Raw genomic sequence first — 144,179 nt, 5'->3', positions numbered from 1 at the left:
GGGAACATTGTTTTGTTTTGTCTGGTTTGGCTGTTGTTTAAGCAAATTTCAGTAGTTGACCACTAAGCTAATGGAACAGGGATATCCAATGACCACACATGAAGTGAGATTATCTAGTCTGAGGAGAATAGAATAACAACAACAACAAAACAGAGTCTAGGAAAAAGAACAAAGGCTAGGCTATAGCAAACCAAACAGTATGGTTTTGGAATAAGGTTAGATATATAGACCAGTGGAACAAAATTTGAAGCCCAGAAATATAAACTTATGATTCCACTGACATTTAACTGAGGTGGCAGTGACATTCAATACAGAAAGAGCAATCTCTTAAACATATTGAAATACACATACAAAGCTGAATCCTTCCTTATACAACACAAAAAATTAACTCAAAGAGCTAAATGTAAGAACTAAAATTATAAAAGTCTTAGAAGAAAACATAAGGCAAAATATGCATGACCATGGATATGGCAATAGTTTCTTACATATAATGCCCAAAGCAGAGTCAACAAAAGGAAAACAGATAAACTGGAAAAGTATTTGAGGAAAAGTACAAACTTTTGTGCAACTAACACACTATGAAGAGAACGAAAGCACAGTGTAGGAGAAAATATGTGCAAGTTACATATTTGATAAAATTTTAATGTCCAGCATACATAAGGAACTTGTATATTTCAACAAAAAGCAAACAACCCAATTTTAAAATGATACAAATATTTAAACAGACATTTTCAAGAGATTTAAACAGACAGTTTTTCCAAGAAGACATATAAAAGACCAACAAGCACATGATACCTGTTCAACATTAGTGAAATTAGCCACTAGGGAAATGCAAATCTACACCTCAATGAGGAGGGAGAACAAGATGACACAGTAAGAGGACATGGAAACTACCTCTCACAAGGAACACATCAAAAATACATCTACATGTGGAATAAATTGTCACAAAAAACTAACTGAAAACTAGCAGGACTCCTGTACAGCCAAGGCTGTAAGAAAGATACACATAACTGGTTAAGACAGGAAGAAAATAAATCAGGTCAGGACATGTGCCGCTGGGAAAGGACTCAGAGAAAAGGGATGACATAAAGGTGAACAAGTGCCCTGAGGAGTAAGCAGTGAGAGCCACAGATTCAGTGTACCATATTGGGATCCTATGCTGGGCAAACAAGCCTCCTTGGCTGGCTGGAGAGCCACTGGGACTAACAGGAGGACAGCAGAAAGCCTGAACTCCACTCATAAGGAGCATGCATGTGCATGCGGCCTGCCTTCCAGGCAGGGTGGATAGTGGTCTGCTCTAGCGACTTCCAGGTGTCCCGTGGCCACTTTGGTGTGCTTCTCAGGCTGAAGTTAAGTGAACACTAGAGCTCTACTCATACTACATCACAGCATGGCACTAAATCTGTGGCAGTCAAGACAATGGGCTGCATCTGAGCAGAGCCACAAGTGCCTATAAAGGCAGAGCATCAGACCTCTGTAGGCTCATGAGCTCCACTTGCCTCACACTCCTCTCCTTTGGAAAAGGTGCCAGTGTGGGGAGAAGGAAAAACACAACTTAAGGGCAACAAAACCAGCCCAAGGTTGACCCTCGTGGTTTCTGTTCCAGCAACTTGGGATCAGAGCCCACCCGTAAAATGACTTTGAGGGGCACAAAGCAGAGAAGAAGTTCTACCTTACAACCTGAGCAGGCTCGAGATCCTCTATCTCCAGCTACACACCTACAAGGTGATACTTGCCAGCACACTATGTGGAAAGATTCTGAAGCAGGAAAGACAGGGTCAGGCCCAGGGACAGCTTCCTCATATAGACTGAATTAGGCAGAAGACAATGCTACCTCCTTGTTTTGCACTTAATGGGGTTATGACTCATCTGAGCAAGAAACTCAGACCATGGAAACTATGGAGCATGCTCAATAAAAACGCACATGTGGCTGATGACCCTATACGACCTTCCATGTGTGACACTCAAGCAGTAAGGGAAAACAACTCTTAGAGTGCATGTTCGGGTGGGTTTAAGAGATAAATGCGCAAGAGTGGGGACTGATGCAAGCTGGTGCAATCCAGGCCACACCTCAACCCTACAACCATTGAATGTTCCGCCACAATCAAAAAGACCCCACCCATTCAAAGGCCTAAAAATAACATAAAAGGGGATCCAAAAACACTGTGGGGTGCCCCCCACTCCCAAGGACACTCAGATTCTTTTCTGTTTCCTTTTGCTGCTGCCCTGAATAAACTACATCTCTGTTCTCTGCTCCTCAGCCCCAGTGTGTGTGTGTGTGTGTGTGTGTTTCCCTCTGTGTTCCTCACCAACTTATTTTTCCACGAGTTGAATGAGGGCCTGGGTTTTTGATAAAGCTTTCTGGTATCAATCTGACTGGCATCTAGATAAAATCAGCCCTCCAACCAAAGGCCTTGAGCACAAGCAGTCAACATTGGGACACTCCAACATAAGAACACCCCTTCAAGACCAAAACAGGTAACTGTTTCCCTTAAATTCATAGAGACAGAGAAAGTTAAGGAAAATGAAAAGGCAGAGGAACAACTCACAATTGAAAGAGAAGGAGAAAATCCCTGAAAAAAACAATGAAACAAATAAACAATTTACCAGATAAAGAATTCAAAACACTGGTAATAAAAATGATAACTGAATATAGGAAAAAATAATTGATCTAAACACCTATCATTTTAACAAGAAGCTAGACAATATAAACAACCAAAATCACAAGTACATAATTCAAAACTTAAGGAAAAACGTGCTCTAGAAGCAAGGAAGAGCAGACTAAATGAGCCAGAAAAACACCTAAGTGATCTGGCAGATGAACTAATGGAATTCACCCAATCAGGAGAGCAGACAGAAAGACAAAAGGAAAAAAAAAGGAAAAAAGAAAGAAAGAAAGGAAAGAAAGCAACATACAAGACCTGTACTATAACGTTAAACATTCCAACATTCTCACTATAGAAGTTTCAGAGGAGAAGACAGAGAGAAAGGTATCAAATATTTCCTAAAATTATGCCTGAAACTTTCCCAAACCTAATGAAGGAAACAGATATCCAAACAGGAAACAAAGAGGTTCCAAACAAGATGAACCCAAAGAAACTCACATCAAAATATAGCATACTTAAAATGGTAAAAACTAAAGAGAGAATTCTAAGGGAACCAAGAGAAAAACAGAGTGACATACAAGGGATTCCCATAAGGTTGTCAGCTGATTTCTCAACAGAAAGTTTGCAGGTCAGAAGGAAGTGGCAAGATATATTCAAAATGCTCAAAGGGAAACCTGTAGCCTAGCATACTCTACCCAGCAAGGTGATCATTTACAGAAGAAGGAAATATATTTTATATAACATAGATTATAGAATTTTAGATAATACAAACAACTTCTCAGACAAGAGAAAAACAAAAAGATTTCAGCAATATTAAACCTGACCTTAAAGGTAGAAGGGTCATCACTCCATGCAAGAAGGTAAGAATCTACAGAGAAGGGAAAATATCACTAAAAAGGCAAGTATATAGTAAGATTTCAGGATCACTTAAATAAGCCAGGACATAGATTAAAGAAAAAATTGTAAAAAAGAAAAAAAAAAGGATAACTACAATAAATAGTAAACTGTTAAGCTTGAGGATGTAAAATATGACATAAAACTACAAAAGGTGGGGGAGGGGGATAAAAATGGTAGATTTCTTAGAACGTGTTTGGACTTAAATGACTATTAGTTTAAATCAAGTAGATATAATTGAGGATCAACATATATGGACCCCATGGTAACCACAAATCAAAAATATACCACTGATACACAAAATAACAAAAAGCAATAAAGGCATACTACTAAAGAAAATCATCACATCAAGAGTAGAAACAAAAAATAAAATAAAAAATAAAAAATGACCATAGAAGAACCCAAAACCACCATAAACTAATGATAAAATGATAACACATACATCCCTAATTATTAATTACTTTAAAAGTCAATGGAGGAAATACTCTGATTGAAAGACTTAGGGTGGCTGATTAGATAAAAAAGTAAGAACTTTCAATATGTTACCTACAAGACACTCACTTTAAGGCAAAAGACTTATAGATTGAAAGTGAGGGCATGGAGAAAAGTATTTCATGCAAACACGAATAACAAGAAAGTAGGCGTAGCAATCCTCATATCAGACAAAATAGACTTTAAAACAAATGCTATAACAAGAGACAAAGAAAGGCATTATATAATGATAAAGGGATCAATAAAGAGGATATTATACTGGTTAACACATACGCACCCAACAGAGGTGCACCTAAATATATAAAGCAAACACTAATTGATGTAAAGGAAGAGATTGGAAACAACTTCTCCAATTTATTTTATTGCAAAGGGAACAACTATACAACAAAAGTACAAAGTTTAACACTCCACTGACATCAATGGACAGATCACCTAGACAGAAAAATCAGTAAGGCAACAGTGGTCTTAAATAACACAATAGACTAGTTGTATTGTAGTTAATTCAAATCTATAGGACATTATATCTGAGAGTAGCAGAATACACATTTTGTCAAGTGCACAAGGAACATTCAGCAGGATATGCCACATAATAGGAAACCAAACAAGCCTCAACACATTTAAGATAAAAATTATATCAATCATTTTTACCAAACACAGCAGTGTGAAACTAGAATTCAACTACAGAAAGAAAAATGGGAAAATAACAATCATGTGGAGACTGGAAACATGCTACTAAAATTCCCACTGGGTCAGTGAGAAATTAAAGAGGAAATCAGAAAACTCCTTAAAACGTATGGAAATGGAAACACAACTTTCAAAAATCTATGGGACAAAGCAAAAGAAGTTCTAAAATGGAAGTTTATAGTGATAGACAATACAAGTCTCCAAAAAAAAAAAACCTAATCGTCACATAAAGATTGAGAAAACGATCAAAACAAAATTCACAGTCAGCAGAAGGAATGACACAATAAAGAACAGAAAGCAAATTAATAAAATAGAGATTGAAAGACAGCAGACAATATCAATTAAATTAAAGGATTTAAAAAAAAAGAACTAGTAAACATTTAGTCAGATACAACAACAAGAAGAGAGAACTCTAAGAAATTTTTAAAAAATGACAGAGGACAAATGACAACTGATGCAACACAGGAAAAAATAAATAAATAAGGGAATGCTATGAACAATTATACCCCAACAAACTAGGCAAACTATAAATAATGGACAAATTTCTAGAAGCCTGCCAAGACGGAAGCAAGAAGAAACAATCTGAAAAAAACAATCACTAGAAGTGAATATGAATTTGTAATTTAAAAGCTCCCAGCAAACAAAAGTCCAAGGTCCGATGCCTTTACAGGGGAATTCCGCCAGACATACAAAGGAGAACTACTATCCCCTCAAATTATTCCAAAATATTGAAGAGGCAGGAACACTATCAAATTCATTCCATGAAGCCACCACCACCCTGATACCAAAACCAGACAAAGACACCACAAAAAAAAGGAATTACAGGCCATATCTGTGATCAGTATAGATGCAAAAATCTTCAACAACATATTAATAAACTGAGCCCAACAATATATAAAAAGGATCATACACAATAACAATGAGGTTTTATTCCAAGGTCACACAGATGGTTCAACATTCACAAACAAGTAAATGTGATACACCACATTAACAAAAACGAAAAAAGGATAAAAATCACATGATCACCTCAATAGATGCTGAAAAGCATTTGACAAAATTCAACATCCATTCATGATAAAAAAAATCTCATTAATGTGGGAATATATCTCAACATAATAAAGGCATTTACTAAAAACATACAACCAGTATCAGACTCAAGGCGAGAAACTGAAAGCATTCCTGGTAAATTCAAGAGCAAGAAAACAATGCCCACTCTCACGTTTTCTATTTAACTCACTATTGGAAGTCCTAGCCACACCAATCAGAAAAGAAAAAGATATAAAATGTATCCAGATTGGAAGGGAAGTGGTAAAACTGTCACTGTTTGAAGAAGACATGACATTTTATAAAGAGAATTTTAAAATCTTCCCCCCAAAACTATTAGAACAATAAACGAAGTTCAGTTACGTTGTTGCAGAATACAAGATTAAGATACAGAATTTCGTTGCATATCTCTACATTATTAATGAAATATCAGAAAGAGAAACCAATTTTAAAATCCCTTTTAAAATCACAACAAAAAGATTAAAATACCTAGGAAAAAAGTCAACCAATAAAGTGAAATACCTATGCTTTAAAACTATAAAGCACTGACGAAGGAAACTGAATATTATTTTAAAAAATGGAAAGATATTCCATGTACCTGGATTGAAAGAATTAATGTTGTAAACATGGCCATATATCCAAAACAATCTACAGATTTAATGCAATCCTAATCAAAATACATAAGACGTTTTTCATAAAACTAAACCAAATTATCCTAAAATTCATATGGAATCACAAAAGGCTCTCAACTGCCATTGCAATCTTGAGAAAAGAGAACAAAGCTGGAAGTATAACCCTCCTGGACTTCAGACTACAGTACAAAGATACAAAATTCAAAACATCATAGTACTGGCAAAGAAACAGACACATAGATCAATGGAATAGAATAGAAAGCCCAGAAATAAACCCACACACCTATGGCCAATTCATCCACAACAAAGGAGTCAAGAATATACAATGGAGAAAAGACAGTCCCTTCAATAGTGGTGCAGGGACAACTGGACAGCTACATGTAAAACAATGATGTTAGACTATTCCTTCACACTACATACAAAAATAAACTCAAAATAGTTTAATGACCTGCATGTAAGACCTGACACCATAAAACTCGATGAGAACATAGGCAGAATGATCCTTGAGGTAAATCATAGCACTACTTCTTGCTTCAGTCTCCTACAGCAAAAGAAATAAAAACAAATAGGTCCTAATTAATCTTAAAGCTTTTGCCCAACAAAGAAAACCACTGACAAAACTAAAAGACATTATATGCAATGGAAGAAAACATTTGCAAATGATATGCCCAACAAAGGGTTAATACCCCAAAATACAAAATAGCTCATACAGCTCAATATCAAAAAAACACAAAGAACCCAATAAAAAATGTGCAGAAGACCCGAATAGATATCTTTCCAGGGAAGATATACAGATGGCAAACAGACATATGAAAAGTGCTCAACATCACTAATTATTAGAGAAATTCAAATCAAAACTTCAGTGAGGTACCTCTTCACACGTGCTAGAATGTTATCATGAAAAAGTCTACAAATAACAAATTTCAGAGAGGATGTGGAGAAAGGGAACCATTTTACACTGTTGGTGAGAATGAAAATTAGTGCAGCTACAGTGGAAAACAGCATTAAGGGTCCTAAAATACTAAAGTAGAACTATTTTGCTATTCCACTCCTGGGTATAAATCCAAAAAAAATTAAAACACTGATTTAAAAAATACAAACACCCCTATGTTCACAGCAGCACTATATACTATGCACTGATAGCCAAGACATGCAAGCAACCCAAGGGACCATCATCAGATGAGTAGATTAAGATGATATGATGTGTGTATATATATATGTAATATTCACACACATATACACACACATATACACACAATGGGATATCAGCCATAAAAAGAATGAAATTCTGCCATTTGCAACCATATGGATGAGCATAGAAACAATCCTGCTTAGTGAATTAGTCAGACAGAGAAAGACAAATTCTGTATGATATCACTTATACATAGAATCTAAAAAGTATACAACTTAATGTATATGCAAAACAGAAACAGACTCACAGACACAGAAAAAAACTTGAGGTTACCCAAGGGGAGGATGAAGGGAGAGATACAAATTAGGGGAATAGGATTAACATATTAACATCTCCTATGCATAAAAGATATAAGGAGCAAGGATATTATGTACACTATAGGTAATTACAACCATTATCTTATAGTAATCTATAATGGACTATAATCTGCAAAAATACTGGATCATTATGCTGTACACCTAAAAGTAATATAACACTGTAAATCGACTATTCATCAATAAAGAAACTCAATGAGATACCACCTCACAGCAACTAGGTTAGATAGAATTTTATAAATAGAGAATAATAACAATAAATGTTTGACAGAATGAGGAAAAACTGGAATCCTCGTATATTACTTAACAGGAATATAAAATAGTGCAGCCTCTGTGGAGCACAGCTTGTTTCCTCAAAGACTTAAACAGATTACCACATGACCTACAGTTCCACTATCAGGTTCCTAAACAACTGAAAAAAAAGACTCAGGTATTTCTCAACAATGTTCACAGAAGTATTATTCACAATAAGCAATAAATGAAAACTTCAATATTCCATTTTCAGACAAATGGATAAAGACACTGTAGTATAAAATACAGTGGAATATTATTTAGCCATTTAATGCACGCTACAACATATATGAATCGTGAAAACATTATACTTGGTGAAAGAAAATTGACACAAAAGGCAGCATACTTGATACAGGATACAGCATACAGGATACTGTCTATATGAAATATTCAGGAGTGGTAAATACATAAAGACAAAAGACAATGAATGTTGGCGAAAGGCTGAAGAATGACGGAATGGAGAGCAGAGATTTAACAGATACAATTTGGCTGATAAAAATGTTTGGATCTTGATAGAGATCCTGGTTAAAGAACATAATGAATTGTACCTTTTTTAATGGTGGATTTTATTTTATGTGAATAGCATTACCTTAATAAAAAGCAGACAAGGGCTCTTTGAGGAAGACACAGTAACTGCTTCAGCAGAGCCCCAGGCTGCCTGCTCCTGCTCCTGACTCACTGAGTTTCACTTTCTCTGAGGAATAAGTCAATCAGGGAGCTGTGCGCCACAGCCATGTTTTTTAAAGATACTGGAAAGAATCCTAGAGGTAGAGCCAGAGGTAGTGATTCACTGGGTTGGAATCACTCTCACCAGCCACGATGTGAAGGCTTTGGATAAGGTGTGTACTAACTTGATCAGAGGGGCAAAGGAAAAGAATCTCAAAATGAAAGTAGAGGTTCAGTTGTCTACCAAGACTCCTGAGAATAACTACAAGGAGAACTTGTCCTGAAGGTTCTAAGACTTGGGATTTTATCCAGATGAGGATCCACAATCTACACTAACCTGTACAGTCTTCTGAGATTGTTAAGCAGACCACTTCCATCAGTATTGAGCTGAAGTTGAAGTTACCATTACAGATGCCTAATCAACATTTCAAATAAAGTCATAATCCGTCATTAAACAAAAAGACAAGGATTTTAATAGACGTTTCTCAAAAAAAATACAAATGTCCCAAAAGCACATGTACACATACTCAACAACAGTAGTTATTCCAAAAATGCAAATCAAGAACTCCATGCTGTACCAATTCACACCCACTATGATCACTATAATAAAAAAAAACCTAAAAGTAATAAGTGTTTTTGAGTGTGGAGAAACTAGAAACTTATACACTGACTATGGCAATGTAAAATAGTGCAGCCACTGAGAAAAACATTATGGCAGTTCCTGAATAAGATAAACATGAAATTAATGCATGATACCTCAATTCCCTTCTAAGAATACACTCAAAAGGACTGAAAACAGGGACTCAAATAAGTACATATTCAGTAATATTATGAGCAGTTCACAATAATCAAAAGATGGAACAAAGATATGTCTATCAAGGGATAGATGGAAAACAAATTGTGGTATATCCATGTAATGAAATATTATTCAGCCATAAGAAAACATGAAGTACATTAGATAAATCTACACAGATGAATCTTAAAAACTATGCTAACTAAAGAAAAAAATACCATGAACCAACATATAAGTCCATTTACATTAAATATCCAAAATGGTATAAGTCCATTTACATTATATGTCTAAAACGAAATAATCCTTAAAGATGAAAAGCAAAGCAGTGCTGGTTGAGGGTCATGGAGCAGTAAATGGGAACTGTTTAATGGGTAAGGAATTTCCGTATGTGTGATAAAAAATAGAGATTGATAAAGACAGTGATTACACAACACTATATATGTACTAACACCACTAAATTTGTCACTTTCATACAGTTAATTTTATATGAAAATTTTCATCTCAGAAACCATTTTCATGTAAAGTGAAAGGGGAACCCATTGAATGGGAGAAAATATTTGCAAATCATATATGTTAAAAGTCTAATGTTCAGAATATGTAAAGAACCCATACAATTTAACAAGAAAGTAAACAAATGATTTGAATAAACATTTTCAAAGGAAATATACAAAAGGCAAACAAGCTCATGAAAAGATACTTCACACCATTAGTCATTCAGTAAATGCAAATCAAAATCACAATAAGAACCACTTCGTATCTACTAGGATGTCTATAAACAAAAAAAAAAATGGAAAATACCAAGTGTTGGCCAGGATATGGAACAATTGAACCCACACCTGTGCCTTGTATGGAATGTATAGGAAAGTAATATGAATAGCCATTGTGGAAAATAATAAATCAGTTATTCAAAAAGCTAACTATAGATACTACATGAGTCAAAATGTCCACCCTTCATGTAAATCAAAATAATTAAAAGCAGGTGTTCAATCAAACACTTATACATAGATGTTCATAGCAGCATATACACATCAGCTAACCCAAAAGCCCATCAAATTAAATGTTTTAGTAAGACATGGTGTATCAAAAATGGAATATTATTTACCTATAAAAAATGAAGTACTGAAAGTGCTACATGAAAAATCTTGAAAATATGCTAAGTGAAAAAAGCCAGACACAAAAGGTCACATATCATATGATTCCATTTATACGAAATGTCCAGATTAGGTAAATCCATAGATGCAGAAAGCAGATTAACAATAGTCAGGAGTGGAGGTCAAAAAAGGGAATGGAGGATGACTACTTAATGGGTACAGGGATTCATTTGGATGTAATGAAAAAAGTCCTTGAACTAGTAGTGTTAGTGGTTGCACAAAATTATGAATGTACCTGATAGCACTGAAATATAAAACTAAAATGGTAATATTTTATGTGATGCTTTACTACAATAAAGAAGATCAGACAACACATATGCATCAGAGACTTAATATTCAAGAGTATATAAAAATGATTAAATGTACAAGGTTAAAACTGCCACCTCCTATCTAGAAGGGAATGTACACATTTATTTTTAAGAAAATAATTTTCTGACTGCATCTATAAACTTAAGGCATATAAATGTGCAACTATCCTGCTTATTTGAAGGAGGATAACCTAGATGAGGACAAAGAATGATTTTTCAGCGTACTAAGCCCTAACTATTAGTCACAATGTTCCAAATGATTCATAAAAATCATACATCATTTCATCCTAACAAAATTACATTGCAGTATAATATTAAACTTTTATTACTAGCACTTTAGAGATGAGGAAACAGGCTCAGAAAGATGGAATGACTTGCCACACATGTTAACCTGGCCTGTCAAGAGATTTCATCTAAAAGTTGACAAATAGCAGGCTCTAAAAGAAATATATGGTGGAGGAGAAGATGGCGGAAGAGTAAGATGCGGAGATCACCTTCCTTCCCCCAAATACATCTACACGTGGAACTGCTCCTATAGAACACCCACTGAACGGTGGCAGAAGACGTCAGACCTCTCAAAAGGCAAGAAACTCCCCACGTACCTGAGTAGGGCAAAAGAAAAAAGAAATAACAGAGACAAAAAATTAGGGATGAGACCTGCACCAGTGGGAGGGAGCTGTGAAGGAGGAAAGGTTTCCACACACTAGGAAGCCCCTTCACGGGCAGAGACTGCGGGTGGCAGAGGGGGGAAGCTTCAAAGTCATGGAGGAGAGTGCAGCCACAGGGGTGCAGAGGGCAAAGCGAACAGATTCCTGCCCAGAGGATCGGTACCCACCAGCACTCACCAGCCCGAGAGGTTTGTCTGCTTGCCCACCGGGGCGGGTGGGGGCTAGGAGCTGAGGCTCGGTCTTCGGTCGGATTTCAGGGAGAGGACTTGGGTTGGCTGCATGCACAGCCTGAAGGGGCTAGTGTGCCACAGCTAGCTAGGAGGGAGTCCGGGAAAAGGTCTGGAGCTGCCGAACAGGCAAGAGACATTTTCTTGCATCTGTTTCCTGGTGTACGGGACGAGGGGATTCAGAGCACCGCTTAAATGAGCTCCAGAGACAGACGTGAGCCGCGGCTATCAGCGTAGACCCCAGAGACGGGCATGAGATGCTAAGGCTGCTGCTGCCACCACCAAGAAGCCTGTGTGCAAACACAGGTCATTATCCACACCTCCCCTCCCAGGAGCCTGTGAAGCCTGCCACTGCCAGGGTCCCGTGATACAGGGACAAATTCCCTGGGAGAACGCACGGTGCCCCTCAGGCTGCTACAACATCATGCCAGTGTCTGCCGCTGCAGGCTCGCCCCGCATCTGTACCACTCCCTCTCCCTGGCCAGAGTGAGCCAGAGCCCCCGAAGCAGTTGCTCCTTTAACCCCGTCCTGTGTGAGCAAAGAACAGATGCCCTCAGGCGAACTACATGCAGAGGCAGGACCAAAGCCAAAGCTGAACCCTGGGAGCTCTGCAAACAAAGAAGAGAAAGGGAAATTTCTCCCAGCAGCCTCAGAAGCAGCGGATTAAAGCTCCACAAACCACGTGAGGTACCTGCATCTGTGGAATACCTAAATAGACAACGAATCATCCTAAATTGAGGAGGTGGACTTTGGGAGTAAGATATATTATTTTTTTCCCCTTTTCATCTTTTTGTGAGTGTGTATGTCCATGCTTTGGTGTGAGATTTTATCTGTATAGCTTTGCTTTCACCATCTGTCCTAGGGTTCTGTCTGTCTGTTTTTCATTTTTTTCTTTTTTCTTTTTTTACTTTAAAAATTTCTTTTCTAAATAATTATTTTTTATTTTAATAACTTTATAGTATTTTATCTTTATTTTATTTTACCCTCTTTTTTTCTTTCTTTCTATTTTTTCTCCCTTTTATTATGAGCCATGTGGATGACAGGCTCTTGGTGCTCTAGCCAGACATCAGGGTTGTGCCTCTGAGGTGGGAGAGCCAACTTCAGAACACTGGTCCACAAGAGACCTCCCAGATCCATGTAATACCAAACGATGAAAATCTCCCAGAGATCTCCATCTCAACACCAAGACCCAGCTTCATTCAATGAACAGCCAGCTACAGTGCTGGACACCCTATGTCAAACAACTATCAAGACAGGAACACAGGCCCATCCATTAGCAGAGAGGTTGCCTAAAATCATAATAAGGACACAGACATCCCAAAACACACCACCAGATGTGAACCTGCCCATCAGAAAGACAAGATCCAGGCTCATCCACCAGAACACAGCCACTAGTCCCCTCCACCAGGAAGCCTACACAATGCACTGAAACAACCTTAGCCACTGGAGACAGATACCAAAAACAACAGGAACTACGAACCAGCAGTCTGCGAAAAGGAGATCCCAAACACAGTAAGATAAGCAAAATGAGAAGACAGAAAAACACACAGCAGATGAAGGAGCAGGGTAAAAACACACCAGACCTAACAAATGAAGAGGAAATAGGCAGTCTACCTGAAAAAGAATTCAGAATAATGATAGTAAAGGTGATCCAAAATCTTGGAAATAGAATAGACAAAATGCAAGAAACATTTAACAAGGAGGTAGAAGAGCTAAAGAGGAACGAGGCAATGATGAACAACACAATAAATGAAATTAAAAATACTCTAGAAGGGATCAATAGCAGAATAAGTGAGGCAGAAGAACGTTAAGTGAGCTGGAAGATAAAATAGTGAAAATAACTACTGCAGAGCACAATAAAGAAAAAAGAATGAAAAGAACTGAGGACAGTCTCAGGGACCTCTGGGACAACATTAAACGCACCAACATTCGAATTATAGGGGTCCCAAAAGAAGAAGAGAAAAAGAAAAGGACTGAGTAAACATTTGAAGAGATTATAGTTAAAAACTTCCCTAATATGGGAAAGGAAATAGTTAATCAAGTCCTGGAAACACAGAGAGTCCCATACAGGATAAATCCAATGAGAAACACACCAAGACACATATTAATCAAACTATCAAAAATTAAATATAAAGAAAACATATTAAAAGCAGCAAGGTAAAAACAACAAATAACACACAAGGGAATCCCCATAATGTTAACAGCTGATCTTTCAGCAGAAACTCTGCAAGCCAGAAGGGAGTGGCAAGACATATTTAAAGTGATGAAGGAGAAAAACCTAACACCAAGATTACTCTACCCAGGAAGAATCTCATTCAGATTTGCTGGAGAAATTAAAATCTTTAAAGACAAGCAAAAGCTGAGAGAGTTCAGCACCACCAAACCAACTTTACAACAAATGCTAAAGGAACTTCTCTAGGCAAGAAAGACAAGAGAAGAAAAACACCTACAATAACAAACCCAAAGCAATTAAGAAAATGGGAATAGGAACATACATACCAATAATTACCTTAAATGTAAATGGATTAAATGCTCCCACTAAAAGACACAGAGTGGCTGAGTGGATACAAAAACAAGGCCCATATATATGCTGTCTACAAGAGACCCAATTCAGACCTAGGGACACATACAGACTGAAGGTGAGGGGATGGAAAGAGATACTCTATGCAAATGGAAATCAAAAGAAAGCTGGAGTAGGAATTCTCATATCAGACCAAATAGACTTTAAAATAAAGACTATTACAAGAGACAAAGAAGGACACTATATAATGATCAAGGGATCAATCCAAGAAGAAGATATAACAATTGTAAATATTTATGCACCCAACATAGGAGCACTTCAATGCATAAGGCAAATACTAGCAGCCATAAAAGGGGATAGCAACAGTAACACAATCATAGTAGGGGATTTTAACACCCCACTTTCACCAATGAAGAGATCATCCAAAATGAAAATAAATAAGGAAACACAAGCTTTAAATGATACATTAAAGAAGGTGGACTTAATTGATATTCATAGGACATTCCACCCAAAAACAACAGAATACACATTTTTCTCAAGCGCTCATGGAACAGTCTCCAGGATAGATCATATCTTGAGTCACAAATCAAGCCTTGGTGAATTTAAGAAAATTGAAATCGTATCAAGTATCTTTTCCGACCACAATGCTATAAGACGAGGTATCAATTACAGGAAAAGATCTGTAAGAAATACAAACACATGGAGGCTACACAATACACTACTTAATAACAAAGTAATCACTGAAGAAATCAAAGGGGAAATCAAAAAATACCTAGAAACAAATGACAATGGAGACACGATGACCCAAAACCTATGGTATGCAGCAAAAACAGTGCTAAGAGGGAAGTTTATAGCAATACAATCCTACCATCACTTACAGGAAACATCTCAAATAAACAGTCTAACCTTGCACCTAAAGCAATTAGAGAAAGAAGAACAAAATAACCTCAAATTTAGCAGAAGGAAAGAAATCATAAAGATCAGATCAGAAATAAATGAAAAAGAAAGGAAGGAAATGATAACAAAGATCAATAAAACTAAAAGCTGTTTCTTTGAGAAGATAAATATAATTCATAAACCATTAGACAGACTCTTCAAGAAAAAAAAGGGAGAAGACTCAAATCAATAGAATTAGAAATGAAAAAGGAGAAGTAACAACTGACAGTGCAGAAATACAAAGGATCATGAGAGATTACTACAAGCAACTCTATGCCAGTAAAATAGAAAACCTGGAAGAAATGGACAAATTCTTAGAAATGCACAACCTGCCGAGACTGAACCAGGAAGAAATAGAAAATATGAACAGACCAATCACAAGCACTGAAATTGAAACCGTGATTAAAAATCTTCCAACAAACAAAATCGCAAGACCAGATGGCTTCACAGGCGAATTCTATCAAACATTTAGAGAAGAGCTAACACCTATCCTTCTCAAACTCTACCAAAGTATTGCAGAAGGAGGAACACTCCCCAACTCATTCTATGAGGCCACCATCACCCTGATACCAAAATCATACAAAGATGTCACAAAGAAAGAAAATACAGGCCAATATCTTTGATGAACATAGATGCAAAAATCCTCCATAAAATACTAGCAAACAGAATCCAACAGTACATTAAAAGGATCATACACCATGATCATGTGGAGTTTATTCCAGGAATGCAAGGATTCTTCAATATACACAAATCAATCAACATGATACACCATATTAACAAATTGAAGGAGAAAAACCATATGATAATCTCAATAGATGCAGAGAAAGCTTTTGACAAAATTCAACACCGATTTATGATAAAATCCCTGCAGAATGTAGGCATAGAGGGAACTTTCCTCAACATAATAAAAGCCATGTATGACAAACCCACAGCCAACATCGTTCTCAATGATAAAAAACTGAAACAATTTCCACTAAGATCAGGAACAAGAAAAGTTTGCCCACTCTCACCATTTGTATTCAACATAGTTTTGGAAGTTTTAGCCACAGCAATCAGAGAAGATAAAGAAATAAAAGGAATCCAAATCAGTAAAGAAGAAGTAAAGCTGTCACAGTTTGAAGAAAACATGATACATTACATAGAGAATCCTAAAGATGCTACCAGAAAAGTACTAGAGCTAATCAATGAATTTCGTAAAGTAGTAGGACATAAAATTAATGCACAGAAATCTCTTGCATTCCCATACACTAATGATGAAAAATCTGAAAGTGAAATTAAGAAAACACTCCCATTTACCATTGCAACACAAAAATAAAATACCTAGGAATAAACCCACCTAAGGAGACAAAAGACCTGTAGGCAGAAAATTATAAGACACTGATGAAAGAAATTAAAGAGGATACAAATAGATGGAGAGATATACCATGTTCTTGGATTAGAAGAATCAACATTGTGAAAATGACTCTACTACTCAAAACAATCTACAGATTCAATGCAATCCCTCTCAAACTACCACTGGCATTTTTCACTAAACTAGAACAAAAAATTTTACAATTTGTACAGAAACATAAGAGACTCTGAATAGCCAAAGCAATCTTGAGAAAGAAAAATGGAGCTGAAGGAGTCAGGCTCCCTGACTTCAGACTATACTTCAAAGCTACAGTAATCAAGACAGTATGGTACTGGCACAAAAACAGAAACATAGATAAATGTAACAGGATAGAAAGCCCAGAGTTAAACCCCCACACATATGGTCACCTTATCTTTGATCAAGGAGGCAAGCATAAACAGTGGAGAAATGACAGCCTCTTCAATAAGTGGTGCTGGGAAAATTGGACGGGTACATGTAAAAGTATGAAGTTAGAACATTGCTTTACACCATACACAAAAATAAACTCAAAATGTATTAAAGACCTAAATGTAAAGCCAGACACTATCAAACTCTTAGAGGAAAACATAGGCAGAACACTCTATGACATAAATCACAGCAAGATCCTTTTTGACCCAGCTCCTAGAGAAATGGAAATCAAAACAAAAATTAACAAATGGGATCTAATGAAACTTAAAAGCTTTTGCACAGAAAAGGAAACCATAAACAAGACCAAAAGACAACCCTCAGAATGGGAGAAAATATTTACAAATGAAGCAACTGACAAAGGATTAATCTCCAAAATTTACAAGCAGCTCATGCAGCTCAATAACAAAAACACAAACAACACAATCCAAAAATGGGCAGAAGACGTAAATAGATATTTCTCCAAAGAAGATATACAGATTGCCAAGAAACACATGAAAGAATGGTCAACATCATTAATCATTAGAGAAATGCAAATGAAAAGTACAATGAGATATCAGCTCACACTGGTCAGAACGGCCATCATCAAAAAATCTAGAAACAACAAATACTGGAGAGGGTGTGGAGAAAAGGGAACACTCTTGCACTGTTGGTGGGAATGTAAATTGATACAGCCACTATGGAGAACTGTTTGGAGCTTCCTTTAAAAACTAAAAATAGAGCTACCATATGACCCAGCAATCCCACTACTGGGCATGTACCCTGAGAAAACCATAATTCAAAAAGAGTCATGTACCAAAATATTCATTGCAGGTCTATTTACAATAACCAGAACATGTAAGAAACTTAAGTTTCCATCATTGGATGAATGGATAAAGAAGATGTGGCACATATATACAATGGAATATTACTTGACCATAAAAAGAAACGAAATAGAATTATTTGTAATGAGATGGATGGAGTCAGAGTCTGTCATACAGAGTGAAGTAAGTCAGAAAGAGAAAAACAAATACAGTATGCTAACACATATGTATGGAATCTAAGGGGGAAAAAAAAGTCAAGAAGAACCTAGTGGCAAGATGGGAATAAAGACACAGACCTACTAGAGAATGTACTTGAGGATATGGGGACGGTGTAGTATAAGCTGGGAGAGTGTTAGAGAGTGGCATGGACATATATACACTACTAAATTTAAAATAGATAGCTAGTGGGAAGAAACCGCATAGAACAGGGAGATCAGCTCGGTGCTTTGTGACTACTTGGAGGGGTGGGATGGGGATGGTGGGAGGGAGGGAGATGGAAGAGGGAAGAGATGTGGGAACATATGTATATGTATAACTGATTCACTTTGTTATACAGCAGAAACTAACACACCATTGTAAAACAATTATGCTCCAATAAAGATGTTAAAAAAAATTTAAAAAAATGTATGAGGACACGGTGATTGGGAAGGGTAAGCTGAGATGAAGTAAGAGAGTGGCATGGACATATATTCACTACCAAATGTAAAATAGATACCTAGTGGGAAGCAGCCTCATAGCACAGGGAGATCAACTCTGTGCTCTGTGACCACCTAGAGGGGTGGGATAGGGAGGGTGGGAGGGAAATGCAAGAGGGAGGGTATATGGGGATATATGTATACATATAGCTGATTCACTTTGTTATACAGCAGAAAGTAACTCACCATTGTAAAGCAATTATACTACAATAAATATGTTTAAAAAAAAGAAATGAAAAAGGAGAAATAACAACTGACACCCCAGAAATACAAAGTACCATAAGAGACTGCTACCAGCAACTATAAGCCAATAAGATGGATAAACTGGAAAAACTGGATAAATTCATATAAAGCTACAACCGTTCAAGACTGAAACAGGAAAAAATGCAAAATAAAGTCAAATCAAGCTCACATAATTAAATGGAAACTGTGATTAAAAGTCTTCCAACATATATAGACAACTAATGAGAACAGGCTGTATAGCACAGGGAACTCTGCTCAATGCTCTCTGCTGACCTAAATGGAAAAAATATCCATGGAAGAGGGGATACAAGCATCAGTGTGGCTGAACCACTTTGTTGTACAGCAGAAACTAACAGAATATTTTAAAGCAAATATCCCCTAAAGAAAAAAATGTTTGATAAACTATATTATAATAACACAAAAAAATCTTCCAACAGGAACTTACCTGGTTGTGCAGTGGTTAAAAATCTGTCTGCCAATGCAGGGGATATGGGTTCAATCCCTGGTCTGTGAAGATCCCACGTGCTGCAGAGCCACTAAGCCCATATACCACAATTAAAGAGCTTGCACTATAGAGCCCGCAAACCACAACTACTTAGCCCACCTGCCTCCATGACTGGAGCCCACACATCTAGAGCCTGTGCTCCACCACAGTGAGAAGCCCACACACTGCAACAAAGAGTAGACCCTGCTGGCCACAACTAGAGTAGTTCCATGGGCAGCCAGAAAGACCCAATGTGGCAAAAAAATATGAATTGAAATTATTAATTAATTAATTAAAAATATCTTCCAAAAAACAACAGTCTAGGACCAGATGCCTTCACAGGAGAATTCTATCAAACTTTTGCAAAAAATTGCAGAGGAGGGAACAATCCCAAACTCATTCTATGAGGCCACTATCAACCAGATACAAAATCCAGACAAAGATATCACAAAAATAGAATACTGCCTATGAATATCACTGATGAACATAGACACAAAAATCCTCGAAAAAATACTAGCAAAAAGAATCCAATGCATTAAAAGGGTCATACACCGTGATCAAGTGTGATTTATCCCAAGGATGAAAGGATTCTTTAACATACATAAATCAACTGATACAATAGAGCACATGTACAAACTGAAGAATAAAATTTATATGATCATCTCAGTAAATCAGAAAAACATTTTGACTAAATTCAACACCATTTTATGAAAAAATATCTCCAGAAATTGGGTATAGATGAAACCTACCTTAACCTAATAAAGGTGATATATAACAAACCCACAGCAAACATCATTCTCAGTGGCAAAAAACTGAAATATTTTCCTTAAGACCAGGAACAAGACAAGGATGTCCGTCTATGGACATAGATGTCCATAGATTCAACATAGTATTGGAAGTCTTAGCCATAGCAATTAGAGAGAAAAAAAATAAAAATAAAAAATAAAAGGAATCCAAATTGGAAAAGAAGAAGCAAAACTCATTCTTTGTACATGACATGATACTATACATAGATAATCCTAAAGAGATGACCAGAAAATTACTAGTGCTAATCAATGAATTTGGTAAAGTTGCATGACAAAGAATTAATGCACAGAAATCTCTTGCACTCCTATAAGGTAGCAACAAAAATCAGAAAGAGAAATAAAGGAAACACTCCCATTTATCACTGCAACAAAAAAAATTAAATACCAAGGAATAAACCTACATAAGGAGACAAAAGACCTGGGCTCAGAAAACTATAAGATACTAATGAAAAAAATCAAAGATGACACAAACAGATGGAGAGACATACCATTATTTTAGATTGGAAGACTCAATATTGTAAAAATAACTATACTCCCCAAAACAATATACAGATTCAAGGCAATCCCTATCAAATAACTAATGTCATTTTTCACAGAATTATAAAAAAAATTCCATTTGTATGGAAACACAAAAGAGGTCTAAGAGCCAAAACAATCCTGAGAAAGAAAAATGGAGCTGGAGGATTCAGGCTTCCTGACTTCACACTATACAGCGAAGTTACAGTAATCAAGATAGTATTGTACTGTCACAAAAACAGTCACATGCATCAATGGACAGGATAGAAAGCCCAGAGATAAACCCATGCACCTATGATCACCTAATCTATGACAAAGAAGGCAAGAATATGAAATGGAGAAAAGATGGTCTCTTTAATAAGTGATGTTGAGAAAACTGGGCAGCTACGTGTAAAAGAATAAAATTAGATCACTCCCTAACATCATACACAAAAATAAACTCAAAATGGCTTGAATACATAAATGGAAGACCAGACACTATAAAACTCTTAGAGGAAAATAGGCATAACACTCTGACGTAAATCACAGCAAGATCTTTTTTCACCCACCTCCTAGAGTAGGGAAATTGATACAAAAATAAACAAATGGACCTAATGAAACTTAAAGCTTTTACACAGCAAAGGAAATCATAAACAACACAAAAAGACAACCCTCAGAATGGGAGAAAATATTTGCATACAAAGCAACAGACAAAGGATTAATATCCAAAATATACAAACAGTTCAGGCAGCTCAATATCAAAAACAAACAAACAAACTCGATCTAAACATGGATGGAAGATCTAAATAGATTTTTCTGCAAAGAAGACATACAGATGCACAAGAGACACGTAAAAATATGCTCAACATCACTAATTATTAGAGAAATGCAAATCAAAATTACAACGAGATATCACCTCAAATGGATGAGAATGGCCATTATGAAAATAACTACAAACAATAAGTTCTGGAGATGGTGTGGAGAAAAGGGAACCCTCTTACAGTGTTGATGGGAATGTAAATTGATACAGCCACTATGGAGAACAGTATGGAGTTTCCTTAAAAAACTGAAAATAGAGCTATCATATGATCAAGCAATCCCACTCCTGGGCATATACCTCTTTAAAACCATAATTTGAAAAGATACATGCACCCAGTGTTCATTGCAGCACTATTTACAATAGCCAGGACATGGAAGCAACCTAAATGTCCATCAGCAGAGGAATGGATAAAGATGATGGGGTACATACATTCAGTAGAATATTACTCAGCCACGAGAAGGAATGAAATTATGTCATTTGCAGAGACTTGGATGCATCTAGAGACTGTCATACAGAGTGAAGTTAATCAGAAAGAGAAAAACAAATATCTCATAAAAATGCATACACGTGGCATTTAGAAAAAAAATTTGCATAGATGAACCTATTTGTAAAGCAGAAATAGAGACACAGACATAGAGAACAAATGTGTGAACACCAAAGGGAGCAGGTGGTGGGATGGATTGGGAGATTGTGATTGACGTATGTACATGTCTAAGGTGAGAGCCTACTGTATGGTGCAGGGAAATATAAAAAGGAAGAAAGTACAATCTGTTTGCAGGATATTAAGTTAACCTTAAAAATGCATTCTAATATACAACAGGTGCAGACAAATACTGTTTGATTTGTTATATGAGGTACCTAGGATACACAATTCACAGAGTCAGAAAGTATATTGGTAGATGCCCAGGGCTGGGGGTGGGTGGAGGCATGGGAGGGGAAATGGGGATTTAGTGTTTAGTGGGGACAATGTTTCAGTTTAACAGCCATTTATGATAAAAGCCCTGCAGAAAGTAGGCACAGAGGGAACTTTCCTCAACATAATAAGGCCATATATGACAAACCCACAGCCAGCATCGTCCTGAATGGTGAAAAACTGAAACCATTTCCACTAAGATCAAGAACAAGACAAGGTTGCCCACTCTCACCACTATTATTCAACATAGTTTTGGAAGTTTTAACCACAGCAATCAGAGAAGGAAAAGAAATAAAAGGAATGCAAATTGGAAAAGAAGTAAAGCTGTCACTGTTTGCAGATGACATGATACTATACATAGAGAATCCTAAAGATGCTACCAGAAAACTACTAGAGCTAATCAATGAATCTGGTAAAGTAGCAAGATACAAAATTAATGCACAGAAATCTCTGGCATTCCTATACACTAATGATGACAAATCTGAAAGTGAAATTAAGAAAACACTCCTGGGGCTTCCCTGGTAGTGCAGTGGTTGGGAATCCGCCTGCTAGTGCAGGGGACGCGGGTTTGAGCCCTGGTCCACGAGGGTCCCACATGTTGCGGAGCAACTGGGATCGTGCACCACAACTACTGAGCCTGCACTCTAGAGACTGTGAACCACAACTGCTGAAGCCCACACACCTGGACCCCGTGCTCAGCAACAAAGAGAGGCCACCAGAGTGAGAGGCCCGCACACTGCAGCAAGGAGTGGCTCCCGCTCACTGCAGCGAAGAGCCAACACAGCCAAAAATAAATAAATCTATAAAGAAAAAGAAAAGAAAAAGCTCCCATTTACCATTGCAACAAAAAGAATAAAATATCTAGGAATAAACCTATCTTAGGAGACAAAACACCTGTATGCAGAAAATTATAAGACACTGATGAAAGAAATTAAAGATGATAAATTATAAATGGAGATATATACCATGTTCTTGCATTGGAAGAATCAACATTGTGAAAATGACTCTACTACCCAAAGCAATCTACAGATTCAATGCAATCCCTCTCAAACTACCACTGGCATTCTTCACAGAAATAGAACAAAAAATTTCACAGTTTGTATGGAAACAAAAAAGACACTGAATAACCAAAGCAATACTGAGAACGAAAAATGGAGCTGGAGGAATCAGGCTCCCTAACTTCAGGCTATACTACAAAGCTACTGTAATCAAGACAGTATGGTACTGGCACAAAAACAGAAATAGAGATCAATGGAACAGGATAGTTAAACCCATGCACATATGGTCACCTTATCTTTGATAAAGGAGGCGAGCATATACAGTGGAGAAAAGACAGTCTCTTCAATAAGTAGTGCTGGGAAAACTGATCAGATACATATAAAAGTATGAAATTAGAACACTCCCTAACACCATGCACAAAAATAAACTCAAAGTGGATTAAAGACCTAAATGTAAAGCCAGACACTATCAAACTCTTAGAGGAAAACATAGGCAGAACATTCTATGACATAAATCACAGCAAGATCCTGTTTGACCCACCTCCTAGAGAAATGGAAATAAAAACAAAAATAAACAAATGGGACCTAATGAAACTTCAAAGCTTTTGCACAGCAAAGGAAACCATAAACAAGATGAAAGGACAACCCTCAGAATGGGAGAAAATATTTGCAAATGAAGCAACTGACAAAGGATTAATCTCCAAGATTTACAAGCAGCTCATGCAGCTCAATAACAAAAACACAAACAACCCAATCCAAAAATGGGCAGAAGACCTAAATAGATATTTCTTCAAAGAAGATATACAGATTGCCAACAAACACATGAAAGAATGCTCAACATCACTAATCATTAGAGAAATGTAAATCAAAACTACAATGAGGTATCACCTCACATCAGTGAGAATGCCATCATCAGAAAATCTGCAAACAATATATCCTGGAGAGGGTGTGGAGAAAAGGGAACACTCTTGCACTGTTGGTGGGAATTTAAATTGATAAAGCCACTATGGAGAACAGTTTGCAGGTTCCTTAACAACCTAAAAATATAGCTACCATATGTCCCAGCAATCCCACTACTGGGCATGTACCCTGAGAAAACCATAATTCAAACAGAGTCATGTACAACAATGTTCACTGCGGCTCTATTTACAATAGCCAGGACATAGAAGCAAACTAAGTGTCCATCATCAGATGAATGGATAAAGATATGGCACATATATACAATAGAATATTACTCAGCCACAAACAGAAACAAAACGGAGTTAATTTTAGTGAGGTGGATGGAGTTAGAGTCTGTCATACAGAGTGAAGTAAGTCAGAAAGAGAAAAAACAAATACAGTATGATAACACACATATATATGGAATCTAAGGGGAAAAAAAGGCATGAAGAACCTAATAGTAAGACAGGAATAAAGACACAGACCTACTAGAGAATGGACTTGAGGATATGGGGATGGGGAAGGGTAAGCTGGGACAAAGTGAGAGATTGACGTCGACATATATACAGTACCAAATGTAAAATAGATAGCTAGTGGGAAGCAACCACATTGCACAAGGAGATCAACTTGGTGCTTTGTGACCACCTAGAGGGGTGGGATAAGGAGGGTGGGAGGGAGAGAGATGCAAGAGGGAAGAGATATGGGTACATATGTATATGTATAACTGATTCACTTTGTTATAAAGCAGAAATTAACACACCATTGTAAAGCAATTATACTCCAATAAAGATGTTAAAAAAATGTTTTCAGTTTAGAAAGGTGAAAAATTTGAGCCATAAAAGATGGTGAGAGTTGCACAACAACTTGAATGGACTTAATGCCACTGAGCTGTATAGTAAAATATGGTTAAAATATATGTTTTATACTATGTGACTTTTACCACAAAAAAAAAAATTAAAAGAGATCATTTAAATAAGCAACTACATAGATTAAAAGGTCAAAAAAGTGCAAAAGCAACTATAATTACAATAAACAATTCAGGGATAGACATGAAGTTGTAAAATGTGATATCAAAACACAAAATGGGAGAAGGGAATAAAAAATGTAGATCTTGTAGAATGTGTCTGAGCTTAAATGACAAGTAAATATATTATATCTACTTTAGAGAAGTAGATATAGTTATGGATCAACATATATCAATCCCATGATAACCACAAATCAAAATTCTCTAGTAGATATACAAAAAAGAAAAAGAAAGGAACACAAACATACTACTGAAGAAAATCATCAAACCACATGAGTAAAAAAAAAAGAAATGAATAGAGAAGGAAAATAAAACAACCATAAAACAGTAATAAAAGGACAATAAGTACATATATATCAATAATTTAAAAGTGAAAGGATTATTTTTTTAGATCTGTCTCCCAAAGTGAAGGGGAAAAAAGCAAAAATAAACAAATGTGACCTAATTAAACTTAAAAGATTTTGCACAGAAAAGGAAACCAGCAACAAAATGAAAAGACATCCTACAGAAAGTGAGAAATATTAACAAATAATATGACCTGTAACAGATTAACATCTTACATATATAAACAGCTCATCCAACTCAAAACAACCCCCCCCCAAAAAAAACCGTCAATCATAAACCTGGGCAGAAGAACTAAGCAGACATTTTTCCAAAGAGCAAATGCAGATGACTAAAAGACAAAGTAAAGATTTCAACATCTCTAATTCAGGTAAATGCAAATCAAAACCACAATAAGATATTCTCTCACACTTGTCAGAAAGGCTATCAAAAAGAGCAAAAATAACAAATATTGGTGAGAATGGGGGAAAAGGGAACCCTCATATACTGTTAGAGGGAATGGAATTTGGTGCAGACACCATGGAAAACAATATGGAATTTTCTCAAAACATTAAAAATACAGCCACCATATAACGCAGCAACCCCACTCCTGGGTATATACATGAGAAAAACAAAACAAAACACAACACCATTTCAAAAAAATAAATGAACCTCAATATTCATAGCAGCAAATTTTTACAATTGCATATATATATATATATATATATATATATATATATATATATATATATATATATATATATATGTATACATGACTCAGAAATACAAAAGAATGAAATTTTGCCATTTGCAGCAACATGGATGGACTTTGGAGAGCATTATGCTGAATGAACTATACAAGGGAGAGTAAGACAAATACTAAGTAATGTAATTTACATGTGGAATCTAGAAAAAATACAACAAACTAGGGTAAACCACAAAAAGAAGCAAGCTCACAGAGGTAGAGAAAAAACTATTTTCTATCAGTGGGAGGGAGTGAAAATATAAGGGTGTGGTAATGGGAGATAGAAACTACTATGTATAAGACAGGCTACTAGGATATATTGCACAGCACAGGGAATATAGCCAATATTTTGTAATAACTGCAAATGTAATGTTACATTTAAAATTGTTTAAAGAAGAAGAAAAAGTCAATGGACTAAATGTTTCAATCAAAAGACATAAAGTGTCTGATTGGATTAAAAATATTTTTCAATATGTTGCCTACAAGAAACTACAAATGGAAATGATAAAAGAGGCATAGCAATATCAGAAAAAATAGACTGAAACAAAGGCCATCACAAAAGGCAAAAATGATCATTATATAATGATAAAAGGACCAATAAAAGAAAAGGATGTTACACTTGTTTAGATATATACACCCAATACAGGAGCACCAAAATATATAAAGCAAATACTAATGATCATAAACAGAGGAATTCATAATAATACAATAAGAGTAAGATATTTTAACACCCCTCTGACATTAATGGACAGATCATCCAGACAGAATATTAATAAGGCAACAGTGGTCTTAAGTGACACAATAGACCAGTTGGACTAAATAGATATCTATAGGAAATTACATCCAAAATGGAAGAATGGACACGCTTTTCAAGTGCACATGGAACATTCTCCAGGATTATATCCTAGGCCACAAAACAAGCCTCAAAAATTTAATATGTTAGTAATTATATCAAACATTGTTTTCTGACCACAATGATATGAAACTAGAAATCAAATACAGAAGGAAAAAAGGGGAAAAAACCCAAACACCTGGGGACTAAACAACATGCTACTAAGAAATCAATGGGTCAATGAAGAAATCAAAGAAGAAATCAGAAAATACATCAAGACAAATGAAAATTGGAAATAAAACATTCCAAAATCTGTGGGATGCAGCAAAAGCAATTTCAAGAAAGGTTATCGCAATGTAAGTCTACCTCAAGAAGCAAAAAAATTCTCAAAAAGCAACATATGCTGTAAGTAAAATATTTAGGAACAGAAGAACAAGAACAATAAGAAAACAAACAGCAGAGGAAAGGAAATAATAAAAATTAAAGGAAATAAGTAAAATTGAGATAAAAAATACAGTAAAGTGATCAATGAAACCAGAACAGTTTCTTGTTGAAGATAAACAAAATTGATAAAACTTTACCAAGCCTCACTAAGAGGAAAAGAGAGAGGACCTAAATAAACAAAATGAGAATGAAAGAGGGGAAATAACAATAGATATCACTAGTACAAAAGCAGGTGGAATAGACAAGAGAGCCCAGAAATAAAGCCACATAAACCAAGAATACACATTGGAGAAAAAAGAAAGTATATTCAAGAGTGGTGCTGGGAAAACTGGACAGCTACATGTAAAAGGATGAAATTACAACACTTCCTAACACCATACACACACACACACACACACACACATACACACACATACACATACACACACTCTCAAACTAAAGACCATAATGTAAGACCTGAAATTTTAAAACTCCTAGAAGAAAAAGTAAACATAAATTTGACATAAATCATATTATTTCCTAAAAATCTGTCTCCTAAGGGAAAAGAAAAAAGCAAAAATAAACAAATGAGACCTAATTAAATTCAAAAGCCTTTGGTCAGCACAGAAAACCATTGACAAAACAAAAAGACACCCTGCAGAATAAGAAAAATATTTGCAAATGAAATAACAGATAAGTTGTTAAAAACAAACAGCTCCAAAATAGAAAAACATCTCAGCCAACTCAATATCAAAAAAATAAATAAACAACCCAATCAAAAATGGGCAGAACACCTGAATATATATTTTTCCAAAGAATAACATACCAGTGGATAACAAAGATATGAAAAGATGTTCATCATTACTGAGTATTAGAGAAATGCAAATCAAAATGAGGTATCACCTCACACCTGTCAGAATGGCTATCATCAAAAAGTCTACAGATAACCAATATTGGAGAGGCTGTGGAGAAAAGGGAACCATTTTACACTCATAATGTAAAGGTAAATTTGTACATTCACTACGGAAATAGTATGGAGTTTCCTCAAAAAATTAAAAATGGAACTTACACCTGTAAAAACCAAAAACACTAGTTTGAAAAAATACTTGTACCCCAGTGAACTACCATAGCAGCACTGTTTATGGTAGCCAAGATATGGAAGTAACCTGAAAGCTCATCAATGGATAAATGGATGAAGAAGATATGATATATATACATAAACATGTAATGGAAAATTTCTGTCATAAAAAAAATAAAATTTTTCCATTTGCAGCAATGTGGGTGGACCTAGAGAACATTATGATTCGTAAAATAAATCAGGGCATAGACTGTATCATATCACTTATAGGTGTAATAAAAAAAAAACAAAACTGCACATCCAAAACAGAACATATACAGAGATATACAAAACAGACTGATGCTTGTCAAAGGGGGAGAGGAAAGGGGATGGACAAACAGTGATATGTGAGTAAGAGATACAAACTACTACATATAAAAGGAGTAGTCAACCAGGGCATATTTTATAGCACAGGGAATTGTAACCATTACCTTTAATAACTTTTAATGGAAAATAATCTATAAAAATATTGAATCACTATGCTGTACACCCGCAACTAATTGTAAATCAACTATATTTCAGCTTTTTAATTCTAAAAGTGTTTTCAGATAAAGAAAATGGAAAAAGAACTAAAGTAAACCATGAGAACAATGTGTTACCAAACAGAGAATATCAATAAAGACATCGATGTTATAGAAAAAAATCAAATAGAATTAAGAAGGATATAAACAGTTCTATAAAAATATTGAATCACTATGCCATAAACCAGCAACTAATTGTAAATCAACTATATTTCAGGTATTTTTCAGTTCTAAAAGTGTTTTCAGATAAATAAATAAAGTGGAAAAAGAACTAAAGTAAATCATGAGAACAATGTTTTACCAAACAGAATATCAGTAAAGATATCTGTGTTCTAAAAAACATCAAATAGAACCGAAGAAGTAAATATACACTTCTACAATAATAGCTGGAATTCACAACATTCGTTTCAGTAATGGATTGAGTATCTAGACAACAGATCAGTAAGGAAATAGAAGACACGAACCAGCAGTCCCCAAATTTTTCACACCAGGGACCAGTTTTGTGGACAATTTTTTCCATGGAGGGGTGGGGGATGGTTTCGGGATGACTCGAGTGCATTACATTTATTGTGCACTTTACTTCTTTTATTATTACATTGTAATATATAATGAAATAATTATACAACTCACCATAATGCAGAATCAGTGGGAGCCCTGAACTTATTTTCCTGCAAATAGATGGTCCCATCTGGGGGAGATGGGAGACAGTGACACCCAAACTGTGTTGTTTATGTCAAGTCTACTCCATAATCTCGTTTTAGTTGCTGTCACTGCAGAAAACCCTGTTTCACAAAGAAAGCATGTTGGAAATTTAAGCAAGTTTTTAGTGCTTTTGTGGAAATCTCAGTATATTCTGCCTTGACTTTAATCCAAAATGGATGGAGATCTGAAACTGTCTCAAACATAATGCTAAGGCCACAATCATTTGCGATCTCAAGCAGTTGATCCTCTTGTAGCATGGACAAAGTTGATTCACCTGGCTTGTTCACAAATGTGTCACAGATCCATTGTTTCCAGTTCAGGGGTCATTTATGTTTGGAAAGTAATGCTCAAACTCTTCTGAAAGCTGAGATAGGTAGTCATTCGCCAGCTGGGAAAAAGAAGACACTGGCTCAGTCTCTTTCAAAATTTATGCTAATGCTTGAAACATCAAAAATCTCTGTGTTCACTCATCACGTCCATAATTCCAGTTTGGCTTTCAACACAGGCATTTTATCCACAGATTTGAACACAGTTGTCCTTCTCCCCTGAAGTGACAAATTGAGTTCATTGATCAGGTTGAATATGTCACACAAGTAAGCAAGTTTTTTGACCCATTGTGTGTCACAGAAATGTGCTGCTAGTGGTGATTGCTTTTCTAAGAAAAATCTCTGGAGTGGCTCTCATAACTCAAAAAGTCTGGTCAGTGATCTACCTTTAGAAAGCCATCTCACTTCTGAGTGTAAAAGAAGACGTGTGTGCTCTGTGTCCACGTCCTCACAGAGCTGCACATAACATGAGTTATGGGCATGTAATTTAATATGGTTGATAATTTTAATCACATCCTGAAAAATGTTATTAAGTTCAAGTGGTGTTTTTCTGCCAGCCAGCATTTCTCTATGGATGACAGAGTGCATAGACTCACATTCAGAAGTGACCCCTTTGACCTGAGTAGAGAAACCAGAAAACCATCTAGTCATGTCAGCCACTCTCTCCAGGCATATACTGACACAGAAAGACCAAATCAGTTTTCCTGATATGTAATCATTCAAAATCTTGAATAGTTATGCAGCTGCAGTGTTGGTTGGCAACAAAAGTGCACATAATACATCCTCATGCACATCCTCCTGAAAAATATATCACACAAAAACAAACATTGTTACCTTGTTGTCAACATTGATAGACTTGTCAACCTGGATTGTGTACCACAGTGACTCTAATGCTCTCTAACAGTTGTGCCTCAGTATCCTCTGCTATTTCATCAATTCGTGTAGTTATGGTGCTAGCTGAAAGAAGAACACGTGTCACAATTTGAACTGCAGCCTCTCCTAAAAGTTCGTGACAAATGTTCTTAGCAGCAAACAGGATCCACTCTTCACCAACAGTAAAAGGTTTCTTAGCTTTAGCAATGCAGTTAGCCACTAAGAATGTTGCTCTCAGTGCAGACACATTTGATGAAGAGGTGGCTTTCAATAATTGCTTCTGTTCTTTGTGTTCACTTTTTTGTTTGTTTTGAAGAACTCCAGAACTTCCCTCGTGGTGCAGTGGTTGAGAATCTGCCTGCCAATGCAGGGGACATGGGTTCGGGCTCTGGTCTGGGAAGATCCCACATGCTGCAGAGCGACTAGTCCTGTGAGCCACAATTGCTGAACCTGAGCGTCTGGAGCCTGTGCTCAGCAAAAAGAGAGGCCGCAATAGTGAGAGGCCCGTGCACCGCGATGAAGAGTGGCCCCCACTTGCCGCAGCTAGAGAATGCCCTCGCACAGAAATGAAGACCCAACACAGCCATAAATAAATAAATGAAATTAAAAAAAAAAAAAAAAAAAAACTCCACAAGCTTGCCTTTTGATGCTGGGTGATTTGTCTCTGTGTAGCAAAGCAGTTTTGAAGGTTTCATGGCTTCGTTGGATACTGGAAAGTTGCCTATCCCCACTTCATTTAGTTATTTTTCTCAGGTTTTATCTTTTTCCTTCATTTGGTACATAGTCCTCTGCATTTTCATCTTGTCTATATTTCTGTGAATGTGCTTTTTATTACACAGGCTGCAGGATTGTAGTTGGTCTTGCTTCTGCTGTCTGCCCTCTGGTGGATGAGGCTATCTAAGAGGCTTGTGCAAGCTTCCTGATGGGAGGGACTGGTGTTGGGTAGAGCTGGCTGTTGCTCTGGTGGGCAGAGCTCAATAAAACTTTAATCCTTTTGTCTGCTGATGGGAGGGGCTGGGTTCCATCCCTGTTAGGTGTTTGGCCTGAGGCAATCCAACAGTGGAGTCTACCTGACTCTTCAGTGGGACTAATGGCGGACTCTGGGAGGGTTCACACCAAGGAATACTTCCCAGAACTTCTGCTGCCAGTGTCCTTGTCATCACGGTGAGACACAGCCACCCCCATCTCTGCAGGAGATGAGGTAACACTAGAAGGTAGGTATGGTTCAGTCTCCTATGGGGTCACTGCTCCTTCCCTTGGGTCCCGATATGCACACTACTTTGTGTGTGTCCTCCAAGAGTGGAGTCCCTGTTTCCCCGAGTCCTGTCGAAGTCCTGCTATCAAATCCCGCTAACCTTCAATGTCTGAATCTCTAGGATTCCACCTCCTGTTGTCAGACCCCCAGGTTGGGAAGACTGACGTGGGGCTCACAAACTTCACTACAGTGGGTGGACTTCTGTCATATAAATGTTCTCCAGTTTGTGAGTCACCCCCCCATCAGTTATGGGATTTGATTTTATTGTGATTGTGCCCCTCCTACCATCTCATTGTGGCTTCTCCTTTGTCTTTGGATGTGGGTTATCTTTTATGGTGAATTCCAGTGTCTTCCTGTCAATGACTGTTCAGCAGTAGTTGTGATTCAGGTTCTTTCACAAGAGGGAGTGAGCACATGTCCTTCTACTCTGCAATCTTGAACCCTGCTTCTCCGTTTTTGAGGTGGTTTCCCCACTGTTCCAGTCAGTCTGGAGGCCAGACTGCCAAGATCCTCTGACCATCCAGCTCCTGCTCTGCCGCAGGAACTGCTCCAGGGGCAACAGGGCTCGCTTGGGAAGCTGAGGCAGTGGAGGATGGAGTAGGTGGAGAGCTCATAAATATTTTCAATTGTTATACCTTCTTCTTGGATTGATCCCTTGATCATTATGTAGTGTCCTGCTTTGTCTCTTGTAATGGGCTTTATTTTAAAGTTTATTTTTTCTGATATGAGAATTGCTACTACAGCTTTCTTTTGATTTCCTTTTGCATAGAACATCTTTTCCATCCCCTCACTTTCAGTCTGTATGTGTCCCTAGGTTAAAAGTAGGTCTCTTGTAGACAGCATATATACGGATCTTGTTTTTATATCCATTCAGCCAGTCTATGTCTTTTGGTTGGAGCATTTGATCCAATTACATTTAAGGTTATTATCAATATGTATGTTTCTATTACCATTTTCATAATTGTTTTGGGTTTGTTATTGTAGCACTTTTCCTTCTCTTATGTTTCCTGCCTAGAGAAGTTCCTTTAGCACTTGTTGTAAAGCTGGTTTAGTGGTGCTGAATTCTCTTAGCTTTTGCTTGGCTTTCAAATTTAATTTCTCCATCGGATCTGAATGAGATCCTTGCTGGTTAGAACGATCTTGGTTGTATTTTCTTCCCTTTCATCACTTTAAATATATCCTGCCACTCCCTTCTGGCTTGCAATGTTTCTGCTGAAAGATCAGCTGTTGTCCTTATGGGGATTTCCTTGTAGTTTTTTGTTGTTGTTGTTCTCCCCTTGCTGCTTTTAATATGTTTTTCTTTGTTTTTAATTTTTGGTAGTTTGATTTAATATGTTTCTTGGTTTGTTTCTCCTTGGATTTATCCTGTATGGACTCTCTGTGCTCCTGATCTTCATTAACTATTTCCTTTCCCATATTAGGGAAGTTTTCAACTCTAATCTCTTCAAATATTTTCTCAGTCCCTTTGTTTTTCTCTTCTTCTTCTGGGACCCCTATATTTCAAATTTTGGTGTATTTAATGTTGTCCCAGAGATCTCTGAGACTGTCCTCAATTCTTTTCATTCTTTTTTCTTTATTCTGCTCTGCAGTAGTTATTTCCATTATTTTATCTCCCAGGTCACTTATATGTTCATTTGCCTCAGTTATTCTGCTATTGATTCCCTCTAGAGAATTTTAATTTAATTTATGTTGTTGTCTATCATTGTTTCTTTGCTCTTTGTTTCTTCTAGGTCCTTGTTAAACTTTTCTTATATTTTCTTCATTCTATTTCCAACTGTTTGGATCATCTTTACTCTCATTACTCTGAATTCTTTTTCAGGTAGATTGCCTAATTCGTTTTCATTTGTTTGGACTGGTGGGGTTTTTTTTCCTTGCTACCTCATCTGCTTTTTTTTTTCAGTATGTTCTCAGTTTTCTTAGCTTACTGTGTTCGGGGTTTCTTTATGCAGGCTGCAGTTTCATAGTTATCATTGTTTTTAGTGTTTTCCTCCAAGGGATAAGGATGGTTAAGTGGGTATGTAGGCTTCCTGGTGGAGAGGACCGGTGTTGGTGTTCTGATGGATGAGGCTGGTTCTTGCCTGTCTGGTGGGCAGGACTGCATCTGGTGGTGTGTATTGGGGTGTCTGTGACCTTATTATGATTTTAGGAAGCCTCACTGGTAATGGGTCGGTTTTTGTTCCTGTCTTGCTAGTTGTTTGTCATAGGGTGTTCAGCACAGTATATTCCTGGTCATGAGTGGAGCTGGAAGTTAACGCTGAGTTGGAGATCTCTGTGATAGCTCTCGCCATTTAATATTATGTGGAGCTGGGAGGCCTCTGGGGGACCAATGTCCTGAACTCAGCTCTCCAACCTCAGAGGCACAGGCCTGACACCCGGCCAGAACACTAAGGTACTGTCAGTCACACAATTCATAAGAAAGGGAGAAAAAAAAAGAAAAATGAAATAAAATAAAATAATTACAATAAATATATATAAATAATTATTAAAAATAAAAAAATTAAAAAGTAATTTAAAAAAAAGAAAGAGGAGAACAACCCAACCCAGAAATATATCCACGAATGATAAGAAATGCTAAAATCTATATTAAAAAATAATAAATAAATAAATAAATAAATAAATAAATAAATAAATAAATAAATCAGACAAATAGAACCCTATGACCAATGGTAAAAGCAAATCTTTACAGACAAATCACATAAAGAAGCATACACATATATACTCACAAAAATAGAAAAAGGAAAAATATATATATATCTTTTCTCCCAAGTCCACCACCTCAATTTTAGGATAATTCATTGTCTATTCAGGTTTTCCACAGGTGTAGGGTACATCAGTTTGACTGAAGAGATTTAATCCATGGCTCTTGTGGCTGCTGAGATTTCCCTTTCTCTTCTTTTTTCACACAGCTCATGAGGTCCAGCTTTGGACTTGGCTCCGCCTCTGCATGTAGGTCCCCTGAGGGTGTCTGTTATTCTCTCAGACAGGATGGGGTAAAAGTAGAGCTGATTAGGGGGCTCTGGCTCACTGAGGCCGGGCAGTGGGAATGATATGACATGCGGGTTTAGCCTGCAGCAGCAGAGGCTGGCATGATGTTATAAAAGCCTGAGGTGAGCCGTTTGTTCTCTCAGGGAAATTGTCCCTGTATCACAGGACCCTGGCAGTGGTGAGCTGCACAGACCCCTGGGAGGGGAAGAGTGGATAGTGACCTGTGCTTCCATGCTGGCTTCTTGGTGGCTGCAGCAGCAGCAGCCTTAGAGTCTCATACCCATCGCTGGTGCTCTGTGTGATAGTTGCAGCTCGTGTCCTTATGTGGAGCTTGTTTAGTCAGTGCTCTGAATCCTCTCTCCTCATGCACATGAAAAAAATGGTCTCTTGCCTCTTAGGCTCTTCCAGTATTTTGCCTGGACTCCCTTACAGTTAGCTGTGGCACACTAGCCTCCTCAAGCTTTGGTCACAGAGCCAAACCAAGTCCTATCCCTGGGATCTGACATCTGGAGCCCGAGTCTGAGCTCACAGCCCACAAATGTCCTGGCCATTGGGTGAGCAGACAAGCCTCTCAGGCTTGTGAGTGCTGGTTGGCACTGAACTTCTGTGAGAGAATCTCTCCACTTTGCCCTCTGAACCCCTGTTGCTGTGCTCTCTTCCAAGGCTCCGAAGCTTCCCCACTGCCATGCCCGTCTCCACCAGTGAAGGGGTTTCCTAGTGTGTGGAAATTTTCCTCCATCACAGCTCCCTCCGCATGGTGCAGGTCCTGTCCCTATTCTTTGACTTTGTTTTTTATTTTGCCCTACTCAGTTACGTGGGGAGTTTCTAGCTTTTTGGGAAGTCTGAGGTCTTCTGCCAGCATTCAGTAAGTGGTCTGTACGAATTGTTCCACATTTAGATGTATTTGTGATGTAGTTATGGAGAGGAGGGTAGCTCCATGTCTCACTCTTATGTCACCTTGAAGATTTCCCCCTCCAGCTCTGTTTATTTATCTCAGATTGATTTGGCTATTCAGGGTCTTTTGTGTTTCCATACAAATTGTAAAATACTTTGTTCTAGTTCTGTGAAAACTGTCATTGGTAGATTCATAAGGATTACATTGACTTTGTAGATTGCTTTGGCTAGCATAGTCATTTTCACAATATTGATTCTTCCAATCCTAGAACATGGTATATCTCTCCATCTGCTTCTATGATCTTTAATTTCTTTCATCACTCTCTTATAATTTTCTGCATACAGTTTTCTGTCTCCTTAGGTTTGTTTATTCCTAGGTATTTTATTCTTTTTTTGCCTTGGTTAATGGGGGTGTTTTGTTAATTTCACTTTCAGATTTTTCATCATTAGTGTATGGGAATGCAAGAGATTTCTGTGCATTAATTTTATGTCCTGCTACTTTACCAAATTCATTGATTAGCTCTAGTAGTTTTCTGGTAGCATCTTTAGGATTCTCTATGTATAGTATCATGTTATCTGCAAACAGTGACTATTTTACTTCTTCTTTTCTGATTTGGATTATTTTATTTCTTTTCCTTCTCTGATTGCTGAGGCTAAAACTTTGAAAACTCTGCTGAATAATAGTGGTGAGAGTGGGCACGTTTTCTTGTTCCTGATCTTAGTGGAAATGGTTTCAGGTTTTCACCATTGAGAATGATGTTGGCTGTGGCTTTGTCATATACGGCCTTTACTATGTTGAGGTATGTTCCCTCTATGCCTAATTTCTGGAGAGGATTTTTCATAAATTTGTGTTGAATTATGTTGAAAGCTTTTTCTGCATCTATTGAGATGATCACATGCTTTTTATCTTTCAATTTGTTAATATGGTGTGTCACAATTGATTTGCGTGTATTGAAGAAGCCTTGCATTTCTGGGATAAACACTACTTGATCATGGTGTGTGATGCTTTTAATGTTCTTTTGTATTCTTTTTGCTAGTATTTCATTGAGGATTTTTGCACCTATGTCCATCAGTGATATTGGTCTGTAGTTCTCTTTCTTTGTGAAATCATTGTCTGGTTTTGCTATCAGAGTGTTGATAGTCTTGTAGAATGAGTTTGGGAATGTCCCTCCCTCTACTATATTTTGGAAGAGTTTGAGAAGTATAGGTGTTAGCTCTTCTCTAAATGTTTGATAGAATTCGCCTGTGAAGCCATCTGGTCCTTGGCTTCTGTTTGTTGGACGATCTTTAATCACAGCCACAATTTCAGTGCTTGTGGTCAGGGTGTTTATATATTCTATTTCTTCCTGGTTCAGTCTCAGGAGGTTGTGTTTTCTATGAATTTGTCCATTTCTTTGAGGATGTCCATTTTATTGACATATAGTTTCTTGTGGTAATTGCTCATGATCTTTTGTATTTCTGCAGTGCCAGTTGTAACTTCTCCTTTTTCATTTGTAATTCTATTGATTTGAGCCTTCTCCTTTTTTTCTTGATGAATCTGGCTAATGGTTTATCAATTTTGTTTATCTTTTCAGAGAAGCAGCTTTATGTTTCATTGATCTTTGCTATTGTTTCCTTCATTTCTTTTTCATTTATTTATGATCTGACTTTATGATTTCTTTCATTCTGCTAACATTGGGATATTTTTGTTTTTCTTTCTCTAAATGCTTTAAGTGTAATGTTAGGTTGTTTATTTGAGATGTTTCTTGTTTCTTGAGTTAGGATTGTATTGCTATATTCTTCCCTCTTAGAACTACTTTTGCTGCATCCTCTAGGCCTTGGGTCATCATTTTCATTGTCATTTGTTTCTAGGTATATTTTGATTTCCTTTTTGATTTCTTCAGAGATCTCTTGGTTATTAAGTAGTGCATTGTTTAGTGTACATGGATTTTTATTTGTTTTCAGATTTTTTCCTGTAATTGAAAACTAGTCTCATAGCGTTGTGGTTGGAAAGGATACTTGATACCATTTCAATTTTCTTAAATTTACCAAGCCTTGTTTTGTGACCCAAGATATGATCTATCGTGGAGAATGTTACATGAGCACATGAGAAGAAATTGTATTCTGTTGTTTTTGGATGGAATGTCCTATAAACACAATTAAGTATATTTTGTTTAATGTGTCATTTAAACTTATGTTTCCTTATTTATTTTCAATTGGATGATCTGTCCATTGGTGAAAATGTGGTGTTAAAGTCCCTTATTATGAATTTATTACTGCTAATTTCCCATTTTATGGCTGTTAGCATTTGTCTTATGTATTGAGGTGCTCCTATGTTAGGTGCATAAATATTTACAATTGTTATATTTTAATTTGGATTTATCCCTTGGTCATTATGTAGTGTCATTCTTTGTCTCTTGTAATAATGTTTATTTTAAAGTCTATTTTTCCTGGTATGAGAATTGCTACTCCAGCTTTCTTTTGATTTCCATTTGGATGGATATGTTTTCCATCCCCTCACTTTCATTCTGTATGTTTCCTTGGGTCTGAAGTGGGTCTCTTGTAGACAGCATAATACAGATCTTGTTTTTATATCCACTCAGCCTGTCTATGTCTTTAAGTTGAAGTGTTTGAGCTATTTACATATAAGATAGTTATCAACATGTATGTTCTTATTACCATTTTCTTAATGATTTCAGATTTATTATTGTAGGTCTTTTCTTTCTCTTGTGTTTCCTGCCTAAAGAATTTCCTTTAACATTTGTTGTAAAGATGGTTTGGTGGTACTGTATTCTCTTTCCTTTTGCTTGTCTGTAAATGTTTTATTTTCTCTGTCAAATCTGAATGAGAGCCTAACTGGGTAGAGTAATCTTGGTTGTAGTTTCTTCCCTTTCACCACTTAAATTATGTCCTACTAATCCCTTGTGTCTTGCAGAATTTCTGCTGAAAGATAAGCTGTTGTCCTTATGGAGATTCCCTTGTATGTTATTTGTCATTTTTCCCTTGCTACTTTTAATATTTTTTCTTTGTGTTTAATTTTAATAGTTTGATTAATATGTGTCTTGGCATGTTTCTCCTTTGATTTATCCTGTATGAGACTCTCTGCACTCCTGGATTTTATTAACTATTTCCTTTCCTATATTAGGGAAGTTTTTAATTCTAATATCTTCAAATATTTTATAGGTCACTTTCTTGCCCACTTCTTCTTCAACAACTCATATATTTCAAATGTTGGTGTACTTAGTGTTGACCCAGAAGTCTCTGAAACTGCCCACAATTCTTTTCCTTCTTTATTCTTTATTCTGCTCTGCAGTAGTTATTTCCACTAATTTATCTTCCATGACACTTATCCGTTTTGCTGCCTCAGTTATTCTGCTATTGATTCCTTCTAGAGAATTTAATTTTTTTCTGGTTGTTGTTGTTGTTCAACACTGTTTGTTTGCTCTTGATTTCCTCTAGGTCCTTGTTAAACGTTTCTTTTATTTTCTCTAGTCTATATCTAAGTGTTTGGATCATCTTTACTATTTTTACTCTGAATTGTTTATGACATAGACTGCCTATTTCCTCTTCATTTCTTTGGTCTGGTTGGTTGTTTCCTTGCTCCTTCATCTGCTGTTTGTTTCTCTGCCTTCTCATTATGCTTAATGATTATGCTTGTGGTATCATTATTGCAGGCTGCAGGTTGGAGGCTCCGTTGTTCTGGTGACTGCCCCCAGTAGCTAAGTTTGGTTCAGTGGGTTGTGTAGGCTTCCTGGTGGAGGGAATTTGTGCCTGTGTTCTGATGGATGAGGCTGGGCCTTGTCTTACTGGTGGGCAGGACTGCTTCTGGTGGTTTGTTTTGGTGTTTCTGTGACCTTATTATTCTTTGAGACAGCCTCTCTGCTAATATGTGGAGTTGTGTTCCTGTCTTGCTTGTTTCTTTGGCATAGGGTGTCCAGCACTGTAGCTTGCTGGTCTTTAGTAGAACTGGGTTTTATCTTTGAGATGGAGATATCTGGGAGACCTTTTGCCTTTTAATATTACATGGAGGTGGGAGGTCTATTGTGAACCATTGTACTGAACTTGGCTCTCCAAATTTAGAGGCACAGACCTGACACCAAGCAGGAGCACCAAGACCCTGTCAGTCACACGCCCAGAAGAGAAGTGAGAAAAAAAAGGAAAGAAAAAAATTATTATAAAGTTATTGGAATACAAAGTAATTATTAAAAATAAAAGAAGTTAAATAGTAATTAAAAAGAAAAAAAAAAGAAGAGAGCAACAAAACCATAAAACAGGGAGCTTCAAGATGGCAGAAGAGTAAGAAGTGGAGATCCCCTTCCTCCCCACAAATACATCAGTAATACATCTACATGTGGAACAGCTCCTACAGAACACCTACTGAATGCTGGCAGAAGACCTCAGACCTCCCAAAAGGCAGGAAACTCCCCATGTACATGGGTAGGGCAAAAGAAAAAGGAAAAAACAGAGACAAAAGAATAGAGACTGGACCTGCACCAGTGGGAGGGAGCTGTGAAGGAGGAAACGTTTCCACACATTAGGAAGCCACTTCGCAGGTGGAGACTGCAGGGGCCAGAGAGAATAAGCTTCGGAGCCATGGGTGAGTGCAGCAACAGTGGTGAGGAGGGCAAAGTGGAGAGATTCCCGCACAGAGGATCGGTGCCGACCAGCAATCACCAGCCCTAGAGGCTTGTCTGCTCACCCACTGGGATGGTCGGGGGCTGGGAGCTGAGGCTTGGGTTTCAGAGTTCAGATCCCAGGGAGAGGACTGGGGTTGGCTTCATCAATATAGCCTGAAGGGGACTAGTGTGCCACAGCCAACCAGGAGGGAGTCCGAGAAAAAATATGGAGCTGCTGAGAGGCAAGAGACTTTTTATTGCCTCTTTGTTTACTGGTGCTCGAGGAGAGGAGATTAAGAGCACCTCTTAAAGGAGCTCCAGAGACAGCACGAGCCGCGGCTTTCAGTGCAGACCCCAGAGAGGAGCTTGAGATGCTAAGTCTGCTGCTGCCACCACCAAGAAGCCTGTGTGCAAGCACAGGTCACTATCCACAACTCCCCTCCCAGGAGCCTGTGCAGCCCGCCACTGCCAGGGTCCTGTGATCCAGGGACAACTTCCTGGGAGAACACACAGCATGGCTCAGGTTGGTGCAATGTCACATTGTTCTCTGCCGTTACAGGCTTGCCCCGCATCCATATGCCTCCCTCCGACCGACCTGAGTGAGCCACAGCCCCCGAATCAGCAGTTCCTTTAACCTTGTCCTGTCTGGGAGAAGAAGAGATGTTGTCAGGCGACCTACAAACAGAGGCAGGTCCAAGTCCAAAGCTGAACCCCAAGAGCTGTGCGAACAAAGAATAGAAAGGGAAATTTCTCCCAGCAGCCTCAGAAGCAGCGGATTGAATCTCCACAATCAACTGGATGTACCCTGCATCTGTGGAATACCTGAATAGAGAATGAATCATCCCAAATTGAGGAGGTGGACTTTGGGAACAACGATATATATATATATATATATATATATATATATATATATATATATATATATATATATATATATTCCCCTTTTTCTCTTTTTGTTCATATGTGTATGCTTCTGTGTGTGATTTTGTCTGTATAGCTTTGTTTTACCATTTGTCCTAGGGTCTGTCTGTCCTGTTTTATCTTTTTTTTTTTTTTAGTATAGTTTTTAGCACTTATTATCATTGGTGGATTTGTTTTTTTGGTTTGGTTGCGCTCCTCTTTCTTTCTTTTTATTAAAACATATTTATTACTTTAAAAATTATTTTTTAATAATTCTTTTTAATTTTTTGATAACTATCTTATTTTCTTTTACTTTATCTCCTTTCTTTCTTTCTTTCTTTCTTTCTTTCTTTCTTTCTTTCTTTCTTTCTTTCTTTCTTTCTTTTTCTCCCTTTTATTCTGAGCTGTGTGGATGACAGGCTCTTAGTGCTCCAGTCAGGCGTCAGGGTTGTGCCTCTAAAGTGGGAGAGCCAAATTCAGAACACTGGTCCACAAGAGACCTCCCAGCTCCATGTAATATCAAATGATGAAAATGTCCCAGAGATTTCCATCTCAATGTCAAGACTCAGCTCTACTCAACGACTAGGAAGTTACAGTGCTGGACACCCTATGCCAAACAACTAGCAAGACAGGAACACAACCCCATCCATTACTAGAGGTTGCCTAAAATCATAATAAGTCCACAGACACCCCAAAACACACCACCAGACGTGGATCTGCCCACCAGAAAGATAACATCCAGCCTCATCTCCCAGAACACAGGCACTAGTCCCCTCCACCAGGAAACCTACACAAACCACTGAACCAATCTTAGCCACAGGGAACAGACACAAGAAACAATGGGAACTACGAACCTGCAACCTGAGAAAAGGAGACCCCAAACACAGTAAGTTAAGCAAAATGAGAAGACAGAGAAACACACAGGAGATGAAGGAGCCAGGCAAAAAACAACCAGACCTAACAAATGAAGAGGAAATAGGCAGTCTATCTGAAAAAGAATTCACAATATTGATAGTAAGATGATCCAAAATGTTGGAAATAGAATGGAGAAAATACAAGAAATGCTTCACAAGGACCTAGCATAACTAAAGAACAAGCAAAGAGTAATGAACAACACAATAAATGAAATTAAAAATTCCCTAGAAGGGACCAATAGAAGAATAACTCTGGCAGAAGAACGGATAAGTACCTTGAAAATAAAATAGTGTAAATAACTACTGCAGAGCATAATAAAGCAAAAAGAATGAAAAGAATGGAGGACACTTCTAGAGACTTCTGGGACAACATTAAAAGCATTAACATTCGAATTAGAGGAGCCCCAGAAGAAGAAGAGAAACAAATAGAGACTGAGAAAATATTTGAAGAGATTGTAGTTGCAAACTTGCCTAATATGGGAAAAGAAATAGTTAATCAAATCCAGGAAGCACAGAGAGTTCCATACAGGATAAATCCAAGGAGAAACACGGCAGACACATATTAATCAAACTATCAAAAATTAAATACAAAGAAAAAATTTTAAAAGCAGCAAGGGAAAAACAACAAATAACACAGAAGGGAATCTCAATAAGGTTAACAGGTGATCTTTCAACAGAAACTCTGCAAGCCAGAAGAGAGTGACAGGACATATTTAAACTGATGAAGGAGAAAAATCTACAACCAAGATTACTCTACCCAACAAGGATCTCATTCAGGTTTGATGTAGAAATTAAAACCTCTACAGACAAGCAAAAACAAAGAGAATTCAGCACCACCAAACCAGCTTTACAGCAAATGCTAAAGGAACTTCTCTAGGCAGAAAACACAAAAGAAGGAAAAGACCTACAATAAGAAACACAAAACAATTAAGAAAATGGTAATAGGAACATACATGTCAATAATTACTTTAAATGTAAATCAATTACATGCTCCAACCAAAAGACATAGACTGGCTGAATGGATACAAAAACAAGACCCTTATATATGCTGTCTATAAGAGACCCACTTCAGACCTAGGGACACATACAGACTGAAAGTGAGGGAATGGAAAAAGATATTCCACGCAAATGGAAATCAAAAGAAAGCTGGAGTATCAATTCTCATATCAGACAAAATAGACTTAAAACAATGACTATTACAAGAGAGAAAGCAGGACACTACATATGATCCAGGGATCGATCCAAGAGGAAGATATAACAATTGTAAATATTTATACACCCAACATAGGTGCACCTCAATACATAAGGCAAATACTAACAGCCATAAAACTGGAAATCGACAGTAAAACAATCTTAGTAGGGAACTTTAACACCCCACTTTCCCAATGGACAGATCATCTAAAATGAAAATACGTAAGGAAACACAAGCTTTAAATGATACTTTAAACAAGATGGACTTAATTGATATTTATAGGACATTCCATCCAAAAACAACAGAATACACATTCCTCTCAAATGCTCAAGGAACATTCTCCAGGATAGATCATATCTTGGGTCACAAATCAAGCCTTGGTAAATTTAAGAGAATTGAAATCATATCAAGTATCATTTCCGACCACAATGCTCTGAGACTAGATATCAATTACAGGAAAAATTCTGAAAATAATACAAGAACACGGAGGTTAAACAATACACTCCCTAATAACCAAGAGATCACTGAAGAAATCAAAGAGGAAATCACAAAATACCTAGAAACAAATGACAATGAAAACACAACGACCCAAAACCAATGAGATGCATGCAGCCAAAGCAGTTCTAGGAGGGAAGTTTATAGCAATGCAATCCTACCTTAAGAAACAAGAAACATCTCAAATAAACAACCTAATCTTGCAACTAAAGCACTTAGAGAAAAAAGAACAACAACAACAACAAGAAAAAAGAAACCCAAAGTTAACAGACGGAAAAAGTCATAAAAATCAGATGAGAAATAAATGAAAAAGAAATTAAGGAAACGATAGCAGAGATCAATAAAACTAAAAGTTGGTTCTTTGAGAAGATAAACAAAATTGATAAACCATTAGCCAGACAAATCAAGAAAACAAGGAAAAATACTCAAATCAATAGAATTAGACATGAAAAAGGAGAAATAACAACTGGCACTGTAGAAATACAAAGTGTCATGAGAGATTACTACAAGCAACTATAGGGCAATAAAATGGACAAACTGGAAGAAATGGACGAATTGTTAGAAATGCACAACCTGCCGAGACTGAACCAGGAGAAATAGAAAGTAAGAAGAGACCAATCACAAGCACTGAAATTGAAACTGTGAGTAAAAATCTTCTAACAAACAAAAGCCCAGGACCATATGCCTTCACAGGAGAATTCTATCAAACACTTAGAGAAGAGCTAACACTGATCCTTCTCAAAATCTTCCAAAATATAGCAGAAGGAGGAACACTGCCAAACTCATTTTACGAGGCCACCATTCTCCTGAGACCAAAACCAGACACAGATGTAACAAAGAAAGAAAACTACAGATCAATATCACTGATGAGCATAGTTGCAAAAATCCTCAACAAAATCCTAGAAAACAGAATCCAACAGCATATTAAAAGGATCATACACCATGTTCAAGTGGAGTTTACCCCAGGAATGCAAGGATTCTTCAATATATGCAAGTTAATCAATGTGATACACTATATTCACAAATTGAAGGAGAAAAACGATATGATCATCTCAATAGTTGCATAGAAAGCTTTTGACAAATTCAACATCGATTTATGATAAAAACCCTCCAGAAAGTAGGCATATAGGGAATTTCCTCAACATAATAAAGGCCATATATGACAAACCCACAGCCAACATTGTCCTCAATGGTGAAAAACTGGAACCATTTCCAGTAAGATCAGGAAGAAGACAAGGTTGCCCACTCTCACCACTATTGTTCAACATAGTTTTGGAAGTTTTATCCACATCAATTAGAGAAGAAAAGGAAATAATAGGAATCCAAATTGGAAAAGAAGTAAAGCTGTCACTGTTTACAGATGACATGATACTATACATTGAGAATCCTAAAGATCCTACCAGAAAATTACTAGAGCTAATCAATGAATTTGGTAAAGTAGCAGGATACAAAATTAATGCACAGAAATCTCTTGCATTCTTATATACTAAGGATGAAAAATCAGAAAGTGAAAGTAAGAAAACTCTCCCATTTACCATTGCAGCAAAAAGAAAAAAAATATCTAAGAATAATCCTACCTAAGGAGACAAAAGACCTATATGTAGAAAATTATAAGATACTGATGAAAGAAATTAAAGATGATACAAACAGATGGAGAGATATAACATGTTCTTGGACTGGAAGAATCAACATTCTGAAAATGACTATACTACCGAAAGCAATCTACAGATTCAATGCAATCCCTGTCAAACTACCACTGGTATTTTTCTCAGAACTAGAACAAAAAAATTCACAATTTGTATGGAAACACAAAAGACCCAGAATAGCCAAAGCAATCTTGAGAAAGAAAAACGGAGCTGGAGGAATCAGGCTCCCTGACTTCAGGCTATACTACAAAGCTACAGTAATCAAGACAGTATGGTACTGACACAAAAACAGAAATAAAGATCAATGGCACAGGATAGAAAGCCCAGGATAAACCCACACACATATGGACACCTTGTCTTTGATAAAAGGGACAAGAATATACAGTGGAGAAAAGACAGCCTCTTCAATAAGTGGTGCTGGGATAACTGGACTGCTACATGTGAAAGAATGAAATTAGATAACTCCCTAACATTATACACAAAAATAAATGCAAAATGGATTAAACACCTAAATGTAAGGCCACACATTATCAAACACTTAGAGGAAATCATAGGCAGAATATTCTATGACATAAATCACAGCAAGATCCTTTTTGACCCATCTCCTACAGTAATGGACATAAAAACAAAAATAATCAATTGGGACCTAATGAAACTTAAAATCTTTTGCACAGCAAAGGAAACTATAAACAAGATTAAAAGACAATCCTACAAAGGGGAGAAAATATTTGCCAATGAAGCAACTGACAAAGGATTAATCTCCAAAATTTACAAGCAGCTCATGCAGCTTAATATCAAAAAAACAAACAACCCAATCCAAAAATGGGCAGAAGACCTAAATAGTCGTTTCTCCAAAGAAGATATACAGATTGTCCACAGACACATGGAAGAATGCTCAACATCATTAATCATTAGAGAAATGCAATTCAAAACTGCAGTGAGATATCATCTCACAGTGGTCAGAATGGCCATCATAAAAAAATCTACAAACATTAAATCCTGGAGAGGGTGTGGAGAAAAGGGCACCCTCTTGCACTGTAGGCGAGAATGTAAACTGATATACCGACTATGGAGAACAGTATGGAGGTTCCTTAAAAAACTAAAAATAGTACTACCATACAACCCAGCCATCCCATTACTGGGCATATACCCTGAGAAAACCATAATTCAAAAAGAGTCATGTAGCACAATGTTCATTGTACCTCTATTTACAGTAGCCAGGACATGGAAGCAACCTAAGTGTCCCTTGATAGATGAATGGATAGAGAAGGTGTGGCACATATATGCAGTGGACTAGTACTCAGCCATAAAAAGAAACGAAATTGAATTATTTGTAGTGAGGTGGATGGACCTAAAGTCTGTCATACAGAGTGAAGTAAGTCAGAAAGAGAAAAACAAATACTGTACACTAACACATACATATGGAATCTAAAAAAAGGTCATGAAGAACCTAGGGTCAAGACAGGAATAAAGACACAGACCTACTAGAGAATGGACTTGAGGATATGGGGAGGGGGAAGGGGTAAGATATGACAGGGTGAAAGAGTGGCATGGACATATATATACTACCAAACGTAAAATAGGTAGCTAGTGGGAAGCAGCCACAGAGAACAGGGAGATCAGCTTTGTGCTTTTTGACCACCTAGAGGGGTGGGATTGGGAGGGTGGGAGGAGCGATATGCAAGAGGCAAGAGATATGGGAACATATGTATACGTATAACTGATTCACTTTGTTATAAAGCAGAAAGTAGCACACCATTGTAAAGCAATTATACTCCAATAAAGATGTTAAAAAAAAGAAAAGAAAAAAATAAAATAAAATCAATAAATAAAAAGAAAATAATACAGATAGACAGAACTCTAGGACAAATGGTAAAAGTAAATCTGTACATTCAAATCACATAAAGAAGCATACACATACACACTCACGAAAAGAGAAAAAGGAAAAAATATATATATCATTGCTCCGAAAGTCAACAACCTAAATTTTGGGATAATTTGTAGTCTGTTCATGTTTTCCACAAATGCAGGGTACGTCAAGTTGATTGTGGAGATTTATTCAGCTACTCATGAGGACCCTCGAGGGATTTTCCTTTCTCTTTTGTTTGCCTAGCTCCTGGGGTTCAGCTTTGGATTTGGCCCCGCCTCTGCATGTAGGTCCCCTGAGGGCGTCTGTTCTTCACTCCGACAGGATGGGGTTAAGTAGCAGCTGATTAGGGGGCTCTGACTCACTCAGGCCAGGGGGAGGGAGGGGTACAGAATGTAGGGTGAGCCTGTGGCAGCAGAGGTCAGCATGACGTTGCAACAGCCTGAGGTGTGCCATGTGTTCTCCAGGGGTAGATGTCCCTGGATCATCCGTACCTGGCTGGGGTGGGCTGCACAAACTCCTGGGAGGGGAGGTGTGGATAGTGACCTGAGCTAGCACACAGGCTTCTTGGTGGCTGCAGCAACAGCCTTAGCATTTCATGCCCGTCTCTGGTGTCTGCACTGATAGCCACGACTCATGTCCGTCTCTGGATCTTGTTTAGGTCGTGCTCTGCATCCCCTCTCCTCACACACCCTGAAACAATGGTCTCTTGCCTCTTAGGCAGTTCCAGACTTTTTCCCAGACTGCCACCCGGCTCGCTGTGGTGCACTAACCACTTCAGGCTTTGTTCATTCAGCTAACCACAGTCCTCCCCCTGGGATCTAACCTCAGAAGCCTGAACCTCCGTTCCCAGTCCCCAACCGTCCTGGCTAGTGGGTGAGCAAACAAGCCACTCAGGCTCTTGAGTGCTGGTTGGCACTGATCTTCTGTACAACAATCTCTCTGCTTTTCCGTCTGCAACCCAGTTGCTGTGCTCTCGTCTGTGGCTCTGAAGCTTACTCCCTGCCACCGACATCTCCACCAGTGAAGCGCGTTATTAGTGTGTGGGAACTTTTCCTCCTTCACAGCTCCCTCCCCATGGTGCAGCTCCCATCCCTATTCTTTTGTGTCTGTTTTTTCATTTTCCTTTGCCCTACCCAGGTATGTGGGATGTTTCTTGCCTTTCAGGAAATCTGAGGTCTTCTGCCAGGGTTCAGTAGGTGTTCAGTAGGAGTTGTTCCACATGTAGATGTATTTCTGATGTATTTATGGGGAGGAAGATGATCTCCACGTCTCACTCCTCCACCATCTTGAAGGTCTTACACTCCAGCTCCTTTTCTCTCTCTCAAGATTGTTTTGGCTATTCAGGGTCTTTTGTTTCTCCATACAGATTGTGAAATTTTTTGTTCAGGTTGTGTGGAAAATGCCATTGGTAGTATGATAGGGATTGCATTTAATCTGTAGATTGCTTTGGCTTGTATAGTCATTTTCACAATCTTCATTCTTGCAATTCCAGAAAAGAATATATCCCTCCATCTGTTTGTATCAACTTAATTTCTTTCATCAGTCTCTTTTATTTTTCTGCATTCAGTCATTTGTCTCCTTAGGTAGGTTTATTCCTAGTTGTTTTATTCTTTTTGTTGCAACGGTAAATGGGAGTCTTCCCTTAATTTCTCTTTTGGATTTTTCATCATTAGTGTATAGGAATGCAAGAGATTTTTGTGTATTATTTTTGTATCCTACTACTATACCAGTTTCATTGATTAACTCTAGTAGTTTTCTGGCAGGTTCTTTAGGATGCTCTATGTATAATATCATGGCATCTGACAACAGTGACAGTTTTATGTCTTCTTTTGTGATTTGGATTATATTTCTTTTACTTCTCTGATTTGCTGATGTTAAAACTTCCAAAACTCTGTTGAATAATAATGGTAAGAATGGGCATCCTTGTCTCATTCTTTATCTTAGTGGAAATGTTTTCTGTTTTTCACTATAGAAAAAGATGTTGGCAGTGGCTTTGTTATATATGAGCTTTAATATATTGAAATATGTTCCCTTTATGCTTATTTTCTTGAAAGTTTTTATCATAAATGAGTGTTGAATTTTTTGAAAGCTTTTCTGCACTTATTGAGAAGATCATATGGTTTTTATTCTTCAATTTGTTAATATGATGTAACACATTGATGATTTTCATATGTTGAAGAATCTTTGCATTTCTGGGATAAACCCCACTTCATCATGGTGTGTGATCCTTTTAATGTGCTTTTGGATTCTGTTTGCTAGTATTTTATTGAGGATTTTGCATCTATGTCCATCAGTGATATTGGCCTGTAGTTTTCTGTCTTTGTGAGATCTTTTTCTGGTTTTCATATCAGGGTGATGGTATTTTGTAGGGAGAGTTTGTTAGTGTTCCTCCCTCTGTGAGATTTTGGAAGAGTTTGAGAAGGAGAGGTGTTAGCTCTCTCTAAATGTTTGAGAGAATTCACCTGTGAAGCCACCTGGTCCTGGGATTTTGTTTTTTTAAAGATTTTAAATCACAATCTCAATTTCAGTGCTTGTGATTGGGATGGTTTTATTTTCTGTTTCTTCCTGGTGCAGTCTCGGAAATTTGTGCTTTTCTCCATTTCTTCCAGGTTGCCCATTTTATTGGCATATAGTTGCTTGTAGTAATCTGTAGCATCTGTTATTCACTTAGACAGGACTGGTTAAAAGTAGAGCTAATTAGGGTGCTCTCGCTCACTCAGGCCAGGGGGAAGAGGGGTACAGAATGTAGGGCAAGCCTTGGACACAGTGGTCAGCATGATGCAAAATGAATGCACAAAAATCTCTTGAATTCCTATACACTAATGATGAAAAATCTGAGAGAGAAACTAAGGAAACAATCCATATTACCATTGTAACATAAAGGATAAAATACCTAAGAAGAAACTTACCTATGGAGACAAAAACCTGCATGCAGAAAACTATAAGTCACTGATGAGAGAAATTAAGGACCACACAATCAGTTGGATAGATATACAATGTTCTTGGATTGGAAGAATCAACATGGTGTAAAGGGCTATACAAACCACAACAATCTATACACTCAATGTAATCCCTACCAAACTACCAATGGCATTTTTCAGAGAACTAGTAGAAAAACATTCACAGTTTGTATGCAAACGCAAAAGACCCTGGATAATAAGAGCAAACTTGAGAATGCAAAATGGAGCTGGAGGATTCAGGCTCCCTGGCACCAGACTATACTCCAAAGTTACAGTAATCAAGACAGTGTGGTACTTACACAAACACAGAAATATACATTAAGGGAACAGGAGAGAAAGATGGGAGTGAGGCCCAGGCATGTATGGTGAGCTTATCTTGGATAAAGTAGGCAAAATATACAATGGAGAAAAGACAGCTGATTCAGTAAGTTTTGCTGGGAAAACAGAACTGCTACATGTTAAAAAGTGAAATTGAGTACTTCCTAATACCATACACAAAAGTGACCTCAAAATGGATTAACGACATAAATGGAGGTGAAGACAATTTAAAACTCTAAGAGTAATCTCTAAGCAGAACACTCTATCACAAAAATCACAACAAGTTCCATTTGACAAACCTCCTAGAGAAATGGGCATGAAAACAAAACAAACAAATGGGACCAAATGAAACTTAAAAGCTTTGGCCCAGCAAAGGAAACCATAAAGAAGACAAAAAGAAAACCCTCAGTATGGGAGAAAATATTTGCAAGTGAAGCAACGGACAAAGGATTACTCTCCTTTGTAATAGTAATATAATAAATATATAAGCAGCTCATGAAGCTCAGTATCCAAACAAACAGACAACCTAATCCAAAAAATGACAGAAGAGATAAACAGATATTCTGCTGAAGAAGATATACAGATTAAAAAGAAACACAAGAAAGGATTCTCAACATCATGAATCATAAGAGAAATGCAAATCAAACTTAATGAAGTAGCACTGCACATGCTCAGATAAGCTATCCTCAATGTATAAAACACGAATGCTGGAGAGGGTGTGGAGAAAGGGAAACAATTTTAAATTTCGAATGAAGTTAAAGACAACTAAGTGCTACTAGAGCCATTGTATGGAAAAAACCGAACGAACTTTTTGGCCAACCCAATAGTTGGTTAATTTGAATCAGGATCTAAACAAGGCCCACTGATTTTATTTGGATGTTATGTCTGTTAAGTCTCTCTCTTTAATTGCTCATTGTAAAATAAAACCCAGATACAGAAAATCACCTAAAACAAATATGGCTTAATGAATTATTATAAGACAAATACCTTCTGGCCACAGTTAGGTCAAGAAATAGAAGTTTTTCACCCACCCCGGAAGCCTCCCATGTGCCGCATAACAGTCACAACTCTCTTTCTCCTCCCAAAGGAACCATTATCTTTGACATTTAGAGGAATCGTTCCCTTGCATTTCTATGGTTTTGTTACCCAAACACACTTCCCTAATGACTATGGTTTAGTCTTGTCCATTAAAAAGATTATTATAACCCTTAAAATTTCTTTTTTGTAAACGTTTTATTTGAGAATAATTTTAGATTGATAGGAGAGTTGCAAAGATAGTGTGGAGGGTTGCCTATACCCTTCACCCAGCTTTCCCTTATGTTACCATCTTATGTAACCATAGTATAGTCCTCACAACTAGGAAACCAATATTGTAACATTACTGTTAATTTCACACTTTATTCGAGTTGCACTAGTTTTATTCTACTAATGTCCATTTCTGTTCCAGGGTGCCATCAAGTCCCATGTTTTATTTAGTCATTGTGGCTCCTTAGTCTTCTCCAGTCTGTGACAGTTTCTTGGTCTTTCCTTGTCTCTTATGACTTTGGCATTTTGTAAGAGTTTAGGTCTGTTTTAGTTTCCAGCTTCCCCTTCCATCCCTTTCTTTTCCTGATCATTTATCTGTTGAACAACCCATATTTGACCTGGAAAATCTCCCACAGCCTGGACTCTGCTTGCTGCATGTCTGTATTTCCCCCAGATTGGCAGTTGGATTTAAACACTGGATCAGACTCAGGTTTGAGCCCTTCAGCAAGATCTTCATTTACTTTTAATACAGAACAATACCACTTCCCACCCTCCTTTTTCCCCTGCCATTGACCTGTCAAAGCCTGTTCTCCCTTGGAGTTAGCCTGTCTTCCAGACCTCAGCACCACCTCCCATGAGCAGGGGTGAGCCCCACGTACAGGCCAAAGTGGGGGGGGGCGTAACAAAGCCCTCATTCTTCTTTCTGACTCCCATCTCTTACCTTGTTATAACTTCATGCCCAATGAAGCAAATTGAGTTGTTGGTTTTTTTGTTTTGTTTTGTTGTTTGTTTTTGTTTGATTTTCACACCTGAAGTTGGTATGCTTCTAAAGGGATATGGACCATATCTTATTTTTAAATGCATCTTCCTATAATGCCTGGAAAGTCCTAGGCCCTCAGTATTAAATAAACAATCAGTGAGTGAGTATCTTAGTTTGAGGTCTGTGGTTTCTTCTGGGTAATGAGATCACAGGAGTCCTGTAGAGGAATGTGTCCTGGGGACATGAATGGGGGGACAAAAGACTGTGCAGAAATAGAGGATAAGGGGTACGTTGCAAAACAGGAAAAGAAGAATGAGAGGAAGGAAGGCAAGTGTTGACCTTTGAGTCGGTTTGGCAAAAGACAGAGTTCTGCATACTTTGCCTTGTCTGCACCTGGAGGGCTGTCCCCACTCCAGCTCCTCCTGCTAATTGAATATCAGCCTGGCCCTGTAGCAAGCTTGAGCATTCAGGCATTACAGCATCTCCTGCAATCTGTATTGACATCCCTATGCTTGAAGGTGAGGACTAGCCCCTAGCAGTACAAGGGAGATTAGCATTCTGTCTTTCCAGAATAGGATTTTCTGGGGCGACATTAACTCCCTCTCCATGTCCTCTCGTCCTTATAAATTGTCTCCCTCAGGACTGCTCCTAGATTAACTTTTAATAATTTGTGCATTTTCCATTTTTCCCCTTTATTTCCTCCTACCCCCTCACCCCTCGAAAAAAAAAGAGGTCAGTTGTTGAGAAGACACTCAAGCTACAGAGTGTTGATCTGTACACATATTTTTTTTCCTTCTAACAGCAGATCACATCCTTTGTTTTCATATTTTAATGTTTAAAATGTCATAGACTTCCATATAATAATAGTTGTATTTTTAATATCCATTGATTGAGAAATATATAACAAATGAAAGCACTAAGGCTGTACATCATGACAGTATACATCGTGACATTTGAATGAAAAATATGTGTAAGCATATTTTTTATTCATTCTAGACAGTGCTTGGGACACATAGGGATTTCCAGAACCCTTGTAATAATTAAGTTACACCCTGCTCCCCACAGTGGTTTGCTGCTTACAAGTTAGAAACAATGGCTTGTTTGCTTTTTTCAAATGGAAGTTGATTTATTATTTTTCCTGATTATAAAAATAATTCATGTAATTCATAAAAATTTCAGACTATGCAAGGAAACATAAAGGAAACAAAAGTGACTCATAATCTCACAATCCAGAAATAACAACTGTTAACTGTTCACATCCTGGTATCTCTCTTTCTTGACTTTTTCTTGTATGAATATAGAGATAAATATTTTGTCACTGTGAAGAGTTTGGGCTCTTGAGTCCAACATATCCCAGTCTGTACCTCAGCTCTGCCACTTAAGTGAACTATGGCAAATTACTTAACTGCTTAGTGCCTCAGTTTCCTCATCTGTAGAAGATGAGTATAATATCTACTGATACCATTGGGTTGTCATGAGGGTAAGTAATTAGTGTAAAGCTTTTTCTTCAGTGCCTTGTTTATTTATATGCTCATATTTAAAGCTCAATAAATGTTAGTTATATGTATAATTTCTTAATCAAAATGAAATCATATTCTCTGTATTGTTTTGTAACCTGTTTTTTCACCCAAGAGTATATGATGGACATATTTTCATGTCAATTTTCTTCCATCACATCATCATTTCATTGTATGGATATGCCATGATTCATTTAACCAATCTCCTATTATGGAGGAAGCACTAATTTTTAGACATACCTCTTTCACTATCTAGTCAGACTTCTAGGTCTTTTAATGGTAGGTTAAAGGTCACTGATCAGAAACCCTCACTTACCCGCAGCCCCTTCAGTGGACACTGCTCAGTTTCCTCTTTCCCAGCAGTTTTTAGGATTTACTGGTGCAGAAAAGTGGACCACTTCCTCAAGCCTCAGTTAACCCAGGTAAAGTCCAGGGACCAGGTAGTGTGGTCATCAGAGTCGGTCTCTCTTTGCCAGGAAGTGACTAGGTCTGAAGAAAGGGCTTGATCCTCTTCTCCAAACAGCTCAAGAAACAGGTTTTTTGAAGACCCCCTATATACTAGACCTGGCAGGTCTGCTGCTTAGTTTCACCTCCACTCAAGCTCAGGAATGTTTAAACACAAGCCAAGTCCGGGTCTGAGGTGAAGTGTAGAAAAATGGGTCTTGAAAGGTGTGGATCACTGAGATCAGCCTGTACCCAGGAAAGATCAGTACAAGAAATCTGTTGTATCAATACGTTAGTTTCTATGCTTTCATATTGTTTTCTTTTCTTTTTGAGAAAAAAAAAATTTAATCTAGTCTCACCTGAACTAAGAATGAGAGTGATTGTAATTCCCTAGGCCAGAGACTTCCTTGGTATGGGGGTGGTCCTGGTCACCATGATTTGTATCAGAGAAAATGGAGTGATGGCCAAAAAAAATTAGGAAACCTGGGAATGTGAGAACTGATTGTTAGTAAGTACACCAGTCCTTTCTTTCCTTCCCCCACCCTTTTTTAAAAAAAATGACCTCACAGAATTGTACTAATTGTAATCCTTGGTTGATGACGCACTCTCATTGTTTATGGATACCCCCTTCCCTCTTGTCTATCTATCTATCTATCTACCTACCTATCATCTATTTCTCTACCTATTATCTATCTATCTATCTATCTATCTATCTATCTATCATCTATCTATCTATCTATCTATCTATCTATCATCTATCTATCTATCATCTATCTATCTATCTATCTATCTATCTATCTATCTATCTATCTATCTATCTATCTATTTATCTATCTACTTTTGCAGTAGGAATTGCCCTCTTAAGCACTACACATGAGAAGTACTGTCTTGCGCCTGTGTCACAACTTAGCAGCTACTCGTCTGGTCTTGGTCTTCACTTCCTTCTCAGACATCTGAAGGTATATTCTTCTTCTTCTTCTTCTTCTTCTTCTTCTCCTCCTCCTCCTCCTCCTCCTCCTCCTCCTCCTCCTCCTCCTCCTCCTCCTCCTCCTCCTTCTTCTTCTTCTTCTTCTTCTTCTTCTTCTTCTTCTTCTTCTTCTTCTTCTTCTTCTTCTTCTTCTTCTTCTTCTTCTTCTTCTCCTTTTCCTTCTCCTTCTCCTTCTCCTTCTCCTTCTCCTTCTCCTTCTCCTCCTTCTCCTCCTCCTCCTCCTCCTCCTCCTCCTCCTCCTTCTTCTTCTTCTTCTTCTTCTTCTTCTTCTTCTTCTTCTTTCTTCTTCCTCTTTAGTTTATTTTATTGAAGTGTAGTTGATTTACCTTGTTGTGTCAATTTCTGCTATACAACAAAGTGATTCAGTTACACATATATAACATTCTTTCCCATTATGGTTTATCACAGGATATTGAATATAGTTCCCTGTGCTACACAGTAGGACCTTGTTGTTTATCTATTCTAAATATTGAAGGTATCAGCTTGATGCTACAGCTTTGGTAATAGAGTTCTTCTTTTCCTTATCTTCAGTCCCTGACCTGGTAAGGATTCATGACAGCAGCATCAAATCCTTAAGTGAGTTCTGTCACAATAGGATGTGGATGGCAAATAGCCAAAGCAGGTCATGGGGAAGGATGGACAGGCATCAATATTCCCTAAAGCTGATGCCTGGTCCTATGGAGAGCTGGATATCAGAAAAGAGTTGAAATTCTAAGATCAGGGAAGTCAGCAAGGTGTGGAGGTCAAGGCAAGAATAAACCAAAAGGCAAGGCCATTCCAAAATGGCCTTATCTCCCAAGTGACACTGCCTGCCTCTGGCTATCTGCCTATTCCTTTCTAAGCGTGTTTTGGATGCTAAAAAATTGGATGAATTCATGCTGTCTGGTGTGTGCAGAAATAGCCAAACTGTGGGTGGCAGGAATCAAGGATTTGTTTAATGCAGTGGGAGTGAAAACCAGAGTTTGCAAAGAAAGAACCTGTCATATCACTGAACATGGCTAGGCAGATGCTAACTAGGAAGCTGCTTCAGTTTCCCCGATACCAACGGACTCTGAGGGACTAAGCACTGATCATTCTGAAGAGGAACGGTTTATTGGTTGCAAACTTATGCCTAAGCACATTCAAGGGATTCTTTCTAACTCATAAGTCCAAGCACAATTATCTCATACTTCACATTTATCTCATACTTTATGTCCCTGATATGGTCGTTTACCTCGCAAGCCCCTGATGTTGCTGGAAGATTTTCCTTCCCCATCCTTTTCACCTTTTATGCCAGAGAGTGATAAAGAATCATCAAATTCTTCATCTTATCTTCTAGGAGAAGCTAACTGGTGTGGCTTGACTTTTTCAAGACCCCACCTTTGTCTTATAAGGTAGAGTACACTTGCTGAAGTTTCTGTAGCTGCTGGAAGGTGGGTGAAGAGGGCTTCCCTCCCTACTGCAGGGCAGTGGGGAATTACATCAGCTTGTGTTGTGCTCTCCTGTTCTAAAAACAAAACTTTGTATAAGTTTTGTTTGGCCTGTGGGAATGGCCAAACAAACCACGTACATGCAGGAGACATGGAGATGCAAGAGGGGCCAAGACCTACAAGGTGAGCTACCAGGTGCAAACTCAAATGTCTCTAGGGACCAGGGGTACTAGAAATGAGGGAACGGGCTGAGAGTTATAATAGGGAATGGTGGGGATTATGGTGAACTAGAGAGGGCATGCTCCTTCTAAAGACCTTCAAAGTTAGTTTTTCCAACTTTTTCTTGTAAAAAAAAAATCAAGCATACAGTAAAGTTGAAAGAATAGTATAATACACACCTGTATATCATCTACCTCTTCAAGTCAACAATTGTCAGTATTTCACATATTTATTTTATCTGTCTCTTTCTGTCTAGGAATGTATGTACATATGTATGTATATATGTATGTGGGTTTTCTTTTTCTGACCCATTTAAAATTTTAAAAATGACAATAACTGGACTGTCTAAACAAAACACAACTGCAGACAGATTTGGCCCAAGGGCTGCTCATTTGTGACCACTGGGGAAGGACTGGACACAGACCAAATGTGGGGACCAAGAGGAAGTCTTCGGAGTCCAGTTAACACCCAGTTAACACTAAGAGCTCCTACGTGGAGCAAAGGGGGGACCAGCAGAAATGGGCATGGCATTCCTAATCCTCCCCTACTTTTTGTTTCTGAAAAGAATAGATAATCTTTTTCAGATGGGCTAGGGTTCTACTTTTTTTTTCTACATGTTTTTGTGAGATGTATCATATGTATAAAAGAATTGAAATAATAATGAAAACATTAGTATGATATATTGTTCTATATTAGTCATTTTTATAATTATAATATATAATAACTAATATTTATATAATAATGAGGACATACGTGTATTTACCACCCAGCTAAAGAAATAATATGTTACTGGTAGCTTCAAAGGCCCCTGAGTGCCTTTCCATAATCTCCTTCCCCTCATCTCCTCCCCTACTTTGAATAACCTCTATGCTGATGTGTTTGTCTGTCATTCCCTTTCTTTTATTTGTAGTTTTATCACATATGTTGTTTAGTTTTGCCTACTTTTGTGTATATATGTGTGTATGTGTGTGTGTGTATATATATATATATATATATATACACACACACACATACACACATATATATGGTATTTCTCTCTGACTTGATTGTTTCCACTCAACACTAAGACTTTGAGTTTCATCTTTGTTGACATATGTAGTTTTGCTTTTTGTATTCCATTGTATGAATATGGGTGGATGTACCATGGTTTATTCATCCATGGTCTTATTTATGGACATTTGGGTTGTTTCCAGCTTGTTTTTGCTATTATGAACCCTGTTTCTAGGACATTCTTATCCATGTCTTTTTTTAAACATCTTTATTGAAGTATAATTGTTTTACAATGGTGTGTTAGTTTCTGCTTTATAACAAAGTGAATCAGTTATACATATACATATGTTCCCATATCTCTTCCCTCTGGCATCTCCCTCCCTCCCACCCTCCCTATCCCTCCCCTCTAGGTGTTCACAGAGCACCGAACTGATCTCCCTGTGCTATGCGGCTGCTTCCCACTAGCTATCTATTTTACAGTTGGTAGTGTATATATGTCCATGCCACTCTCTCACCCTGTCACATTTTACCCCTCCCCCTCCCCATATCCTCAAGTCCATTCTCTAGTAGGTCTGTGTCTTTATTCCCGTCTTGCCACTAGGTTCTTCACGACCTTTTTTTCCCCCTTAGATTCCATATATATGTGTTAGCATACTGTATTTGTTTTTCTCTTTCTGACATACTTCACTCTGTATGACAGACTCTAACTCCATCCACCTCACTACAAATATACAATGGAATATTACTCAGCCATAAAAAGAAATGAAATGGTGGTACTTATCCATGTCTTGTAGTCCTCATGTGCAAAAGTTTCTCTAGTGTATATGCCTAGGAGTGGAACTCCTGGGTCATAGGTTCTGTGCAGATTCAGTTTTACTAGGACATGTTAAATTGTTTCCCAAAGTGATTATATCATATGCTTTCAGCAGAGTGTGGGTACACATTGTTCCATATCCTAACACTTGGCTTTAACTGACTTTTAAATTCTTGCCAATCAGTTTAGTGTCAAATGCTACCTTGTTGCAGTTTTAATTTGTATTTCCCTAGTTACTAAAGAAGTTGAACATCGGTTCTTATACTTATGGGCTATATTTCTTCTGGAAAATATCTGCTTACATTTTTTACTCATTTTTTTATTGGTTATCTTTTGCTTAATGATATATAGGAGCTCTTGACATAGTCCATATACTAATCCTTTGTCAGTTGGGTGCTGTGAATGTCAGTATACCAATTTACAATAAGGAATAGAGTACCTGGCCTCTAGGGACATACTGGGTTCAAATCCCAGCTCCACCCTTCACCAACTGTGTGATCTCAGGCAGTTAACCTCTCTGTGCATCAGTTTCCTTAACCTCACCCGTGGAGTACCTAACCCATAGAGTTACTGTGCCAATTAAATAAGTTAATATATGTAACGTACTTAGGATGGTACCTGGTCCCTTTTAATCAACATATGCATTTCAACAGAATGTTCCTTAGGGCCAGGGATTTTGTTTTGATTCGTCTACTCATTTATCCTAGGGACCATTAAGAGTGCCTGGCACATAGTAGGTGCTCAATAATATTTGTTGAATGATCTTTCTCCTCGTTCGTAGATTGTCTTTTCTCTTTCTTTAGAGATTTTTTAAGTTCTTAGTTTTAATGTGAATGTATCAATCCTTTGTGTGTTGTTTTAATAAAAATGTCCCCATATGAGAATATGAAGATATTTTTCTATACTTTCTTCCAAAATTTTAAAAGTTTGCTGTTCTTAAAAAAATTTTTTTAATAACTTTGGGAAAAAGACAGAGATGCAAAAATAGCACGTTTAGTTACTTACAGAAAACGTTAAATCTCCACAAAAGTCGATTTGCGTGCTTTTGAGTCTGTAAATGGGATTAGGCTAAGCCTCTTAGCTCCTCTTCAAGCTCATTCCTCCATGCTCTTAGCCTCAGGGCTGAGTGTTCCATTCTAGGCCTTCTCTCCTCACCTCTTTAGCCGCATGTTTTCTCTAAAATTTCTTAAAGTCAATTACTCATAGAAGGACATAAGTAAAATCTATTTTGTATCTCATTCATTCATTCAACAAATACTTATTGTGTGCCAACTATTGTATACAGTGTTCTAAGTGCTGGGGTTTCAGCAGTGTACTAAACAAGGTCCCTGTCCTCATAATGCTTATATTCCAGAGAGGGATGACAACAACAAAAAATATATATATAATGTCAAATAGTGATATATTCTGTGAAGTAAAATAAATCAGAGTAAGGGGGATGGGGATGGGGCTGCCATTTTAGGTAGATTGGTCAGGGAAGGCATGTGGCTATCAAGAGGAAGAGCCATTCCAGAGAGAGGGAACAACAAATACAAAGGCCCTGAGGCAGAATCATACTTGTTCAAGGAATTTATTCAAGGAACAGCAAGCAGATACTGTGCCTGGAGTGGAGTTAACAACAACTAGAGAAAAAAGTAGGAAGTGGAGTTAACAACAAGTAGAGAAAATAGTAGGAAGTGGAGTTAGAGAGATGGTGGTAAGGTTAACCATGGTAAGTCCCTGAGGAAATAAATTATCTTGGATCATCAATTGCTACGTGTTGGGTAGAAGCAAAGCCTAGGGCTGGCTTCCTATTCTGGTCTCCTGTTCTCTGGTTTCTCTTCCCTTCTATACTATTACCCACTTAATCTTTTGAGAATTCCTTCTGTACTACCACTTTCAGGGGTCCTCTATTGTTTATGAGATAAGGGCCAAATTACACAGCCTCTGAAACCTTACTCATGCTGTTCCTCTCTCCAGAACACTCTCTCACCTATTCTTTGCTCAAGGTCACATGATAAATACAGTCAAGACAGAATCCAGTTGTTTTGACACCAGTCATAATAATCAGAGCATATTAGAATAAGAATGATTTGTTAATTAGGATGTAGGTTCAGTGAATGTGACAGAGATCCAAAATAAAATGTAGTTTACATAAGATAAAGATCTATTTCTCTCTCTTTCAGACCCAAAGATGAAGTGGCTATTGTGCCAGGTTACTCAGTGAAGTTTTCAGGGGTCCAGGCCACTCCATCCCTACGGTTTTGCCTTTATGTGCATGATCCAAGATGGCAGCCTCTAAATGACCTCTCTGTTTTGGTATTTGTCCTTTTTTTAAATTTAATTTAATTTAATTTTATTATTTATTTATTTTGTCTGCATTGGGTCTTCATTGCTGCATGCAGGCTTTCTCTAGTTGCAGTGAGCGGGGGCTACTTTTCATTGTGATGCACAGGCTTCTTATTGCAGTGGCTTCTCTTGCTGTGGAGCATGGGCTCTAGGCACATGGGCTTCAGTAGTGGCAGCACACAGCCTCAGTAATTGAGGCACTTGGGCCCACTAAAGCACACAGGCTTCAGTAGTTGTGGTGTATGGGCTCAGTAGTTGCGGTTCACAGGCTCTAGAGTGCAGGCTCAGTAGTTGTGGTGCATGGGCTTAGTTGCTCCATGGCATGTGGGATCTTCCCAGACCAGGTATTGAACCCATGTCCCCTGCATTAGCAGGCGGATTCTTAACCACTGCTATCAGGGAAATCTGGTATTTGTCCTTTTAAATTCTATTTTTACAAGGCAGCTAGAGGAAGGTTTCTAAACTATAAGTCAGATTTTGTCATTCCCTTGCTCAAAACCAATAATGAGGAAGATTTCGAGACAGACATGAAGTGATTTCCAGGATATACTTTAAGTGAAAAAAGTAAGATACAGAATAGCATATACAGCTATGCAACCTTTAGTCAAGAAGAGGAGGGATATGAATATACATGTGTACATACAAATATATCACATAAATGCTTCTAATTGGAAAAAGAACTCTAGAAGGAACAAAAAACCAAATTAACCTTCCCCATAGAGGCAGGGAAGCAAAAGTTTAGAGGGGGTGGAGTTGGAAGTGAAGCTTATCAATACAGTGCATTATGTGAGCTAATAAGTGTGGACGGGATGATAGAAATAGGAAAACATCATTGTACAGCTTCTGATGAAATAATTGTGACATGTAATGATCATCACTGACTGCTATAGCCATGAGGTGAAAGTTGATGTGGAACGTTACAATGAAAAGATCAAGCTATCACCACCCACACTTCAGATTAATCTCAGAAGCACTTAAAGGGAGATAACCTCAATGTGAAGCATATACCCATCAAGTACTTTTACCTTCAAAATTGAATCTGAATCCAAACAAGCCTCTGGCTAACTTCCAGTTTACAGAAAATAGGAAAGATAAAGGAACAACTTAAAAGACGCCATGAGGAAGCTAACAGACAAATCCAGAATATGGGACTTTTTATAGGACAATGGTCTAGTTTCTTCAATAAGTCAATGGTTTGAAAAAAGTGGGGAGTGGGGGGAGAGGACTGCTCTAGATTAAAATAATTGATGGGACATCATAAACAAACTGTAAAAAAATAGTTTGAAGGCAAGGAGGGAAGTGTGACTATGGACTGAGTATTAGATGATACTAAGGAATGATAGTTAATTTGTTTTGGTGTGATAATGACTTTATTGTTATATAAGAAAATGGTCATATTTTTATATGTGCCATACATAAGGGTGAAATTTGTTTTAAAGCACTTCAGCTTTAAAAAAAAGAAAAGTTGGGATAGATGAAGCAAGTGGCATTATCTTAATAATTATGGAATCCAGAACTTCCATTTATGGAAGTTCATGATTACTATTCTCTCTAGTTTTGTATGTGTTTAAAAATTTTCATACTAAAATAAAATTAAACCTTCCAACAACTTCTCATCTCATGTAGTAGAAAATCCAATGCTATCACATTGTCTTATGAGGTCCTGCTTGATTAGCCCCTGTCTACCTCTGTCACCTCAGCTTTCATTCTCCTGTTGTTCATTCCACTTCAACCAGTTACTAGGCAATCTTTAAAAAAATTTTTTTTTAAATTGCAGTATAGTTGATTTACAATGCTGTGTTGGTTTCAAGTGTACAGCAGAATGATTCCGTTATATATACATCTATATCTATTTTTTCAGATTCTTTTCCCTCATAGATTATTACAAAATATTTAGTATAGTTCCCTGTGCTATACAGTAGGTCCTTATTAGTTATCTATTTTATATAGAGTAGTGTGTATCTGTTAATACCAAACTCCTAATTTATCCCTACCCCCTTCCCGCTAACCCCACTTTCCTCTTTGGTAACCATATGTTTGTTTTCTATGTCTGCCAGGCAATCTTGTTATTTCCTGAACATGCGAGGCTCTTTGTCCTTGCTGGTCCCTCTGTTAGAACTGTTCTCCCCCCCATGCTAATGTGACTGAATGCCTCACTTCATTCAAATGTCTGTTCCAACAACACCTTTCCAGGGAAGGCCTCCCTCACCACCTTAGCTGAAATAGAACTCTCCATCACGCACCGGTCCCTTATTGGCTTTATTTTTCTTCATGGCACTTATCACTATCTGAAGATGCTTGCTTGCTTGCTTAATCTGCCTCCCCTAACTAGAATGTAAATTCTGTGAGGGCAAGGTCTCTGTTTTACTCAGTCCTCCAATCCTAGCATCTAGAACAGTGCCTGTCACATAGTAGGAACTCCACAAAACATTTGTTAAAATGGCAAAAGTATAGTGTCGTGACAGTTTAAAAGCCCTGAGTGACGTGGAACAGATAGCAATTCATGCTGACACATTTGCTGAACTGCTAATCCTCTAGGAACAGCGTGTGCTGTGATGCCCTGTATATGTCATATGGTAGGAGAGATCTTGGGGATAAGGAGTGAGGCATCTCCCAGATTCTGCTTGTCTTGAGGGAGGACTTATTTGAACAGATGTTTTGGGACTGTGTCTCCAGGCCGTTGGGTTTGTCAAGGGGGTGGAGTCCTCCTCCAGCTATCAGCATGTCTGCTCTGTTTTCTGACTCACCAGTTCCCAGTTCTGGGCCATCCCTAACCTCAGTTTTCTTCCAGTTACTGGGGAAATAAGGCAAACTGGTTATTGAGAAAAAGCACCAGGTCCTGAGACCAGAGATTAGGCTCTAAACATTTCTTAGTTTTTCCTCAGACATTATGCCTTGAGACTGTGGTGGTTTTTGTGGAGGAATAAAAAGTGGGGGGTTCCATGTGATAGCCTTGGACCTGGGGGAAGCAGTGAGTCTGAGGGTCTCTTCCCACCCCCAACAAGGAACCCTGCCCCTCCTTTGTATGCCCTCCAACCTCTTTGCATTGTCCCTCTTGATACCCTCTTGTTATGCAGCCACAGGAGAGATGTGAGCTTCGGCCTGTGGCACTCTTGAACAAAGCCTGTTCAGAGATGTCTGTGCAGAGCCCCCATTCAATTCTTCAGCTCAACAAATTCTGAGGGACCATGGCCACTGATTTTGCTGCACACTCAGACAATAGTGTTTTACCATTGGGTTGAGGTCTAGCTTTGGCCTAGAAAGCACCACTGTCAAGGACAAAACTTCGTAGGCCCTGAGGAAACCCCCTCCATTTTCTCCCAGGGGAAGAGACCATGAGGGAACTGTAAATAGAGAGATGATAAATCCTGTCAAAACCCAAAATTCAACCCAGTAGATCTGAAGATATAACTTGCTTTATTACATGATTCATGAATCTGTCAGCATCCCATCTAGCAGCCAGAAGGAACCTCCCAGATGCCGTACAAGAGGGAAGACTTTTTCTAGGAGGAGGGTTAAAAAGGATCTTGCTGTGATTTATGTCATAGAGTGTTCTGCCTATGTTTTCCTTTAAGAGTTTGATAGTACCTGGCCTTACATTCAGGTCTTTAATCCATTTTGAATTTATTTTTGTGTATGGTGTTAAGGAGTGTTCTAATTTCATACTTTTACATGTAGCTGTCCAGTTTTCCCAGCACCGCTTATTGAAGAGGCTGTCTTTTCGCCACTGTATATTCTTGCCTCCTTTATCAAAGATAAGTTGTCCATATGTGCGTGGGTTTCTCTCTGGGCTTTCTATTCTGTTCCATTGATCTATATTTCTGTTTTTGTGCCAGTACTATACTGTCTTGATTACTGTAGCTTTGTAGTATGGTCTGAAGTTAGGGAGCCTGATTCCTCCAGCTCCATTTTTTGTTCTCAATATTGCTTTGGCTATTCGGGGTCTTTTCTGTTTCCATACAAATTGTGAAATTTTTTGTTCTAGTTCTGTGAAAAATGCCAGTAGTAGTTTGATAAGGATTGCATTGAATCTGTAGATTGCTTTGGGTAGTAGAGTCATTTTCACAATGTTGATTCTTCCAATCCAGGAACATGGTATATCTCTCCATCTATTTGTATCATCTTTAATTTCTTTCATCAGTGTCATAATTTTCTGCATACAGGTCTTTTGTCTCCTCAGGTAGGTTTATTCCTAGAAATTTTATTCTTTTTGTTGCAATGGTAAATGGGAGTGTTTTCTTAATTTCACTTTCAGATTTTCCATGATTAGTGTATAGGAATGCCAGAGATTTCTGTGCATTAATTTTGTATCCTGCTACTTTATAAAATTCATTGATTAGCTCTAGTAATAAAAACAAAAATTAAAAAATGGGACCTAAAGAAACTTAAAAGATTTTGCACAGCAAACAAAACCATAAACAAGACCAAAAGACAACCCTCAGAATGGGAGAAAATATTTTCAAATGAAGGAACTGACAAAGGATTAATCTCCAAAATTTACAAGCAGCTCATGCAGCTCAATAACAAAAAAACAAACAACCCAGTCCAAATATGAGCAGAAGACCTAAATAGACATTTCTCCAAAGAAGATATACACATTGCCCACAAACACATGAAAGAATGCTCAACATCATTAATCATTAGAGAAATGCAAATCAAAACTACAATGAGATATCATCTCACACCAGTCAGAATGGCCATCATCAAAAAATCTAGAAACAATAAATGCTGGAGAGGGTGTGGAGAAAAGGGAACACTCTTGCACTGTTGGTGGAGTTGCAAATTGATACAGCCACTATGGAGAACAGTATGGAGGTTCCTTAAAAAACTAAAAATAGAATTATCATACGACCCAGCAATCCCACTACTGGCCCTGAGAAAACCGTAATTCTAAAAGAGTCATGTACCAAAATGTTCATTGCAGCTCTATTTACAATAGCCAGGACATGGAAGTAACCTAAGTGTCCATCAACAGATGAATGGATAAAGAAGATGTGACACATATATACAATGGACTAGTACTCAGCCATAAAAAGAAACGAAATTGAGCTATTTGTAGTGAGGTGGATGGATCTAGAGTCTGTCATACAGAGTGAAGTAAGTCAGAAAGAGAAAAACAAATATCATATGCTAACATATATATATGGAATATAAGAGAAAAAAAAAGATCATGAAGAACCTAGGGGTAAGATGGAAATAAAGACAAAGATCTACTAGAGAATGGACTTGAGGATATGGGGAGGAGGAAGGGGTAAGCTGTGACAAAGTGAGAGACTGGCATGGACATATATACACTACCAAATGTAAAATAGATAGCTAGTGGGAAGCAGCCACATAGCACAGGGAGGTCAGCCTGGTGGTGGTTTGTGACCACCTAGAGGGGTGGGATAGGGAGGGTGGGGGGGAAGGAGACACAAGAGGGAAGAGATATGGGAACATGTGTATATGTATAACTGATGCACTTTGTTATAAAGCAGAAACTAACACACCATTGTAAAGCAATTATACTCCAATAAAGATGTTTAAAAAAAAAAAGAGGGAAGGCTTTTATAGAAAGGAAGTTGGAGAGAAGAAGTCATTAGCAAAAGAAAAGAAATGTTGGGGACTTCCCTGGTAGTCCAGTGGCCAAGACTCTGAACTCCCAATGCGGGAAGTCTGGGATCAATCCCTGGTCAGGGAACTAGATCCTGCATGCAGCAATGAAGATCCCGCATGCCACAACTAAGACCCAGCACAGCCAAATAAATAAATAAATATTTAAAATTAAAAAAGAAAAGAAAGGGTTATTTTGGACCAAGATATCTTCTTCTTTTTTTAAAATAAATTTATTTATTTATTTATTTATTTATTTATTCATTCATTCATTCATTCATTCATTCATTCATTCATTTATTTTTGGGTGCAGTGGGTCTTCGTTGCTGTGAGCAGGCTATCTCTAGTTGTGGCAAGCTGGGGCTATTCTTCATTGTAGTGTGTGGGCTTCTAATTGTGGTGGCTTCTCTTGTTGCAGAGCACGGGCTCTAGGTGCGTGAGCTTCAGTAGTTGTGGCATGTGGGCTTCAGTAGTTGTGGCATGTGGGTTTCAGTAGTTGTGGCTCATGGGCTCTAGAGAGCAGGCTCAGTAGCTGTGGTGCACGAGCTTAGTTGCTCCGCAGCATGTGGGATCTTCCTGTGCCATGGCCCGAACCCATGTCGCCTGCATTGCCAGGCGGATTCTTAACCACTGTGCCACCAGAGAAGCCCCCAAGACATCTTCTTTTTGTAAGGAAGGGAACTAGCAGACTGCCTCTTCCTACTCTTTTGGGGCGTGGGGCAAATAGAGAGGGCCCACATGATGGGTTACCTCATTGATGCTGACCAGAAAGTTTCAGACTGGTTGATTAAGATTACATTCCTGGGGAAGGTCAAAACTGCAATTAGGTTGGCTATCATTGGTTTAGGTTAGTTTTGGCATCATGGGTTTTAGCACAAGTGATGCCATTTTGGGTCTGTGGTTTTTCTCTTTAACATTTCTAATTGGTTATTATTAGTATACAGGAAAATTTGATTGTTTCATATATTATCTTGTATTTAGCCACTTGATTGAACTCTCTTATCAATTCTAACAATTTCTTAGTTTATTCTCTTGAGTTTTTAAATTAAACAATCATATTATTTGCAAATAACTTGTAACCTATTGGTTCCTGGACCAAGTTCAGTCATTAAGCTGTCATAAGGTAAATTCATATCGTACTGGTGCAATATAATACATTCTAATTTGTTCCTGAAAACTCATCTGACACTCAAAATACAAAAATTGATAATGAAACTAAATGAAAAATAAAAGAAAATCCAAATATATGTTTTTAAAAGATCCTTATGAACTATGTAATAAAAAACATAATTAAACACTTAAAAAAAAGCTACATTAGAAATGCTTTAAATGCTACATTAGAAATGCTTTTAACGCTACATTAAAAATGCTACATGATAAATGCTTCTTTCTGGGGGAGGTTATTTTTTTTCATGGGCTGGGCTAAGATGACCATTGTGAATATATTAAAAAAAACACTGAATTGTACACTTTAAAAGGGTAATTATGTGGTATGTGAAGTATATCCTGATCTCTTAAAAAAAGAAAATATAGTCCTTGAAGTTTGGAATGAAGATGTCATATTTTTCTGCTAAATATCAAGTGAACATAGGCATTTTTTATTACTCTTATGACCCTCCAAGTGCATTTTAAAATAGGGTCATCTTTCTGGAAAGTTTTGTTGCCAATGAGCTGCATATTGACACATGGTAAATGTTTAGAGAGGGATAATTTCTATGGCAACTTGAACAGTGAACCCTTGCTCTCTTATTTCAATAAAATCTTCATGGCTGAGTTCCTTTGAGGACCTAACAATTCAACCACCTCTGCTTTATAGCCAGGTCTTGATTTATATTTCTTGATATTGGAGATTTGTGACAGCATTAGATTACAAAAATTCCTGCTTCATTGATATTAGACACCTGTATGGAAATAGTAGCCTTCCTCTTCAATGATTTCAATTAACTTTTCTGGAACTCCTTCAATGCTTCTGTGCCAGGACCTGCAGATTACCTCTCCCCCAATTCTTAAATCGTAGTAAAATTTATCTTGTTGTAGCTATTAAAACAGAAGTGTATTTTGTTCAGGATGGAATGTTTTCTTTTGATCTCTCTGCCTATTTTTATGTGTTCTTAAGAGAGACAATGTTTTTGTCAAAATTATTGCTTCGCTCATTATGCATTAATGGAGTCAAAATATCACATTTCAATTTTAAGTTATAGTCTCTCAATTCTTTATTGATTTGGCATTTCTTTTCTCATATATTGGGGAAAGGGAAAATTTTTTTCAAATTTGAAGAAAACTGATTTAAAAAAGTGATAAAAAGGATCTGATATTGTCACTTCCTCATTCAAAACTTTTCAGTGGTTTCCCATCTCACTCAGAATATTTACCATGACCTCCAAGACCTTATGTAATTGAATCCCTGCCCACTCTCCCACCCTGTTTTTATTCTTCTCCTTGTTCACTCACACCTCAGCTTATTATCAATTGAATTTGTATCAGTGTAAATAGCAGTTTGGGTATTACAGTGGAGATTTTAGTTGTGATAAGAAAGGAATCACCTCTAAACATAATTCTGTTGCCTTCTTTCCCATATTTATTCCTCTCACTTCTGTTTTACTTGTTATTGCTTTCGCCAGGAATCTGAAAATAGTAGTAAGTAACTGTGTTGATAAAAGACATTCTTGGTTTGTTTCTGATTTTAAAGGAAATGTCTATAGGGTTTCATTTTATGATGTCGGTTATTGACCTGAGATAGGTAGCATTTATGATATTACAGAAGTATCTTGTATTCCTAGGTTTTAAAGAGTTTTTAATCAAGAATGGACACTTAATTTTATTTTATGCTTTTTAAGCATGTATTAAGATGATCATACAATTTTTCTCTGTTGACCTATTGTTGTGTCTTAGGAATAGATTTCCTAATATTTAGCCATATTTGCATTCCTGGAATAAATCTTTCTTGGTGGTGGAGCATTCTGTTGAGGGAACTCTGAATCCAATTTATTCTTATTTTATTTAAGAGGTTTACACCTTTGTTTGTAAGTGATTTTATTCTGTAGTTTCCTTTTTGGCATGTGTGTTGTCTCTGTTTTTAATCAGGTACTATCAATGAAAACACTTGAAAGAGATGAACCATCTTGGTGGCCTTCTCTGAGTAAATACAATGGTTGTATTTTCTCAGGGTGGCACTTTATACATAATCAAAATTTATTAATCCCTCATACTTTACACAAAAATTAATTCAAAATGGATCATGGGCTTAAATATAACATGTAAAATTAGAAAAATGTTAGAAAAACACATGGGAGAAAATCTTGGGGACCTAGAGCTTGGTGAAGGACTCTTAGACATGACACCAAAAACAAGATCTATGTAGTAGCATAACTAATGGTTAACCTTAAAGTGTCCATGTCCTAATCCTTGCAACTTGTGAATTTGCACCTTACGTGGCTGAGGACTTTGCATATATGATTAAGAGATGGGAAGATTATCCTGAATAATCTATGTGGGCCCAATGTAATCACAGGGGTCCATATAAGAGGGAGGCCAGAAGGTAAGAATCAGAGAAGGAGATGTGATGCCAGAAGCAGGGGTTGGAATGACATCTTTGCTGGAGGAGGGTCATGAACCAAGGAATTCGGACAACCTCTAAAGGCAGGAAAAGGCAAAGAATGAATTCTCTCCTAGAGCCTCCAGCAGGAATGCAACCTTGCCAACACCTTGATTTTAGCCTGGTGAGAGCCTTTTTCAGGCTTCTGACCTCCAGAACTGTAAGATAATATATTAGTTGTTTTAAGCCACTATGTTTGCTGTAATTTTTTATAGCTGCAATAGTAAACTGATAAAATTCATAAAAGAAAACTTTGATAAATTGGACTTTACCAAAACTAAAAATATTTTCTCTGCAAAAGACCTTGCTAAGGGGATGAAAAGACAAGCTATAGACTTGGAGAAAGCATCTGTAAACCATGTATCCAGCAAAGGACTAGTATCCAGAATATATAAAGAACTCTCAACAGCAAAAAGCTAATCAACCCAATTTGAAAATGAGCAAAAGGCTGAAGAGACATTTCACTGAAGAGGATAGATAGATAGCAAATAAACACGTGAAAAGGTGTTCAACATCATTAACCATTAGGAAAATTGTAGTGTAAGTGCTTAATAATCAGCAGTTTTTAAATTGTAATGTAAGTGCCTGTCATTAAGCTTTTGATTGCTGAGGCATCCATTTCAAAAACATTCATCTTGAATAAACACATTGTCAGCTACAAAATGAGATAAAGAGACAGGCTCTCCCACTCCTGTAGTTCCCCTTTTAGAAAGCTCTGGGTGACCTAGATAACTGAAAGGATGTGTGACCCTGCTTTTCCCTTCCTATGCTTTAATTCCCACTCTTATGTTTTAAATTCACTAATAAAGAATGAACTCGTGAAATCCTGGGCACCTCACCCTTAACCCCAATAAAGGCAGAACCCCAGGTTCACATGCTCTCTCTCTCTCTCTCTCTCTCTCTTTCTCTCTCTCTCCCCATGACCTCTCTGTGTGGCGCTCAGAGTTCTATGTACCATCCAGGACTTATGAGTAATGAACCTCGTTTTTCTAAATTTCCTTGATGGCCTTGCAATCATAATAAGAACCACAAGAGCCGGTCCAGCCACAACATTGGCTCTGGTTAGGGAAATGTCCTTGGGGCTCGCCCACAAATAGTAGCGCCCAGGTAAGTGCCCCCAGGCATTTCTAACTGATAGCATCACCATTGGTAGGCTGAAACTGACCCCCACCAAATGCAGATTAAAACTACAACGAGATATCACTACACGTGTATCAGAATGACTAAAATAAAAACAGTGACAATACCAAATACTGGCTAAGATGCAGAGAAACTTGCTCCCTGATTTATTGCTGATGAGAATGTAAAGTAGTGCAGTCACTCTAGAAAATAGTGTGACCGTTTCTTATAAAACTAAACATGCAATTACTTATATAGCCCATGAATTGCACTCCTAGGCATTTATGCCAGAAAAATAAAACATGTTCACACAAAAACTTGTACATGGATGTTCACAGAAGCTTTACTTGTAATAGGCCAAAACTGGAAACAATCCAAATGTTTTCCATTGGGTGAATGGTAAAACGACCTTTGATACATCCAGACCATGGAATACTACTCGGAAATAAAAAGGAATGAACTATTGATATACGACACCTTGGATGGATCTTAAGGACATTACGCTTAGGGAAAAAAGCCAATTTCAAAAGATTACATACGGTATGATTCCATTTGTATACAGTTGTCTCTTGGTATCTGAGGGAGATTGGTTCCAGGACCCCCCACCCCCCACATCGCTGCAGATACCCAAATCTGCAAATATTCAAGTCCCTTATGTAAAATGATGTAGCATTTGCATACAACTTATGCATATTCTCCCTTATATTTTATTATTTTTAATTTAATTTAATTTATTTATTTTATTGAGGTATAGTTGATTTATAATATTACATTAGTTTCAGGTGCACAACATAGTGATTTAAAATTTTTATATGTTATATTCCTTTTATAGTTATTATAAAATATTAGCTATATTCCCTGTGCTGTACAATATATCCTTGTAACTTATTTATTTTATACATAGTACTTTGTACCTCTTAATCCCTTACCTTATCCCTCTTCCCTCTCCCCACTGATAGGCAATAGTTTGTTCTCTATATCTGTGAGTCTGTTTCTTTTTTGTTATATTCACTAGTTTGTTGTATTTCTTAGATTTGACATATAAGTGATAACATAACAGTATGTGTCTTTCTCTGTTTGACTTATTTCACTAAGCGTAATACCTTCCAGGCCCATCCATGTTGTTGCAAACAGCAAAATTTCATTCATTTTTTATGGCTGAGCAGTATTCCATTGTATATAAATATACCACATCTTCTTTATCCATTCATCTGTTGATGGACACAGTTTGCTTCCATATGTTGGCAATTGTAAATAATGCTGATATGAACATTGGGGTTCATGTATCTTTTTGAATTAGTGTTTTCTTCTTTTTCAGATATATACCCAGAAGTGAAATTGCTGGATCATATTTAGTTCTATTTTTAGTTTTAGTTTTTAGAGGAAATTCCATACTATTTTCCATAGTGGCTGCATCAATTTGCATCTCCACTAACAGTGTACGAGAGTTCCCTTTTCTCCACATCCTCACCAACATTTGTTATTTGTGGTCCTTTTGATGATAGTTCTTCTAACAGGTGTGAGGTGATAGCTCATTGTGGTTTTAATTTGTAATTCTCTAATGATTAACAATGTTGAACATCTTTTCATGTACCTGTTGGCCATCTGGATGTCTTCTCTGAAAAAATGTCTGTTAGAGTCTTCTGCCCACTTTTAAATTAGGTTGTTTGTTTTTTTATATTAAGTTGTATTAGCTGTTTATATATTTTAGGTATTAATCCCTTATGGGTCATATCATTTACAAATATTTTCTCCCATTTAGTAAGTTGTCTTTTTGTTTTGTGGATGGTTTCCTTTGCTATGCAAAAGCTTTTAAGTTGAATTAGGTCCCATTCTCATATATTTAAAAATCATCTCTAGATTACTTATATTATAGTGCCTAATACAACGTAAATGCCATGTAAATAATTGCTGGTTTGTGGCTAATTCAAGTTTTGCCTTTTGGAACTTTCTGGAATTTTTTTCTAAATACACTCGAATATTTTTGATGAAATATTTTTGATCCGTGGTTGAAACTGTGGATGCAGAACCCTTGGATACAGAAGGCTGACGGTAATATCCTTGAAATGACAATGCAACAGAAATGGAGAACAGGTCAGTGATTGCCAGGAGACAGGGACAAAGGTGGAGGTATGTGATTATACAGGTGTAGTATGAGGGAGTTCCTCTATGTTGATGAAACAGTTCTATATCATGACGGTCATGAGGGCTACACAAATCTATATATGGGGTCTAATTGTATAGACACACATACCTGCACACATACACACACACACAAATGAGTGTGTATAAAGATGGTGAAAACTGAATAAGGCCTGTAGTTTAATTAACGGTATTGTACCAGTGTCAATTTCCTGTTTTGATACTGTACTACACTTATATAAGATGTCACTATTGTGGGAAGCTGGATAAAGGGTCAAACGAACTCTATTTTTGCAGCTTCCTGTGAATCTACAATCATTTCAAAATAAAAAGTATTAAAATTTTTATTGTGATTTTGAAACTTTAATATAGCTCACACTTTTTCCCTTAAACTAAAAGGCTAATTTTTCTTTGAGATATAATTCATATTGTAACCAAGCAGAACTGTGTGGGGCCCTCTTGGGGACAGACACCCCTCCCCACAATGTCCTCTGCCTGCATCTTATTTGTAGAAGAAGCTTGGCATCTTTGACTCCATAATGTATCTATCTCTTCTGCTGCTTTAATCTCTGAGTCATAAACCTCTGCTTAGCTCTACACGTAGACATGTTAATCATTAAAGGAATTTTGCTTACAGCTTAAGATTTGTGCAAACAGCCCCTCACCTGAATCTTGTTTCCCACAGTGAGATAAGGAAGTATGAACAAAAAAATAACGATTCTCTTGTCAAGATTTAAAGGAACATTGTGACCAGACTCACATCAACCCAAGTCATCTGACCAAGAACAAAGTTTTCACAACCATCCTTGGACTCTTGCTGGTGACCACATGTCACTTCGTGATCTTAACCCTTTCTTGCTTCCTTCTTCCCTACAATAAAAAAAGTTTGAATTCTACCTTGAATTAAGATGGTTCTTTAAGACATTAGTCCGCCATCTTCTTGGTTTGCTAGCTTCCTGAATAAAGTCATTTTTCCTTGCCCCAACACCTTGTCTCTCAACTCAGTGGCCTCTTGTGCAGTGAGCAGTATGAGCTTGAACTCGGTTACAATATATCATAAAATTCATCATTTTAAAACATGCAATTTAGTGGGTTTTAACATATTCACAAGGTTGTCACCACTATGTAATTCCACAACATTTTCATCACCTCAGAAAGAAACCATGTACCCATTAGCAGTCACTCCCTATCACCTCTTTCTCCAGTCCCTGACAATGACTAATCTACTTTCTGTCTCTCTCTTTCTCTGTATCCACATATTTGCCTATTCTGGACATTTCATGGAAATGGAATTATGCAATATATGGCTTTGTGTTTCTGGCTACTTTTACTTAGCATAATGCTTGTAAGTTTCATCCTGTTGTGACATGTATCAGTACTTCATTCTTTTTATGGCTGAATAATATTTCATTGTATAGATGTACCACATTTTGTTTCTCCATCCATCAACTGCTGAACCTATGGGTTGTTTCCACTTTTTTGCTATTAGAGACTTACCTAGGAGATGTTGTGGGTTCAGTTCCATACCACTACAATAAAGCAACTATTGCAATATAGTGAGTCACGTGATTTCTTTGGTTTTCCAGTGCATGTAAAAGTTATGTTTACACTATACTGTAGTTTATTAAATGTTCAACAGAATTGTGTCTAAAAAAATGTACATACCTTAATTAAGAAATGCTTTATTGCTAAAAAAATGCTAACTATTATCTGAGGCTTCACTGAGCTTTTGTAGTAACATCAGAGATCACTGATCACAGATCACCATAACAAACATAATAATAAAGAAAAAGCTTGAAGAGTTGCAAGAATTACTAAAAAAGTGATTCAGAGACACAAAGTGAGGAAATACTGTTGGGAAAATGGTGCTGATAGATTTGCTCCACATAGGGTTGCCACAAAATTTCAATTTGTAAAAAATGCATTATCTGCAAAACATAATAAAGGGAAGCACAATAAAACCAGGCATGCCTGTGTAAATAGTTGTGCTATGGTCATCCATATACAAATTTTTCTGTGACCATGTGTTTTCAGTTCTTTGGGTATATATGTAGGAGTGGAATTGCTAGATCATATGACAACTTTAACTTTTTGAGGAACTGCCAAGCTGTTTTCCAAAGGGGCTGTACCATTTTATGTTCTCATCAGCACTGTCTTAAGAGTTCCAATTTCTCCATAGCCTCACCAATACTTGTTATTGTCTGTCTTTTTCATTATAGTCATCCTAGGGAGTGTGAAATTGTATCTCATTTTAGTTTTGTATTATATTTCTCTAATGGTTAACTGAACATTTGTCATTTGTATAGCTTCTTTGGAGGAATGTGTGTATTCAAATCCTTTGCCCATTTTTAATTGGGTCTTTTTGTTGTTGAGTTGTAAGTTATTTATATATTCTGGATACTAGACTCTTATTGGATGCATGATTTGCAAATTTCTCCTGTTCTCTGTGTTGTCTTTTCACTTTCTTGATAGTGTCCTTAGAAGGACAAAAGTGTTTAATTTTAATGAAGTTCAACTTACCTATTTTTTCTTTTGTTGTTTGAGTTTTTGGTGTCATATATGAGAAACCATTGCCAAATCAAAGGCCAGCAAACTACCTTATTTTTTCTTCTATGAATCTTACAGTTTAAGCTCTCACTGTAGGTCTTTGATCCTTTTTGAATTAATCTTTGTATATGGTATGAGGTAGGGTTCCAACTTCACCCTTTTGCATGTGAATATCCAGTTGTCCCTGCATCATTTATTAAAAAGACTATTCTCCCCTCCCCACATTGAATTATCTTGGCACCCTTTGCAAAAATCAATTGACCATAAATGTAAAGTTTGTTTCTCGACTCTCAATGCCATTATGTTGCTATAAAAAGTTTATTTAATTAATACATTATTTTCCATGAGGCCTAACCTAGGACGACTTGGAGTAGAATCCATGTCATTTTTACCCACACTTATGAACAAATTTAAGTAGTGTGCCACAGGACCACATTTAGGAAAATGAAGCTGATTACTAGGTCTCTGAGAAATGAGGAATGGGAGGTAACGTGGTTTTTTTTGAATTAGAAACAGCTTTGGAATAGAACTAGCAAAACCTGGATTTTGTGGCTTTGGGCAAGTTACTTCACCTCTAGGAGTTTTAGCTACTGTGAAATGGAGATGATGGCAGTCTCATGGGGCTGTGTTAGCATTCAGAGACAGAGGCTGTGAAAATGATGGCATAGTCTCTGGTACTCAGTAGGCTCTTTTATTATTATTATTATTGTTATCATTATTATTTTGTCTGCACCACACAGCTTGTGGGATCTTAGTTCCCTGACCAGGGATTAGACCCGGACCTTGGCAGTGAAAGCACTGAGTCTTAACCACTGGACCGCCAGGGAATTCCCTGCAGTAGGTTTTTGACATAAAGTAGACTCACAGCTGGTACGTGGTCTTGTAGGTGCCCTCCCTCCTCACCCAGGGTGGTTATGTGGGATCAGGAGAGACAGGTTACTCAGGGCATGCCTGTGCCAGTTCCCATGGTTCTGTCCTGTCTCCTACACTGTGCAGCAGTTCTGGTTCCACTCCTCCACCTTTTCTGTCAGCTACAGAGTACAGGGTGGATAAAGAAGAGGAAAATGGCTCTCCACAGACTAGCTTTCTGGCTAGGTTTCAGGGAAGCCCAGTAGTGAACCACACAGTAATTAGGAAATAGTCATATCCTGTTTTATATATCTAGAGCTTTGTTTCTATAGAAGAAGTTACATAATTATTTTTAATAAAGTTTTTGCCAGTGTAGAACTGTGTCACAGCTGAGGGAATCGTGTCTGCTTTGGACCAGGAAAGCATAGCTCAGGTCCCTGGTTTACCTTGTGGTGGCCCCCAAATTGTAAGGAAAGGGCCAAGGGCCTAGGAGGAAACAAACCATCCTTGTTCTCAACAAGGCTTCTAAGCTTCAACTTAAATAGTGATGGTGTCACTAAGGCTCAGGAAGAAAGGGCATGGTGTCCTTTAAATTCTAATGCCTCTGATCAGAGTTGGCTGGTGTCAGGGGGCAAAAAAGATCTGTGGACTCACAAGACTCTGCTTACTAAATTGGGTTGTTGCCCACTCTTCCCCATCCCTCAGGTTCCTTCCTCTAAGCTAAACTCATTAAGTACTTTCTGGCTTGGTTGGCCTCCTCACTCAACCCTGAGATCCTCCCCTCTCCCCAGATTCTTCTTTAAATGTGGCCCTACTTCAATCCCTTAATGTTTTGGGGGTTCAACAATGGGGAAATCCAGCTCCTGTTATATGACTGTCAGCTCCTGGGTCTCAGGGAGGCCATACTGTAATTTGTGCTGGTCAAACAGCTTGCACAGGGCGCTGATGTAGAGTGTGTGGTACTTGTCCACTGTCTTTTTGTTTGGCTTCTTAATCTTGGGAATTGGCAGGGGCTCCCCAGCTGTGGGGAAGGAGGAGAGACAAGCATCAGACCTTTCCCCCCACCCAACTCAAATTACCCATTCCTCAGAGGGAGCCACATACTGAGACTCAGTATCTGGGTCCTCTCCACTTCCTTTGTTCTTCCCCTCTGCTCCAACCCCATCCTGTCCCATGTTCTCCAAATACCTAATCTCGTGCATGCTTAAGAGAATGAGAATAAACTCAGAGTGCTGAAGGAATGTATACGAATAATGATGCCCTCATGGCAGCTGTTGAACTGAGTCCCTCGCATGAATGGCGACGGCTCTGATCTGTTTAGTTGTCCTCCCCACCCTGCCCTCAACCACAGCTACTGGAATTCCCATTGCCTGTCCCAGCTGTGTGCCAGGTCCCCTGAGACTTGAGGGATGACCTGGGTGGGGGGAATCAAGGACCAGAGTGGTCCAAAGATGCTGGAAAACTTACCAACAGTGACAGTGGGCCGATTGAAAGGCAAGAATCCCCAGGATCTCGAGTGAGGCCCTGGCCGTGGGAGGTAGAGAAACTTAGTCTCAGGGTTTTTTTGATTTTGTCCTGCAAGGTTTTTTGGAAGAACCTTAACCACGTGCCTTCAGGGAAGTTCTCTTGATTGTGAACCTCATTCTCTCCAAAGGAATAGGAGGGGACAAGTTATGATCTGCAAAGAGACGGGCAGAAGTGTGAGTTCTCCCAGGAAGCTCCCCGCAGTGAAACCCTCTCCAAGGTAGAAAACCTCTACAATCTCCCCATTATAGGACTAGAGTCCAAACACCCAAGCATCTCCAGCCTTGTGTCTCATTTTTGCTATGCTCCACACCCACGTCCCACAAGGGAACCCTTTGAGGTGAGTTGCTGCACCTTGTCTTGTGATGGGAGGAAAGTAATCTCAGGAAATCTAATAGCCCTTATTGTACCCAGCATCCAGAGTGATCTTCCTAAACTGTGCGTCTAGACATGTCACTCCTCTCTTTAAAACTCTTCCAGAGCTCCTCACTTTGTACCACACTGCTTAGCATGGACTTTGTGCTCTAGCCTTGTCTACCTGGCTAGCTTCCCCTCTCCTCAGCCTTTTGTTGCAATCTGCTTAGCCATACTAAGTGTGCCATGTTCTCGCTTGTCTATGCGTCTTTGTACATCCTGCTCCCTCTGCCAGAAATGCCTTCCCTCTGTCTTTACGTGGGTAATTCTATTTCAGCCTTCACTACTCAGCTCCAATTTCATCCCCTTGAACAACCTCCAGTTCTTTGACCCGCTCCAATTCCTTCCACTCCCACTCCCCGTATCTAGTGATTACCTCTTTCCTACACTAACACTACCCCAACTCTGTACTACAGTCATCACCTTGCCTGGCTGACTCCCAGTAGACAGCAAGCTAATCAAAAGGGGGAACTATGTCTTATTCATCTTTGAACCCCAGGGCCTGGCATAGTGCCAGACATCTCAGCATAGGCCTTCACTGAATGCCTGAGTTCTTCTCCCTTTTGGTCTGACTGGTAATGCCTACTAATACTTCAATTCACAGTTCGGATGTTACCTACTTATGAAACTTCTACTTTGGGTGAAAGGCTTTCCATCAATTGGTGCTCTCATAGTGCTTTATACATATGTCCATTATGTCACAGCTTTCATTCAACAAATAGGCATTGAGTTCTTTCTATGTGCCAGCACTTTTTTAAGCCCTGGGGACACATCAGTGAACATAATGGATTAAAAAAAAACTCTGTACGCATGGAGCTTACCTTTTATTAAGAGAAGACAGACAATAAACAGTAATAATGAACAAATACAAAACCATATATGTAAAGAAATAAAATTGATGACGTATGAGGAGATAAGTGCAATGGGGAAAAGATCCAGCAGGATGGTCAGGATAGACCTTATTGAGAACAGACATTGAGCAAAGACCTGGAGAAGGTAAAGAAATAAGCTTAAGAGTTATTTGCAGGAATAATGTCCCAGACAGAGGGGACAGCTAGAGCAAAGACCCTAAGGGAGGAATGTGTGGCTTGTTTGAGGGATAGCAAGGAGGCCAGTGTAGCTCTAATAGAGTGAGCAAGGGGGAGGGCAGTGGCTGATGAGATCAGAGAGGTGGCAAGATGATTTAGGGTCTTGCAGGTCCTTGCAAAGACTTTGGTTTTGCTCGGGGTGAAATGGGAGCCACTGGAGCATTTGGAGTAGTGACATGATCTGACTCACAGTGAATAGGATCATCCTGGCCATGGTTGAGAATAGACTCTTGGATGTGAGGGAGGCAAGGATAGAAGCAGAGAGAGCACTTAGGAGACTGTTGTAATAATCCAGGGGCGAGACGATGGGCTGGTAAACCACGGGGCGATAGTTGAGATGGTAAGTGGTTGGCTTCTGGATATATTTTGTAATTATATGTGAACATGTCTGTCTTCCATCGGACTGTGAGTTCCTTAAAGGCAAGGACTAGGTCTTATTTATTTTTATATCCTTAATGCCTAGTACTATGCCTGACACACAGTAGCTGTTTAATAACTGCTGAATGAATGCATTCTATTTCTCAAAAAGATTATATGCTCTTTGGGGGCAGTATACATGTCTTTTGCATCTTTGCAATCCGCTCAGCATCAAGCCCTGTGCCTTCCTTGCCCTGGGTAAGTTTTCTCGGCCTCACAGTTCATGGGTTGATATAGGCTAAAGCCCCACTTCCCCAGACCCCCAGCCTACCAGGCTAATGGGCAGAAGGTAAAGGTCTTTTACTGTTTTTTCTCCAACTTCAAGTTTTAAAAGTACCCACCAGAATGTGTCTGGAGGCCCAAACACCCTTAAGGCACAGTGTGAGCGAGTAGAGAAAAGCAATCAGAATGAAGAGGGAACCACCTCTAACAGGTTTCCAAGGAAGGTTACCATTCTGGAGAGGTGCTACAGAGGACCTATGGCACCCTGATGATAGGGCATCAGAACCTAGGGACCCACCCTGTCTTCAGTGCCAACCTCGCAAAACTTTTACACTGTTTAAGGAGGACGGTAGAGGCTCCTGGGTGGCACAAGAAGGCTTCAGCAGCTCCACACACCACAATAACCACAGCATTGCCCGAACCTTTCTTGGTCAGCAAATACTTCAAGGCCAACTCACTCACTGGGCACACACCTGTGAAACCAAAGAGTCAAGTGGTATAACAAACTTGGTGCTTGGGGACGGGATAAGGGGTTCCTCCAGGGTCTTCCTGCTGGAGACAGTTCTTCTGTCTCCTGACTGTGCTTGTTTCCACTCTTCTGTCTTTCACCTCCATATCCTGGGTTAGCCCTGAGGTTGGTCCTTAAGGTCAGCTTCTTGCCTTGCAGCTCTGAGCTACTACAGTTGGGGCTACATTGAGTTCTTCTGCCTAATTTCTCTTAACTCTATAGGATTTAAGCCCATCCCTTCCTTCTCTACCCAGGAACCACAGCTGTCTTCCACTCTCCCCAGGCTGATGGCAATTGAGGCTCTCCAGAGTTCTCTTCCCTAGGAGTAATGAGGAATAGCCACCACCAACATGTTTCCTCCTTAGAGCAACCTGGCAAAGGGAAGCCATTGGCTGGGGGTTCTGGAGAGTAGGCAGACCCAGAATCCTGTCCAAGCCAAATTGAAATGTAGATGAACCGTGGAATGAGGATGACATCTTGCTGCTCTACAACAGTCACAGAGTCTTTCCACACCTCTGTTTTCCAACTTTGCCCTGTGCAAAGTTCTGTTCTCTCTTGGGATGGCAGACATTGGCTCCAGGCCACAGTCCTTGAGATCCATGGTCATACCAACCTCAGAGGGGAGTAGAATCATCCTCTGGGACTCTAGTGGTCCCACCTGGCCCCTCCAGATATCAATGTATCTTACATTTAATGTTTGGCTTTGGTTGTTTTCTGGTGTCCAGAAGGATGGATATTCATCCAAAGAGAAGGACATTTGGCACAGTACCATGGCTTGAAGCCTGGCATGTGGAAGTTGTCCTGGATTCTGACGGATGCCTATCCTTTATCCCTTGATGTCTTATGCAAGTTCAAAGGGGCTCTCAGGAGATGAAGGTCATGGGCCAGGAGGGTACCAGCTAGTATGAAAGACTTAAAAGTGTCTTTGAGACACCCTGAGATAAGAGCTGCTAAATAAATGACTAGTCAAAAGAAGCCAGTTGACATCCCTCAAAAATCAGGCAAAGTTCATCTGAGCTGTCCCATTCATGCCTCATTTTCCCTCTATTTGGTTTTGATATTTGGTTTTTGCTTTCTGCTTTCCACTTTGGCTTTGATCCTGAACTCCAGGCTTCTGCTTCCTCCTCTGAAAGGATCCATGGCAACGCTTACTAATGCATATAACTTATCCTGCTGCCTAATCAAACCCTGCCTCTCGGATCTTGGACAGAACCTGAGGCTTGGCCACATATTCCTGTTACTGGCCCAGTGTGTTCTGGACTCATTTTCTACTAAGAAGTCCTCTTCCAGCAGGGAGTGAGAACTGGACTGACTGTCAAGTCTTATAGAAGTTGGAGCCCTGAGGTAGGTCAGAGAATGGAATGATTTCTTATACCCACCCACTGACATCATATAATCTCACACAATTGGGATCCAGAAGATCCCTTCCAAGGTCCCTACATAAAGAATGATGGCTGGGAAATTCTGAGCAAAGCCAGTGGCCTCAGTGGCAAAGTTGATGAAGACACCATAAGAGAGAATGCCATGGGGGTGGTTGGCAATGATATAGTTGTGTTTGGGACAGAGGTCATGAGTCTTCACCAGCTGTTAGAGGGAGATTGGATCAGAGTAGTGGATAGAAGGAAGAGAGGACATGTGGACTCAGATCCCAGTAGGTAGCCTGTGTTGCCCTTGGGGAGCCCCAAATCCCTATTCACTGGGATGTCTTCACTGCCACAGGATTGCCAGGGATTATGATGCTCAGAGAGGCTGACCTGGGTCTGCCACTCTGAGGCAAGGTGTTATCCATTTGTCTCCCCACCTGCCCATCCATCTTGGGTCCCTATTCTGCAATATGCCTCTGGGCCTTTATGTCCACTGCTGGCCACCAAAGCCTTTGAAACCATGGGGCTGAATAGGGAGGAAGAGTCTGAGTAAGAGGGAATGAGGGTACTCAGAGGTAGCATAGTCACCTTTACTGGGAAGTAATTTGGAAATAATTCCAGAGCGTCCAGTTTCATACCCAAGTTGAACGCCTACCACCAGCAGGTATGGAAGGGAAGGGAAGACTGGGTGAGATCTTGCCAATCCCTCTACTTCTCTCGGAGGCGGAGGGTTCTTCCTAAAATCTTCAGGTCACTAGAGGGGCCTCCTTCTCACATTTCCATATCTTGGGCACAGAGCTATAGGTATTGTCCCTAAATCCAACTCCCAAGGAGACACAGGAAGTCCCGGCTCCTCTGGAGCAGTCAGAAAGGTGGGAGGGAAGTAGTAGGATGCTGGGAGCACCCTCCCAGAAACCAGGCTCAATTCTTCCTGGGAAACCTGGCAGAGACCTCTGTTCCTTGCTGGGCTTTGCCCTCCTGTCTCCCTTTGCCTTCCTGTGCTCCTCTCCCTCTCTCCTTCGCTTCTCCTCCCTGACCTCCTTTCCTTTCCCTTTCCTCTTCTTTCCTCTCCCCACCTCTTCTCCATCTGTTTCTCCCACTCTCTCCTTCCACCCCCACCCCATCCCTGTGGTTCCATCCTTGGTACATACAGGGACCACCACTCTTCCCCTGTTTCTTACCTGGACTGTGGGTGTTTCAGTCATAGGCGAGCCAGGCTAAGGCGAGCATGCACAGCATCCCGAATTTAGTGAACACCAGAAAGTAGGGTATAAGAAGAATAGGAATAGCTCCTGAGGGGACACAAAGGGTTCGTGCCCTTCAGTTCCCTTCAAGTTTAATACACCTATCATAACCCCAATCTCTGCTCTGTAGTGAAGGAGCAGGTCGAGGCCGGTGTGAGACTCTTCTCTCCTCATCACACCCCCCAACACCCTACCACACTCCTAGCTCTGCTGTGGTCCGGGATGACCTCTGAGTCCCTGGATCTGGGTCCCCTTGATGGCTGGTATCTTAACTGAGGAAACAGCAGATCCATGACGTTCTCAGAGGAGCTCCTCAGCTGGGGTCAAAGGACAGCACTACTTGGCAATTGGAAGGAGACAGCATCTTGGGCCGGTGGCTTACATCCCCATTCTGGGACCTCAGGAAGTCCTTTCTGAAAGCTCAACCCTCCTTCCTTTGTGCAAATGCTCTGTCAGCACATTCCAGTGGAGAGGGGCAGCCTGCAGTGTATGGGCTGTTTGATGCTGAGAAGAAAACACATATTAGAAACTGCTTTACTTTGTTCAATTTTGTCCCATTAGAAATCTCTCAAAAGTTCAGAAGGGAGAAAAATCATCTCTGTTAGCAAAGGGTCACAGCAGGCTGTGAAATGCAGACGGGATACATCTTACAGCAGTGGAAGTTGAATTCCATTTTAAAATCTGCATTCATGAGAATGAGGGGCTCAGTACAGATATTGTGAATTTAAAAATACCCAGCTAAAAGAATGACTTCTTTGACAAGATAATATCATAGTAGATAAAAGTTTCAGAGAAGGGGAAGAAACTCAAGAGTTACCTGCCAGCAGGTTTGTCTCTCGCATTTTGGGCTTAGATGAAAATAACAGGAAAAAGATGGAAAGGAAATTAAAAAAAAAAAAGTCGTGTTATGGAGTAGAAGAAACCTTAATGATAGGCTGAATTCCCCTTACAAGAGCTGGCTGAAGGGGTTGTTGTAAGCATACCAATTAAATAGGAAAAATAACAGGGGGAGGAATTTATGGGAAGATTGCCATGGATACAAATCTTGCTACCTCTGACCCTCATAAAAGATGAGAGTAAATTTGCTGGGTAAGCTTCAGAAGAAAACTTAGGTAATGTTAAATATGAATCATTATTATTATTTTTTCAACTTCTTTATTGGAGTATAATGGCTGTATAATGGTGTGTTATTTTCTGCTTTATAACAAAGTGAATCAGCTATACATATACATATATCCCCATATCCCCTCCATCTTGCATCTCCCTCCCACCCTCCCTATCCCACCCTTCTAGGTGGTCACAAAACACCGAGCTGATCTCCCTGTGCTATGTGGCTGTTTCCCACTAGCTACCTATTTTACATTTGGTAGTGTATATACGTCCATGCCACTCTGTCACTTCGTCCCAGTTTACCCTTCCCCCTCCCCATGTCCTCAAGTCCATTCTCTAGTAGGTCTGCATCTTTATTCCAATCCTGCCCCTAGGTTCTTCAGAACCATATTTTATTATTATTTATTTTTTTTAGATTCCATATACATGTGTTAGCATATGGTATTTGTTTTCCTCTTTCTGACTTACTTCACTCTGTATGACAGTCTCTAGATTCATCCATGTGTCTACAAATGACCCAGTTTCATTCCTTTTTATGGCTGAGTAATATTCCATTTTACATATGTGCCACATCTTCTTTATCCATTCATCTGTCGATGGACACTTAGGTTGCTTCCATGTCTTGGCTATTGTAAATCGTGCTGCAATGAACATTGGAGTGCATGTGTCTTTTTGAATTATGGTTTTCTCAGGGTATATGCCTGGTGGTGGGATTGCTGGGTCATATGGTAACTCTATTTTTAGTTTTTTAAGGAACCTCCATACTGTTCTCCACAGTGGCTGTATCAATTTACATTCCCACCAACAGTGCAAGAGGGTTCCCTTTTCTCCACACCCTTAGAGGGATTTTTTTTTAGTAGATTTTAAAAGTATTTAATTTAATAGGATTTTCTACACAGATGATCATGTCATCTGTGAATTAGGAAAGTTGTATTTCTTACTTTTCAATGTGTATGCTTTTCTTTCTATTTTTTTTCCCCTCTTGCTTTACTGCACTTGCTAGGACTTTTAGTATGATGTTGAATACAAATGGTGAGAGTGAACATCCTTGCTTTGCTCCCCATCTTAGGGAGAAAGCTTTCAGTCTTTCACCATTAAATATGATATTACCTGCAGGGTTTTTTTTTTTTTTTTTACAGATGCTCTTTATCAAGTTGAGAAAATTGCCTTCTATTCCTAGTTTGCTGAGAGATTTTATCATGGATTAAAGTTTGTCAAATGCTTTTTCTACATCAACTGATATAATAGTGTGTGTTTTTTCTCCCTTAGGTGGTTAATATGTTAGGCTACATTGATTGATTTTCAAATATTTACACTTGCATTCTGGGACAGAGCTCACTTGGTCATGGTATATTAATGTTTGTTTGATTTGCTTGTATTTTTTTGAGGATTTTTGCATTTATATTCATGAGGGATATTGGACTGTAGTTTTCTTTTTTGTACTGTTTTGTCTGGTTTTGGTATCAGGGCCTGGCCTCATAAATGAGTTGAGAAGTGTTCCTTCCTCTTGTATTTTCTGAAAAAGATTGTTTAGAATTTGTTGATATATCATCTTTAAAATGTTTGGAAGAATATGCTGTTGAAACCAACTGGGTCTGCAGATTTCTGTTTTGGAAGGTTTATAACCTTCCAAAATTAAAATTTTCTTTAATTAATAGTTACAGGTTATCTATTTCTGTTGGGTGAGTTTTGGTTGTTTGTGGTTTTCAAGGAAGTCTTCAAATATAATTGTTAATTTGTCTATTTTTTTCCAGTTCTGTCAGGTTTCACTTCATATATTTTAAAGCTCTATTGTTAGGTGCCTAGAAATTTAGGATAGTTATGTCTTCTTGGTGAATTGACCCTTTTACCATTATGTAATATCCTTTTTCACCCTTGGTCTTGAATTAAAAAAAATAAATTGAAACCTGTACACCCTCACATTACTAATGATTACTAGCTTAAGTTAAAGATGGTACCAATATGAAGCTAAGTGGGTCCTTTCTTCAAATCATTTCTGATTCATTTTGCTTGCTCACTTTTCCCATATAGTAATAGTCAACATTTACTGTACACTCATCATGTAAAACTAAGTATTTTATAAGTGTATTTTATTTAATCTTCATAAAACACCCATTAGGACAATAATCATTCTCATTTTGTGAATGAGAAACCCAGGTTCAGAGAAGTTAAATAACCACTTAAGGTCACACAGCCAGCTAGTGGGTGATCCAGAGTTAAGAACTCACACTCTTCCTCCAGAGACTGTACTCTTTGCCACTGAGCTCTAATTATTGCTTTCCTTTAGTCAATTATTAATTCCCATCAGTTCTGTCCTCCAAACATCTTTCAAATTATTCTATTCCCCACCTCCATGCTACCATCCGGTGCAAGCCACCATTCTCTCTCTCTAAGCTGACTACCAATGTCTTCCCAACAGGTTACCTGCTTCAATTTGAACCATGATGCAGCCAGCATGCTAAATGCAAATCGCTGTCCTTCTATAGTCTATAACCAAGAACATGGCTGGTTTGTCAAAGAGACATTTCTGTGGTCCTGTGATTACTTAATGGATCAAAATTAGTGATAAATGTGAGAACCTATGGGGGTTAATGGTAATTCAATAATTCAACAACTCACATGTCTTCCTATGACTCTTAGGATGCAGTCCAGTCTCATAACCTTGGTTCTGAAGGTCCTCGGTGATGGAGCCCCTGGCCATCCCCTGGTTCTCTGCATGCCACCATACTGTTCTTCTGTCAGTTTCTTCAACTCATTGTGTTCCCCAGTCTCTGGGCTTCTGTGCATGTTGTCCCTTTTGTCTGGAAGACTCTTTCCTCAGCTCGTTGCCTGGCTAGCTCCTATTCATATTTCAGGCCTCAGGATAAATGTCACAGTTTCAACATTTTGGAGCTATCTTTAACTTCTCTCTCTTTCCAAAAAAAAAAAAAAAAAATCTCTCCCATTCATCCTCCTGCCTCTGTCTCCATTGCCACTGCTGTGGTCCAGAACTTGATCTCCTCTGGTCTGGACTGCAGCCTCTTGTCTATTCTTGCCTGCTGGTCTCTTCCCCTCCAGTTTATTTTCCATGCCGCAAATATATTTTTAAGGCACAGTCATAATGTTGTTTGCCTCCTCTGAAACCTTCAGTATTTTCCCACTGCTAACAGGATAAAGTCCAAACATGTTAGCCTGCTGTTTAAGGCCCTCCATGGGCTGGCCCCACACACCTTCTTGGCCTCATCTCTCAGCACCGGCACTCACACCCCTTATGATCTAGCATGAGGTGATCATAACCACACTACTGTAAGGACACAGGGTGATCTGAAGTGGTTCATGGATGGAAAGTTATTTTAATGTGTAGTGAATAAAAGTGAATTCATGGTGGTAATGTAAAGTTTCCTGTTAGAATATATTAACTTAGGTTACAGGAATGAGTCAATTTGGGGAAAAAATGTTAAGTAATAATAGCATAAGTGGTACTCAGCTGTGGGAAGAACCAGAAAGTGGGATGCAAATGGCTGAAGAATGGGAAACGGGGGTCCAACCACCTTAGTCTGCTCCCGATTCTTTCAACCCACCATGCAATTTCACCTCTCCATGCCTTTGGTGATACTGTTCCCTTATTCTGACTACCCGCTCTCCAACTTTCTGTCTATATCAAAATTCTCTCAGCCCTCAAAGCTTAACTCAAATGATACCTCCTTGATGATATCTTTGCTTATTCTCTGGTCAGAATGAAGAGTTCCCTCCTCTACACACCCACAGCACATTAATTCTGCATCTATTTGGCCCTGTTTCATTTTGCTGCTTGTGTAGTTAGCACCTTACATGGCTGGCCCTTTGCCTTTTAGACAGTAAGCTTCTTTTTTTTTTAATAAATTTATTTATTTTTGGCTGTGTTGGGTCTTTGTTGTGGTGCACGAGCTTCTCATTGCAGTGACTTCTCTTGTTGCGGAGCATGGGCTCTAGGCACGCAGGCTTCAGTAGTTGTGGCTCTTGGGTTCTAGAGCACAGGCTCAGTAGTTGTGGCGCATGGGCTTAGTTGCGCCATGGCATGTGGGATATTCCCTGACCAGGGCTCGAACCGTGTCCCCTGCATTAGCAGGCGGATTCTTAACAACTGCGCCACCAGGGAAGCCCTAGACAATAAGCTTCTTGAAAACAGCCTTCAGCACAGTGCCAAGCACAGGAGGATGACTCAGGATAAATGTATTTGTTACATTCAGTTGTAGCACAGGGAAGTTTGATTTCAAAATTCTCCAAGTGACAGGTGAATGTTAACAGGGAAAGAAACCACCAATGCCCTTATTCCAAATAAAGAAAGGCCTTCTGAGGTTCCAGGGTGTGCATGAGTGTGTAAGACTATGGACAGCCTGTCATTTCTAGTGTAAAACGAAAACCCGGTGTCTTAATCAGTTGGCTCAAAGCCTTCAGAAATCCAAGAATGTGGCTGGTTTGTCAAAGACGAGTTTCTGTGGCTTTGTGATTACTTATTGGATCTGTATTACCATAAATATGAGAACCCGCGAGAGTAAAAAAAAGATAACTTAGTAATTCAGCAAACATAGACGAAGCATACCTCATGTGAAATATCTGTGCTAGAAGCAATGGGGGCAGGCTTGGGGCCTGGAAGGAGGAGGGTGAAAAGCATAAGTATGAAAATGATGAAAATACCTTAAGTATGGTTACTGATAAGTTGTAAGAGCATTTATTGTCAACAAGCACACTGTTCAGCACTTAATGTACATTAGCTCATTTAATCCTCTCATGACCCTGAGAGGTAGATAATTTTGTTATCCCCATTTTACATATGAAGAAACTGAGGTTCAGAGACATCACATATCTTCATTTCAAGCTTTGGGGAAGAAAGTAGGTAGCATTTGTTGAGTCTTTATTATGAACCAAGAGCTACTTTAAGCACTTTGTGTATGTTTAATTAATTTTAAGTCATATTAAGACATGTAAAAAATAAAGTTCCTGCTTTCCAGAAACTCATAGTCAAGAGGGGAATACTGACACCATAAATAATGGATATATCCTAGGGGGTGAGAACAATACAGTTAGGGTTCAAATGTCATTTTATGGGGACCAAAGTAGAAGGCCATTCTTTACTACCAGGCAACCTAGAAAGCCTTCTTGCAGAAGGTAAGAGTTAAATTGAATCTTGAAGGAAGAGTAGGGTTTTGACAGATGGATTTGTGCTGGAAGGGCCTTCCACGCACAAGGAAGAGCTCAAATGAAGGCCTGGAGATGGAAGAGTCCAAGGTCTGTGAGTAATACCATAACCTGCAAAAGTACAGGGAGCATGGGAAGCCATGGAACAGGAGATGACACTGGGAGGGAGCAGGGGAGCTCAGGTCCCATGTTGAATGGAATGAGCAGCCAATGATTGTTCTTAGCAGAGGAAGACCGTGATTATATCTGCGTATCAGTAAGATCATCTGAGACGACTGTACGAGCAGGAGAAACGGTAGGCAGAGAGGTCAGCTAAGAGTTGCAGTGACTTAGATGAGAGGCAATGGAAACGTGAAATCAGCCACTACTTCAGAAATCAATTTGAACGATACTATGGAGGTAGAATTTTCAGGGGTTTGCAGTTGACTGGATGTAGGGGGTGAAGGAGAGGGAGTAGTGAATGATGCCTTGAAAGGGCCTGTGGGAATGCTCGGCAGGTATCAGAGTCTCTGCCTCATTTTCTAGGATCTAGTTACTCATTAGTCTTCCTGAAGGTGCAATAAATTTAGAGTCTAGGGTGCCTGTCTCAGAAGTGGTAGTCACTCTTCTGTTGATCAAACGTCTTCTAAGGTGGGGTGGTTGGGCTCTGATGTCAATTTCTATAACAGAAAGAAAATGAACATCTACTGAGGGTTTTCTTTCCTCTTTGATTTTCAGAATGGTCTTGAGAGCTCTGTTCTACAATGGTAGAGGGTGAATGACTTACTTGCACAAGCTCACACAACAAGTAAATGGCAGACCTGGTCTGTCTGACTCCCAAGAGTATGTTCTATTTTTTGTATTATCAGCAACCAGAGATAGGAGGCAGACACACACACACACACACACACACACACACACACACACAAAGATGTCCATGAGAGAGAAAAAAGAACAAGAGGTGGACTGAAAGGTCTTTACTGAGGAGAAGAAATCTGAAAGAATCAACAGTGTCAAGCTTGGTCTTGCAAGAAACATAACAATGACAAGACGTGGCTCCTGTTTTCATGGAGCTTACTGGGTAGAGGAGGCATAGGGTATAAAGGCTTCTATGCAACCAATTTTTCCAAAGTGCTCTGGACTTTCAGAGATAATGTAGTCTCAGGTTGCCAGGAAAATGTTGCAGAGAAGGTATGACTTGAGCAATATCTCAAAGGAGGGGTTGTCCATGGATAGTCCAGGAAGGGTGTTCAGGGAATCTTTTAAGTGGAGGAAATAGAGCAGAGGTGAAGGAGTGAGAGAGTAAGTACCCTTCACATTTGTTCTGTGAATAGATTGCCTGGAATATGAGCTTTGCCAAGGGGAAGAGTAGGGGGATGAGCCGGTAAAGAGTTCGAGGCAGAGAGTGCAGCAGTGCTTTGAATGCCCAGGATAACACATTTGTACTTCATCAAGTAGGCAAGGGAAAACCGCTGACTATTTTTGAGCAGCAAAGGGCTGTAATCAAAGATGCATTTGAAAGACTCTCCTGGTTGTAGGCAGTGGAATATATGGGAGAGGGTGGAGAATAGAAGGCCAAGAAAGAGGATATTGCAACAGTTTAGATAGATGGCAATACAAGCCCAGAAAAGAAGAGACAGATGGAGAGCCATCTTTTAACTGGAAGCTGGGCCTCAGAGGGGCTCTCAGGAGCATTGCCTAATTCCAAGGGTCATGAATATTTATATTCCACATCTCCCCCAAACCATCTCTTCATTCTTCTCTCCTCGCTTCTTTTCTCCTTCTTGTCCCTCTGCCTTTTCTCTCCCCCTCTTCCCTACTTTTTCCCCCATCACTCCCAGTAGTGTTCAGTAATCAGCCATGATTCTCAACATCATTCAGGAAGGAGGAGAAGCGCTGAGGGAGGCTCTGAGCAAGACAGAAAGAATGAAGGAAAGAGGGTGAGAAAAAGAAGGAAGAAATGAATTAGGAAGGAGGAAGGGAGGGAGGAAGGAAGGAAGGACACTTTTCTGTAAGGAGCATTTACTGGGAACCAGGTCATGGACCCCTTTGGCAGTCTGGTGAAGCCCTTTTCTGAACAGTATTTTTTAATGCACAAAATAAAATACACAGAGTTACAAAGGAAACTCATCATAGTAAAACACCGTTATCAAAATATTGCCAAAAATGTCATACAGTAACATGGGCTTCTTGATTTATGCATTAAATAACCACACCTAATGGTAGTTCCAATAACTGTTGGAATTTGGACGTGGTAACGAGCATAAATGAACTTTTGAGATGACTGCAACAACTGGCATGTGAAATGTAAATCTCTGTGATGTCTATTATCGACAAATTCACAGGTATTTCTGTGGTTTGCTGCCTACATTCATCATTTCAATATGAAGTTAGTGAAAATAAACAGGTAAGTTTTTCCATCCAAATTCAACGTTGTCCCTCCCTGCCTCATTCTAGGTCTATAGGTCCTTAGTTAAGAACCACTGCTCTACGGGGTCATATAGCTTCCCACAGATTGGACTTGGCAGCCTCCTAACCTGTCCCATCCTTCAGGATGACATTTCTCCACGTCCAGTTTCCAAACTTGCCCCTGTAATTGGCTGCTCACAAAGCCCTGGTTTCTGACTGAGAAAAGCTTCAAGCTCTCAGCCCATTTGCCCAGCACTGATGACTGTCATTCTCTGAGTCCATTGAAGAACTGGCCCTTTCTCAAAATTCTGTCTAATGAGTCACTCATGCAGCCCACAGATTTTCCATAATTCTCTCATCATAGTCTTATCCTGGAAAATCACCTTACATCTACCAGTAACACCAACTCTGCCCCTGCCCCCGAATAGGTCTCTTTTCAGCTAGTTCACAGGGGACAGTCCTGAGAGAAGGTTGGGGTAATCTTTAAACCAGGAAACCTGCAGCCTCACTCCTGGTCTTCATGCCCCTCAGATGGGAGGAGAAAAATCTAATGAACTCAACAGTAGCCATCTCTCTGAGTGGAGAGGCACAGTCCTTCCCAGAGAGAGAGGACCAATGAAATGATCTCTTTGGAGCCCTCCTCATCTGGAGATTCCTGGTCTCTTTCTTCATCTGTTCCCTTGTGCTCTCCAGCCCCTGGGGTTCACTCACCTACAAAGACATAGGCTGGGATCCACTGCAAAACAGAGAGTGTTTGGAGGCTTTCCTGAAGATACCGATGGGAGAGAAAGGCAATGGCCACGGTGCTGTTCTGTTATGGTAAGAAGGCTGGTGCCTCCAAAGCTGAGCTGATTGCAGGTGCTTTGCTTTAATCTCATCACTGAGTCCTTTTATCTGCTGGAGGTTTTAGCCTTGACTTAACGTTTCTCCAGTCTTCCCTGTTCTCTTCTCACCTCAACTTCCTACACACACACACCAGGCTTTAGATCATACTTTCTAATCTCTCTAATATGCATCCTTTCCCCACAGATGCTCAATTGCCTCGGGCTGGTTCTAGCTGTGTGTGTGGGAGGTGGGGTGGGAAGGAGGGGTCCCTCACAAATTAGTGCAGGAAAAGGGAATGGCTTAGGCCTCAAATAGGATCTCTGAAAAGCAGTCTGCTCTGGTGGATGCTCTTTGACTCCTCCTGTCTTCTGCTGAGAGCCACCTAGTCGACTAGAGCCTTTTTTTGCATGAATATCTAGACTTCTCAGATCCCTCCTTGTGCCTCTGTTCCCAGGGGTTCTGTACCAGTGGCCAGTGGGAGAAGCATTGCACAGAGAGCAGACCTGGCTTTCGGTCCTGGCTCCGCCAAGTTCCTCCCCGGACGCTGTGGGGGAATAGCTCTGTTTCTCTAGATCTGTTGTTGGGAGGCATTCTAGTTGCTAAAGGCATGGGCTTTAGAGCCAGATAGCTGGGGTTCAGATCTCAGCTCTTCCACTTACAAGTTGGCAAATCTCTGTGGCTCGGTTTCCCCAACTGTAAAATGGGGATAATAATGGCACCTGCTTCATAGGGTTGCTCTGAGGATTGAGTTAGTGAATGTAAAGCACTTAGCACAGGGCCTGGCACACAGGAGGTATTACTGTTAAGTGTTTCCTATTATTATTCTTCGTTTAATTAAATGAATGACTACTGAACATCTATTATGTTTCAGGCTAAAAGGCTTGCTTCTGCACACCAGCCTTTTCAAATTTAAAGATTGTCTCCAGGTCCCAGGCCTGTGGATTCCTTTTTTCGGTAACTATCTGTTGAGTGATTACCGTTTGCCAGGTTCTGTTCTAGGTGTTGAGGATTCATTGGGGAAGAAGATGGGCATGATTCCTGCCTTCGCTGAACTCACAGTCTAGTGGAGGAGACAGACATTAAAAACTTACAAAACTGTCTATACACTTGAATTTCTGATAAGCATCCTAAAGGAAAAGGCCAGTAATTCTCAGCATAAGGCTTCTAATGTAGGTGCTCAAAAAAGTCTTTTGAATGTAATCAAAAAGGTTGCTAGGAAAATCAAATACAAAAAGGTATCAAGTGTCCTACAAGTACAAGGAAATATTGATTCCTTAGCCTTTTCCAGGAATATTAGTGGAACTCTGTCTCCCTCCCTATCTCCCACTCTGGCTTGGGCCTCCTCGATTAGACTGACTAATATGAATCTTCGGAGTTTAGCTTAGGGGATGGTTTTGGTGCACCTTGGGATGTATTGTCCTCCCCCAATGTACCCTCCATGGCCACTTGACATGCCACCCTTCCTCCTCTTCCTCTTTCTTTTCTTCCCCTTGGTTAGCTGGGGTTACCAAACTGCTTCTTGGGGGCTAGTTGGCCACATACAGGGTGAGACATATAAGAGCACATCTGCTCAGAATCTGCAGGGGAGAAGGGAGAGAGGTAAGAGGTGGGCCTGGGCTCTTCCAAGGCAAAGCACAGATGTGGGGAGGGCGAGAGTATCCTGGATAGATGAGTTCCAAAATGCTGCCAGCTCCAAGGCTGCTTACAAATCAGGTCTCTACCCCGCTTCACTTTCAGATGGGTAAATGGAAGAGGCCTAGAAAGGGCTCACACATGGTGCTAGATGCAGGGCAAAGACGCACGGATTTCTATTTCTGTCTCCCTATTGTCCGGTTCAGGGCCTGGTACAGTGTAGGCATTCAAGTAAATGCTTGTGGAATAAATAATGAGGTCTGGTTTCCTGGTTCTTTAAGCAAGATGGACTGGCAGGGCTGGGCCATGACCCTGATTTGCCAGCCATTTCCCCCCCAAAACAAAGAGCATACCATCTGAGCTGGAGTCTCCCTGAGCCAACAGGACAAGGATAACACGAACACCAGTGAATGTAGTAAAAGCAGGAAGAAGAGAAGTAGGTGACCAGACAAATCCTGAATAACCAGCACTCATGATTTCTCAAGTACAATCCAACCAAGCAATAAGCAAACCCTTAGCTGCCTCGGAGTAAACAGTATCAAAGGAGAGGTGGCTGAGAAGCACAAAAGGGTCTGGTAGTTTCCTTCATAGACATTTAGGGCTGATATGATTCTAACCCTCAAGAAACTCACAGTCCAACATGTGAGGTGGATGGAATCACAGACACCCGAATGGGGTGCCATGGGGTGTGCAGACACAGATGAGAGAAGCATCCGCCAGCCTGAGGAGGACAGGGAAGCCTCTATGGAAGCAGAGGTGCTGCGGTGAGGAGAAAGGGTGCAAAAGGCATGGAAGGACAGCACGGGGAAGACTGCAATTAGCTCACCAAACCAGAAGCTAAGAAGCTTTGCAGGAACAACAGAAAACCAAAGAAGACTGGAAGGAAAAGGAGAGCAAGGGCACTTGGGAGCTCAGGAGAAGTGGGTGGAAGTGAGGGAAATGCTGAGAAAGAAGCAGCCCTAGGATTCCTTCTTCCTGGATTCTGAAGGTTCACCCTCAGCCTTCAGAATGACTCATTTCTAGAAAGCTTTAGATAGCTGAGGTTCGCCATAATGTGTTTTCTTCTGATCGTTCCCCTTCAATCATACTCTTACTTGTTTCGGTACTGCAATTTCAGCAATACCTGCATAGGAGAACCTATTTAATGCCAGTCAATGGGCTAGGTACTATACAAGGGACATACATAGTCCCTTCTTTCACCAAAGTTTTATTGAGGTTCTACTCAAGCCTGGCATTATTCTAGGTTGATAATCATGTGTGTGGTGGGTCAGGGGGCTGGCAGGGAGTGAAAAGTACACACATCATCAACACAAGGATTGGGGCCATCAGAGAAGTATAAAGAAGACGGAGGGGAAGGCTAGTACCTGTGTGACCTTGGACAAGACACTTCCCTTCTCTGAGTCTTGGTTTCCTCCTCTGGAAAAAGGGACTAATCATATTTATTTGCTGTGAGGGGTAGTGGTAATGTTTGAAATGTTCTCGGGCAGTGTCTGCCACTCAGAAGCTTTTCCATGGTACTGGTACTCAGCTGTGCGGGGGGGTGGCATTTGCAATGGGCTTCAACAGGCAGAGAAGTAGGAAGAGCGATCTGTCTTGTGGTGGCTGGGGAGACACAAAAGTCTGCAGGTTTGCTTTGTTAGAGGGACTAGTTTCATTTGATAGGAGCCTCAGGTTTGTGGAGGGGAGCAGAAAGACAGAAGATTGGACGTTGGCAAGTGGGGATGTCTTCCTCATAAATCCCTTTATGTCTGGAGATCAGCAGCTCTAGAAAGAACCTACAGAAAGTAAATGAACCCAGGAGTAGTGGCTGGAGGTGGGGACCGAGGAGGTAGAGGGTGGGACAGAACAGTGTATTTCAAAATCTCTTGGAAGTCACTGGATCACTTCTCAGGGCAGGCAGGCTCTGGGGAACAACAGCATATAGTGCCTTGGTTCAAGCTAGAATGACCAACTATGTCTATTTGCTAGGGGCTGAGGAGTTGCCCGGGACTCAGGACTTTCAGTGCTAAAACCAGGGTGGTTTGGGACTTATTGGGACAGCTTGTCCTCTAGTTCAGGCCTTTGTCACTGTCTCCTGGACTTCAGCAGGCTGCTCCCCACTGCTCTACCTCCCTTTGGTCCTTTGCTGCTAGAGGATTGCTATCAAACACAGCTCTTACCCTCTGCCCTGTTTCTAACCCTCCAAAGGTTCCCATGGCCTCCGGGATCAAGTTTGAACCCGAGAGCCTGGCCTCCAGAGCCCTTGCTCCACTGGTTTCTGCCCTCCTTGAAAGTCTCACTTCCCATAACTTTCACACCACACCAGATACAGCCTCCTTTCCCAACCAGGAAGTGCCCTTTGCTATTCTGGGCCTTTGCCCACGGTGGTCTCTTATCAGCCTACGCATGCTTAGCATGTCCTACGCATGCTTCAAGTTGCTGTGAAAATGTCACCGTCTGAGATTCTCCACCCTGCTCTCTCCTCTGGATTCCCAAGGTACATTATACAGACTTTTGGGAGAGCAAATATTAGGAAGTTAGTTTGAGAGTGTAGACCACTGCTATATCCAGCTTCTAGTGAGATGCTTCATGTACAGTAAGCTTTTGGTATATATATCTTGAATAGTCAGCATATTCACATGATTCAAAATTCAAAAGGGTCTATGGGGAAATTCAGTGAAAAGTCTCCTTCCCACTCCTGGCCTCTAACAATCCCACACCCCTCCTCCTCCTCCAGGGAAATTTTATGCGTGCCCAAGCAAATAAGGTAATTTGCTTTGTTAAATGAATAAAGGAAATAACAGTAGAAATCTAGAAACAATACAAATGTTCAAAATCTGGACCTGGCTAAGTAAGCAATTATATAGGAATCTTATAGACAATCTGCAGTCATTAAAAGTCATAAAAATTATTATAAGGTAGACTCAGTAGTATATGATATGGTAAGCTTTCAAAGCAGAGTATAAAGCAGACCTCTCCACTGAATACACTTTGTGAAGTGATAGGATGAAAGGGGGTCTGAGAGAGAAATAATTGCTGCTTTAAGGTGAAGGGATTCTGGGTTTCCTTTTATGTAAAGTTGTTTGAATATGAAAAGAAAGAGGCTGCATTATTGTGAATCTGCCTGACGAAGAAGCATGATTCATGATGGGACTCATTCATTCAATAATTCATTCTGCAGACACTGAATGCTGGCTTTGTCAGGAGAAGGCCAGAAACAGTGCTGAGCTTCCCAGGAAGAGCACTAAGTAGGCGACAGGCCCTAAGAAACTCTAATGGAGCCAGAGGGGTGGGGAGTGTGATGAGTTCATTGCCAGGCTGTTGAGTTCGAGTTTTTGTTCATCAAGAGGAGTGGTGTGGTAGATAGATGATAGGATATGGGTCAGGGAGCTCAGCAGAAAGGTCAGGGCTAGTGCTGGCCATCAGCATACATGTGGTGTGTCATGGAAGCCGGAGGTGGGGTGAGCTCACCCAGGCAGAAGGTAGACAAGGAAAGGAGAAGACAGGTTCCATAAAGCGGGTGAGGAGTATTTCTGCCAATCTCTCAATGTCTCTGAGCCGGGGACAAGGGCACCAGGGTAGCAGAGGTGGTATCTGTTGCTGAGTGTGGGAGGGCCTCAGAGTTCAGGCAGAAATCCTCCCTCCCAGCCCCTGGCTGCCAAGTCTCATGCGCTCACAACCTGGGTCTGGTCTTAGTAGTCCAAGAGGGCCTGGTAGATCAAGAGGGGGAGCTTTGACGGGCTTAGAAAATGTGTAGGAACCCTTAAGTGAGAGGGTGGAATAGAGAGAGGGTTTAAAAGATTCACTTGTACCAAGATTGGATGGGGCTGGAAACAGGTGAGCCTGGCACTGGGAGCAGGAATGTTCTACAGGTTGAGGAATGTAGGGCCCCAGGAAGGGGAAAGTTCTGAGTCCGGGGTATTCCCCTAGTGAGCAGGTCTCATATGTGCCCTTAAAGGGCCTGGCCAGCAAAGCTGATAGAATCATTGCTCAAAATTTAGACAGAGAAAGGGGAGGGGTGATCCCCAGAGCAGTGTGCCAGTGTGGTATTTCGCCCACCTTCATATGTCCCCCGTGATTTGTGCTTCCCAGGGAATGTGGCAGACTGGAAGGACGTGGCCTGTGGAATCAGGCCCACCTGGAAGCCAGGCCCAGCTCGACACTTAGGGCTGAGTGATCTTTGGGAAATCCCTTCTCTGAGCCTCAAGTTCCTCATTTACAAATTGAGGCAATAATAATATCTACCTTGGGACGTTGTTGTGAGGATTAGAAATAGTCAACTCCTAGTATACAGTAGGTGCTCAATACATGAATTCTTGTTATTTGTGCTACCAAATGGGAATAGGATGGCCTAAGTCATTGCTGAGTTGTATTCTCTTGGAGGGATTTATTGCCAGTTGGGACAAGAAACTGAAATCTTTTTGTTTACCATCTTTTCACATATGTTTGTCAAAGGCGGTCTGGTGGGCAGATAAGTAAAAACCGTTCTCAATTTCCACTGCAGGTAACAATTCTCTCCTGTGCTGGTCATCTCCAGCACACAAAGAAAAGCATGTTCACAAACCTTTTCGCTGGTGGTGATATATATAGAAGACTGAGAACGCAATAGGGGGGCAGGGGTTAAAATAAGTTGTGAAATACTGAATTTAAAAAACAATGCATCCCCTCCTCTGGCCGCCAAACTTAGAAACATTTGCTCCATGTTTTCTAATTGTTCAAAGTGCTTTTCCATATTTTATTTCATTTGTTTCTTACTCTGGCCTGTGAGGTAAGTAGGCCAGATGTTGTCAGCATCTGGGAGGCGCTAAAACTGAGAGAGCTGGTATTAGAACCCATACCTCCTTGCTATGGAGCGTGAGTGAACTGAGCCAGGTTAAACCTTGGATGAATAGGTGAAAAGCAATCTGTGAGGAAATGATGTGCAGGTGTTGGAAGGAGCTGTTTTGCAAGGAGACAAAGGTCACAGTGCCATCTTGTTGTTGGGTGTCTGAAAGAGCTGGGTGGCAGTGTATCTTTTGTGCTGATGAGCAAACCAGAGGCCCACAGTAAGGAGAGGAGGACTTTGGAACTCAGTTGACATAGAGAGGTGGATTTGGGTTCAAAAGTTTTATCCTTTGCACGTTGTTTTAAATGACAGCAGTGACCCTGGTGACCTGGGTGGCCCTGGGTCACCCGGCTAGGGAGGGGCAGAGCACTGAGGATTGAGACTCAATTCAGAACCCTTAACTCCAACTTCTTGGGCTTGAAATCAGCTCATTCAGTCCCCTGCCCTGTCTTTCTTACAGGGGTGTTGAAAAGAATAAGAGTGGAAAGGACAAATCACCACATGATAGCATTAAAAGAAGTAGTGCCCAGCGTTCACCTTTTCCAAATAACTAACTGGCCTCCATGTGAGAGCTACAGAGGGCAAATATTTTGGCTACACTGATATGTTTGCACGGTCTACGTATTAGCCGTGTGCTGAAGTAAGTCACTCACTGTGTTTCCCCAAGCCAGTTTCTTTCCCTGTAAAACGAAGGCATCATCTCCTGCCTGACGGGTTGTGAGAACGAACTATGCAGCATACGTGAAATAAGCATAGCGCAAACGATGAGGCAGTACTGTTATCTGTGGAATGCTTTGAGTCCTCGCTTGCCGCAGTCCACCACACTCAGCTCACTCTAGGACCCTGAAACGCCTTCTTCTGGTGGGAGTAGAGAAGGTGGTTCTCTTTTTGTTTTCTCTAGCCGCCAGGCAGGCAGACTGAACTAGGGAGGAAAATGGAGGAAGATGGGTTTGCTCACCGCCTCTCTCTTCTTGTCCCCCATCTGAGGGGGAAATGGCAGGGGGGAAGCAGGGTGGCATAACCTTTTCTTCGGTGAGTCAGCTAAAAAGGAATTTCTAGAGCTCCAATAACATATAAGTGGTGGTTTGGGTTTGGATTTTTCAAGCTGCTCCCTCTTTTTAAGCTGCTTTGAGATGCACAACTAAAAGCACATGCAATTGGGAAGCACATGGAAAATGACAGAAGCACAGCTTGTTACCAATGTGAACTTGAAGAAATCACTCAGCGTCTCTGGCCCTGTTTTCTCATCTGCAAAACGGGGACGATGCTACCTATTTCGCAGGGTCATTGTGAGTATTAATAGCATGTGAAAGTGCCGGGTCTGGTGCCTGGCACAGAACAGAGTTTCGAACACCTACCTTTCCATTCCCTTTCCCTTCCTAGTGGACAGACCATAGTCACTGAGCTCAGAGGAAAACACTTATTATTCAGCCTATTATCATGGCTGCCATTATTCATTTAATTCTCACAACAACCCTATGAAACAGCTCATCTATGAACATAGAGAAAACAGAGGAGCAGTTCAGAGAAGTTATATTGCCCAAGGTCACACAGCTTTCAACTTTTAAAGCCAGGATTCAAACCCACTTTGTCTAGTTTGCCTCTTCGATATCAGAATGTGAGGGGGCTTCATCAGGCTGGATCTTCTGGAAAGACCATCTTTAAATAGACTCAGACCAAGGGGATAACCCCAACCTGGCCCATTTTGGGAATGAGCTCAGGGTGGAGTTTCAAGGGCACGAAATAGGCCATTGCTAGGGACAGCCTGGCAACAACTGGAAGAGAACTACAAATGAATGTTTGATTCCCAAATCTGTGGGGAAGTTAACCTGTGCTCTGCCAGTTTCAGGAGCTTATGCTGTGAGGGTGACATGAATTCTTTATTAAGCAGTATATGTTTAGCAATAAATATATCATTGGTAGTCTTCTGTCATCTCTCACTAAACATAACGTCCTATTCATCGTCTGACAGCCCTCCATTTACCACCCTACAAAGGAGAGGGATCTGAGTCTCCTTTTCAAACCCCTGTCCGAAGCTAGACTGCAGAAGCTAGAATAGGAAGGCTGAGTCATCTTCTTAAAAGAAAATGAAGTGTACCAAAGCCACATAGAACAAAAGTATGTTTTCTATAGGTATCATTTGTTTTCACACATGGCTTCTTTTCTAGGGTATTAACCCGGGAGCTGAGGACGTGTCTTCTCTTTACCGCAGAAAGTAGGTACCTTTCCTTGTCATCTGTGCTGTCCCCCCTCTTTCACCCCCAGTTATTGGCATGACTGCAGGTACCTTATTAACTAGCAAAGTAACTGCCACGGCACACTGACCGCTTGGGACTGTGCCAGGTATGGCACAGCACGGGCAAAGAGGGCCAAAATGGTCTTCCAGCAGCCCACTTAAGAGCTAGGCTATGGACTGAGCTGCTCTTACCCTCAGGGTTCTAGATAGATCCAGAGTAAAGGCCCCGGCCTCAGATGCTCACACAAAGATGGCTCTCATAGTGCCTTATCGGTTTCCTCATTTCTCATGGCTGAAGCAAGGAAGATTGGGTAGATAGGATTGTTATGTTCTGTTCATTCACAGCTGTAATTCCTGAAAATAGAGCCGTGTGGCAGGGCAAGTCCTGGCTTTTGTGCTTGTCCCTTGTAAAGCAAGTGTTGGGTTAGTTCCCAGCACTGGGGTAGAAAGGAGAAAGCAAGCTCCAGCCAGTCTGGGCAGCTCTGATGCTGGGTAACTCACTGCCCACATCAAAGGGAGATGACCAGGATCTCTCCATAAGCCCAGGGAACCACAGCTGACCCCCTCCCCTCACCCCCTGGAAGAAAGCAGCTGATACTCATATTTCTGCACAGGCTCACATGATAGAGGGGACTTTTCTTTTTCAAAGAGAATTCATACAGCCATTGATTATACAGAACCATTTCTTAGTACTCTTTTCTTTCCATTTAAGAAAAGTGGAATATACCATGATGAGGATTCTAATGCCAAGACAAGATTGCTGGCTCATCATCTAGGGTACAAATACACACTTAATTGTTTGACATTTTAATGAACGCAAAGCAAGATTAAGCATCTCTGCCTTCGTTGTACACAGCTGAACCAGGAGCCCAGGGAGGGGAAGACTGCACAGCTTTCCTTGGTGGGAAAGACAGAAGCCCCTGTAGTCCTGTCTTGTTGTGGGGAGACTAACCCATGTTCTGTCGGTTGCCATAGCCCCTAGGATGGGTGTCCTTCCAGTCATCCCAATCCCGAGCTCTGTGGAGTGCACATTCATCATCCTCTTCCTCCTGTTCCTGATCTTGTCGCTGAGCTGCTGTTCTGAACTCTGCCCAAGTGGAAAAATGAGAAAGCAGGGTGAGGCAAAGAGTGACTGATACGGGCCCCAGCTCCACTCTGAATACAACCACATAACAAGAGAACAAAGAATATATCCCTAGCTGCCTACCCTGGGGCCAGCAGAACTGGGAAGAGTACTTACTATTACTTAACAGGTGACATGTTAAATAATAGTGAGACAGGATCCTCTGAGTGGTTTTCATGAGAAGGCAAAAACATATAAGTTGCCCCTCAAAATGAATTCTATTTTGGGAAAGAATTCTTGCTAAAATGGCCAACCCCTCACAACAGAAAACAAAAACACCAACTGACCAACAGTACCCCAGCAAACCAGAAACACTGAAGTGTTTCCATAGTATAGTGGTTATCACACTTGCCTGACAAAAACACTAAAGTAAAAAATATTTATGGTGTTATGATTTGTGATTTGCCAGGGAGGTGGGACTACAGGTGACTTCTCCTTCATCCATTTCCTTTATTACAGTTCTACAATTCTGTGTGTGTATAAAATTGGAAATCACGTGGCAGTTGAACCTACCAGAAAAGAATGTGTGTTATTTTGCACGTTTGGAACAGGGTGTGAGGTCCAAATGGCACTTGTCATGCAGTGTACCAAATACTACGTCTCTTTTGCACGATTTTTTTCTTTCCTTTGTGAGGTAAAGGAACAATTTCCTAGCTACTTTGAATTTGCCCACGAGAAATACTCTCATTACCATGATAAAGGATGAAATATGTGGGGAATCTGATCTCTCCTTACAGCTTAGGAGTCTTGTGTTCTGCTTTATTTAACCCTTTATTGTAAAATATAAGATACTGGAAATCACACAAAAATATATATAACTTAAAATTTGGTAAGGAGGCTATACCTTTATAGCCTTCACTTGGGTCAAGATATATATTTTCTGTACCCATCCCCAAAGTTTCTCCATGAGCATCTACCAAATGACACACTGTGCTCACTGGCAGTTAATTCCCATTCCTTCCCTCCCTGGAAATCACCAATCTACCTTCTATCTCTATAGATTTGCCTATTCTGAACATTTCACATAAATGGAATCATGTAACAAGTGGTCTTTTGTGTCTGACTTCTTTCACTTAGCATAATGCTTTTGAGGTTAGTCTTACCCATTTTCAAATATTTTGGTATATTTTTAATCTACAGGTTTCTTCTTCCAGCCCTTTCTTTCCTTACAAGTTCTCTACTGAAGAGGCAGGGGCATTTGACCTGTAGTTTCCCCAAATCTGGATTTTGCTGACTGCAGTCGTGATGGAGTCCAACATGTTCTTCGGTATTTCTGCAGATTGGCAAGCGGACACAGAGCTTGATATGACTCAGGGTTGATCCCTTCGCATGAATACAGGTGGTGCTGTCCTCCCCCAGCAGGTGGCACATAGTATCTGTGTCTCCTATTTGTGATGTTAGCAGCTGTTGATGCTCAATGCCTAGATTCGTTAATTTTCCCAGGGTTTCAAAATGGTGATACTCTTTAACATTTCCTTTTTTATTAAGTAGAATGCTTTTTATAAAGAGAGGCTTTCCCTCATCTACTACTATTTACAGGAAAAGAAAACAAGATTAATGTTTGATTCTTCTGCTTTAATTTACCATTTCTCAAGGTAATAAATTGGTTCCGTATCATCCTCTGAAATCGAACAATTTTTGTTTTAACTATAGTTATGAACTCATGGATTTAAACATATTTGATGAGTTTCAATGAATTGCAATGATTTCTAAAAAATATTCAAATAAGCTTTCTAATTTTAGTTTTAATTTACAGAAAAATTGAGAAGATAGTACAGAGTTCTTATACATCTGTACCCAATTTCTTTTATTGTTAACAGCTTACATTCCTATGGTTTGTGTGTCATAACTAATGAACCAATACTGATACACACATAACAACTAAAGTTCATACTTTATTCAGATTTCCTTAGGTTTTACGTAATGTCCTTTTTTTTGGGTTCCAGAATCCCATCAAATATTCCATATTACATTAGTCCTCTGTCTCCTTCGTCTCCTCTTGGCTGTGAGAATTTCTCACTTTCCTTGTTTTTGATGACCTGGACAGTTTTGAGGGGTACTCATCAGGTATTTTGCAGAATGTCCCTCAACCTGGGGTTGCCTCATATTTTTCTCATAATTAGACTAGGGTTATGACTTTTGGAAGAGAATAACACAGTGAAGTTTCCTCCTTATCACATCAAACCAAGGCTACACACCACAAACCTGACTTATCACTGTTGATGTTAACTGGGATCACTTCAGGTAGTGTTTGTAGGGTTCCCAACTGATCCCCCCTCCTTCTATACTATAGTCTTTGGAAGCGAGTAACTAAACATAGCCTACACTTAAGGGGTGAGGAGTTATGCTGCATCTCCTTGAGACAGGTGTATATACACAAATTATTCAGAATTATTCTGTAGGGGAGATTGGTCTCTTCGCCCCTATCTATTTATGTAATCATTTATTTCTATCACTATAGACTCACGGACACATTTTATTCCTTGTGTTATAATCCAATACTGTTATTTTCCTGCTCACATTCTTCCAGTTTTGGCCAGTAACAGTTCTTTCCAAAGGCCCTGTGTCACATTAACATACCTCAATATTTTTTTGTTTGTTGTTATTGTTTTTTGAGTGCTTCTTTATTTTCCAGTACTACAAGATATTTCAGGTTCATCTTGTATATTCCTGGTCCAGCCCTAGAATTATCCATTTCTCTAAGGAGCCCTTTAATTGGAGAATAGTATTAGAAACCAAGATTTGGGCACTAGATGTGCTCGTTGCTACTGGCAATTATCCTTTTTCAAGCCAAACTGTCTTTGGCCAGTGGAAACGTCTTCAAAGTGGCTTCTGAGTCCCTTTGACATGACCATAGCAGTCTTTGAAAGCTTCTTTCCTATCCTTTATGACAAGATGTTCCAAGCTCATCTTATTTATTTCCTGCTGCAAACTTGGAATTAGCTATTTCTCTAAGACATCCTGGTTTATTTTAATGGGAATGGTATTTCAAGAACAGAACCTGGGTTACTAGGTGTGCTCATTGCTTCTGGGCTGGTCATTGTTTCTAAGCCTTTTCAGTGGAAAAAGCAAAAGTGTGTGTGTGTGTGTGTGTGTGTGTGTGTGTACTTTTCAATAAAATGTCTCATGAGTTCATATTCAGGACTACAGGGGTGTTTTGTTTCTAACTCAAATTCGTTTGAGTTACATCTGTGTTCTTCCACACTAAAAGTCTTAGCTCTCAAAGACAGAGGATGATGGAATTTGAATATCTCATAATTACTCAGTTAATATTATCTCACATTACACAGTCCTGGAATAACATTAATACTGTTACCAATATAATTGCTGAGAACAGTTCTTTTTTTTGCATATTCTTTCCCCATTTCTCCATGGGGAGATCTACATTACCAGAGCACTGGGCATATAGGCATTATTACTTTCTCTCTTTCAAATCTCATTTAGTCTTAGTTCTACAAGTAACTATATATTTAATGCTGACTGATATTACTTATATCAATGTCTCTCACATCACTTTGGTTGTCTTAAGCTCATTCTCTAGCAAATTTCTCAGAAAGGGATCATGGGACCAATATTTCCTGACTTCGTGTATGTTGATAAATACCTGTACCTTTTATACCTAAAAGTCAGTTTTACCAGATATAATGTTCTTGGCTCACATTTTTTCCCCTTGAGTATCTTAAATGTTACTCCATTTTCTTCTGGCATAAACTGTTGGTGTCAAAAAGTTTGAAGATGATTGAATTTTCCTTCCTTTACAACCCACCTGCTGTTTTTGCTGAAGTATCCAAGGCATTTCTTTTAAAAAAAGTCTAGTAATTTTATTAGAATGTGTCTTGCTGTTGGTCATTCTGGAGCAAAATTCTTAGGTACGCGGTGTGCTTTTTAAAAGCAAATCTAAAGTTTCCTCAATATTAGTTTTTTTTTAAAAATATCTTTATTGGAGTATAATTGCTTTACAATGTTGTGTTAGTTTCTGCTGTACAACAAAGTGAATCAGCTGTATGTATACAGGTATTCCCATATCCCCTCCCTCTTGCATCTCTCTCCCTCCCACCCTCCCTATCCCACCCCTCTAGGTGGTCACAAAGCACTGAGCTGATCTCCCTGTGCTATGCAGCTGCTTCCCACTAGCCATCCATTTTACATTTGGTAGTGTATATATGTCCATGCCACTCTCTCACTTCATCCCAGCTTATCCTTCCCCCCCACCATATCCTCAAGTCCATTCTCTACATCTGCATCTTTATTCCTGCCCTGTCACTAGGTTCATCAGTACTGTTATTTTTAGATTCCATATATGTGCGTTAGCATATGATATCTGTTTTTCTCTTTCTGACTTACTTCACTCTGTATGACAGTCTCTAGGTCCACACAATATTAGTTTTAAGCATTTTTTTCTTTTTCCTTGCTTCGGTATCCTTCTTTAGATAATCTTATTATCTATATGTCAGGTCTTCTTTGCTATCTTTCATATTTGTCACTTTTTCTAGAAATCTGTTCATCTTTGCCTCTTTTTGATTTAAAACATTTTCCTTTTTACTTTAGAAAGGCATTTTCTGCTATATTCAATCATTCTTGTTTTCTTCTAGTTTAGCCTTCATTTCTTTTCTTTTATTCAAATTGAAGTCTAACTGATTTACAATATTAGTTTCAGGTGTACAACATGTTGATTTAATATTTTATATATTATATTCCATTTAGAGTTATTATAAAATATTGGGAAGATGGTGGAAGTGTAAGAAGTGGAGATCACCTTCCTCCCCACAAATACAACAGAAATACATCTACATGTGGAACAACTCCTACAGAACACCTACTGAACGCTGACATAAGACCTCAGACTTTCCAAAAGACAAGAAACTCCCCACCTACCTGGGTAGGGCAAAAGAAAAAAGAAAAAAACAGAGACAAAAGAATAGGGATGGGACCCACACCAGTGGGAGGGAGCTGTGAAGGAGGAAAGGTTTCCACACACTAGGAAGACCCTCCATTGGCAGAGATGGGGGTGGGGGGGGAACCTTCAGAGCCATGGAAGAGAGCGCAGCCACAGGGGTGCAGAGGGCAAAGTGGAGAGATTCCCGCACAGAGGATCGGTGCTGACCAGCACTCACCAGCCCAAGAGGCTTGACTGCTCACCCGCCGGGGTGGGTGGGGGCTGGGAGCTGAGGATCGGGCTTTGGAAGTCAGACCCCATGGGGAGGACTGGGGTTGGCTGCATGAACACAGCCTGAAGGGAGGTGGTGTGCCACAGCCAGCTGGAGGGAGACCAGGAAAAAGTCTGGAACTGCCAAAGAGGCAAGAGACTTTTTCTTGCCTCTTTGTTTCGTTGTGCGTGAGGAGAGGGGAATAAGAGCACCACTTAAAGGGGCTCCAGAGATGGGTGTGAGCCAAGGTTATCAACGTGGACCACAGAGACGGGCATGAGATGCTAAGGATGCTGCTGCAGCCATCAAGAAGCCTGTGTGTGAGCACAGGTCACTCTCCACACCTCCCCTCCCAAGAGCCTGTGCAGCCCGCCAGTGCCAGGGTCCGCTGATCCAAGGACAACTTCCCTGGGAGAACACACGGCATGCCTCAGGCTGGTGCTACGTCATGCCAGCCTCTGCCACCACAGGCTCGCCCTGCATCTATAACCTTCCTTGCCCCCGACCTGAGTGAGCCAGGTCCCCTGTATCAGCTGCTCCTTTAGCCCCGTCCTGTCTGGGCAGGAACAGATGCCCTCAGGCGACCTACACACAGAGGCGGGGTCAAATCCAAAGCTGAACCCCAGGAGCTGTGCGAACAAAGAAGAGAAAGGGAAATTTCTACCATCAGCCTCAGAAGCAGCGGATTAAAGCTCCACAAACAACTTGATGTACCTGCATCTCTGGAACACCTGAATAGACAATGAATCATCCCAAATTGAGGTGGTGGACTTTGGGAGCAATGATATATATATATTTTTCCTTTTTCTCTTTTTGTGACTGGGTATGTGTATGCTTCTGTGTGTGATTTTGTCTGTATAGCTTTGCTTTAACCATTTGTCTTAGGGTTCTGTCTGTCTGTTTTTTGGGGTTTTTTTTAGTATAGCTTTTAACACTTGATATCATTGGTGGATTTGTTTTGTTTGGTTGTTCTCTTCTTTCTTTTTTCTTTTCTTTTACTATTTATCTAAATTTAAAAAAAAATTTAATAATTATTTTTTATTTTAATAACTTTATTTTATTTTTTCTTTCTTTCTTTCTCCGGTTTATTCTAAGCCTTATGGATGACAGGGTCTTGGTGCTTCAGCCGGGCATCAGGTCTGTGCCTCTGAGGTGGGATAGCCAACTTCAGGACACTGGTCCACAAGAGACCTCCCAGCTCCACGTAATACCAAATGGCAAAAATCTCCCAGAGATCTCCATCACAACACCAAGACCCAGCTCCACTCAACGACCAGCAAGCTACAGTGCTGGACACCCTATGCCAAACAACTAGCAAGACAGGAACACAAACCCACCCATTAGCAGAGAGGCTGCCTAAAATCAAAATAAGGTCACAGACACCCCAAAACAAACCACTGGATGAGGTCCTGCTCACCAGAAGAAACAAGATCCAGCCTCATCCACCAGAACACAGACACTAGTCCCCTCCACAAGGAAGCCTACATAACCCACTGAACCAAACTTACTCACTGGGAGCAAACACCAAAAACAATGGGAACGAACAACCTGCAGCCTGTGAAAAGGAGACACCAAACACAGTAAGTTAAGCAAAATGAGAACAGAGAAACGCACAGCAGTTGAAGGAGCAAGGTAAAAACCCACCAGACCAAACAAATGAAGAGGAAATAGGCAGTCTAGGTATTTCTGAAAATAATTTAGAGTAATGATAGTAAAGATGATCCAAAATCTTGGAAATAGAATGCAGAAAATACAAGAAACATTTAACAAGGACCTAGAAGAACTAAAGAGCAAACAAACAGTGATGAACACAATAAATGAAATTAAAAATTCTCTAGAAGGGATCCATAGCAGAATAACTGAGGCAGAAGAACGGATAAGTGACCTGGAAGATAAAATAGTGGAAATAACTACTGCAGAGCAGAATAAAGAAAAAAAATGAGAAGAATTGAGGACAGTCTCAGAGACCTCTGGGACAACATTTAACGCACCAACAATACAATTATAAGGGCCCCAGAAGAAGAAGAGAAAAAGAAAGGGACTGAGAAAATAATTGAAGAGATTATAGTTGAAAACTTCCCTAACATGGGAAAGGAAATAGTTAATCAGGTCCAGGAAGCACAGACAGTCCCATACAGGATATATCCAAGGAGAAATAAGCCAAGACACCTATTAATCAAACTATCAAAAATAAAATGCAAAGAAAACATATTAAAAGCAGCAAGGGAAAAGCAACAAAAACCATACAAGGGAATCCCCATAAAGTTAACAGCTGATCTTTCAGCAGAAACTCTGCAAGCCAGAAGGGAGTCACAGGACATAGTTAAAGTGCTGAAATAGAAACCTACAACCAAGATTATTCTACCCAGCAAGGATCTCATTCAGATTTGATGGAGAAATTAAAACTTTTACAGACAAGCAAAAGCTAAGAGAACTCAGCACCACTAAACCAGCTTTACAACAAATGCTAAAGGAACTTCTCTAGGCAGGAAACAAAAGAGAAGGAAAAAAAACTACAATAACAAACACAAAACAATTAAGAAAATGGTAATAGGAATATACATATCAATAATTACCTTAAATGTAAATGGATTAAAGACTCCAACCAGAAGACACAAACTGGCAGAATGGATACAAAAACAAGACACCTCCTTCAGACCTAGGGACACATACAGACTGAAAGTGAGGGGATGGAAAATGATATTCCATGCAAATGAAAATAAGAAGATAGCTGGCATACCAATTCTCATATCAGACAAAATAGACTTTAAAACAAAAACTATTAGAAGAGACAAAGAACGACACTACATAATTGATCAAGGGATCAATCCAAGAAGAAGATATAACAACCATAAATATTTATGCACCCAACATAGAAGCACCTCAATACACAAGGCAAATGCTAACAGCCATAAAAGGGGAAATAGACAGTAACACAATCATAGTAGGGTACTTTAACACCCCACTTTCACCAATGGACAGATCATCCAAAATGAAAATAAATAAGGAAACACAAGCTTTAAATGATACATTAAACAAGATGGACTTAACTGATAATTATAGGACATTCCGTCTAACAACAACAGAATACACTTTCTTCTCAAATGCTCAAGGAATATTCTCCAGGAAAGATCATATCTTGGGTCACAAATCAAGCCTTGGTAAATTTAAGAAAGTTGAAATCGTATAAGTATGGTTTCTCACCACAACACTATGAAACTAGATATCAATTACAGGAAAAAAACTTTAAAAAATACAGACATGTGGAGGCTAAACAATACACTACTTAATAACCAAGAGATCACTGAAGAAATCAAAGATGAAATCAAAAAATACCTAGAGATAAATGACAAGGAAAACATGATGACCCAAAACATATGGGATGCAGCAGAAGCAGTTCCAAGAGGGAAGTTTATAGTAGTACAGACCTACCTTAAGAAACAAGAAACATCTCAGATAAACAATCTAACCTTACACCTAAAGCAGTTAGAGAAAGAAAAACAAACAAACAAACAAAATCCCAAAGTTAGCAGCAGGAAAGAAATCATAAAGATCAGATCAGAAATAAATGAAAAAAGAAATGAAGGAAACAATAGCAAAGAGCAATAAAACTAAAAGCTGGTTCTTTGAGAAAATAAACAAAATTGATAAACCATTAGCCAGACTCATCAAGAAAAAAAGGGAAAAGCCTCAAATCAATAGAATTAGAAATGAAAAAGGAGAAAAAACTGACACTGCAGGAATACAAAGGATCGTGAGAGATTACTACAAACGACTATATGTCAATAAAATGGACAACCTGGAAGAAATGGACAAATTCTTAGAAAAGCACAACCTTCCGAGACTGAACCAGGAAGAAACAGAAAATATAAACAGACCAATTCCAAGCACTGAAATTGAGACTCTGACTAAAAACATTCAAACAAACAAAAGCCCAGGACCAGACGGCTTCACAGGCGAATTCCATCACACATTTAGAGAAGAACTAACACCCATCCTTCTCAAACTCTTGCAAACTATAGCAGAGGAAGGAACACTCCTAAACTCATTCTACGAGGCCACCATCATGCTGATACCAAAACCAGACAAAGATGTCACAAAGAAAGAAAACTATATGCCAATATCACTGATAAACACAAATGCAAAAATCCTCAACAAAATACTAGCAAACAGAATCCAACAGCACGTTAAAAGGATCATATACCATGATCAAGTGGGGTTTGTCCCAGGAATGCAAGGATTCTTCAATATATGCAAATCAATCAATGTGATACACCATATTAACAAATTGAAGAATAAAAAAAACATATGATCATCTCAATAGATGCAGAAAAAGCTTTTGACAAAATTCAACACCCATTTATGATAAAAACCCTCCAGAAAGTAGGCATAGAGTGAACTTACCTTGACATAATAAAGGCCATATATGACAAACCCACAGTCAACATCGTCCTCAATGGTGAAAAAATAAAACCATTTCCACTAAGATCAGGAACAAGACAAGGTTGCCCACTCTCACCACTATTATTCAACATTGTTTTGGAAGTGTTAGCCACAGCAATCAGAGAAGAAAAAGAAATAAAAGGAATCCAAATCAGAAAAGAAGAAATAAAGCTGTTAATGCAGATGACATGATACTATATATACAGAATCCTAAAGATGCTACCAGAAAACTACTAGAGCTAATCAATGAATCTGGTAAAGTAGCAGGATACAAAATTAATGCACAGAAATCTCCTGCATTCCTATACACTAAGGATGAAAAATCTGAAAGTGAATTTAAGGAAACACTCCCTTTTACCATTGCAACAAAAATAATAAAATACCTACGAATAAACCTACCTAAGGAGACAAAAGACCTGTACCCAGAAAACTATAAGACACTGATGAAAGAAATTGAAGGTGATACAAATAGATGGAGAGATATACCATGTTCTTGGACTGGAAGAATCAACATTGTGAAAATGACTCTACTACCCAAAGCAATCTACAGATTCAATGTAACCCTTATCAAACTACCACTGGTATTTTTCACAGAACTAGAACAAAAAATTTCACAATTTGTATGGAAACACAAAAGACCCGGAATAGCCAAAGCAATCTTGAGAAAGAAAAACGGAACTGGAGGAATCAGGTTCCCGCGTACTTCAGTTTAGACTAAAAAGCTACAGTTATCAAGACAGTATGGTACTGGCACAAACACAGAAATACACATCAATGGAACAGGATAGAAAGCCCAGAGATAAACCCATGCACATAGGTCACCTTATTTTTGATAAAGGAAGCAAGAATACACAATGGAGAAAAGACAGCCTCTTCAAGAAGTGGTGCTGGGAAAACTGGATAGCTACATGTAAAAGAATGAAATTAGAACATTCCCTAATACCATACACAAAAATAAACTCAAAATGGATTAAAGACCTAAATGTTAGGCCAGACACTATCAAACTCTTAGAGGAAAACATAAGCAGAACACTCTATGACATAAATCACAGCAAGATCCTTTTTGACCCACATCCTAGAGAAAGGAAGTAAAAACAAAAATAAACAAATGGGACCTAATGAAACTTATAAGCTTTTGCACAGCAAAGGAAACTACAAACAAGATGAAAAGACAACCCTCAGAATGGGAGAAAATATTTGCAAACGAATTAACGGACAAAGGATTAATTTCCAAAATGTATAAACAGCTCATGCAGCTCAATATTAAAAAACAAACAACTCAATCCAAAAATGAGTAGAAGACCTAAACAGACATTTCTCCAAAGAAGACATACAGATGGCCAAGAAGCGCATGAAAAGCTGCTCAACATCACTAATTATTAGAGAAATGCAAATCAAAACTACAATGAGGTATCACCTCACACCGGTTAGAGTGGGCATCATCAGAAAATCTACAAACAACAAATGTTGGAGAGTGTGTGGAGAAAAGGGAACGCTCTTTCACTCTTGGTGGGAATGTAAATTGGTACAGCCACTATGGAGAAGAGTATGGAGGTTCCTTAAAAAAGTAAAAATAGAACTACCATATGACCCAGCAATCCCACTACTGGGCATATACCCTGAGAAAACCATAATTCAAAGAGTCACATACCACAATGTTCATTGCAGCTCTATTTACAATAGCCAGGACATGAAAGCAACCTAAGTGTCCATTGACAGATGAATGGATAAAGAAGATGTGGCACATATATACAATGGAACATTACTCAGCCATAAAAAGAAAGGAAACTGAGTTATTTGTAGTGAGGTGGATGGACCTAGATCTGTCACACAGAGTGAAGTAAGTCAGAAAGAGAAATACAAATACCATATGCTAACACATATATATGGAATATTAAAAAAAAAGTTTTAAAAAAAAGGTCATGAAGAACCTAGGGGCAGGATGGGAATAAAGACACAGACCTACTAGAGAATGTACTTGAGGACACGGGGATGGGGAAGGGTAACCTGGGACAAAGTGAGAGAGTGGCATGGACATATATACACTACCAAATGTAAAACCAATAGCTAGTGGAAAGCAGCTGCATAGCACAGCGAGATCAGCTCGGGGCTTTGTGACCACCTAGAGGGATGGGATAGGGAGGGTGGGAGGGAGGGAGATGTTAAGAGGGAAGAGATATGGGGATATATGTATATGTATAGCTGATTCACTTTGTTATAAAGCAGAAACTAACACTCCATTGTAAACCAATTGTACTCCAATAAAGATGTTAAAAAAAATTGGCTATATTCCCTGTGCTGTACAATGTATCTTTGTAGCTTATTCATTTTATACATAGTAGCTGGTACCTCTTAATCCCCTACCATCTTGCCCTTCCCTCCCTTTTCTCTCCTCACTGGTATCCACTAGGTTGTCCTCTGTATCTGTGAGTCTGGTTCTGTTATATTTTTTATTAGATTATTTTTTTGATTCCACATATAAATGATATCATACAGTATTTGTCTTTCTCTGACTTATTTCACTAAGCACTAATACCCTCTAGGGCTAATACCCTCTAGGGGCCATCCATGTTGTTGAAAATGGCAGAGTTTCACTCTTTTTAGGGTTAATACTCCACTGTATATATAAATATCTATATATTTTGGATATTAACCCCTTATTGGGCATACCATTTGCAAAATATTTTCTCCCATTCTGTAGGTTATCTTTTCATTTTTCATTTTGTTGTTGGTTTCCTTTGCTGTGCAGAAGTTTTTAAGTTTAATTAGGTCCCACTTGTTTATTTTTGCTTTTGTTTCCTTTGTCTGAGGAGACAGATCCATAAAGATATTGCTACGATTTATGTCAAAGAGTGTTCTGCCTTAGCTTTCATCTCTATTATTTTTATTTTTATTTTTTGGCCACACCACACAGCATGTGGGATCTTATTTCCCCAACCAGGGATCGAACCTGTGCTCCCTGCAGTGGAAGCATGAAGTCTTAACCACTGGATCACCAGGGAAGTCCCAGCCTTCCTTTCTCTTTTCTTTTCTTTTTTAACTTACTTGGCTGCGTTGGGTCTTAGTTGCGGCATGCTGGCTCTTTGTTGCGGCATATGGGCTCTCTAGTTGTGGCTCATGGGCTCTAGAGTGCATGGGCTTACTTGCCCCACAGCATGTGGGATCTTAGTTCCCTGACCAGGGATCGAACTCACATCCCCTGCATTGGAAGGCAGATTCTTAACCACTGACCACCAGGGAAGTCCCTCAGCCTTCATTTCTCAAGTGATTCTTTCTTCTTACTTCCCCCAAGTTGTCACTACATTTCTGAGTTTTTCTAAACCTGCTTTGTATTGTTCTTTCATGTCTTATTTAATTTTCTTAATGTCTTCCAACTCATTTTTAAACAGTATATTTTAAATTTGTTGTTTTCTGAATGTGTCTTTCTGGAATTTTTTCCCCCTTTTTCTCTTTTTTTTTAGTTGAAGTATAGTTGATTTACAATACTGTGTTAGTTTCAGGTGTACAGCAAAGTGATTCAGTTATGTATATATATATATGTTTTTTCAGTTTATATCCTTTATTATCAATTACATGTGGAATCTAAAAAATAATACAAATGAAACTATATACAAAACAGAAACTGACTCAAAGACATAGAAAACAAATTTATGGTTCCCAAAGCAAGGAGGGAGGGAGGGACAAATTAGGAGTATGGGATTAAAAGATACAAACTACTATACATAAAATAGATAAGCAACATGGAATGCTTTTGATTCTCTCCTTTTTCTCCTTATAATAATTTTGTGAGGGATGTGACCTTGATTAATTCTCCATTCATTTTTCTCACAGTTTTATTGAGATATTTTTCACATACCATAAAATTCACCTATTTAAAATGTACAATTCAGTGGTTTTTAGTATATTCAAAACTCTGCAACCATCATCACAATCTGTTGCTCATTCTTATGTGTGCTAAACTTTCTTGAACTTTTAGAAAGAACTATGGTTCAGGGTGGCTTTTCTAACTTCACAGAGGCTCCCTTTGTGCTGTTTTTATGTATGTTAAAGGAATACGATGACTCGCTTCATTAGAGTTCTTGGTTCTGGTCCTCTCTCCCATTCTTATTGAGACCTTTTCTTTCCTTATTCTTTTTTGTCCCTGTTCTACTCAATTTGAATTCTATTCTCAGCAATTTCTCCTCAGTGTGAGACTGTGTATGAGTCAGGAGATCTGGTGGCTCATTTTCAAGAGTTCATTAAGGGTTAGCTTGCTCCATCCCTTTCAGACCTTCTGACCACAGGTTCTTTGTATTCATTCAGTTTTTATTGGAGGGCAAAACCCCTCCCATTTCAACTAATATTCTTAAACTGAACTGCCACACTTCTATTTTTTTCATTAAAAATGTTTAATTGAAGTATAGTTGACTTACAATATTTGTTTCAGATGTACAACATAGTGATTCTATATTTGTATCAATTATGTGCCATACAAAGTTAATTTAATATTATTGATTATATTCCCTGTGCTGTGCATTACATCCCTGTGACTTATTTATTTTATAACTGGTAATTTGTATCTCTTAATCCCATCCACTTATTTCACCCATCCTCCCATTCTCTCAATCACTAGTTTGTTCTCTGTATCTATGAGTCTGTTTCTGGGTTTTTTAGGAGTCATTTGTTGTATCTTTCTCTGTCTGACTTATTCACTTAGCATAATACCCTCCAGGTCCATCCATGTTGTCATAGATTGCAAGATTTTATTCATTTGTATGGCTTAGTGGTGTTGGGAAAACTGGAGAGCTACAAGTTAAAGAAACTAGACCATTTTCTCACATCATTTACAAAAATAAACTCAAAATGAATTAAAGACTTAAATGTAAGACCTGAAACCATAAAACATCTAGAAGAAAACACAGGGAGTATGCTCTTTGAAACTGGTCTTAGCAATATTTTTTTTGATCTGTCTCCTCAGGCAACGGCAACAAAACCAAAAATAAACAAACGGAACCATATGAAGCTAAAAAACTTTTGCACAGCAAAGGGAACCATCAGCAAAACAAAAAGGCAACTTAACTGAATGGGAGAAGATATTTGCAAATAATACATCTGTTAAGGGGTTAATATCCAAAATATATAAAGAACTCATACAACTCAGTACAAACAATCTGAATAAGAAATGGGCAGAAGACCTGAATAGACATTTTTCCAAAGAAGACACAGAGATGGACAACAGGCACATGAAAAGGTACTCAACATCACTAATCATAAGGGAAATGTAAATCAAAACCACCTCAACTGCAATGAGCTACCACCTCACACTTGTCAGAATGCCACGCTTTTTAGTGAATACTTGTTTGTTGTTTTGGAATTCTCCTGTTTGTCAGGTCTTTCACATGGTCTGTCAACTCCTTGTGCTTTCTCCTACACAGATGTCCATTCCTTGTTGATCTTGTGGTTATGAATGATTTGCCCTTACCTGTTTTTATTTTGTGTTTCATGAGGATACACTGTCACTTAGTTTTGCTGTAAATATTATCCATGAATTTTTTGTCTTTTTACTGAAATATAACATACATGCAGAAAAATACACACAGTATAGTTCAATCAATTTTCACATCTGAACACATCCATGTAATTGGTTACCCAGATTAAGATACAAAACATTACTAACTCTTCAGAAGTCCCCCTCAGATCCAGTTCCATTCATGATCTCCCACTAAGGGTGAGCACCATACTGGCTTTTAACCAGCATATACAAGTTTCAGCCACGTCTGAACTTTATGCTCTTTTGTGTCTGACTTTTTTTACTCAAATTATGTTTGTAAAATTTAGCTATATTTGTTACTTATAAGTAAAGAACTATAGTCTGTTTAACCTTATTGCTAAATAGTATTTCACTGTGTGAATATGACAAAATTTATTTATCCATTTCTACTATGTATGGGCACTTAAGTAGTGTTCAGTTTGGGGCATTACAAATAGTGCTGCTATGAGCATTCTTGTACAAGGCTTTTGAGGAAATATGGTCTCATTCCCCTTAGGTATATACCTGGGAGTGAAACTGCCAGGTCATGAGGGTATACACGTTTGACTCTTGTGCAACAGTACAACCACCAACCCCCCCGAGGTTCTCAATCTTTATTGTTTCCTTTCTTCCATATACTTTAAGCTTATTTTGTTCTTGTTTTCTCCAACTTCTTAAGTTAGTACCTTAGTAACTGATTTTACCTTTCTTTTTTCTAATATAACTACTGAAAGTTATACCTTTCCCTCTCAGCACTGCTTTAGTTGTATCCCACAAGTTTTAATGTATTTCATTACCATTCAGTTAAAAATACTTAATTTTCTTTGTGATTTCTTCTTTGACTGATGGGTTATTTATAAGTACGTTGTTTAATTTTAAAATATTTAGGGACTTCCTATGTGTCATTGATTGCTAACTGAATTAGACTGTGGTCAGAGAACATAGTGCAATTTCAGTCTTTCAAAGTTTATGGAGGGACTCCCCTGATGGTCCAGTGGTTAAGAATCCACCTTCCAATGCAGGGGACAAGAGTTCGATCCCTGGCTGGGGAAATAAGAACCCACCTGCCATGGGGCAACTAAGCCTGTGCACCACAACTCCTGAGCCCACGCATTCTAGAGCCCATGCGCCACAACTAGAGAGAAGCCCGCGCGCTGCAATGAAGAGCCCATACACCACAACAAAAGATCTCACATGCCGTGATGAAGATCCCACGTGCCACAACTAAGATCCAATGCAGCCAAATTAATTAATTAATTTTAAAAATAAATTAATTAATTAAAAAAAAGAAAGTTTATGGACACTTATTTGGTGGCCCAGACTATGGTCTAAGTTAGTGAATGTACCATGTGCATTTGAAAAAAGGTGTATTTTGCAGCTATTGGATATATTTTTCTATAAATGTCAAACAGGTTAAGGTGGCTGTGAGTTTTCTCCAGATCTTTTATGTCCTTACTGATTTTCTGTCCAGAAATTCTTTCAGTTACTGAAAGAGAAGTATGAAAATCTCTAACTATGGCTGTAGATTTGTCTATTTCTCCATTTAATTCTGTCAATATTTCTTCATGTGATTTGAAGATTGTTATTAGTCACAAACATGTTTATGATTGCTATGTCTTCCAGATAAATTGCCCCTTTTATCAGCACTAAATGTCTTTTTGAAAGTCCAGTAACACCTTTTGTCTTGAAGTCTACTTTATCTGACATTATATAGCTTCTGCAGCTTTCTTATGTTTACTGTTAGCATGGTATATTTAAAAAATCTTTTTACATTCCACCAATCTGTATCTTTATATTTAAATGCATCTCTTGATAGGAGATCAAGAGGGTGGTGTAAGAAGAGGTGGAGTTCACCTCTCCCCATGAACACATCAAAAATATATCAACATGTAGAACGATTCTCACTGAAAACTAACTGGAAATTGGCAGAAAGACTCCTGTACAACCAAGGTTGTAAGAAAGATACACAGAAGTCCATAGAGAAACCTGGGCTCCACTCATGAGTACTGCATGGTAGATTGTCCCCAGGTAGGGTAGAGAAACCAGCAGTCTGCTGCCCTAGGCTACTGGTTTCATGCAACAGCCATGCTGTGCTCTCCAGCCAGAGTTGAAAGTATGTTCTAGCTCTGCTCACTTCATGCCACAAGCATGGCACTGGATCTAGGGTGGCCAGGACCTGAAAAAAGACTTGACCTTGAGATGGAGAGGTGACCTGGCCCTAGGGTGGAGCCCACGTGGGGCAACAGTGGTGACCATTGCTGGAATTTACTCAAGAGGCGCCCCAGAAGCAGCCCAGACTTCTGATGGCAGCAGAGCTACTGGATTTCCCACAGCTGCTTTGCTGCATGTGTACCCCAGCCCCAGCTGAATGTTCTGGCCCTGCTCACTCCATGCCACAGTGTGGCACTACAAAAAAAGGAAAGTACAGGCCAGTATATTTGATGAATATAAATGCAAAAATCCTCAACAAGATATTAGCAAACCAAATCTAAAAATATATAAAAAGGATCATACACAACGATCAAGCTGAATTTATTCTAGGGTCACAAGGGTAATTCAATATATGCAAATTAATCAGTGTGATACACCACATTATCAAAAGGAAGGATAAAAATCACATGAACATCTCAATAGATTTAGAAAAACCAATGTGACAAAATTCAACATCCATTAATAATAAAAACTCTGAAAGTGGGTATCGAGGGAACATATCTTAACATAATAAAGGCCAATTAGGACAAACCCACAACCAATGTCATACTTAATGGTGAAAAGCTGAAAGCCTTCCCGCTAAATTCTGGAACAAGACAAGGATGCTCATTCTCCCCACTTCTATTCAACATAGTATTAGAAGTCCTAGTCACAGCAGACAAGAAAGAAATAAAAGGCATCCAAATCAGAAGGGAAGAGGTAAAACTGTCATTATTTGCAGATGACGTGGTACTATATCTAGAAAACCCTAAAGTCTCCACCCAAAAACTATTAGAACTAATAAATGAATTCAGCAAGGTTGCAGGATACAAGACCAATATACAGAAATCTGTTGCATTACTATACACTAACAATAAAATATCAGAAAATAAAACAAAAAAAAATCCTGCTTAAAATTGCATCATAAAGAATAAAATACCTAGGAATAAACTTAACTAAGAAGGTGAAAGACCTATACTCTGAAAACTATAAAACATTTATAAAGGAAACTAAAGATGATACAAAGAAATGGAAAGATATCCTGTGCTCTTGGATTAGAAGAATTAATATTATTAAAATGGCCATGCTGTCCAAAGCAATTTACAGATTTAATGCAATCCCTATCAAAATACACATGATATTTTTCACAGGACTAGAACAAATAACCCTAAAATTCATATGGAACCACAAAAGATCCTGAATTGCCAAAGCAATCTTGAGGAAAAAGAACAAAGCCAGAGGTATAATGCTCCCAGACTTCAGAATATACTACAAAGCTACAGTAATCAAAACAGCATGGTACTCACACGAAAACAGACACACAGATTAATGGAAGAGAATAGAGAGCCCAGAAATAGGCTATGGTCAATTAATCAATGACAAAAGAGGCAAGAATATATAATGAAGAAAGGACAGTCCCTTCGGTAAGTGGTGCTGGGAAAATTGGACAGCTACACGTAAAACAGTGAGATTAGAACATTCCCTCATACCATATACAAAAATGAACTCAAAATGGATTAGGAGACCTAGATACAAGACCTGAAACCATAAAACTCCTAGAAGAGAATATAGGCAGAACACTCTGACATAATCGTAGCAATATTTTTTTTTGGCTCTGTCTCCTAAGGCAAAAGAAGTAAAAGCAAAACTAAACAAATGGGACATAATTAAACTTAAAAGCTTTTACACAACAAGGGAAAATATTGACAAAATGAAAAGACAACCTATACAGTGGGAGCAAATATTTACAACTGATGTGACCCATAAGGAATTACTATCCAAAATATTATGAACAGCTCATACAATTCATCATCAAAAAAACAGACAACCCAATAAATGGGCCGAAGACCTGAAGAGACAGTTTTCCAAAGACATACAGATGGCTAACAGGCACATGAAAAGATGTTCAACAAAACTAATTATTAGAAAAATGCAAATCAAAACCACAATTAAGTATTACCTCACACCTGTCAGAACGGCTATCATCAAAAAGTCTACAAATAACAAATGCTGGGGAGGATGTGAAGAAAAGGGAACCCTCGTACACTGTTGGTAAGAATGTAAATTGGTGCAGCCACTATGCAAAACAGTATGCAGGTTCCTCAAAAACCTAAAAATAGAACTACCATATGATCCAGCAATTCCACTCTTAAGTATATATCTAGAAAAACTGAAACCACTAATTCGAAAAGATACATGCACCCCGATGTTTATAGCAGCACTATTTACAATAGCCAAGAGATGGAAGCAACCCAAGTGCCCATCAACAGATGAATGGATAAAGACGATGTGGTATATATATATATATATATATACACACACACACACACACACACACACACACAGAGAATGGACTATTACTCAGCCATAAAAAAGAATGAAATTCTGCAATTTGCAGCAACATGGATGAACCTAGAGAGTATTATGCTTAGTGAAATAAGTCAGGCAGAGAAAGACAAATACTGTATGATATTACTTATATGTGGAATCTAAAAAGTAATACAAATGAATGGATATGAAAAACAGAAACAGATTCAGAGATATAGAAAACAAACTTGTAGCTAACAAAGAGGGCGAGGAAAGTGGGGAGGGACAAATTAGGGGTATGGAATTAACAGATACAAACTACTATGTATAATATAGATAATCAACAAGGATATATTGTATAGCACAGGGAATGATACTCATTATCTTGTAATAACTTATAATGGAGCATAATTTACAAAAATACTGAATCATCTTGCTGTACACCTGAAACTAATATTGTAAATCAACTATACTTCAATTAAAAAACAAATAAAATGAACCTCTTGTAGACAGCAGGTGGTTGAGTCTGGTAATCAATCTCTGATTTCTAATTTGAAGGTTTACTCCATTTATATTTAACATAATTACCGACATGGCTGTATTGGGATTTACCATTCTGCTATTGGTTTTCTGTTCATCGCATCTGTTTTTTGTTTCTCCATTCTTTCTTGCCTTCCTCCCTTTTAATCTCTCCATTGACTTTATAGCTTTCTCTTTTTGCATTATTTTTTAAAAATAGGCCTTAGTTTTAGAGCAGTCTTAGGTATAGAGTAAAACTAAATGAAAAGTACACAGCGTTCCTATATACACCCTGCCCCACAAAGACACAGCCTCCCCCCACTATCAACATTGAGCCACAGTGGTACATTTGTTATAATCAATGAACCTACACTGATGCATTATCATCATGCAAAGTCTACAGTTTATATTAGGGTTCACTCTTGGTGTTGTACATTCTGTGGATTTGGGCAAATGTATAAAGACATATATTCACCATTACAGTATCATACTGAGTAGTCTACCTGCCCCAAAAATCCTCTGTGTTTTGCCTATTCATCCCTTTTCCTCTAATCCCTGGCAACCACTGACCCTTTTACTCTCTCCATAGTTTTGCCTTTTCCAGAATGTCATGTAGCTGGAATCATACAGTATGTAGCCTTTTCAGATTAGCTTCTCTCACTTAGTAATATGCATTTAAGTTTCCTCCATGTCTTTTTATGTCTTGATAGCTCATTTGTTTTTAGCAATGAATATTATTCCATTGTCTGTATGTACCACAGTTTATCCGTTTGCCTACTGAGGGCATCTTGGTTGCTTCCAAATGTTGGCAATTATGAATAAAGCTGCTATAAACATTTGTGTGCAATTTTTGTGTGGACCTAACTTCAACTCATTTGGGTAAATACCAAGGAGCATGACTGCTTGATAGCATGGTAAGAGAATGTTTAATTCTGACAAACTGTCTTCCAAAGTGTCTGTACCATTTTACATTCCCACCAACAATGAATGACAGTCCCTGTTGCTCCATTATCTATGCCAGCATTTGGTGTTGTCAGTATTTTGGATTCTGGCCATTCTTATAGGGGTGTAGTGGGATCACGGTTGTTTTAATTTGCAATTCCCTAATGACATATGATGTTGGGCATCTTTTCATATGCTCATTTCCCATCTATATAATCTTCTTCAGTGAGGTGTCTAAGGTCTTTTACTCATTTTTAACTTGGGGTGTTAAGGGACTTCCCTGGTGGCACAGTGGTTAAGAATCTGCCTGCCAACGCAGGGGACACGGGTTCGAGCCCTGGTCCGGGAAGATCTCACGTGCCACAGAGCAACTAAGCCCCTGTGCCACAACTATGGAGCCCATGTGCCACAACTACTGAAGCCCAAGCACCTAGAGCCTGCGCTCTGCAACGAGAAGCCACCGCAATGAGAAGCCCACACACCACAACAAAGAGTAGGCCCCGCTCGAAGCAACAAGAGAAAGCCTGCACGCAGCAACGAAGACCCAATGCAACGAAAAATTAAATAAATAAATAAATAAAATTGGGGTGTTTAATTGAGGCATTGCTTTACTATCTCTGGGACCCACTGTTTCAAATGGGAAGGTGACAACAATTCAAATCATTGTTCTTCTGTGTGTAATATGTACTTTATCTCTGGCTGCTTTCAAGATTCTCTTTTTCTTTTGTTTTTGGCAGTTTGACTACGATGTGCCTATGCTTGGTTTTCCACTGTATTTAAAACCTGCTTAGTTAGGGCTTACTGATATTTCTAAATTTGAAAATTTGTGTTTCACAGATTTGGGGAACATATCAGCCATCATTTCTTCATTTTTTTTTTAATGGCCCCTTCTCTCTCTTTCTTCTCTCCTACTGGTATTCCAATTGTACATATGGTAGAACTTTTTACATTGTTCCACAGGTCATTGAGGCTCTTCATTTTTTACCAATCTTTTTTTTTTTTTTTCAGATTGGCTTATATCAAGTTAACCAACTCTTTCTCCTGTCATTGCCTATCTGTTATTAATCTCATCCAATTTTAAAAAATTGAAATATAGTTGATGTACAATATGTTAGTTTCAGGTGCATTACAGTGGTTTGACATTTGCATACATTATGAAATGATCACCACCATAAATCTGGTAACCGTCTGTCCCTACACAAAGTTATCACAATATTATTGACAACATTTTTTATGTTGTATATTACACCCCTGTGGCTTTATTTATTTTATAACTAGAGGTTTATAGCTCTTAATCCCCTTCACCTATTTCCCCTCTCCAACCTCCCTCTCCTGTGGCAACCACCCATTTTTTTGTCTGTATCTATAAGTCTGGTTTGATTTTTAAACTTCAGATATTGTATTTTTCAGTTCCAGAATTTTTTGTGCAGTTTCAACTTCTCTGAGATTTCTTACCTTTTCATTCATTACAAGTATATTTTCCCCTATGCCCTTGAGCATAGAAATAAGCTGCTTTAAAGTCCTTATCTGCTAATTTCAACATCTGAGTTATCTTGGGGTTGGTCTTCATTGATTGCTTTTCCTCTTGACTATAAGTCACATTTTCTTTTTTTTTCTCCCGTACGTATAGTATTTTAGGACTGAATCCCAGACTTTGTGAACGGTTATGTTGTAGAGATTATGAATTCTGTTTTGTTCCTCTAAAAAGTACTGATTTTTCATTTTAGTTAGTTTTCATTTGTCTAGAATGAAAATTCCAAATTCTGTTTCCTCTGCATTGGGCAGTAGCTAGATTATCCATTCAGTTATTTTACCTCTATCGAGGGTGCTTGGCATCAATCCTGTATAGTTTAGTAGTCTGCCAGAGATTTGGGCAGGGTTTATACAATTAGGGCTCCTCCTCTGTGGTTCTCTCCTGGGATATCTTCCCAGTTTTCAGTTGCTACAGTCACCCTGAACTCAGTTCTCTCCTTCCTCATCCAATAAGACTGGTTTCTATCCAAGTTTTACCTACCTCCATATAACAGCAAGTGTAGCCTGCCCATGGGTGAAAAGCTATACAAATAACAGGAAACCTTTTCAAATGATCACTCTTCTCTTTGCTACAGTGGAAACAGCATTGGAAGTGGGAATTTTAGGGCCTGTATTAAGACCCTAGCCTGGCCACTTTCTAGCTATGTTTACTTTGGGTTAGTTCTCAGACACCATTTCCTCATTCTAAAATGGGAGTAAGAATGTTTGCTTCATGGTGTTGTTAAGAGTATCAAGTGAGATAATACGTGAGATAAGGAAAATAGGCTAAGAAGGGCTAGATGATGTCCTATCTAAGTGGTAGGAGTAATTGGTTACTCCAGATCTGTCCATGCTTTTTCTGCTATGCCATATTGCTTCCATCTTTCTAATGACTAGCAGCTCCACCTTTCCCTCCCAAAGACACTTCCAAGTACCTACCATGATCTAATTACCAAACTGAGCACCAAGAACACAGTAAGCCAAAGTCCTTGCCCTCAAGAAGTTCCAAGTACCGTTCCCTTCTTATAAGTGTTGACTGCCCTACAGTTTATGTCTGATTTTGGTCACTCTCAGTGCCTTCAGATAGCTGTTTTGTTATATTCTGTTCAGTCTGTAATTGTAATCTATAGGAGGGGTTGGCCTGATACAACCTATCTACTGTTACCAGAAGCAGAACTGCTATCTATGGATTTTTGGCTTTGCTATCTAGCTGCTCAGTCTGTTTTTATGCCATGATATTTAGAGAAATTAGAAAACTATGCTGTCCCACTGCCTCCATTCTCCCAAAATCATGTGCTATTTATTTTAATAATAAATGAAATAAAATACTGACTAGAATCTATTACTCAGAATCCTTGTCCAGATTTCTTTTGCTTCTAAAAGGCAAAAATACTTGGTCTGAATTTAATTGCTCCAGAGTTAGGGACCAGTACTGTAGTAGTATAACTACCCTCCTCCCACCCCTCCATACCTGATGTTTTCTTGGCTATACCCTGATCGGGTAATGCTCCAAATTTCCGATGCTCTTCATACCAGTCATTCACTGTCATAGATGCCAGACTTGGGTAACAAGCTCCAAATACTCTGCAAGAATCACACTGCACTTAGAAAAGTAAACATAAATAGCTCTATTAAAAAGCCTCTTCTCTTTAGTGATAAATCCTGTGTCTGTTTCATCCTTGCTCCCCTACCCAGCTATCTTCTGGGGGATTTGTGCAAACTGCTGTTAGGATATGTAAAAAGAGGCATCCAGGAAGGAGAATTAAAGGCAAGAGCTTTCATGAGAAGATAAATAGCCCAGAATCATCTCTCAGTAAGCAATCCTGGAGGCTAACGCCCCACAGAGGAGTGATGATACGATGGAAGGAGTATTTATACTTGGAGGGTATAAAAGATACACAGAGGAAGAAGACTCTTCTGCCACCCTATGGAAAAGCATCCCAAAACTCAGAATTAAAACCTAGATAGGCAAACATGTCCTTTTGAGAACTGTAGCTGAAGGAAACAGTGGGAAACAATTTTAAGGTCTACAATTCTCCCTTAGATTCTTTACTTCTTTCTGTTTTTAATTAGTTAATTAATTTTTGTTGGTTTCCTTTCTAGCCTATTTTTAAGCTCGAGTTTGTGAGAGAAATGTCTGATGAAGACAGACAGAGAAAGTATCAGAAGAGATAATATCCCTCTGATGAAAGAACAGCCTCCCCAGGTGAAGCCATTACCTTCTGTTACTCATGCACTGTAAATGAACCATAAAAGCATGGGGCTTGCAAAGGCAACCCACTTTTTAATACTACCTACTTGGCTTGGACCATGTTCCGAGTGAGAACAGACGGTTTCACTGGATGCCTGTCCTGACGAGATGAGTGAAAAGTTGATGCCTAAAAAGGAAATTAATTATCAGAAGTGTACTTGTCATTCTGCCCACCCCACTATGCAGGCTCTTATGTCTTTAGGTGCTTGAAAAGCCCTATTTATCAGTCTCTAAAATATATCTGCAGAATACTAATGGTGGAGGTTGGTTAGCTCTCCTGAGGTGGCCCAAGTATCTTGCTGGAAAGGAAGGAAGAGAAAGCTCTCCCAGGAATCATTTCACCACAAGTGAAAAATTACTTGACTTTAAAATACTCCCCTCCAAAGAGGAAGATTCCAAAGCCTTCTTCCATGTTCCATCTAAAACCCTTGAGCTGAATTTGAAGCCCCTTTCCTTAGCCTGGCCTTCAGTGCTAAAGCTGAATTATGAAGACCCTTCAGCTAAAACCTTGTCCAATGTAATTTTGCTATTAACTGTCATGAGCTCCCTAGGATGTTTTAGAAGTGGATGTTCCTAAATGCAAGGGGGGGGGAAGAATGGGTTAGTATCTTTCATATATAGGTGTATAGAAATGTTTCAAGGAAACTTGGCTGTCCAGGGGCACACCAAAACAAAGAAAAGATCAAAGAAAAGATGTTCACTTGGTTCTAAACTCCATCACTTCCAGAGCCAATCCCAATACCAAATGAGAGAGCATAAAAACAAAAAAAACTAAGGAGATGGGAGGATCCAGAAGAGTCCAGCCTCATGATGCTTGAAAACCACTGATTTAGATATGCCCAAGGGGCCTTAAGGCTTTAGAATACTAATTGTTCATTCTTTGATCCTTTCACACGAGAAACTAGGTTGATGTTACCCTGAGGCAAAAGCTCCTGGGCTAATCAGTGAAAATCGAATTAGCAAGAGGTTTCTCTGAGGACTTAAATGCCTGCGACTAGCTGATAAATTGAACTCAATTCATGTTATATTGTGAACCAAAAAAAAAGTGGCAGCAGAGCCTAATATTTTGAAGTAGCAGCTCCAAAACACATTTATGATCTTTAGAGACAGCCAAAGTGCCGTTACAACAAGTTTTCTTTACCAATATGCCCGACATTTTGTGCACAGAGATGTCCTTGCTGTGTTTCATACTTGGGTGACCTAAGGTGTGAGAGTGTATCATTGTGTAAGGTTAAATCCTGGTTTCTCCCCCAACCTAAACACATTCCATGTCTTTTGCTTTATCTTCTTTTTACTCTTTTCTCTTTCTCAAGTTACACTCTTCTTCTTCATTCCCATCCTATCCCTCTTCCTGTTTATTACAGTCAAGTACAGGTTTTCAAGGCCCACCTCCCTATGCCTTCCTTCAGCAGTCATGACTGCTCACAGCCCAAACCAATTTTCACTTCAGAGAAGCCTCTCTCCCTCCTGGCATGTCACAAAATTACAAAAGACTGGAAGTGTGTTACAGGTTAGAAAGCAGTGGGGAACAATACTATAAGCTAGAAAGAAAGCTATCCTAGTGAACCTTCAGCCTTCCTCCACTAATCTTAATAAGAACAATGATTTTATGGAGACTTAAAAGGATTTTAATTCGATTACTCTCCTCTAGAAGATTCAAATCTCTGACAGTAGCTTTTTTAGCAATATAGACAGTGACGAGGCTTACCTCTTTTGAAGAGTCTTTTCCTCTCAACATCTTTATCTCCTGGTCAATGCTCTCAATCTCTTCTAAGCTGATACAAATCCACCTTCGAAGGTGAAGGAGGTAATATTCACGAACACGCTCATCATCTGCTTGACCACTTTCCACAGCAGATTTCAGTGCAGACAACCTATGCTCCACCTCCTTCTTCTGCTTGTATCTGTTCCACAGAAACGCATTACCATGAACTTAAAAATAAAGAGGTGTTCCTTCAAAAGAAGGCCACAATACAATTTTAACTTTACAAATGACCGGGTACACCGATTTCCATTTAGGCAAAAATACAGATTCTATACCTCAGAATTTGCCACCAAGGCAGTTCTCTCAAGACTACAAGGCAAGGAAGGTATCAGCAGAAGCTGAGAAATACATTCTGAAACTAGAAAAATATCAAAGTAACCTGATCTGAGCAACTCTTCCCATCATATTTTGAGATGGGAGTGTCTTAGTAATTTTATGACATCAACCTTTACTAGGTTGGGTGCTTAGTATATACAATGTCTATTTGGGAATTACAGCTTCAAATAGTCATAGAATCTTAGGGGTCATTTACCTGCCATTGATGCAGGAATTCCTTGTGAAACAGCCTAAAAAATGGTCATCTCTTCTTTTCTTCTGGGCAAAACATTTCCAACTCCTCTAACTCATCCTAGTATAATCTGAAGACTCATATCCACCCTGCCTGCTTTTTTCAAGATGCCTTCTAGTATGTCACCTATCACTCACTGGACAACTATTTACTGAGTACCTATTGCGTGACAGGTACTGTTCTCAGTGCTTGAGACACAACAGTGCATACAAGAAAGTCCTTGCTCTCCTTAAGCCTTCAATCTAGTGTGAGAAGACAGACAAAAAGAAATAGATGAGTCAGGTGGTGGTGAGGTGCTCTGAAGAAGCAAAAAAAGCAAGGTAATGTGGATAGAGTGATGGTGTGAAAGTAAGGGTGATCAGGAGAGACTTCTTTGAAGACATGACATTTGAGCAAAGACTTCAAGGAAATAAGGATGGAAGCCATGCCAGTATCTGAAACAGTGTTCTAAGGGGGAAAAGCAAATATGAAGGTCCTGGGGTAGGAGAGTGCTGGCCTGACATGTTTGAGAAATAGCAAGGAGGTCAGTGTGGTTGGCATGGAGTGAAGAATAATAGGAAGTGAGGTCAGAGACATAGTCAGGGCCATAATTTGTAGAACCCTGTAGGCCAAGAAGACACAAAATATCAAACGTCATGACATTTTGAGAAGAGAAAGCCACTGGAAGCTTTAAAATAGAATACATGAAATGAACATTTTTTTTAATGGACTACTCTGTTGTGTGTAGACTTGGGGGGGTGGGAGGCAAGGGTGGAGCAGGAAAATCAATTAAGAGGGTATTGCCACAATCCAAGTGAGAGACAGTGACTTGAAATAGGGAGGTGGTGAGATGTGGACATAATTAAAATATAACAGTATTTGCTGATTTATTGGATGTAAAGTCTTGAGGCAGAGAGGAACCAAGGGAAAACTCCACAACTTCCAAGAGAAGTATCTTGAAATATCTATGTCTGGAACCCCACTCTAGACATCCAGAACCAGACGCTCCTCTGTGGGTGTTCACCCAAATCTGGAGTTCTTAACCTGAGGTCCATGGACAGAGTTTGGAGAGAGGGGTGTTCTTGAACTCCCCCAAATTTTGTATAGAATTCTACGTGTATGTTTCTTCTTCTTTTTTTTTTTTTTTTTTTTTTACTGGGGAGAGGTTAAGGAGGACCACGACCCACAAAAAGTCAAGAACCTCCCCTCTGGAAACATTCTTTATTATAAAAACTTTGAGGCTCTTCTGCTTCTTTTAATCAACAAGTGGGCACTTTATGTAATGTTACAAATAACTGTCACAGCACCATCACAGGTGGCCTTCTGAGTCAAACACTACACAGGTCAATTCCTAGTTCATGAATGCTATTACAGATATCACTTGAGAACACTTAACTCTGGTGCCACTCCTACCCCCACCCTCTTTCCTGGATGCACCTAAGTCAGGGAAAAAAAACTATATATATATATATATATATATATATATATATATATATATATATATATGTGTATATATATATATATATATATATATATATATATATACACACACACACACACACATACATACACACACACACACACACGCACGCACATATATATATCAGGGCCTTAGAATGTATGTAATCAAGGGTATATTCTTGGTTAGTCTACTGGGCCTTTGAATAAGGTTCCTGTGCTTCCTTTCCCATCCTCTGCATGCATGTGGTCTAGTCACACTCTCTGGTCTTTCCTTCTTCTCTACTTCCTTTGCTTCTATGACTTTGCTCCTAGTCATCTTTGGGACTTCTAAGTTCCTGAACTCCTATTCTTTGAGGCCAGTATTTTTTAAACCTTTCTGTCTTAGCAGAAGAACCCTTTCTTCTTATGAGAGCTTATAGTAATAAAAAAAAAAAGTAATAAAAGATAAAATCCGCCCTGTTTAAATCAGAGGAGGGCTCCCAACATGCCCCCTACCCAGGCACTGTGGTGGAATCTTAGGGCTCGAAGGAACAGATTGTAAACCACTGTCCTAGACCTGTGTTACTGTTCTAGATTTCCTATGGTGAGACACTGCATGCGAACACTCCCTATCACCCTAGAATTCCCCACTGCCTGTCACCCTTCTGACTCTGGGCAACTTTCATCATTCATTCCCCTTTTCTGTCCCCAAGCTGCTGAAGAGAGGTAACGAATTACAAATTTGTGTCAAATGAGTCAACCACAAATTCATATGATCAAACTTCAGTGGAACGGTCACTCTTGTTCAGCTTTTTGTTCATCTTTTGTGGATTCCATGCCACCATCATGCTCACCAGATGGCCAGCCAATGTAGAAATTCAATTTCCCTTTTTACCTTAAAATCTCTATAGCTTCACCTTTCCTCCTCTCCTCTTGCCTTTAAGGAGCTACTGTTGTCTTTACCATTCCACTTTGGCTATAAATCCTGTCCCCACCCACATTCTTCCAAGCCTCACTCAATCAATCATCCGCCCTGTCATTAGCAGTTACAATTTTTCACTCTACTGGTGCCTTTCCCCTATCCTAGAAACACCTTCCCTCAATCCATGTTCTGCCTTTTCAAATGACCACTCTTCTCTCTTTTCTAAACAGCAATAGAACTGGGAATTTGAAGACCTGAGTTTAATGCCTGGCCACTTACCAGCCATGTAACTTTGGAGAAGTCAGTACTCAGAGCCTATTTCCTTATTTCTAAAATGGGATAATATCTGCTTCACGGGGCTGTTAAGAGGATCAAATGAACAATATTCATGAAAGTGCTTTGTAAGCAGCAATATATTGTTATCTGATGGGAAAAATTGACGTTAAGGAGGGCTAGATGATGCCCATCTACTAGGTGGCAGAAATTGGACTGGTCACCCCAGGTCTGACTCCAAAGCCCAGGCTTTTTCTGCTATACTATATTGCTTCCATCTTTCTGATGACCACTCTGTCCTTCCCAAAGATACCTCAAGTACCTACTATGATACAATTACTGGTTGGGTACCCAGGATATAATTAGGATACTAAGGATATAATTAGTTAAGGTCTCTGACCTCTAGAAGTTCCAAGTCTAGAAAATAACAGATTGTTATGCCCTTATAAGTAACATAAACTAAGTGCTACAGTATCTGGGAGGGGAGACAGGTAGAGAGAAGCTTCAAAGAGGACATGACATTTGTTCTCTCTCTTCCCCAGGCTTCTTTCTATAAGTACTTTTACCTGTATCTTGTTGAGTCTCTTACCTCTGCTCTTTCTTTCCTCTTCTTTCTCCCTTAATTTGCCCCAAGGTTTTGCCCTTGACTTTTTTTTTTTCTCTCTACATGTTTTTTCTTGGCAAACTATCCACACCCAGTGACACTCCTGAATTTTTAGCACTAGCAGCAAAACAGTCTGATAAGTTTTAGTTACACATTTACATCTGTCTATAGACATGGCTGTCCAGTTGTCACTTTAGGACCTAAATTCAGTAAATCTAAAACTAGACTCATTACTTACCCAGCTTCTACTTCTCCATTTCTGTCGAAAGAATGTAGGTAGAGTTAATCAAGACTTATGCCTCAAAGATGGGAATTAGAGTAGAGAAGATATGTGAAGAAACAGGTTTTGAGGGAGAGAGAGCACATACCATTCAGGTGTTTTATGTAGGATGGCCTCAGTGTGTAAAGTCCTGAGGTGGGGGATGGAGGACTTACAGAAATTAAATAAGGATTTGAACAATTTGTTTTCTAATCATATAAATGCTTCTTGCAAAACTAATATCTCTGATAGTTGTAACTTCATTTCTATCACTTCTTCCCAGTTTAAGTACTCTTATAACACGTTAACTTGTCTTTCTGCCCCTCTCTTCCCTTTCAATGTCCCATACACCTCACGTCCTTACAGTCCTCCAACCATACTACTCTTAGGTTCTGACAAATCAGACTATTCTCCATTTCCTGTACATACCTCCAACTACCCTGCCTTGGGCTTTTGCTCATATTGTTCCCCCCTGCTTGACAAGAATAAATACTTTTTGAGCACCTTCTATATACCAAGCCCTGTGCTAGACATACCACAGAGAACAAGAGAGAAATGGCTACTGCTTTCATGGAGTATACATTCCAGTAGGGGAGAAAGACAAAGCCCAGAAAGACAGATAAACGAAGAGCATTCCATGCAAAGAGAACAACATGCACAAAGACTCTGTAGAAGGAAAGGACTGGATCTGTTCGGAACTGAAAGAAGGCTATTACGGCAGCAGTCTAGTGAACAAGGGGAGTATGATATATGACGAGATTGTAGAGAGGCAGATGCCAGATCATCCAGGTCTTTATAGTTAACGGCTTGGATATTTCAGGTGAGAGATGCTGGTGGCCTAGAGGAAGGTATGACAGTGGAGAGAGAAACAGAAGGACATAAGGTACATTTTGTAGCTAGAACTGGCAGGCCTTGTTGATGGACTGGATGTGGCAATTCAGAAGGGAGGAACTGAAGCTAACTCTGAGGTTTCTGGTTTAAAACCTGGGTGAGTGGTGGTCTGCTTATTGAGATGGTAAAGACATAAGTGTGGGGGCACATTTGGGGATTAAAAAGCCAGCCGTTCAATTTAAGGCATGTTAAGTTTGAGATGTCTGTGAAACATCCACGTATGGTGTTCAAAGTCAGGAGAGGTCTGGGTTAGTGATATAAATATGGGAGCCATTAGCGAAAAGATAGTGTTGGTATCTCATCTGTCAGGCATTAAAAAAAAAAAAAAAAAGTTCAAAGATCAAGCTTTCTAACCAAAGAAATGCAAATCAAAACAATGAGGTATCTTTCCTGCTTGCCCATCTGGATTTTCTAAGTGTTGCCATTCAGTACTGTTGCAGTGGGACATACTTTGAAACTTTGTTATTGTGGAAAGCAATATAATTACCATCAAGAGTCAAAATATTCAAACCCTTTGATTTAGCCACTGGTTCTTCTAGAAATCTGTCCTACAGGAACAGTGACAGATGCAGTTATGTTTCCTCGTAACATTACTTAGAATAGCAAATAAAACATCAACCCATAAACAGGCTAAGCATTTGACAATATTAGTTTAAATAATTATGATATGACTGTTAAGCTGGAATACTATTTAACCATTAAATACCATGGCTTCAAAAGACATGGGGAAATCAAAACAGGATGTTAGGTTTAAAAAAAAGGATTAAAAAAATCTATATTTATGGTATTCTTCCGAATTTATTAATTATAATAACTATATATCCGGAAGGAAATAAATCAGATAGTTAACAAAGATCATCTCTGAGTGCTAGGATGAAGACTTATTTTTAATTTAAAAAATGTTCTGTTTTCCAACTTTCTACAATGAGTATTATTACTTTTACATTCAGGCTAACCTGTATTTTGCAATGTTTAACCATCCTTCTAGTCTCACCTCAAATGCTACTACATTCGGAAACCTTTTCCTTAACCCTCCAACCAGATGTGATCACTCCCTGGTCTTTGTCCATAACACCATTTGTATCTCTCTAGTGCATTTACAGTCTTTTTTTTTTTTTTTTTTTTGGATATATTATGATTATTTGGATACCAAACTCACTGTTTAAACTACCTGTTATATCCCAAGGGGCTGCCCCTACCTTCTTACAAAGGACATGATACTGAATTCCACTTCATATCAGTCTATCCCATTTCCTCAAAAATTATTCTCTGTCACTCACTAGCTCTTACCCATACTTTATTATTCTTTAAAGCCCTTACCACCTAAAATCACATTTTTATTTACTAGCTTACTGTCTGCCTCCTCCACCAAAACAAGAGCTCCATGAGGGCATATGGACTTTGTCTGGATCTCCATTACTTAGCACACAGTAAAGTCTCAATAAATATGTTAACTGAATCAATCACTTTTCAGCTCTCTAGACCAGGCCTCTCCTCTGAGCTTCATGCTACAGATACCTTGACTTGAATGTCTCCTAGGCACCTTAAATGCAACATGTCTCAATATACAACTCATACTCTCCCCTATCTGTTCTTCCTCTTCTATCCCCCCATCTCAATGAGTTCCACAGCCAACCACCTACATCAGAAACGTGGACATCTTCCTTGCTGTTTCCTTCTACCCTATCTGTCACAACCAATTGATCGTTTTCTGCAGATTCAACCCTATAAATAAATATATCCCCTCCATCCCTTCTGCCATTGCACTAGTAAGGTCTCATCACCTCTGTGACCTACCCGGATCTAATCTTCTCCCTCAGAATGCTTCCTAACTGCTGCCAGAGTATGCTAGTTAAAATGCAAATATGACCTTGCTACTCTTTAAGGAAAAAAAAAAAAACCAAAAAACCTCCAGTGGATCCCTAGTCACCAAACAAATCTCAAGCTCTTTAGCATGGCCTAGTAATAGGTAACATTTATAGAATATTTACTAGGTAATACATACTGTGCTAGCTGTTTTATGTGGTTTATTTTATTAATGCCTCTTAACCCTATGAGATAGGTACCACTGTTACTTAGACTTCACATATGAGGAAACCTGAGACTCAGACAGGTTACATAAGTTACCCAAAGTCCAATGGCTTATAAGTAAAGCTGGGTCTCAAACCCAGGTCTCTCATTCCACGACCTGTACTCAGCTACAAAGATATGACAATAGCTGACTTTGAGTGCTTACTGTATCAGACAATGTAAGAGCTTTTTATGCATTTCTCTTCTATCTTATAGGACCTATTATTATCCAATTTGACATCTGGGGAAATTAAGGCACCGAGGGATTAAGCGACCTACGCAAAATCAGAATGATTAAATTTTGGAGCTGGGATTCAAACCCCCTTCCCAAGTTCTCAGGAACAAGGTCGTTCTTTCACCTTCCTCACACCCTAAGCTCTCCTTGGTCTGAACCCTACAAATTCTTCAGCATCATTCTTTCCCCTCCTTCACCACCCACTTTGTGTTCTAGCATCACCTAATTGCTTATGGTTGTTCCCCACCCCAGCACTGCGGTCTTTAATGTCCCTGTAGCTTTACTAATGCTATTATCTCTGCTGGCTAAAGCCCTCCTTTCCTCTTCCTCTAGATGATACTCCTATTTATCCTTAAGCAACTCATCACAGGAGTCACCTCGTCCAGGGAGACTTCTCCTCTCTCCTGCTCCCTCTTTGGTTAGGTGCCCCTCCTGTCTGCTCTCATGATACCTTGTGCATTTCCCTATCACATCATTTTATAATTTATACTGTTTCTATGCCTCTTTTCCTCACCACACCGTATGCTCCTCCAAGGCAGAGACCACCCATATTCATACAAACGCCCATACTCAGTTTGAATCCCCAGTGCCTAGCAGAGCTCCTAAACACTGTGAGCACTCTTTTTAAAAAAAACTAAACTAAGAGAGTAAGCAAGGTGTTCAAGGTCACATAATGAAGCTATGCCAATACTAAGATTAGTTCAGGATGTTACACATCTCATCCAGTATTGTTAGAACAGAGCTTCTCAATCAATTGACCATAAGTGGACTATAGCTACAAGATATTTGTGCCCTTCAGAGATACTTACCTCACTGTACCATGTGGGTATTGCTGTGCTGTGATGTGGGAGAGACTGGGAGACACTCTGCTAAACTACATTGCTGTTGTTGGCAACCATAAGGTGCTAGGGGTTTGACAGTTAGGTATGATCATTTCAACCAAGGCAGAGGTTTCTTGAAAAACTCAGGAGTTTGCTCTCACCAGGGCCTATGCTAAATAAGAACCCAAGAGTGACACACACCATTGTTTCCCACCACCCCAGGAAAAAAAAAAAAAACAAACATGCACCCCTCCCCCGCAACAGCACTGCCATTGGGCAGTCCTCAAATGACCCACCTCTCTCTTCTAGCCTGTCTCTGAGATGCCATAGCAACGAGGCTAGAATAGGGCAAGGAGGAATTAGCAGTGTTATTTTCAGCGGAGTTGGTCTTGGTTTTGGGCAGCTCAAACTCTGCCACATGATAGTATTGGCACTGAGTTAAGTAGTTTAAAAAGTGTTCTCGAGCCCACTGCAAATGATCTAGGCGCTTGCCGGGGTTGACTTGTTTCATGGCGAATGCTCCTTGAAATGCTGGCACCATCAGGTACTTCAGATCGCAGGAGGCAATCTCTTCCAAATCTTCATTTCGGCTGGAAAGAGCAAAGAGGAGGCTGTGAAGTCTGGCTGGGCATTCAAACTCTGGCCCTGGCTTCCTGGGGGAGGGAAGGGCTGGGGTGGATGTGGGGGTGGGACAAAGGGAGGAGGCACCGGGAACAGCTGCCAGTTTTCTTCATTGACAGTGGCTGAGCGCTCACACCCAGTGCCTATGCAAATAGCCAACACTAGGGAACCGAGTCGTGTGATATTAAGTATCTCGGAAGAGACGTGGAGAATGTAAACAATGTACACAAGGTCGCAGTGGGAGGAAGGAAAGAAAGGCTCCGGGTTTTAAAGTTCTCCTGCACCCAGGATCAATGGTTCCGCCCTTGGTAACTATTATTACCTACTTTCTCAGTCGTACTACCCTCTCCCCATACCTGAACAAGTCGAGCTCCAATAACATTTCGGCAGCCTTCTTCAGGAGGGCCAGTCCCTTGAACACCTTAGCTTGGATGATCTGGGAGCCGGCGGGTTCAGTCGCGACTTCCACTTCATCCAGAAGCTGCTTGCTGGTTTTGAACAGCTCGGGGAGCCGCGGCAGCGGTAACGCGCCTACGGCCGTTGCCATCTTGGGGCAAGGAAGAACACAGAAGACCTCACTTCCGGCCCTGGGACAGATGGGCTGGGCTGCCAGCAACGAAACCGGAAGGGGCGTAACATTGGTCCAGTGGCTCCATTGTTACCTAAGCGTCGGACAACTGCCAGAAGCCGCTGTTAGCTAAACCTAGCAACCGTTTCCATGGACTCATTTTACCAGGCTGCCTATTACCGGTAGTAGGCATCTGTTACAGACACACAACGCGCAAACAAACAAGCAAACCCTAGGTGCTGCTTTACGCGTGTCTACTCGTCGCCGATGTGCTTTCAATGTAAAATATACACCGGATTTTGAGAACTTATTACGAAAAAATAATGTAAAATATCTCAATAACTTTTACACTGACATGTTGAAATGCTAATGTTTTGTACATAGTGGGTTAAACATATTATTAAAATTAATTTCACTTGTGTCTTTTCACTTTTTTAATGTGTCTACTAGAAAACTTAGAATTACGTTTGTGGCTAACAGCTACTGTACGGCGCTGATGTAAAAATATAATTCCAGGACTTTGAAAGAAGGGACCTCACTGCTTTGAACAAATCAATATAAATATGTACTGATTACCATAGGACACACCCCCAGTTGTCCTAGGAGATTTAATTTAAGTAAAATGCATGTTGCCTGCCCTGGAAAATAAGCTTTTAAACTAAATGTAGTTTACACTATCATTGAGAAGAAAACAATTTTCATGTAAAAACAACTAGAGGGCAATATAGTACAGTATATAACTAGGGGATATGCTGTACTGCATAGGTTGTTGGAAACCCAAGAAATGACAAATCATTTTATGTTAGGAGTAGTCAGAAAGCTTCTTAGACATGACATGCAGTCACAGAATTTCAAAGTTGGAAGAGGATCTCAAAAATCAGAGGAAAAAATCCGGAGACCAGATAAGTGACTTGCCCAACGAGTTGTGACAAAGCCAGTGTCTTCTAAGTTCAATTGTTTTTACTCCATCTATCTTAAATTGAGTAGGATTTAAAAAGATGGAGAGGCCTTTCATGTGGGACAGAATGAAGCCCCAAGCTAAACCAGTGCTTGGCAAGAAGGAGAGGAGAGTGGGGCGTAAGTGTGGGTTGAAAAAGCTTCCCAGGTGATTCTAATATGCCTTCCCTTGCAACCTGCTTTAGAAGCTGAGGAGGAAAGGAAGCTCTGGTGAATCACGAATTTCATTTGTCTGGAACCTCTAATGAGTCTTGTAAACTGAACTTTCAGGGTCAGCCTTGGCCAAGAATACAAAGAAGAAAGATAGTACTTGTGAAGGAGACTTAGAAACAGTAATTGTGACACTAAAGATAATTCGTTCCTGCACATTTGCTTGGATTAAGACATAGTTTTACTGTTGCCCAAGAGAGAAAAAAAAATATGCAGAATTTGAATTTGGTCTTGAACTTTGTAAGCCATTTTTCTATGGCTTTCAAAATGACAGTTTTCATGAGAATCACCAGTTACTTTCAGAGTGCATATCATATATTCACATCATCATTTTAAGTATTGCATTGCATCTTACTGAGATAATACCAAGACTAAAAAGTGGTTAGAAAAAAAGTGATAATAAAAATGAGTCATTTATTGTGTTTCTGTGTGTAAACACTTTATCACATTAAATCCCTGTTGTGTATGAGAGATTTTTTTTAAAAAATCCTAGTTTAGGGGAACCAGAGGGGCCCTTAGAAATCTTGTAAGTAAAATGTCACTTAAACTTTTTGTAGTAGCAGAACTCTTTTTCCAAACCAAATTTTAGACAGGCCCATAGTTTTTAAAAGGGCTGCTGTGTTTGAAGTAGATACACAGAAGCCTGCCAACTCAGCCCATCTTTTCCCCAACTTGTGCAGTGGCACCGAAGGCACCAAAGCACTTCTGAGTGACACGAGGGCTTAAGTAGCACAGTATTAAAAGCACTAATCTAGCACAGCCCCCTCATTTAGCAGATGAAGAAACTGAGACCCTGAGAAGTTAAGTAACTTGCCCAAAGTTGCAGAGCTAGGATGACTAACTGGTCAACAGTATATAGAGTGAGTCGGAATGGGGAGAAACTAAAGTCCAGGAAAATAGTAGAAAGCATTTTAAGTAATCTATGCATAACTATAGAAATGAGATGACCTTTCAAGTATTTCCTGTTGTGACTCCCCGATCGAAATGATGTTCATTTGTCATGTTTGGATGAACACAGATTTTTTTCTCTTAGATAAATTTTGTGAGTCATGAGATAAATGGTATAGTAGACATTTTCCTGCCTGTCTGAATTAAGGCGTTCGGCAATTTAGACCTTCTTTGGTCTACTGCTGTTTTGTCTTGAGTGAGTAATGTTCTACTGCTATGTGTACCTGTAATGCCAGCAATAACACTAGATGAGATCAAATTGCACACAGTGTAAAGCCAAGCGCAGGCTGTAACTTGCCAAAAATTATATATGGAATAATGACTTAATCCTTAGTGTTCAAACTATCTTCACTAAGTATTTCTGAGATTTGAATTTGCCTGACTAGTAACAAGAAGTTCATTAAGCCATGAAAGGAAAAACTCTAGTACAATGAAGACTGAAGTAAATGAAAGATTTAAATTCCTACTTTTATATCCAACTCTGAGGAATGTGGTAAAACAGTTAAAAACACTCTGGAGACTGATATTTGAGTCCTACCTCTGCTACTGAGTAGCTGTGTGTCCTTGCAGAATTCCCTTCCTTTCCACATTAGTTATGTGCTACCTAAATCCTAGGCACTGGAAATTCAAAGAACAAGACACTGGGTTTGAGCTCTTAAGGGACCCATAGTTCAATGGGAAAGACCAGTAAACAAATAATCAAATAGGAATTTGGTAAGAATGGAGGGAATAACTTTAGCCCTGAGGGGGGCATTCTGTTAAAGGTCAAACTCCATACCTGACTTTCTGATCCTTTCTGACTTGCTGCTGACATCCTTTCCATTCTGTTCACCCGTGGATCCTAAGCTCCACATTTAGTGGACTCTCCTAGTTCTCCAAACTATCATGTCCTCTTAGGCCTTCATGCATTTACATGGGTCATGCCTTCTGCCTGCAATGTCCTTCTCTCCCTTGTCTGCCTGGCAAATCTGTATTTAGTACTGACACCTTAGCTGAAGGATCACTTCCTCCAGGAAGCATTTCCTGATCATTTACCTGCAGGTGAGGTGCCCTCCTCTTAGCTCTTCCAGCACTTTATTCATCTCCCTATGACAGTACTGGACTATGGTTTTCTTTATCCACAGTTGTCTCTCAGTAGCCTGAGAGCTCCTTGAGGTCAGGGAGAGTGTCTTGTTCGACTTTGTTTACCTCAGCACAGCACCTGACACTGTGGGGTCATTAGGTAGGGACTCAATGTTAAATGAATTACAAAACAATAATACCTTACTTTCTCTGAGTGCTCATTTCCTGCCAGATGACTGTGCTAAGTATTTTATGTGCATTTTCTCGATGAATCCCTACAACTGCCCTAAGAAATAGGTATTGTTATATCCTGATTTTACAGATGAGGAAATTGTGGCTCAGAGAGGTTAAAGTAACTGGCCCTTTAGTGTTCCTTTACCATGGGATTTGAACCCAACTCCATTGAATCCAGATCCTATTCCAGAGCCCATGCTTTTAACCACTGTACTATACTACAAAAGAGGGGGGAAATTACAGACCCAGTGAAGAATGAAAGGGGAAATGAACATGTAACAGGTTGTGCTAAAAAGTAAAAGGAAGCAAGGCTGAATCAGTAGGCTGGCCCACATTATGGAAGATGTGGAGTCAGACAGAAGTGTGTAGACTTGATGTGCTGTAAGCAATAGGGAGGCATTTGGTTTAATTCAATATTTATTGAAGACCTATTATATGCCAGCCACTGTGCTAGCTGCTGGGATATAAATATGCGTAGTCTTTGCTCCCGAAGCTCTAACTGCCAGGTGAGGGAGACAGACGACAAGTCAATGTAAAGTGGTATATGATTTTATAGTGATACATAGTGATACATTGAGAGTGATACATCTCAAAGGAGATGATGCCACAACTGAGTCTTGAATGGTGATAGGATGTGTAGGGAACTTGAATCATTTCACTATTACTGGAACTGACAGTTGGATGCAACAAAAGGTAGGTAATTAATTCATTCAACATGTATTTATTGAATGCCTGCTATGTGCAAGACACCATTCCAGGCGCTGGAGCGAATGAGACAGACAAAACGCCTGCCCTTGTGGATCGCAAGGCAAGCAGTAGCTACTGCATGCCCATTTGTATAGCACTTATTTCCAAAGAACTTAGATAATGTCTTAACTGTGCCCCACAGTAGCTCTGAGAGAGACTACAGTAGGTATACTGGTCAGTCTTTCCAAAATGTGGAGGCATACTGGTGATACGAGAGATGAATTTAGGTGGTACATGGAGGACCACTTAAAAC

At 39.2% G+C, this 144,179-nt stretch overlaps 1 protein-coding gene and 2 pseudogenes across 3 annotated transcripts; 1 reads left to right on the top strand and 2 right to left on the bottom strand.

The window, feature by feature from the left end:
- The first annotated feature begins 8,882 nt into the window (after positions 1 to 8,882).
- Positions 8,883 to 9,234, top strand: LOC309653423 (small ribosomal subunit protein uS10 pseudogene; annotated as a pseudogene). The gene has a single exon. The product of its transcript is annotated as a small ribosomal subunit protein uS10 pseudogene (transcript).
- A 69,508-nt stretch (positions 9,235 to 78,742) lies between these two features.
- LOC309653410 (diacylglycerol O-acyltransferase 2-like protein 6) lies at positions 78,743 to 102,325 on the bottom strand (annotated as a pseudogene). The gene is made up of 8 exons: positions 102,269 to 102,325; positions 94,024 to 94,123; positions 84,601 to 84,705; positions 84,002 to 84,077; positions 83,429 to 83,633; positions 81,840 to 82,014; positions 79,344 to 79,554; positions 78,743 to 78,897 (listed from the first exon to the last, which is right to left on the bottom strand). The product of its transcript is annotated as a diacylglycerol O-acyltransferase 2-like protein 6 (transcript).
- A 1,275-nt stretch (positions 102,326 to 103,600) lies between these two features.
- On the bottom strand, positions 103,601 to 139,784 carry LOC309653421 (immunoglobulin-binding protein 1-like). The gene is made up of 6 exons (XM_082448037.1): positions 139,557 to 139,784; positions 138,876 to 139,169; positions 130,461 to 130,656; positions 128,800 to 128,879; positions 127,973 to 128,085; positions 103,601 to 103,896 (listed from the first exon to the last, which is right to left on the bottom strand). The coding sequence occupies exons 1-6, from the start codon at positions 139,745 to 139,747 to the stop codon at positions 103,757 to 103,759; spliced, it is 1,014 nt and encodes a 337-aa protein (XP_082304163.1). The 5' UTR covers positions 139,748 to 139,784; the 3' UTR covers positions 103,601 to 103,756.
- Positions 139,785 to 144,179: the final 4,395 nt, after the last annotated feature.

The sequence above is a fragment of the Balaenoptera physalus genome (assembly GCF_965194825.1).
Source record: "Balaenoptera physalus genome assembly, chromosome: Y".
NCBI classification, from domain to species: Eukaryota; Metazoa; Chordata; class Mammalia; order Artiodactyla; family Balaenopteridae; genus Balaenoptera; species Balaenoptera physalus.
This window is presented reverse-complemented; position numbering and strand designations above follow the sequence as displayed.

Bases quoted from the DNA above. Each gene is read 5' to 3' on its own strand.
- LOC309653421 (XM_082448037.1), bottom strand. From the start codon at position 139,747: ATGGCAACGGCCGTAGGCGCGTTACCGCTGCCGCGGCTCCCCGAGCTG. The intron at 128,880-130,460 runs GTAAGCCTCGTC...TTTCCTTTTTAG, and splicing joins GAAAAGACTCTTCAAAAGAG to GCATCAACTTTTCACTCATC. The intron at 103,897-127,972 runs GTATGGAGGGGT...CCACTTGGGCAG, and splicing joins TATAGCCAAGAAAACATCAG to AGTTCAGAACAGCAGCTCAG.